This window comes from Bactrocera dorsalis, chromosome 1 (genome assembly GCF_023373825.1).
Source record: "Bactrocera dorsalis isolate Fly_Bdor chromosome 1, ASM2337382v1, whole genome shotgun sequence".
Taxonomy (NCBI): domain Eukaryota; kingdom Metazoa; phylum Arthropoda; class Insecta; order Diptera; family Tephritidae; genus Bactrocera; species Bactrocera dorsalis.
Window position 1 is genome coordinate 1597267 of NC_064303.1, and position 144179 is coordinate 1741445.

Sequence of the window (144179 nt, forward strand, 5' to 3'; positions counted from 1 at the left end):
ATGGGTGTGCGTTTGTGGGCGCGAATGCCATTGTTTGCTGCATTAATGGTGTCAGCGACTTCTGCATTTGTGTTGGTATGCAGTTGCAAGCAACAACTTCACTGCTCCAACAGTCCCCTCTTCAGTCTCTTCACATAACTCTCCGACTCTACAACTGGCTCTTTATTCCTCGTGACTAACAACCCACAATCATCTCATTTTAATTAACGCAAATTTATGTTGGCTTCTTCTGATTTATATCAAAGCCAAGCATAGTTCAACGCATATTTGCTATGAGCATGCAACTCCAGGCGCGTTGTTGTTGCGCTCTTGCATTTGTTGCATTCTCTCCATTTTGTTTGCTGTAAGTGTACACATATATTTATAGCTTGTTATCATATGGATTTTGTGGGTTAGCAACTTTGCCGCTTTGCCAGTTCAGGTTATTCATTAAGTGGAGACAAAGAAGAAGAAGACATACACTTTGACTTTGTGGCTTATCCAATTCACTCATTTATTTTCTTTGCAGAAATTCTATGCTGCTTTTGTTAGCACGAGTCTTAAAGGGTATTAAAGGACGAGTTACGATTGAGAAAAAATTAATGAGAGGAGAGAGACAGACAACTTTGAAATTTTGTGGTGAATTAAAAGTGATGGAAATTAAAATTAAATTAAATTCTGGTGACGCCAACACAGAGTTTGAAGGGAAATTGCGACATTTCACCTTATCAATGCGATAATTCTGCTAGTAGTATTGATCATTGGCATATATATTTCATAGGGAATCTGACGATTCCTTCTGGCTGTTACAAACTTCGAGGCAAACGAAGAATTATCTTTAAAATTTAGCTGGACCGTTTCAATTTCAGGGGATTTTCGATTCTTTTCATGCACATTTTCAGATATATATTCATTAGGATGGGTAAAAAAGTCTAATGTTTTGGTTTTCGCTTGATACTCTGAAAAATTGGTTTGGTTGACACCTCTACAGTTTTGAGTCCTTAATTTCAACGGTAAGGTCCTTGGCCTAACGATTTTTTTTCTCATGATAAAAATTGCAACTTGCTTCCAGTTACTTGAAAAAATGTTTCGTTTTGTTGATTTTGTAGGAAATGGTTTGTTCTCCAAAACAGGTTTGCAACGATTATTTCGTAAATCTAACCGTTTAAAAGATATTAACGATTAAACTTTGATTATTTTAAAGAACAATTTTAATATTTTGAAGAAAGAACTGTTTTCTTATCAATTATATAACTCAGTGAAAAACATATTTTCAAATTGCAAAGATGATAGTCTTGTAGGAAAAATCCATTTGTTTTTCAACCACCCTAATGTAATTCGATTCCCTGATATGATTCAATTTTGATTCGGACGTGCTCAACTAAACATTTTTCACGTCATCGTTCATATTATGATAACACAAGCTAAACTCGCTTACATATAATCTCTGAGTCAACACCAAAGAATCCGCGATCCCCTCCCTATATGTTTCAGCTCATTTGTATTATCGGTTTCAGCGATTTCCATGACATAATCAATTAAAACAAGTGACGGTAGTTTTCTCATTGTTTGTTTATATTCAGATTCAAAGCCTGAACTATGAACTTGTTGCGGTTAAGCTTCTCGGAACGTTTCATACAACGGAACATATGTACCTAACTGTAAATTCGCAGAAACCTAATAAGGTTTGTTCATGCATATGGAAAATTGCAAAATACTTATGTACTTTACACTTCGATAAAAAGTGCAAGTCAAAGCATCGATAGCGATTAGAGAGCAACGAGATTATGTCTCATATAACACTCAGCTAAAAAAGTATGCCAGAAACTTAAAGCTCATTGTTGTTGTTGAAAGCTTTCGAACCATTAAAATATATGTATCGAAATGGCGTGCGGATCAAGTTAATTGTTGATTAGTGATCTAAATTAATTTCTTAAAATTTGCGTGTTTGCGATAGTTGCACTGGGTTTCGGCATGCAATTCAGAAAAATGTCTACGATTATAAAAAAGTTCACTATAGCATAGTATATTCTCTATATTCTCTCTGGCTTGTTATGAAAATCAGAATATTTTAGATATTAGCCTAAAATAATGGGGAGTCGAAAAGTCTTTTCGCATTTCTCATCTAATTTCAGCATATTTTTTTTATATTTTTAATATTATATATGCATATATACATACGTCTGAATTTTCTAATACAAAGTCAACTCAATATTAATATAATCTTTCTCGAACCGCTGAAAGTTAGCAACCAAACTTTTAATGCTCACCCTAATAGTGGAAGACTTTGAGATAAATTTATACTTAGTGGCGCTTATCGAACTTTCCTCCACATGCAATGTAATGCAAGTAAGACAGGCAATGTTCGAGCGCAACAAACATCTGATTCCCCCTTAAGATATTTAAACAACATTATTTATTTTGAAATATCTGCGATAAAAGATGGAAGACGATTTCTTTAATCTTTCGCAGAAACGAAAACCTGCTCACGAGTCTACAAACTTTCGATCATTAATCACTATTTTGCTTATTGGGTCAATTTAAGTCGATAACAATTCCCATAACCCATTGCTGAGCAAACGAAATGAAAAGTTACAAAGCGCGCTTTATGGGGTATGCCCTGTGTTGGCTGGGAATACCCTACTGTAATCTCACGCTTTTTCGCTTGCGAGCCGTGCATGTGCATTTGCTTCCGCAGAGAATTCATTTGCAGTTTAAGTAGCCGCTCACTTGCCAATCGACCGGTTAATTGTAAACACCTAAAAACCTTGTAAAATGCTCAAAGCACATTTAATTGTATTATTTTTAGTCGGAATCGCGCCAGTACTCGAAATTAGTGCCGCTTTTTGTACAAAATACGGATCAGTGAGTGTTCAAGTGATATAAAATATATTTCCATACAATAAAATATAATTGACGCTTTACAGGATAGCAAAATTATCAGAATTTGTTGTCCCGGCTATGAGGGAGACGGTGTGAAGTGTGTGCCGTTCTGCAGGCGGAGTTGCATAAATGGTGTGTGTGTTAAACCAGACTTTTGTGAGTGTCATGAAGGATTTGCCAAACACAATGGACCGCACTCGCCGTGCGAACCGATCAGAACAGCACTTCGTGAAACGCAGGCACACAGTTGCCACGAGCGCTGCAGCAATGGCACCTGCGTAGACGACTCATGCACCTGTGCGCAAGGCTGGCTGCTGCAACAGCACGAAGGACGCGACATTTGTGCGCCACAATGTAACGGCGGTTGTGTCAACGGTTATTGCAGTGCAACGAACAACTGTGTTTGCTATGAAGGCTTCGAGGCGCAAGCCTCTAATCAGCGCGAGTGTGTGCGACGCTCGAGCAGCGGCGCCCTGTGGACGCAATTTGCGCAAATGAATAAGATTCTCGTATCGTTACTGCTAATCAGCTGTTACTACGCGTATTGGCGCACTATAAATACGCACGCAGAGCACCACTCGAAGTGTGACCCGAAACGCAGCATCAAGGGCAAAGAATAAAAAAGAGCTTCAAAGCGCACGCGCCTGCTCATTCCTCAATAAACCACAAAGTATAAACACATTTTTTTCCTCAATAAACCACAAAGTATAAACACATTTTTTTTCAAACCTGTACTGAATTAAGTTAAGAATTTTTTCTTCCAAAATCTATATAAATAAAAATGAATCGCCAAAATGTACATAAGTATGTACGCTCATAACTTTCATACGACTGAACCAAATTTAATGATTCTTTTTTTATAATGTTCGTTGGGGTTCAGGGATGTTTTCTGCAGAGAAAAATATTCGAATAATTGCCGAAAAACCCCTGAAAATAGCCCTTTTCTTCTTCATACAAACGAATGAATGTTTGTTCGTTAGTAACGCTAAGAGAACGGCTGAACCAATGTTGATGAAATTTTAAGAGGTTGTTCGTCGTGGATCGGGAAAGGTTTAGAAATAAAGAACCTGTATGTCTTTCATGAGGAAAAGTCGGAAAATTGGATTATTCCAAAAAGTTAATTTTTTCCATACAAATTTTATTTTTTTCAATTTTTTTGTTTTGTTTTTCAATTATTTAAATCATTCAAATTTGGCGTTTGCTTAAAAAATTTTTGAAAATTATTCCGTGAGAATGTTATGTGTTTTTCACACAAAGTGATCAATTACAGTTTGAAATTTGACACGATGCCATTAAATCGGTCGGCGTTCTTTTTGGCATCAACATACATTAGCAGCCCAAGCCACATGAACGAGTACTCCCAGGATGCGATGATATACGTGCGGTATTATGGGTCGCAATTAATCAGAAAGCGATCGTCACGATGTTATAGCAAGACTTTTCAACAGCTTCGATGGACATTATCTTGAAGCAACGCATATATGGTGCTGTTAGATGCTAGATGTACTCTGTTCTGTTGAGTGGCAAAAGAGAGGTTTGCCGCACGCACACATTCTTCTTTGGATGGTGGAAGGTGGTTACACCAGATCAAATTGATGAAATCATTCAATATTGCGGCAATTCCTGATGCAAAGAAAGATCCAGTATTTTATACGAAGTGATGAAAACCAACAAGGTTCAGGGACTTTGTGGACACCACAACCCCACTTCGGTTTGAATGTCTGTCAATAAATGCACGAAACAGTATCCACGTACTTTTCTTTCGGAAATACAAACCAGAAATGATGGATATCCACTCTATCGGCGTTGCTCACCAGATCATTTAGCATTCCATTTAGAGGCGTGAGTATCGAAGATGACAACACATGGATCGTACCATATTCGCCACTGTTGTCTAATTCACATTCAAAATTCATGTCAATGTTGAGTATTGCAGTTTTTTTCGATCGATCGTCTTGACTATGAAGACGACGCCGTGAATTATCCAGTGGTATTCCTAAATTCTTTGGACAGGCTTGGTATGCCACCGCATCATTTGCGTCTCAAAGTAGGATCCGTCGTTATTATGTTTCCCAATCTTCATGCGCCGAAACTGTGTAACGGAACCCGACTGATTGTGACGCACCTATCGAGTACAAAGGGACAGAATGCTTGATCCCACGAATTTCTTTGAGTTCTAACGATTTGCCATTTCAGTTCAAATGTATTCCGTTTCCAGTGAAAATTGAATTTGAGATGACAGTCAACAGGACCTAAAGATAGTCGCATAGTGTGAGGCATAAATTTGGAAATGCTATGTTTTTCACAAGCCGTAGCGTGCTCACGAGTTGGAAAACCATCTTTTCTGTACACCGGAACAGAAACCGAAAAATGTTGTTTATAAAGCTGCGTTACATTGAAAAAAAAAAATAAAAATGAAATGATAAATTTAACTTTCTTTTCATTTCAAACTACATAATTTCACGCAGGACAACGGCTGTGGGGTCAGCTAGTGAAAAATAAAAAGCCATTGTGATATAAGCAAAAATTTAAAGATAAACATATAGAAATTACCACTTGCCACTTACAACATACAACTACAATATAAACATAACGATTATCTGCATTTTATGCTAAAGAATTCATGCGAAAAGTACTCACCAGCACTACTAAGAAATATTTTAAACCAACTTCTATTCATTGCGAGCGCCACCAACACATACACACTCCATGCGCGTGCCACCTATCAGCTTAGCGTAATAAATTTTTAACTCCTTATGTTTCATGTTGAAGCACCCTGCATTCATGCGTGGAACAATGAACTTTTTATGTCACAAATAAGCGCCAACAGCGCAAACCTGCTGCTGCTGCCGCTGCAAAACTTCGCGGCATGCGAACATAAATACGCACAGAATAAATAAAAATTTAGTAGCAATAAATTAGTTGCAATGACAAATGTGCTTTTCATTCTAATTGTTCTCATAAATTTTTAGAAAAAGCTGAAGAAAGCGCAAAGTGATAAAGCAGACAAAAGCAATAAATAAACGCTCGGGACAGTTAAAGAAGAATTAGTTTGTGTTCAAAGGCACAGCAAATGTTTGATTTCGAAAAAATAATATCTTTTTTATTGTTTTGCATTTTCGGTGGTCTAGAGCTTTACAAGTAATAAACTACACTTTAATTATTAAAAAAAATTTTGGAGATACAACCTTTTAAGGGGCTATACCAGCGTGACGCTTTCAAAAAAAAAAAAATTATTTGCTTTTTCAATAGTTTATATTTCCAAATATAAATCGCAAGGTCTTGAATAATTTTTGGATGGCAGCGTTCTGAAGAGCGACCGCTCTGAGGTACAAACATTCTTTTATATAAGTGAAACTTTAAACGCGTTTTTCTCGAAACACCATAACTCAACAAGATTTTGACCGATCGAAAATTGAGTATTGCTGTATATATTTACTACACAATGACCTACGATCTTTTTGATTGGTTGAGAATTGTCAATTTGGCATTAGAAAAATACCATTTTTTAATAAAAAAAAAAAAAAGAAATTTTTTTCAAAATTACACCATTTTATTAATTTTTGATATTTTTGAAAAATTGCAAGTCATTTGTAGGAAATATATTTATGTTTAATAAAACTTTTGAGTTTTTTGTTTCAGCTATTCTTCGACCGGACTTTTTTTTGGTACCTCCCAAGGTATCCCATAACTTCGTTATTTTTCAATATTTAAAAAAAAAAAAAATTTATATATAGCTGAAAATATACCTCATTACGTCCAAAGAAGTACGAAACATAAAATCGAGTACTTAAAAAAAAAAATTTCCGAAAATTGCCTAATTCTGGTGGTTTCTGATTAGTTCAGAAGCCAATTTATATTTAACGAAAACTAAAGTTTTCAGATTTGCTGCAGTTTTCAGGCGAAGTTTAATAATCATTTTAATCGTTTTTGTTTTTTTCTGCTTATTTGTTACATATTTCTGCGTTCAATAACCATCAACCAACATTAAAGAAAATTCATCAAAAAAACCTTGAGTTTGAATACCACAACAACCTTATCTTAAAGCAAAGGAAATGTATCTAAGCAAACAATATATGTATGTATTATACAAGTATATGTAAACAAACCTAAACAAATAATATAATATACATCCATATCTAAACAAACATACTAGTTAATTGTAATAAGTTAATCCTAAGAGTATTAATAAAGATTACACATTTCGTTTCATGTAAAAATTAGCTAGCACAGTCAATAATTTCATAAATAAATAAATTCGTAATCTGCATAGAATTTATTCATGAAAGTATTTAATGTGCTCTTGTTTTTATAATATTTGCATTTATTGGCCAATTATAGGCTTATTAGTATTAAAATGTATTTTCCCAGTTATGATGAGAGTTCTGGACACTTTTTTTGTGCATGCAAACGTCACGTGGTCCTTACTCTCAGGCTCCTTACCGATGCGGAAGGATTTAAAGTTTTACTAAAAATCAAACGTGGATATATCAAAAATTACAGTTCACAGAAAATTCTCTTTATTCAATGAAGCAATGATGTCGTCAAATACCCAATGATCAGTGCAGTCTACCAATGGATGTGAATAATTGGGTAAAACATCTATACCAAAGATTTTTTCTAAAAAAGCACTCAGTGTTTTAAAACGTGATCAAGTTAGGATTGAAAAAGCAATTTCTCAAATCATTGCATGTTAAAGGATATATGTAGCTGTAATTACATTTGTAGAAAATTTCGTAATTTAGCATGAAAAAGTTGGAAGGTTGACCACTTCTTGGTGCTCAAACACTGCAATTCATCAAAGATACAAATTCTCTCTCTTGCAACATGTTGCTACATAGTATAATAATTTTGTTCACATAACTTTTGTATGTATCACGTAACACTAATCGAGATTAGTGATGGGACAAGGGTAAATACCAAAAAGCTAAATTGGGTATTTAAATGGAAATACCAAGGTATTTTCCCAAGCGCTTGGGTATTTACCCAAAATGTGGGTATAAATCAGAACAAAGAAAAATTTAAATAAGTTAAAGGAATTCAATTTTTTATTATGAATTATTATTATATTTTTTAATAACAAATTAAATATTTTTTAAATTTAATCGTAATCGCTGTCGCTGTCCGTATCCGATAAAAACTCATATCGAGTAGAGTGCATGATCCCGGCTGAACTTGAAGGTATATCGTCTTGTGTACATTCTAGTGAAGAATTCATGGAATTTTCACATTGAGTGGAGTGCGTGTTTTTTGCTGAAGGTGGTAAACTGTTTTTAAAAAGCAAGTTCCAGTTGCACCATATACTTATATGTTATTTTTCCTGCTCTTTGTGTTGTTAAACGGTTTCTTTTTTTTGGAATGAATGTAGCTGTGGGTGCTAAAGGAAAGTTCAGTAGCAGCTGAAGTACAGGGAGCTGTTAAAATTCGAACAGCTAATTTGCTTAATTGCGTGCTTCCACAAATTCCTTTCCACCAAATTACTGGAGAAATTTCATCCAAACAGCTCCAGACAAAAGTTTTTGCCCAGAAATTATTCCTTATATAAAATCGTGTCAATAGCGTCTACTATATACAGACGAACATAGCTCTTTCTTATTTGTTTTGTAATTTGTTTATTTATATTTCAAGAGTACTTAAAATTAATATAAAAAAACTTCATCGAGTTATGCGTCCTTGAAGAAGATAGGGTGAAAAAAGACCATGCTCGCGGCGCCACCAAAATTATTTTAGGGAATTAATTGTGGATATATCATTATTGAATTATAAAAAAAATTTCGATCTTTTCAAATTTCTAGACTTGAAACCCCCTTATAATATTCATACTACTGTGATCAAATTGAAAGATGAATTTTTAATGTACAATTCGCATATTTTTTTAATCGGTAATTTTTTTTTCCTTTAAGTTTGTAGTACTGTTAGTGACATCTAAATTTCAAGTCAAAATATTCATTAGCATATGAGATATGCGTCGTTTTGTGAGGCTCTAAAATTTAATTCTTCGATTTTTACTTTATCTGAATTTGTTGAACAAAGAATTGCGATAATGCACCGTCTCATACTGCATTGGTTATTGGTTCATGTAACTTCTGGCTATTTAGCAAATTCACATGATCTCTCCAAGTACACCGTTTTGACTCAATTGTGGGTATAAAAGCTGAAACGAAAAAGGCTCTGATGGTCATGACAATAAAGGATTTTTCCCAGTGCTATGATGGCATAGGTGTATTGCAGCGGGACGGGATTGCTTTGAAGGAAATTAAATGAACAACATTCACCTTTCAATTTGATCACAGAAATATATTGAAATTAGAAATATAAAGCGCTGAATACTAAGTTATTTATCGTTTATTCTGTGGAAAAATAGTGAAAGCAGTGTGATATCAGAATATTGCAATAAAAAGCTTTTTGGTACTAAGAAATCAAAAGCTTATTTATATTTTTTATTGTGTTAGTTTAAATGTTGATAATATAATATACACGATAAGTTGAACTAGTTTGTATCAAATACCTCTCCTAACTCAATTATATTTTGCCATTAAACTGCAAGTGAGCTTTGTTGAGCTCTTCAATAAATTAATAAACTTTAGAGTCTCGCTCAATTTAAAAAGCAAAATCAGCAAAACTGTGTGTGTCTTGGCATGCAATAATTTTTTATCTTATCTCTGCTTTTTAATGATTTTTTAATGAAAAAGTGAATATAAACCAAAATAAATATGTTTTTTTTTACTTATTTGCTTTAGGTATACGAACGACCATTAGAGTTCATTTTCAATTTCCGGTGAATAATCAATAAAAAATAAACGTGTATAGGATATATAATATATTTATATACATTGTGTTGCTAGCTCTTCTGATTTATATAAATATATACATATGTACATATATGTATATAAATGCAAAAAAATTTTTGAGTGTGAAGAAACAAGGCAAGGCCGACAACCAGTCTGTCAGCACCAAGATAAATTAATAGAAGACACGCACTCTTCCCACCGAGCTAAAGGAGGGGAAATAGCAAGTAAACAGGTGAATAGCAGACATAAGGAAAGGAAAAACAATCGATGGTCAACCGGAAGTGGCATTTAGTAGGACAGCTATTGCTAGGAGGTGGTTGGAATAACACTACAATGCGCTCGAAAATTCCAAAAATAACATGCCAAGCCGTTGGCAGCAAGCTCTATAAGATTATTCCACCGTTTGCCTGTGTGAATATGTATGCTTGTGACAGGTAGACACTGGTCAGGAGTGTTTGCAATTTAAATGCTTAGTAGTTTTAGCATTTGTGGCTGCAGATAACATGCTAAATGGAATTTATTATTAAAGTTGAAGCACAGACATGCCTTACAATAGTTAAAAGAAAGCAAAACTTTAGAAATAAGACGAAGAAAATATGAAATTTTTTTGTTATCTCAGTTATTTAATTGAATTCCGCTAGTAACCAGTTGCAAGAATGTTAAACTTTTTTATATAAAATAAATAGAATTTATATTAGTTGTAGGAAAATATATAGGGGAGTCGAAAAAGTATTTTCGTATTTCTAATCAAACTTCAACTTATTTTTTTTAAATTTGTAATGAACTTTAATGAACCAATTATGTACCATTTTGGTTGATCACCTTTTGCCATTTTTCCGCAAGAGACATTATACCATCAGTGCAAAACTTGTATGGTTTCTCGGCGAAAAACTGCGACAAGTAATTTTCACAGGTTTCTCTTGAATCCAACCTTACTCCATCAAGGGAGTTATGCATTGACCAAAACAAATGATATTCTGATGGTGCAAGGTCAGGGCTATATGGTAGATGAATCAAAACTTCCCAGCCATGATCTCCCAGCTTTTGCCCAGTCATCAAAGATGTGTGTAGCGTTGTCCTGATAGAAAACGAAGCCCTTTCTGTTGATCAGTTCTGGGCGTTTTTTCTTTCGATTGCTTGCTACAATCTCATCAGTTGATGACAGTAAAATGTAAATCAATCATTCGACCAGGCTGGAGCAGCTCATAGTGGATGATTCTTTCCAATCCCACCACACACTCAACATAACCTTTCGATGATGATTAGCGATATCATGTCTGCTTATGTGATGGTCCTGGTCAATCTTTTCCATAATTTCATCGACTTTTTCAACGATAGATCAACCAGAGAGAGGTGCATTTTTCACCCAATGTTATGAATGTACATATGTATGTACTCATGTCGATACCATTCATATTTATCTTGATACTTATTTTACGCGTAATAATAAAAAATTTTTTTAATTAAAAAAAAATCGAAAATTTGGAAACATCCAAAATATTGAGCTAATGAAATACTCAAGGTTCTACCGAGATTTGAACTCGGATCGCTGGATTCAAAGTCCAGAGTGCTAACCATTACACCATAGAACCAGTTATTGGCAGCTCCGCCAAAATGGAAGCCAGAGAATAGACAATATTTTCAACAGAGGGAGATATTAGCAGAAAATTCGTTCTTCAAGTTTCACTGCCGAAAATTAGAAAAAGAAGTATTATTACTTAAAGAAATAATTATATATGCAGGGATAAAAAAAAAATTTAATATTATATATTTATAAAAATGTATGCATTTTTTAAAATTTTCACAGTAAATAAATAAATTAAATTTTTTTTAGTAAACCGAAAAAATAACCAAAAATACTGATAAAAATGAATGGCAAGGTCTTCTCTCGCACAATTTTGTGAAGATGAGCAGTTTTTCTCTACTCAATATCTTTTCATATCGACAAACAACATTTGCTAACCAAATTCTCTCATATTTATTATTTCATATCTTTACAAATATGTATATCTTTATCTTATACAAATAACTTGGCAGATGATATAACAACATTCCGTAAATATTTTATTATCTTAACACAAATTTTTAAAATCCGCGATATTTATTGACATTTATTTATAAAAAATTTATTTTTGAAGGTTCTACCGAGATTTGAACTCGGATCGCTGGATTCAAAGTCCAGAGTGCTAACCATTACACCATAGAACCGGTATGGTGCGGAGCTGCTATAGAGCGTACATATACTACCTTTGCACAAAGAGCAAGCACGAGTGCTACGCTCTCTCAAACTAGTTGCTGTTGTTATTGCTCTGGCCGCCGTTTCAGCGATGGTGTGTTTGCAGTGACGCTTGCCGAGTTTCTGGTTGGTGGTGAGTATTTATAGCGCGCAATGCTTTGCCTTATCTGCTATTGCTAAGCAGACGTCATAAAGTTCGAATCTACAGTGGCGAAAAAAAGCAAATATTAAACTAGAATGTAAAAGATGTTTGCAGCATTGTTACGTGTTCTTATTTTCATTTCACTTGCTGGCATATCGTAAACGCAGTTGTCTCATTAAATTATGATTGCTTAATGTGCTCGTAAAATGGCAAATGTGTCGCTTTTGATTTGGCGAATGATTGCAATTGTGCAGCGATACAATTTTTATGGCCACCGACAAATGCAAATTTCGAACTTTTGGGGCACTGAAATTTTTATTTCACTTATTGGTGAGGGAACGCTAATTCTTCTACACATTAAGTGGTTACAATTTTTAAATGCCAAAGATAGAAGGACTTCCGATAGTAAAATGTGGTAGATAACATTTACAACCGGTTTAGATTGCATATTACATATGGTAGTAGTAGTATGCATATGTATTGTTGACTTAAAAGATTTATTTAAAAAAATTCTTAAAGATTAGTCAGTTCACGAAATTAGCAGTGATTACTTGGCTGAAGAATAAACGAATAAAAGTCCAGGGTCCCTCTTCTGTAACTCGATTCGAAAAAAAATATACTCAAATTCGGAGTTTTTTGTATTCAGGGCTCAATTTTCGCATTTTCAATCCTACTTTTCAAACAAAATAAAAATTCAAATACTAAATGTTTTTGATTGACTAATATTTTAATGCAAAGCCTCATTTTCTTATATATCGATACAATAAGGTTGCATAGATCCTTACAACGCTTCTTAGACATTTGAGCCCATGCCTTCTTGATCACTAGCTAAAGTGGTGTTCTAACATATGCACATAAAATATGGATTGAATTTTATAGAGTGCCTACGCTGGTCAGGATCTTATCTTATCTGATGCAAACCATTTCTCAGCTAGATTGGTCGTATGCTTTGGGTCGTTATCCTGCTCAAACGTTCTATTTATAGGCATTACCTAGCTTGCAAATGGTTATAAAACATCGTTCAGTAGGTTTACTGACAATTTTCTACACCATGTTACGAAGCCAAAACCAAAATCCTCAGACCATCATGTGTAAAATTTTGGTAGTGCACCTGGAAGGATATATTGTGTTTGATAGCGGACACACATATTTTCGGGACCCTGTTCCTTCAAAGAAATCGATTTTTTACAATAACTTAATATGTGTGATATCTTATATTGATTTTTTACACATTTTCCTCCAAAATTTTGCTCTTTATCCATTGTATTGAATACTATGAGGGCACAACAGACTATAAGTCGCAGTGCGAAAACTCAATTATTTTCTATCCATTGTATAATATTGCATATCATTATGGAGCTGTAACTACTCGTATAGTAAGCTTCGATTCCCTGTTCCTTTTGTCTTTTTCCTTTAGCTTCACTATCTATTCACGCTTTTCGATAGAACAATATCTTTCTATTAAAAGGGAAATAGCACTCGGATTTTAAAAATTGTTAATCCCTTAAATACATTTAGTTACTATTTAATAATTTTTTAATGCATCGACAACATCCTACTATTGCATCATACTATGTTGTTGTGTTTTGCATGCAACAAGTGTGTTGAATAGCTTTGCAATAACACATACATTTGAATTATGAAGCCATTGGCGGCTGCATGCAGTTGGTATTTTGAGCAAACAAAAAATGTTTGTACAATTCTATGTATGTATTATGTACATACGTTTAACGTTTATTAATGACGTTTTCCCATTTACGTTACCCCAGTCTCTGGAGCAGAGAGCGGTTTACGCTCAGCAGCAGCATTTGCTTGAGACTGCGGCGAAGCGGCTAAAAAATGCTGCGGGCAACAAAATCCGACTTTTTTAGCAACATGTTGCTATAGCAGGATACGTTGTTGGATGTTGCGTAGCGGTGTTTTTGTATAGTAAGAACATTTAGGAGGTGTTAAGTAGCTGTTTACTAACGTCTTTAATTTAAAGCTTTGAATTGTGTTACTTTGCACAAGTTTAGAAAGAAAGTAATTTAATATGTTACTCCAAAGTGGAACTGTTTAGTATATCTACTATTTCTAAATCTGCTAGTGAAGTATTTATTAGACAAAGATGTAGGGTCCCTATCATATTTAAAGTCTTTTCTAGACAGTTTAGTTATTTACTTTTGCATGTCCACAAGCCATTTTCATTTTATTAACCAATTATTTGTACGCCTGTGAAATATACATATAAATATACATATGTATATTTCGCTTGCCACACGTTTTCGAAATTTCCGCATCATTCAAATATCGACTTTTTGTGCATGTTTGCCATTCTTCTCACACTTTTCGCATTCCCATTGATTTATGAATGATGTGTGTAAGCAAACAAAAAGCGGCGCGTTAAATCAATTGTAAGAAAGTGAAAATGTGCGAATTGGCAGGAGATAAAATTGTCGAGAAAAACACAACAAAGTTAAGTAGAAGAAATGCAAAATCATTACTCACATGCGAAATCACACGAGCTTCTAGGAATGTAATTTGTCTACGGCTACAGTGGAAACACGAATAATGCACCAATAAATGACTATGTTTGTTATTAATGCGCTTGGAAGACAGGGCTTTGGTTGGTTATTTTGGATGTCTAGTGTACGGGGTGCATGGAAATTGTGCCTTTATTTGAGGAGCTTGAACTAGCATCCAAGTAGTTAACACAAAAATATAGGCAATTTTAGCTATTAAAACTATTGTTTGAGTAGCGGCGATTCTAGTCAAATACTTTTTTGGCATTATGGATGTTTTATATAAAAATATTGCAACTTTTTGCAGTAGAAACTTTTTATGTGTATTTATAGCAGGTTCTACTGTAAGTCAATATATTGCTATATTTACATTTATTTCTTCGAAGCTTCATTGCAGTATTTGTATACAGATGAGAGAGAGTGTCAACAACCTTTCAATAAATAAACACATTCACCAATCATTACGGACTTAAAAGCTAGTCCTGAATGATCTTAAATTGCTCTACGTACCGCTCTACATGCATTTATATAATATACTATAAGTATTTCGAGAACAAGAAAAAAAAGTTGTATTGCTATAATACCCTTCATAAATACAAAATATTCCTTACAAGATCTTGACTTTCAACGGTCAGTTTGTATGGCAGCTATATGCTATAGTGACCCGATCTGCACCATTTCTTCGTACAATATACTGTTGTCTTAAAAAATAGTCCATGCCAAATTTCGTGAAGATGTCTTTTCAAATAAAAAAGTTTCCCATAACCCAAGAACTTGCTTACAATCGTTCACTTGGCATGTAAACTATAGGCTATTGTGGTCCGATGTAAACAATTTATTCGGAGATCGCTCCGCTTTCTGGAAAATAATCCATGCTAAATTTCATGAAGAATTATCTTCAAATAAAAAAGTTACTCATATACGAACAAGGACTTGAATCAGATCGTCCCGATACCGACAGACAGGGATAGCTATCATTATTTATACATACATATACATATATGAATATTTTTCCCTCCCTTCAGGGTGTTACTACGTGGCAAACTTAATATAATCTCTTCAGGGTATAAAAACCGGAAGTTAAGTTAAAGTGTGAGTGGGCACACACATGTCAGCATCGTGTGGCACTTTGCAACACTTACTTAGAGCAATTTGTGGTAATTTAATTTCGCACACACATATTGATTTGACTTTGACGGTGACTTTGAGCCATTTGAATAGAATTTCATATTCATCATAGCCATTATCGCAAGAGACATTATCGGCACCGCAAATACTCATCAATAACAGCGCAACCGAGCAACGCTTTCGGCATAAAACATGAAACTGTGACGCTATTTTCTGAGATAAACATCATCAATTTGGCATTAGGCGATAAAGGGAGCGGCGGAACAGACTCCGGGAGAATTGGTTAAATTTCTTTATATTTTAGAGAGCGCAAAACAAGGAAGAACATTCTTTTCCAAAGTTTGTTGTTATTATTTTTCGGTGGCTTCATTATTATTGGTCTTTTTTTTTGCTGTTTCCTGTTCAAGAAACATGAAAAACCTACTCTGCTGGCTGGTTTATGGTAGGCGTATTCAGCAACAGTACACAATTTTCGATTGCTTTGAATATTCATTAACATAATTTTGCTATTTAGTGGCGACTATGAATGATGGCGTTCAACTGCGAGTAAGAAGATTAAATAAGATTGAATAAATGGTGTGGAAAATGTTTCCCTGCACGCGCCGAGACATCTAGGGTATCGAAGAACAATAGTTTTTTTACGCACTGCTATAAATAATTGAAAAAAGGCGCGGTAACATTTAAAATTAGCGGCGGCTAATGCGATTTTCACACGAAAATATTTTCGAGGGTAATTTGTAACTTATAACATGGCTGTTGAGAAGTTTGCGTCCAATTTTGTCACGCGCGTTTTCAATGCTCTTTCAATTGCGGAAAAAACTGGTTTTGATATAAAATATTTACAATATACTATAAATATTTAACATATATTTATAACTTTTGCACAATAATAACACTCGCAAAGTTTCTTAAAATAATAACAGAAAGTTGAGGAAAGCACCCAAGCTTCAATAATTTCGCAAGCCTACTCAATTACTCACCATTACAGCGCGGAAATCTCTCATTCGTGATATTTTTGTATACACCGCAGAAAGTTACGTGGAAATTGTCGTTGTTAGCGCCATTTGTCAAGCAAACATGACGAAATTTTGCGGTATTTATAGCTGCCGAATGCGAACATGCCGCCGCAGGCGTTCAGCGGGCGAAGTACGAAAGAGTTCATGAACTTAAAAGTTAAATAAACCTGCCAACCGAAATATGCGAGGTGCGTAGACACACAGTTTTGTACGAGTATGTAATCAATGTAATCATACAACCTTACTGCTGTGCCTCTTTCAATATAAGCCGAAAGAGGCACAGCAGTAAGGTAGAACAGAGAAAGCAGAAAATTATGTCTATTTTTGAAAAGGAAGGTCAGTAAATTTTTAATTCCTTTGAAAAACATAAGAGTGTAAAATTCAGAACAAAAAAATTCAAAAAATATGGAATAAAAAAACTATGATAAATATAAATATTGCTTGAATTGAAAGCAGTAACCTTACGGAGAATTAACTTAAAATAAAAGAAAAAAAGGGATATTAATTAGAGGGGGACGACGTAGATTTCGAAGAAGAAGTTAAGTTAATTTTAAAATTATGAACAAATATTTACTATTTTTGGCTCATATATATAGACATTTTGCTATCTCGGCATCCAAAGTCGCTCGCGAAACTTTAAGGCCTTTGTCTCGAAACTGTCTTTGTCAAAATGATACACACAATCCCCATCACCAAATTTCAATTTATAAGAATGAGTAGAGTAGAAAAGAGTATATTTTTCCAGGCGGTCAAAATTTCGTAATAAAATTCTAATTTTTCAGTAGAACCGACATTGCGCTGCTAATTTATGTAATTAAACTATAATACGCCTAAATTATCTATTATTTCTTTTTATCTATCTTTCTATTTTCTTTTGCAAATATATCATTTTAGTAAATAAATATTCTAATCACATTATAAAAACGAAACTCTAAAAGTAGAGAAAGGTTCTACCGAGATTTGAACTCGGATCGCTGGATTCAAAGTCCAGAGTGCTAACCATTACACCATAGAACCGCTTATACGCACAGTGGTCAAAAAGAAAGCTCACAATGGTCAGAAATCTTCTTCGACTAAGCGATGTTAAAAATGCTAATCGTAGCACTCGGGAAAATTTAAACCAATTTAATAATCGCGGATTTTTTTTTGGATATTTGACTCAAGTTAGTCTCTAATTTAACGTCAACAAACTGCAATCGATATAATTAACATTAACCTATAGTTTCTGAAATAACCGTTATGTTTCCGCATTCATTTTCCATCTGGGCTTTCCCAGCAAGGTCACTGCACTCACTTCCGCTCAAGGTGGGCTTATTTGTTATCATAGAAATTAAGCTGATGAAGTGGCACATCGCATTCTATGGTTAACTCTTGTATCTAAAATAGCAAAATCAGTTTATAGGAGTACATAACCGTAAAACGGTAATCCTTTTTCATTGTCTGAAATAAACAGCAGCAAATTAAGCCCACAAGTGGCTTTGACATGTCAATGAGTTTATGAATGAATTTTCGGGCTTTAATGGCTGGTGCTTTATGTGTGCTACGCGACATTCATCGCAAATCTTTGCTCGAGTTGTGAGTTTTATCACCCTCATTTGCGTACGAAAAGGCGTAGGTGGTGAAGAGCGTAATATTTATAGATATAACGGCACTTACGACACGATGTAATACGTAAATACGATGTTTTGGTATAACTACACACACACGTATGTGTGAATATGTAGACGAACAGGCCAGCACGTGCACGAGGCTGCCGGCGGAAGCGAAAGTTTAACTCTGCGTCGTTGACAGGTGAGACATATTACTGATGAAGGTGTTAGTGCGTAAGTGTTTGTTTGTGTGGGGAGCGCCAACAGCGGGTTATTAATATTTGTTGTCGGCAGCTAAGTATAAATGAGCTCGCGCCGCTGAGGGGGTGCGCGCTAATGTAGCGCAGTAAAATTCGCGGAATCGCTGAAGTAAACGTAAAGCTACGTGTGGAAAGTTTAAAATGTTGCTAGTTTTTTATGCGCGCATAAATATGTAACTAAGTGTGTTGGCAAGTTTACAGTCTCAGGTGCTAACTTATGTATACGATTTAGAAATTTCTACGAGAGTAATTTACTAGATGGGATTTTCACAAGGAGCAAGTACAGGGAGAAATTGCAAAGTTATGTTAATTATATACATATAAAATGAAGTGAGAGAGAAAGAGGATACTTTTTTTATCATTAAATTTTGTACTCTAAATGTAAAGGAAAACGAACAGATGGTATGAAAAGCCTCCTCAAAATCGCATGTGGTTTAAGACATGGAAAATCAACAATATTGGAAAAGATCCGTGAAAAGAAGATCGACAAACGCCACATCTTCGTCGATTTTAAAGGTGCTTTTCTCTGCGCGAAAAGGAGCTGTTTTTATGCCGCGATGTCTGAATTTGGTATCCCCACAAAACGAATACGGCTGTTTAAACTGAGGTTGGGCAATACCAAAAGCTCCGTCAGGATCGGGAACTAGCAGATGCCGGTGATATTAATATCCTGCGCCTTTAGTTCTGCTTAATTGGATAAGAAAGCAAAGCCCATGGGTCAGGTGGTGAATGAGTGCAAGACGAAATATCTCCTGTTATCAAACAAACAGTCGTCGCACTTGTGATTAGGCTCTCACGTCATTGTTGACAGTCATAACTTTGAACTATCTTGGAACCATAATAAACACTACCAACAATGTCAGCCTAGAAATCCAACGCATACTCTTCCCAACAGGTGCTACTTCGGACTGAGTAGGCAATCGAGAAGTAAAGTCCTCTCTCGAAGAATAAAACCAAACCCTATAAGTCACTCATTACTGCCGTCCTGTTATATGGTGCAGGGGAATGGAGGCTGACAACATCAGATGAGTCGGCGTTAGCAGTTTTGAATAGAAAGGTTCTGCGAAAGATGTATGATCCTTTGCGCGTTGGCGACGGTGAATATCGCATTCGATGGAACGATGGGCTGTACGAGATATACGACGATGTAGACATAGTTCAGCGAGTTAAAAGACAGCGGCTACGCTGGCTGAGTCATGTCGTCCGAATGGATGAAAACCCTCATGCACTGAGAATATTCGACGGAGTACCCGGAGAAGGACATGGCTGCACTTGGTGTACGCCAGTAAAGAAGGAGAAGAGTCCTACGGATCATTCTGAACAACTTTGTCTAAGAGACTATGTGTCTGAAACCGTTTTCGACTTTTAAGGCGAAGTTTAAAAAACCTGAATAAAACCCTTAATGTTAAGTTGTATTGTCTATAAAAAAGTGATGAGAAAAGAGGATTTATGTAGAAGACAAAACAATGCTGTTGATAAAAATAAAATAAAATATTATTATTGAATGCGGCCAATCAATAATTGTAACCGCTTGCCATCACTTCTCAGAAGCCGCTTACAAGTACCAATCACAAGCACTTTTAAATAAATAATTTTCTTGTTTTGCATTCTTAAACACAATCACTTTGTGGCAAAGTTTAAATAAACTCCCACCGCCTTTGTGTATATCCATGACTGCGCTAACAGCTGCCATCCATCATAGAATTATTAATTGTAACAATGAAAAAATATACACAAGCTTTTGAATAAATCAATAACCGCATAACAAGAACTTGAATTTGCTAAAAAAAAGGAGACAGACGTAGATTTTTCAAATAAGGCAAGCTGAAAAAATTTTTCTGTGCACGGCATTGAAGAAATCGTAATAAATTACGGAGTGTAAAAGCTTTCTTCATAAAAAAGAGTAGAAAAACATTCCCACCTCAAATAAAGAAAGAAAAAAATCCTCTACTGCGCAGTACGACCGACGTTGCAGGGATGTGAGTTTAACTAAAATCCTCTATTGTTCCCTCCTAATTATAATCAAATAACGCGCAACACAATCATTATAAACATGCTACACACCAGTGCAATTACATGCAACGTGTCGTGCAATATATTTGCTTTAAACTTACACGCCCACTATCCACACCCACCAGTCAACCAAACGCCCCTTTCTTGTCACCCTGCCACTTCTAATCCGTCAGAGTGCTGCAAGCGCAACGTCTGTACTCGCACGTGTGTGTGTGTGTTTGTGTGGATTGTGTGCTTTTCTGGCGAGAAGTGGCCGCAATGCCGTTTCTTCATTCCCTGCTTTGCCACTTACTGCGCTTACATGCCCCAAGTGGTTGTTGCTATTGTTGCCGTCTGCGCTGCGTACACTGCTGCATAGCACATACATAGTTATTAAATCTTCTTGTTGTTTTTATTGTTGTTGTATTTTTATTTGCTTTCTCTTTTGTTGCACTAAGCATGCATTCAAGTGTAATTATGGCCCAAGCTCTTTGTCCTTGCTAACTGCTTTTCACCACCCCTCCCCCGCCTTTGCCACGCAGCGTTCTTTTCATGCAATAATTTGTTAGGATTTTCATTGTGGCTTTTAATTTTGTGTATAGCTTTGCATTTTTATGCTCCTGCTTTCGCCCGCTCGCTAGTAAGGCGTGGGTCGCCTTTTCACCTTCCTTGTGCGGAGTATTTTGACTTCGCTTCGCTTCAATGCATTTTAGTGCCTGATCAATGCAGCGCTGCCAACTTGCTCTGTGTGCGCTTGTAGTCTCTGCTGCAGGTTTTATGATTATTATGGCTGAAGTGTAGCATTACAATTTGCTGTCACTGTAATTTGTGCCAAACAAGTAAGCTGCAGTCTTCAGGGTTCACTGCTTGAGTTGTGGAACTATCTGTGAACTACTGCGTTTTGCCGCTGATAACCTCGACCTGATAACGGTTTAAAGACTGCCAGTATCAATATTTGCCACTTTCAGGGTCTAAGCAACTGGTTAACTAAGCCACTCTAGCAGCTTTCTCAGAAAGACTTCGTACTGTGCCGCACACCTCAGAGTTCGGCCGCCAACAATTCTCTGCCGCATCATGCCATAAAACGCAACCAACCGCCTGGCAGCCCCGTTTATGTTGCCTCAAATAACGATTTAACGAGTTAAGTGTATTTTAAGCTGCTGCTTTTACTCTACCTACAATTACGGTACACAGTCTGCCGTCACTGCTTCCGCACAGTACGCGCGTTACTCCGTTTCCGCTCGCGCCGCCGCGTCATTTGCATTTTTATCTCACGTCTCAATTGCACAAATGATGTTTAATTTGTGTTGACGTTGCACAATGTCACTTTTGTTGTGTGTGTTTATGTGTGGTGCGCGTGTTGCACGAATGCAATTTGCTTTGTTGCACAGTAACAGTAACTGTCGTTTTATTGTTGTTGTGCAACCATTTTGAAAATAACTATATTCACGCAAGCGTTTAGAACGGTATCCGATTACAGGCCGTAGGCACGTATATGGACTAGCCCTCAAGTATTTGATAGGCATAATTTAACGTCATTACGAGGTGTACTTCAGAGTGAAAGGCTTGCATGGTGGTTCCTGTAAATAGGCAAAGTTGTTTATATGGTGTTGCCTGCAGCCGCGTTAGAGGGAGATGCTAAGCAAAACTACTTTACTAATGCTGCCTGTGTTGGTATTTCTGTATATTACCTTCAAGCAGTTCTCAGACCTTAGGTTCAACTTTTCTCTGTAGATCTTTCTCCCTTGAACTGCGGATAGATGTTCAACTTCTAGTTGAATTGTACAGTTTTAGCTTCTAGTTTGGAAGTTTGCCAGTTTCTGAGTACATTTCGGACCTTTATTTTGAAGGATGAGACTTATTGTCAGGTTCTGCTTGTTCGGAAAGTCACCTTTTGTCATATGTAAAATTGGAATTAGAAATAAATTGAGGCTTTTTCTGGCACCTGGTTCTGCCGTGCACGCTCCAAAATACAGTCGCGGTGGAAGAAAATCAGTCCTATTACTTTCCGGACAAACCCTGTATTGTAGACTCAATATCATTTGCGTTAGTATTCCAATGATGATCCCTCTTCGCACATTTGTGACCGACTCTTTTATTGCTTCGTCTCTTAGCATTGAATTTCAGCTGCTTTCTCTATGAGCGCCTTATATAATTAGCATAAAATTCTTCACAGCATGCTTTAAATATCTTACTCGTTTGATAAATTGTAAAAAAAAGTGCGGGGAAAGTCCCCGTCCCCACTTTCAAACGCCAGCGTCATTTATATTGTGGCTTGCGATGGGAAATCAATGCTTTCGCAAATGCATTTCAAAGGAAATCGAGCGTGTTTGCACATCGAATGGTGTCAAGCTGTTGCAGCGTGGCTGCTGGGGGGCGCTGGGCAGCCGAGGGTGGTGGCAAAAAGTTGTTTGCGTGATAAGCAAGAAATATCGTGAATTAATGTAATCTAATAGCGAGTGGAATGCGAGTAAGTAGTTCGTGGAATATGTTTGCTGACGTGCTGATGTGTTGACAAGGTTACAAAAAATTAAAATAGCAGAAGAAAAATGTAGATAAATGCGGAATTTTATGAAGAACTACTTGCTGGGGAAGAACCGGCAGGGCTGGGTGGAAAAAATGCGGTAATATACGCGGATATCGACAGATGAATATAGCGGATGTGTTGAGCGGCGACCTTTGTGGCAGCAGTTGTGGGCGAATATAGGTCAGCGTTAGGGGTGTGTAGGTGAGTACAAGGGAGTGGAGTTGGGAAGTACTTTTGCGTGAAATGTTGGATAGCGTTGTTTATGAAGAAATTGATATTAATATAAAACAAATAATATATTTCATCGAATATGACATCTGTTGGTGCTTTTATTGAAGGATTGATTTTCTTATTTTCAAAAGTCTAGAAAAGCAAATATAAATCACGGAGCTAAGGAGCCAAGTTGTTTACGGCAGTCCATTATATCTTTTGTTTACTTTCCTGTTTATATTTATTTCCTTAGCAGCAATTTTAATTTTCCTTACAACAGAGATTATTACTATTGGTCACCGCAATGCATTAGCTCGAGAAGCGACATACATATTTCAATATTTATTTATTTGCAGCCTTAGAGAGACAGCACCAACCAACACACCAGCACATAAATTTAACCGCAAACTGGTGTTAAATAAGCCAAAGGACAACGGGAATGTGTCGCAAAGGCAGTTTGAATGCCGCAAAAGCCATAAAGTCATTGAAAGGCAACAAGGCAAGAGAAGTGCGCCACACTTACAACACACACACGCGTAGGTGTTACTGCAGAAGCCTTTGTACGTTGTTTACTGTACTGTTTATTTGCCGTTAGATGTGTGTGTGTGTATGTACGTCAGCGCGCCGGCTTCGATCTTTAACATAATGTCAAGAGTAAACAAAGTGTTTTCGCATTTCTCTCTCACACATACAGATGCAATTATATAAATGAGTGCAACGTATGGCCTTGTCCCATTTTTGTTATGGAACGAATTCCTCTCAGAGACATATTACCAACTGGATAACTAATCTTGGTTCCACTTTTGCGGTCAACCAGAAGCAAAGTCTTGTATGAAGAAAAACCCATTTCCTATAAAGCTATGTGATCACATACATATGTATATATGTAAGTAAAAACAAGACTTTAATGGAAAATGTATATATTTCTCTTCGTTGACTCCCCAACCACATAAGCGATTTTTGCCATATCCGTAAAGCCTCTCACTTATTTCCTTTGTTCCGGTGGTTAAATTGAGATCTTCTCCAATGACCGTTGATCTACCGCGTCTTGAACTATGTCCAGCTGGATACAATGTAAAGAAAGGTTTACGGACATACTTCGGATTGATGTTGTCGACTGTGAAGCTACTGCGTTTTTCACTAAGTTCATATTGCTTCAGAGTTCCTATACTTCTTTCGTTACATCCTAAGAATTCCATGAAAGCCTATACATACATATGCATGTTGAATAACAGTTGGCTGAAAATACATCGTGGGTGCCAATTTGCTTTATAATATTAGCAAAATTTTGGTTCTCAGTGGATAGCTCGTCAATTACATATTTCACAGTTTAAAACCACACTTATCAGCACCATTCAGGGTTTTCCTGCTGGGAAAAATCTTAGCTATTACACAATCGTTCGATAGCTGCTAATCTAATAGGCAAGCTTGTGGGTTTCCCTTTCTCGTGGCTTGTACAGAGTCAGCTTTTTCGTATATTCAAGGAAAAAGGTAAAAATGGATTATTTTAAATTTTGCACAAATAATTTTGTGTTAGAAGTACGAAAAAGGGGGAAGAGATTTAAAGCAAAATTAAGAAGTAAAAATAAAATATCTAAAATAAAATTCTTTCAAGTTGAAATTTAAATTAGCATATAAAATCAATTTTCATTTCCTCTGGCACTCCTTGTGTGTTCACCATTTTTCTCAGCGAAGTCACTCACCTTCTGCATTGCAAATATACGCCGTTGTTGGTTGGTGTCTTGACTACAAGAAAGTCAAATTAACATTCGCTAATTTAGAGCTCCAAGTGATTTAAATATTTATTTTTAGTTTACGTAACGAAAAGAAATCGGTGGAGAGCTTATCTTTTGCTAAATAAGTTCAGGAATTACAGATCTATTTAAGTTTGGAGCTTAGTAATTAATATTGCAATTATCTTTCAAGCACATTGTATTCTATAAAATTACTGTAGCTGTGTGATTTTTACAACTATTCTGTCATTTTTTTATTATTAGTTGAATTATAGCTAATCTTAATTGATTATTACTAAGCTAGTCAAAAAATTACTTAACAAAATTTTACAGTTATGATTAGAAGCTCATCATTTGTAAATACACAGGAGTTAACTATGCTGACGAGCTAGGCGATATAGAGAACTCACATTTTTAAGTAAGAAAAGAAGTCATCCTCAGTAATTTTTTATTATTATTTAATTTTTTTATCAGTTAAAAATACGAATAATTATTTGCTTAAATAAAATTTAAAATTAATTATCTCTTATCATAAAAACTGAAAAATAATAACATAATATTTTTCACTTATCATAAACACTAAAAAAAAAGTAACAGTGCATTTGAATTATCTCTCTTTTTTCAGAGATTGTCGTGCAATTGACCCCGCTAAAAATAGTGGCTGATAAGAGAATGCAAAAATGTGCAAAAATTTGAGGTGAACGTGCACGATTAGAAAAGCAAAGCTCAACTGGGCCCCTAGTTGGGTAAACATTAGAGTAAAATTAATATATTATATTTATACATAAAATTCTTTGCTTAATTCATAAACTTGAAATTGCTTCCAGAAATCAGAGCTTCAAGTTGGTTCGAGAAGGTGCAAGCTTATCTGTGAAGTAATGATTTTGTTTTGAATCAGAGACAATTGTTCGCACCACTTATACAAAAATGATTATGTTAAAATGGTTCCTGGCTTTGTGGGTAATCTAGTCCATAAATAAAAAAAAAATTGAAAATAGTAAACATTTTTTGCAAAATTTAAATTACTTTCAAAATAATATCCAAATTTCAGTGTCATGACAAGTATAAGTTGTCTGAACTCAAACATTTTAAGCCCGATTTTGCGACATCACTCTTTCAGATGTTGCCGTCATGACATCTCAAATTGTAATGAGTCGATGTATTTGAAGTTTGGTAAGGGTATTCATTATATCATTCATTTATATGTTTGAATCGAGAAATAAAATGTTTAATTTATAATATTAAAAAAAAATAGAAAAAGTTAAACAATTAGGGAAAAATCGACTTTTATTTTTGTTTTATTTTTCGAATTACTAAAGACCCACTACTTAGCTTTTGGAAAAAATTACTACTACATAGTATAAATGTTTTGTTCAACTAACGGTTTTATGTATCAAGTAAATATATTCGAGATAGATTTAAGTTTATATATATAAATGATCAGTTGACGAGACGAGTCGAAAGCCGGGTGATGCAACATGACATTTCTCTGACATATAATATTACAATGTGAAAATGGGCAAAATCGGACTACAGCCACGCCTAGATACTGAATATGTGGACCCAGTGCTTATAGTTGACTTTTTACCGAAAATATCGGTCAATATGTGAGATATATAATTGAAAACTGTAGAGAATACTTTTCTGATAATAACATCTCTGAGTATAAATTATAACCAGTACTGTTCAAGTTGTGAAAGTGAATGGTATTTTCATCAATAATATACGCTATGCAGATGACAGTACACTTGTAGCCGATAGATTGATGAGATTACAAGAACTTGTAAAGCGAGTTAACTTACGTGATGAAAATGGCCTATGCATTAACATAAACAAAACAAAGTACATGATTGTTAGTAGAAAAAACATATACAATGACACACACCTTATGATTAACAATATGCCCATTGAAAGAGTTAATAATTTCAAGTACCTTCGCTGTCAGATCAACGAAAATTGGGATTGTTTTAAAAAAATAAAATAAAGAATCCAATTTGCGCGATCAACTTTTTTCAAATACAAAAACATATTATGTATTCGTGACCTCAACATCAGAATCAAAATACCTTTTTTTAAAATACTATGTTTGCTAAATGATTTTCTATGCCATGGCAACGTGGGCTCTGAAAATCACAGATATCAACAAGCTGGAGTCTTTCGAGTTATGGCTTATTACAAGACTCCTAAGAATCCCATGGACAGATAAAGCTACAAACAGTGAAGTTTTGAGACGAGTGAACCGCAATAGAGAGTAAATAAAGACTATAAAACAAAGAAAAGCAGCGTCCCTAGGACATATTCTGAGGCGCCCTATCTATGGGCTCCTACAATCAATCATCCAAGGAAAAATTGAATGAAAACGGGGTATTGGCCGTAAACAACTTACATGGCTTCGAAACATTCGTCAATAGACAGGAATTCAGAACGTTGGCAACCTCACAGATGTGACAAGAGACAAATGACAAAGAAATGAATTGTAAAAGTATCAATTGGTTTATAACAATTGCAAAAAACGGTTGAGAATATGTCATCTATTCTATGGCATCCCATAAATTTCAAATACTCTGTCTATGAACTTGTGATTATCTCCTGCTGATTAAATAGTGCATTTCCGGAAAGCATCTGAATCAACATTTTAATTTTCATGAAATCTTAGTAATTTGAAAAATATCTATATATAATAATCTGATAAATAAAAAACAAAAATTTGATTAATTAAGTGAGTAAAAAAAATAAATATTTACATATTAATATGTACCCACTAAATTAATTTTAGTTTAATTGCATATTTACGGACAAATTTCATTTAAGCACGTAGATATATTTGCAAATCTGTTATTTCTTCTACGTGCCTAAAATGTATTTTGTGGCAATTTTCAGCAAAAACATTCGAATGCCGGCCAATCAATAAAACTAATCAATTTCATCTTACAGCTTATAGATTGAACACTAAGGAAGAGTGCATAATTTTATGTTAATGTTTTCATGTACCCGGGATTAAAGCCTTGGACTTGACTGCTAACACAGATATATATTTGCAAAGCTAAGCAATGTGGTTAACTACTTTTCACATAGAAATCACTTTGACATCACTTTTATGGTCTCATTCTATAAATCAAAATCCGTGAATGTAGATAAGCCAACGGTTTCCGTCGCAGGTTTACGTTAATCAGTATAAACACCTGATTTTTACAATCTATTTTTGAAATATATATACCTTGCGTAACGGAATATTTGGTTGAGTAATATATTTCATAATAAATGTTTCGGATTTTACGCTAATAAAAGTATTGTATATAAGCGTCGAAGAAGTGATTGATTAAAATGTTAGCCTCTTCGCAACCGATATAGCAATTGTGGGATTATAAAAAGTAATATTTTGATTATTTTAGGAAATCAAATCTGATGAAACCGATGTGGAATAAAATCAATTTTTAGAAAGAGGAACAATTTGTGTATGTAGAATTAAAATAGAAACTGATTTGAAACAATATTTCGTCCTTTTTCTCAAACTAATTTGTTATCATATTCACTAGCTGTCTTCGATTCGCCAAGCGTTTGAAAGTAACGAATCGACCAAATATGCCTGTTGTACAAACAAACAGACAGATCTGCGAAGCAAACTTAGGGTGCCCGCAGAGTGGATAGACAGACAGGACAGAGATACAGGAGCCGAGCGTATTTTTCCATTTACTCAACTAACAAATTTCCGCTCGGCTCGTGTTTGAGCTTCACTCTGCGGGCACCCTTAACGTCCTTTGACTTTTGCGGAATCGTGTGGTACTTTGTTCTTTGGTGGATTAATATTTCTTTCCGCCCTAAGAAACATTTTAGTAAGCCCTTAAGTTTGAAGCAACTTCCTTGGCTTTCGTTTTCTAGAATATATATATACATACATACATATATATATTGTATATATATATTTTTAAATCAATAAAAAAGATGTTTGTGTTTTCAGTTTTTCCTGTAGTTTGCCAATTGAGCCATACGCATTGGTTGTCATAAATGTGAAAAACGAGACCTGGTTGCATTGAAGAAAGCGGTTATACCATTTTAGTGTGGCATCTGTTCACTCTTTTATACGTACTTCAACTAACTAACTTCTTAAATGGAATTCGCTAACTTGTTGTCGTATTTATATGTAGATACATTTTTCACAACAGAACAACGAGCAGAGAAATGGCGAATCGAAGACAGCTACCGAAGCTCCAATACATTGAGAGAAGTTTCTCGGAAACTTATACACACACCCCGTGCAACTCATAAGCCTTTGCTCACAAGAGTTTCGGTTACAATTATATATTGGGCCTTCAAGAACTCATAGAAACTAGATAACTAATCGGTAACTTAACGGATAGATGGCTTCCGGGATATCTTACAATGGATTGCCAACCATTTTGAGAATATCGAAAGAAAGTGCATTCAAAATGTGATTTTTTTTTAAATACTTATTTCTATGCCGGTTATTCCACTTTTAATATTAAATGATGCCAAAACCAACCGTAAAAACCGTTTTTATCTGCAAGTTGTTTTACAAAAACGGTATATACGTTTGGTTCTGGTTCCATTATATCATATCCTGCAAGTCACTTTTCATTGATAACTATTTTATTTATGAGCAATAGTGCACACAAACTCCGTTTTAATAACCAGCTTATCAAGGCAATAAGGCAATACATGCGAATAGTTGAGTGGAAGGATAATCAAAATCAATAAATTACATTCAAAACTCTGAACTTATATGTATATGTATGTAATCTTATACTGGAGAGTATATATACTATGTATAGGTAGTATATGACTGCACTCGCGTGAGAGAATACAAAGTCCGTGCTGACAATTCCTTATCAGATGATATGCTTTATAATGTGCGCTAAGCGTTTGGCGATAAGCGTCTTACTACTCACGATTACGGGCCGCTGTTGTTGTCCGAATGCGTTACTAGAAATGTACAGTCTATGATTATATACATAAGTATGTAAAGTTGTCGGCAGATATGGGCGAATAATCACTTTTGTTAGTTAAATAAAAAAATTAGGCGGCTTTTGGCTTTCTTAGGAGCATTTGAAGGCATAAATAGTGAAGTTGAAATTGCTATGATATTTTTATAAGTTTGATATTTCTAAAATTCCGAAAGGGAAATGCATAATAAATTGCTGCAACATAAAAAAGTACTTTTGTTTCCTTTTTAATGCCATAATCGCATAACATACTTTTTATGGGAGATTCAAAAAAGTTAATACTTTTGTATACTTCTTACTTATAATTGTCCTTATCGTTCTAATGGAATCTTCAGTGGGTTTAGACTTATCCGTGGAGTTTGTACTTGCCTACTCGTAAAGTATATTTTTCTAAAAAGTAGCAAGTTCATCTTTGACTTAGCATACATTCGATAGAATAAATGTCGAGGTCTGCAATGCAAATGTTTTATAGAATATACATAAAAGTATAATTATTTTCCTAAAGCAATAATATATTTTTTCTTTGTAACTGTGAATCTGGTGATAACTTTAATCATAATTATTGACAATATAATATATTGACTATATTCACTTTTATATCTCAAATTCGACACTCGCGTTCTAAAATCTCTTTAATGACTTTAAAATCATATAGAAGTAAAGTGGAGTTAACCATCTCCGCAAATTCTCTGTCGAAACAGTACTCCAGAGAATGAAATTTGGTAAGTTCACAAAGCAATTTCGTTTGATGACAACAGCTGATCTCATGGAATTTTTCGTCGCTAACTGCTTAACCGTCATACATTCGAACAGCTGATATAGTAAGACTTGTTTGTTAGATTTTCTTAAACTTTTTGGAATAATTTTTATATGGTATCCTACCTATGATGGTATGTCCAAAACAGCATTTTCGACTTGTTTTACTGTTTTACTATCAAAAGGGTAAAACCAAGGCGATAGTTATGTGATATGTATGGAGATGATGTGCTGACCCATCGCCAATGCCAAAATTGGTTTGCAAAATTTTATTCCGGCGATTTCGATCTCGAGGATGTACCTCCTGGAAGCCGATTAGGATATAATAAAGTCGTTGATCAATGAATATTGTCGAATAACAATTCGAAAAATGTCTGGAAGTTTAAATTTGGCTAACGTTCACCAGCACATGGAATGTCTAGGATTAATTTTAAAGCTTGACATATGGGTTCCTCATGTTCTTATAGTACGAAATTTGCTTCGTCGCATTAACGTCTGTGATTTGTGATCCAACGTCAAAAACGTAAGCCATTTTTGAAGCGCATGGTCACTTTCAATGAAAAGTGAGCTGTTTACAATAATGTAAAGAGCAAGAGATTATGTTCTAAAAAGGATGAACCATCTCAAAACCCTTTGATGGCCTAAAGTTACACAAAAAAAAAATATGTAGTGTATCTGGTAGTATTTCAAAGGTATCTTTTAATTTCAGCTTTTTTCAACAATACCACGATTAATTTTGAAGTGTATTATAATCAGCTGGACAAATTTAGTGATGCACTGAAAAAAACTAGGTCAAAATTGATTGAAAGAAAACGTTCGTACAGTCTCATACAAGTTTGAAGACCAACCAAAGGCTTTTGCAGTTTGAATGCCATATGCCACCACATCCATCATATTCTCTTGGCACCTTCAGACGATCACTTGTTCTGGTTTTTGAAAATTTTATAGATGGAAGAACCTTCACTTCAATTCAGAACGTCAAAACCACTTGGTCTAGTTTTTTGCCTGCAAGATAAAAAAATTTATGGGCGTGAAATCAATCTTCTGACCGAAAAATGTTTAGATCAAAATGTATGCATATCTTCCTAAAGTATGTTATACAATAAAAAAATCATATTTAAATTGCACTAAAAAAACCATATTACTTAGTGAACGGCCCAATAAAACCAAACTTAAAACAGCCATTAAAAAAACTACGAATACGCTAAAGCAACCCAATTTAATTGAAAAACTGCATAATGAACCTTTGCAAACAACCCTTATACCCAATCTCAACACTAAATGTAATTAGTTTTTTTTATAAAATTAGAAACTAGCTGAGAGTAGTTCATCATTTTAGTCTCGAAGTCAACTACCGGATAAAGCATGGCGCAAAGTACACCATAAATTACAACTAAACTAAACTCTCTAAAGCATAGCATAAACTACCTTTAAACGGAAAAGTTTTTTTACTTAACACTTTCCTAAACACGTTTCAGTAATTAGTCACGCAATTTTTAGCGTCATTTACGTGTATTCGGGATTGAAGGTGAGAAGTGTTTTCCTTACACCAAGCGCTGAGAATTATAAGAAAATTGAAATTATAATTGCTGCAATTAACAAAAACAAATGTTTTTCTCGCAAGTGTTTCAAATTAGTTTAAAACTATTTCCAAAGCGTATTTTATAAATAGGCATGCGAACTTTAAAGTTTGTATTAAAAATGTATAAATATAGTCAGACTTTGTGCTAATGCAAAAAGTTATAAATGCGAGACTCCAGATCGAGTTGTTAATACATATATAGTATGTATAGTATTTCCGACAGTAATTGAGGTATATTGTTTCGTTTGAATTTCTTTTATAAGCTGTTGATTCTTTCATTAATCTATATGATGGATAGAACGCATTAACTCGGCTAATTGAATGGTAGCTACATGTTTACCTAATAGCTAAGACCTGAGAAATGAGCCAATTTGTTCATAGCGAAGCTGTCCTCACGGTTTTCAATATGTAAGCTATTTTCATATTACACTCCTTTCCCCAAACTCCTTCTGACTTTCCTCGATGTATGAGTACAACAAATCGCTTACCCGGAATTTTGCAATTTTAAGTAAAACATCCGATTTCTTCGAAAACTTATTGATACTTAAATCACGTAATTTTAATAAACAAGCTGGAGGAAAACTATAAAAATATTAAATTGATGATGCACGGGCTGGCAGGGTCTGAACTAATCATTACACAATCTATTTGTCTGTATGTGTAAACATATTAATTACAATATGTTAGTTTATTTAAAACTGATTGCGTTGCGTTGCAGCAAATTGATTTTCATTGGAACAATCGCAATTGTTGCAACAGCCAATAGCGACTTTACGCAGCGGTCGGGGAGTGGGGCAAGCGATGGCATTGTACTTGTCCTACAAGCATACTGTGCTATTCGCGTGCATTCGCTCAGTCTGTAGTCGCGTCTACTTGATAAGAGAACTTCTTTTCATTGTCAATGTTAGTGGGTAAACCAAAAAGATCTTTTAAACAGGGATAAGTAATATACTAATTTATAATCTATAAAATAAATACTTATATAAATTAACTGTGAAAATCGTTCTGTTATCGTTGAGTGTTATCGGTAACTAAATGCAAAATGCCTTGTAAATATATATTTGTCTTAAGGGCTTTTCTAGTTTCAAACCGCTTCAGTTGAAGTGTATTAGATCTTGCTGTTTGATTTGATCAAAACAATTACATATACCTAGTATATAGGAGGGGTATCGGACAGGGACACACTGAAATACTTCACTGCTTCGATTGCATTCCTTACAAACTAGATCACTGTCTTCCAGAACTTCTACTGGTGGTTCCTTCTTAGCTCCACTACTTACAATCTAGATCACTGTTTCCCAAAACCTTCTCCAAGCGATATCTTCTCATACACCTGCAAGGTATTTATGGGCGGGACGAAGCGGTTGGAGAAGTGGTGCAGAGGGCTTTTTCACTGATCGATCGAAGTTAAGAGGGGCTGTAGGTTGTAGAGTCTCCTGTCAGAAGTCTTTTAAATATCGATAGCAGGGCGACTATATTGACTCTGAGCTCGCGGATTATACGCTCAAAGCTATTCAAAGAGTGCATGACTTCATTAAGTTATATGGTGTATTAAGTAATTCAAGTTTCTTCCATTTTAGACTCGTATGAGTTTCCGGAAACTGCAAAGCCAATGGGCTTTTTAGGGAGGGAGTCCTTTCCTTTCATCCTATTGGAAGCAAGTCAGTTTCTTGCGTTGGACCTCTAGAACTTCAGTGAGCTCAGTGAGTTTTTTGAGGTCAGAGTAAACCGTAAAAGGTCCTCAGAACTACTAGCTCTGAGCAAATATAATCTCGTCGCAATTTAATGTGTTCTGACTGGACACTTTTCTATAGATTTCGCACTGGGTGTGACTAAGTATTTTGCCCGACGCTCTTTGCCAAAGCTGTATTGCGGAAGGCGAAGTTGAACCATATTATCACTTCCTACTCTGTTACCCAGATTTTATCATACAGAAAGATTTTAAAAATCGCGGTAGACACACCTTCGACGAGCCTAACGAAGTTGCTGTGTGGTAAACATAAAGCGCCTTGTCGATCTATGAGGATTTAGTGATCTACCTTTAGAAGCTTACGGGTAACACAAAGGACGAATATTATCTGTTCAAGTGAGACTTGGAATTAACCCTACGACCTAAACTTTTTTAGTTAACTCAATCCACTGCAAGGAGTGAGTCTTCGAGTTTTAATGAAGATCTTTGGCTCATCAATGATCATGCTTGTTTTCAAGAGACATTTGCTTCAATTTTTCGCCATGAAATTTTATCATCAATATTGTCATAATAGAATTTTTAGAAAGTTTAGGTTTCTCCGTAGATTTTACACTCGCCTCAATTTTTCTTTCGGTGAGCTCTATGTATTATATCTAAGGGCAAAGTGCTATTCTAATCTTTGACTTTTACATGTTTTAGTTATCTTAACTTTCTTGGAGTCCCCGTACGTTTGTCCTCAGGCGTTTTAAGTGGGGATTATAACGCAACAACAAAGCAAATACTTTAGCGATTGCATTCTTGCGTGAGCAAATGTGTGACCGATCCGTCAAGCAATTGCAACAACACGATCAATAAGTTGATAAGAAAAACAAATACATGCACAAGCCTATATACCGAGTCCATACACACATAAACGTTGCTCAACCAGAGAGAAAATGCGAGCGGATCATTATAGTTGAGAGCGTACAAGCACTCGCTATGTAGGTACATTTCGAAGAGAAGCAGTGCGGCGAGAGCGAGAAGAAGTTTGGCTGCCTGCAAATGACCTGTGTTGATAGCAGCTATTTGCCTGCCTGAATGCGTGCTTCTTTCTATAGACTTGGATATCTGCTATAGCTCTCTAGGTAGTTGTTTTTATTGACTGATCGTGAAGGCGCTACTAAATATTTTTATTTTCTTTCTATGACTTTTTCTCTATATTATGGACATACAAACACATTGCATTTGCCGTTAGTGGGCATTCGAAGTTTTGTTAAGTTTCCGGCCAGTTAGCGGTGTCAGTCTACTTTTGTGGCTTGTACGCGCAAGTTTCTTCGTATACGTTTGGCGGGTCGCGGTCTCTACGCTCGTATTGCTTTCTGGGCGATTTTTTTTTAAATTCTCTTAATTTCTTTCGTGTCTACAAATATTGGTTGCTGGTCAACTACTTTCGATTTTATTGGTAGGTGAAGAATGTTTAACTGAAAAATGTGACAAATAGAATATGTCAAGGTGTTGTTTCAAGTTTCTGTGTTCGACCTTAAAAGTGACAAGATCGACAGTGCATGCAATCGTATGAACAAATGTGCTAAGATGGCATTAAGAATATTAGTGTCTGAGTACGGCTAGCGCTGCATGAAGTTGTGATAATAAAATGTGCACCGCATTTGAACTTTAGTTTCGACTTCATAATTCCGAGTCATTGAAATTTAACTTATGTAATTATATGTGGAAGTGTTCGAGAAATTTTGAAGCAAAAAAAAAATTAATAAAAACTATAATATTATATTGGCCAAAGCGAAAACATATTGACAATGGAGTAAAATAAATAAAAATTAAAGTAAAATTGCTCTCTACTCTTTGCTGAGCGTCAGAAAGCGCAGCATCTATGTAAAATTGTGTTCGCTTTTTTTGCTGCAAAACAGTTGTTTTGTTTTGAAAAATTTAAGCTGTTTTCGTTTATTCAGTTTGTATATCTTCTGTCTTTATGTGTAGTTATTACAAGATCTGTATTAGTCAGCATATTTTGGTCACTTAAACAAACAACAACAAGTAGTATTGCTGTGCTCAGTTCTTTTTATTTTTATATCCAACATATGACCCACGTGTTGGTGACGCTTTCGCAACTGTTTTTGAAGAGTTTGTTGCTTCAAATTTGTTTAACACTTGTGTGATCAATTTGGGTTAAAAAAATGTGTTTATTTAATAAATAAATTTATGGAAAATTAAGGAAAAATATATAAATATACTTTGATAGAATAGTTTTATTATATTTAGAAGATTTAAATCAGTGTCGACATTGTCTGAGAGGTATAAAATGCGTATGAAAGTGACCTTCTTGTAACCCAATTTCTGGATAAATGTATGTGTATGCTTGTATTGAGACATTGCTATGGTGAGATTGAAACACAGGTTTTAGTGTTGTGATCTATTGTATCCATTATGTAGATAGTCTTATATAAACTAGTAAATTCTGCAGACCTGAAGACGTATTATCGTACATTTTCTCCACGTATGGTTAGTAACCAACTATCAGTTAAGTTTTGGGTAACTTTACCGAAAGAAGAAATCCTGGTTGCGTTCACTAGAGCTTAACTGAAAGGTGAATGCTCACCTGACATTGAGAAAACAGCCTTTAAAGTTATAACTTCAATACTAGACAGCAAAGAAAATATCCAATAGTAGGGATTCAAAAAATTTCTTTTGGAAATTAACGTTTTTTTCGATTATGGAAGAATGGAGAACACTTTTATAAGACAAACTTAACTAAGACTTCTAGATAAAATAATATTATTGGGTAGTCGAAAAAGTCTTTTCGTATTTTGTAAAAAATTAAATTCGGCGAAGTTGAAAAAAGGTTACAGCTGTTCAAAAATCAGTGAAAATAATGGCGAAGTTCGCTATATTTTGAAATTGTTGTTTAAAAAAGGAAGAATGCCACGCAAAGCATGTGAAAGATGTACCTCGCTCTGGTCGACTTATCGTTGAAATAGTCTATGAATTTATGAAAAGTTTGACCAGGACCGTCACATAAGCAGCTTTGACATCGCTAAGGAACTTCACATTCATCATCAAACGGTTTTGAATCATTTAAAAACCGTTGGTTATTAAAAGAAGCTCGATGTTTGGGTACCACATGCAAGGACTAAGAACAAAAATTGTATAGCAACCAAATAATTAAGATAAGAGTAATATAAGTTCATATAAAACATAAGTATAATTTATCTTGCCTGGTTTATCACTACTGTATGTCTCGAATTATTGTATCGAATTCTTAGCGACCAAAGGCATTCATAAATGTCCGGTATGGTCATTAAACTCTGATCCATGTACACATCTACATTTCAACGCTCACAGTAATTTTGCATTAGTCGCACAATAAAATGTTTGTTATCAAAATATGTATACCATATCGTGAAGTTAAACATCGCCCGGCATCATAAAACAATTTTTAGTGGTACATAAAGGCGTGTGCGTAGATTGCTTTGGGCCAAAGTGCGGATGCTTAATTGCACCCATGAACGAAAGTCTAACGAAGTGCATAGTCCAGCGTTGAAAATAGTTTTTATTTTTTTACTAATTAAAAAACTGCTTATCAGCAAATCACGAAATGAAGGGGAAAATGTCAAAAGTTGTATGTAACTGATTTTTTCTCTTTCGGAGAGCCAGCAAGTAAAGAGCGCAACGAGTTTATAACCATTTTTTTATTGACACCAAATACAGACATATGTACCTAGGTAGGTGCAGTTTACTGCGCTTATCTTACTACAAGACCAACAACAACCAAAGTGTAAACGTGCCTGTACGCTCACCAAACCACTTCATAAAGAGAAAAATCAAAAATCAACAACAAACAATTAGCAAGAAAAAGTGACGTTTCCCAAGCCGGAGTTTGGGAAATACCTCGAAAACCGGCGGCACACAAACACCACACACGAGCACATGGCTGCATGCACAGAGCACCGTTGAAATACGTTTGCCTCTTCAACTGCCGATCGTTCAGTGACCTACCTTCCGCACTGTCTTCATGTTGCGCAGTTTGTTTTTGCTTTTGGCCGATACCTGCGAAATTGGTAAACATTTGTATATTTAGATCTTCATAGATTCGCACTGATTTCAAATTGTTGTTGCTTTCTCTGTTTTGCTTTCGCCAAATCAGTAGTTTGCACACATTTCACTCGCTCGCCCGCCATTTCCAGCCAAACTCGTTTAGCTAAACTTTACCATTTATGTTGGTTTTGTACACATTTCTTCTAACCAGTTATTGCATTTAGCGCAGCGCTTACGGTAGTTCACACAGGTGCAATTCCGCATTGACGCTCCATGAGCGAGTATATGGCGTAGCGCTTTGCGCTGCTCTCTCTTAACTTCCTATTCGTCTATTTGCAAATATGTCAAGCACTTGGCCCCATGTTGTGCCGATAATACGAAGTGGAACAAAAAATCTGTCAAGTGTTTTTGGCTAAAAAAAGTTCATTGTTTTCATTTGTGTATCGCATTTGTTTTTGTTGTAAGTAAGATAAAGACAAACAGCATCAGCAAACTTTGCGCTCGTTTTTTTTGTTTTGAAAAATCAGTTTATCAGTGAGATGACGTCGAAACGTTTTTAGAATATTTGTCATCAATTTCTGCGCGTCAATGCTTGCTCTGATTATTTTGGCCCTGGAAAAATGGCTTGACATATGTACATACATAAGTATGTTGAAGTGTTTCTTAGAGCAGTAAAATCGCTTAAGTACCCTCCTTAAGTGCCGAACGTGCTTAAAAAAGCACGAGTTTTGGGCATAGTAATTGTATCGAAAGACTTAAACGACTCTTTTAAGTACCCAACGCGCCGAAGTACCTCAAAAAACTAGAATGCAAGAAATAGTATATTGTAGGAACCGACTTCTAAATGTTAATGCATATTTTTTATAAGAATTTCGATAATACCTTTAAATTCACTTCGAGAAGGCTGATCTCTCTATATATGCCAAGGTTCCCTAGTTCTGCTCTTTACTTATACATCGTTGTAACGTGCTTCCTTTTTGGGAGTCTTTGGCTGGCAATGTCGGCCACCATTTGAAATCGAAGTTGAACGAACGGACTTAGTTTTTTCTAAAAAAAACTCTGTTTTATTCAAATGGAAAGTGTTTTAATAGTTCTTCTGACATAGTGGGATACATATAAACTAGGGTTATTTAATAACGGAAAAAGATCTGTATTTTGACAGGTCTCTTTGTAATACAGCCATATAATATGGTAGTTGGATCTGAATTTTCAGTGTCAGATTAGTGGGATTGGTGAGCGGAGACTTATTGCATGCAAGTCATATATGGGATATGTCGGGGTCTATTCTGGATATTCGAAGCTACGGAAGGGTCACCTCTCGTTTCTCGCGGTAACTTGGGCTCGTCTTCTGCAAAGGATGATGGCTTGACTCCGAGTACGCCATTCATTGGACTCGGCTCGTCAATTATGTATCAAACTTAAAGAAAGATGAAAAATACAAAAATAGTTAGAGCAGAAAACGTGTATTTATTTGTTAAATTACATTTAATTTTTAACAAAATTTTTCGCAAAGTAGTAAAAATTGCTTATAAAATGATATTCAGCCTTCTGGGCTGGGAAGTCATCATGTCCAGAATTTCTTCGCTCAAAACAAAAATATCTGTATGTATGTTGAGGACGACGGACGAACTCCGAGTAGGCGTTCGAAGTTTGACGAAGATTCGGAATGACCGTTCTTGGGGTGGATCTCCTAAAACCCTACTTTGCGTACGCCCCTATTTCTGGGCGTAACAAACTTCGTGGCAAACTTATTATAACTTGTGGGCCACCATTTATTTGAAATAATGAATATGCTTTCGACATTCTTAATTACCGACAACTGAATATCTCAGGCAAAAACGGGTTTATTGTTGTTGTTTAATAAATGCTACCTCAGAGTTTAATGTAAAGTAGTCAGGCTACCGCAAATATGTAAATAAATCAAACGAGTGGGGCAACTTTCTTGCTTGGGCTATCGACACATTAAAATTTAATTAATATTAGCAATAAATGCTCAATTATCTTATTTGTACTTTGTTAACACGTATAGTAAATCAGGTGATTACTAGCTGTGGATACTGTGAGCACATTGTCTGTGAGCACAAATATTGAAACAGAACAAATCTCTCATGAGATTAGCATCAAATACGAATTTCTTCGTGGCTGTGTTTACGGTGTTGATTATTCGCATTAGTTTGAGTAAATACTAGACACATAAGGTCACGCGACGCAAGCCAAAGGTTATCGGTTGATGAGCTGACTTTAATCTGCTGTCAATATTCGAAACTATAATTATTTGAAAATTAAATGGAAACATAAGATTGTGTGTTCTACTTTAATTATGCCTTATTCGTTGAAGATTGTAGTAAGCACTGCCATATAAATTTATAGACATCCATCTTTTTTAATTGATCAATTTTTAGTAACTATTATATTTAACTCTCTTGCAGCTTTCTGTACTTCTCACTGCACTTAAACAACCGACGACATGTCCAATTGGGAGTCATTATATAACCGTCCCGGTCCGAATCGCTTGCTGCCAGCCGAGTCATATCGTACTAGCGATCCGACGGAGCCAGTGAAGATTCGTAGATCCACTGAGGGTCTCTCAGCAGAGGAGCCGATTTCCGTACCCGGTGTCTTGAAGCGTACAGTTAATAATTATGGTGATTATCCGGCGCTGCGCACGAAAAATGAGAACAAGGAATACGAAACCGTTACTTACAGGTGAATATAAAGAGAAACCCTCCCTTTATTTTCAAATCTACTGAACTTCATTAGTAATTTTCATTAACTATTAAGGCATGGTGTAGATCCTCACTGTACTCTGGTGTAGTCCGGTACTGGACTCCGATAAGTATGGAGCTCTTTCATTAAGTTGCATTGTAGCAATTGCAGTAATCCTTATTGGAAGATTCCATATATTCTTTCTCACATATACAGCTTAACAGCTTATATAAAGATTACCTTAATCTCAAGACCCCACATGTCTTATTATAATACTATTACGACCAGTTTGTCCATATTAAAGAAATTCAAAGAAATTTCTGCTTTTCGCAGTCGTTTGTTTCAATTTGTTCACCATACTTCAACACTTAAATTTAATATTTCGCTCTCTCTGATTTGCTAACCATAAATCCCGCCGTTGTGCGCTGTTGACGCCGTCCAAAAATCACTTTCACGCATTTTTTTCTTGGCACCACAGCCAACTGTGTAAAAAGCGAATCGGCTGGATTACATTTTTCATCACAATTCACCATTCGTGCCAACTATGACACCACTACTAACTGCGCCGCGTCCACACCCACTCCCCGCCGACCATACAATCGCACTTTCAACGTATGTCCGCAGATTTGTGCCAACATAAAATCCATTTCTCCATTTGTCGCCATATTTTCACGCTCCACTGCCATTAGGCGAAGACAAATTTTCACACTGCTGTTGGGATTAACTAATTTTTTGTTTCCTCTTTTCCGAATTTATCGACTCTGCTCCGGAACTGCGCCAGGCAATATGAACAAAAAGTGCATCAAGTCGCCAAAGCGTTCATCAAGCTCGGTCTGGAGCCGCACCACTCAGTGGGTGTGCTATCCTTCAATTGCGCCGAATGGTTTTACTCGGCGATGGGTGCCATACACGCCGGTGGTATTATCGCCGGTATTTACACGACCAACTCAGCGGAAGCTTGTCTGCATGTTTTGGAGAATTCGCGTGCGCAAATTGTGGTGGTCGACGAATCCAAGCAAATGGATAAGATTAAAGAGATTAGAGACAAGTTGCCACATCTGAAGGCGGCTATTCAAATTCAGGAACCATATGCGCCCTACATGAAGAAGGAAGATGGCTACTACAGGGTAAGTGATTTAGAAAGAAAGTTGTTGGTTGCATCTAATAAAATAAATTTAATTTATGTGTCTTTATACAGTGGTCCGAAATCGAGGCGATGGCTGTTGCGGATGTCGAAAATGAGTACCAGAAGCGTCTGGCAAATATCGCCATAAACCAATGTTGCTGTCTCGTGTACACGGTAAGTAATTACTTGTGGCGGTTTAAAATTAGCAGCTAACCTTAAGGCCGACAGTTAAAGAGTCTCCCTTGCTAATCTTAACAACTCATACATATATTTTTTACGTTTGGCTTTTGAATGTCTGTCGAGCTCAGTTCGTCGTACGCGCGACTCAACTATGATGCATTTTCAGCTGCAAATTAATTGCTTTTAGCTTCATGCACGAGTTCCGCGCTTCCTCTATTTCCATTACTGCCATTAACCACTTGATTTTCTCGCTTCTTCTTACTTACAGTCTGGTACCGTGGGCATGCCGAAGGGTGTTATGCTTAGCCATGACAATCTCATCTTTAATACACGCGCCATCACGAAGTCGCTATACAATGTTACAGCCGGCTCTGAGGTGGTCGTATCCTATCTGCCACTGTCCCATGTGGCCGCACAGACTGTTGATATCTACACAGTGGCTTCCATAGCTGGTTGCATCTATTTCGCCGACAAGGATGCGCTGAAGGGTACACTCGTGAAGACATTGCAAGATGCGCGTCCCACAAGATTTATGGGAGTTCCGCGTGTCTATGAAAAATTCCAGGAACGCATGGTGGCCATTGGCTCGTCTAACGGCGGTTTGAAGAAAATGCTCGCCAGCTGGGCTAAGGGTGTAACTTTGCGTCACTACATGGAGACTCATGGGTAAGTTGCGTAAACTTTTCTATTTGGTTGTGTAGTAGTTATTTGGTGTGACGAGAAAGTATCCAAATATGTTTGTGGCACGTCCTTATAGAGAGTAAGTATTTTTACCGTTTGATTTATGTGCCACACGTTATTGTTATGTGCTCACTTAAATGGTGTCGGCCGATCGTTTGTCAGTCGGCACTTTGTCGTCTAGCGTGACGACTGCCCGCTGTCTACCATTAACCGTTAACTTGGCGTTTAGCATTCAAGCGTTGAGTAATTGCACTTAATTAACACACCGTCAGCGATGCCATGGCGAGTGTAATGACGTAAATGAACTGTCATCTCGCAGGCAGTGGGGCACAAGAAGAGTAGCCAGCTCTTAAATGACCGTCCATTGTTTGATATACATTTTACAGTTTTGTAAATAGTTCAAATGCGATGATAATGAATTTATTATTTGTTTCATACGCCAGATTGTGGCTTGTCTTGGGCAAACAATCTGGACACCACGAAGTCTAGAGCTTTCCCAAGTTCAATTTCCTTTGAAGCCAAAAGACATGTCCATCCATGATTTGTAGCAACAAGATATACCTGGGTTCCTCATTAATAATTCTGTTTTCCCCTTACAGCAAAGGTCCTGGTGGTTTCGGTTATAACCTCGCTAAAAAATTGGTTATGTCCAAGGTGAAGCATGCGCTCGGCTTTGATCGGTGCATAACTCACGTCACTGCTGCGGCACCCATGTCACCTGAGACGAAGAAATATTTCCTCAGCTTGGACATGAAACTTTTGGATGCCTTCGGCATGTCTGAAGTGGGCGGTTGCCACACATTGTGTCTGCCTGATACACAGCCGTTGAACTCGATCGGCAAAACAATGGCCGGTTGTGAGACTAAGATTGTCAACAAGGATGAAAATGGGCATGGTGAGGTAAGTTGGGAGAAAAGTCAGCAATTTCATGATTTTCCAAACGCTAATTTTGTATTTTCATGCGATAGATCTGTATACGCGGCCGTCACGTTTTCATGGGCTACATTTACAACCAAGAGAAAACTGATGAGGCGCTGGACGAGGACTGTTGGCTACATTCCGGCGATGTTGGCTACATTGATGACAAAGGCTACGTTTACATAACCGGACGTTCCAAGGAGATTATCATTACCGCCGGTGGTGAGAACATTCCACCTGTACATATTGAGAATTTGATCAAGAAGGAATTGGATGGCATTGCGAATGCCTTTTTGGTGGGTGAGCAGCGCAAATACCTGACCGTGCTGCTAACAATTAAAGTGAGTATCAAGGATCTTCAGCGCAATACTTCATACTTAATCTGACTATTGCTTTGCAGACCGAAATGGATCGCGAAACTGGCGCACCACTCGACGATCTCACGCACGAGTCGCTCACTTGGGTGAAGAGTTTGGGTGTTGAGCACAAAACGCTGAGCGAAATTCTGAAGGCCGGCCCTTGCCCCAAGGTGTGGAAATCCATCGAAGACGGCATCAAGCGCGCCAACAAGCACGCCATTTCCAATGCGCAGAAGGTACAGAAATTCACAATCCTGCCACATGACTTCTCCATACCCACGGGTGAATTGGGTAAGTGTACTAGAATATGCCAGTATGGAAAAGTCGCTTATGTTGAGTTGTTGTTTTAGGACCCACTTTGAAGGTAAAACGTAATGTTGTAGCCAAGCAGTATGCCGATGTCATCGAGGCTCTTTACGCCTAAGTGTGGCTGCTGGCACTTCCCAAAGCGCTCTGCGTTGTAAAACCGAGGCTGTTCGTAATTCCTATAATTTTGCTGAAATCATAGAAATGTAGTTAGTTAATGGAATAACAAATATACATATTTATAGCTAAATTACTAACAGAAAGGCAGCAAACAAAGTGAGAACAAAGTGTTGGCTAGGCAACCAGCCTGTAGAGTTTAACAAATAACATACTTTTATGACTTAAATTAAGTTCGGTAGATAAAAAATGTACATAAGATTTTAAAGGCACACGCATCCATGTTTCGGCAGTAATTTCGGTCAGTTAAGCAGTTACTTTTCTGCATCTACTGGTTTTATTATTATTTTTTTTTTGAACAAAACAGATTTTGCTAATGGAGATATTTTTATTTTTACTTTCTACATAAGGACTAACACATGATTTTAAAAGCTGATTGAATTTTGAAAAAAATATTTGCTATGAATTTGTAAAGACTTATCCAAAGTTTGATTTTTATTATTTCTAAAAATAACTTTAGTTTATATTTCACAAATTTCACATACATACATGTGTACATACTTTAAATATAAAAGTACTTACTTATTTAATTGTGTAAATAAATTCCAAAACTTTAGTTGTAAATGAAAAAAATTTATTGTACAATGAAAACTAAGAAAATATAAAGCGAGTACGGAAAAAAGTGTACAAAAAAAATTCTTTAAATACATAAGTACTGAAGTTGGAACTTAGGTGAGACTTACTTTCATAGAGAAAAAATTTCTAAAGTGCTGTATAGCCCTAGCCACATTTCTCCAAACTGATCCGAACGCGTTTTCCGTATTTGAATGACCACCCCCTAAAAGTATGCTCATAAATTCAGCTGTTGTTAAATATAAAGAGAAATATACACTGAGAAAATTTGTTTCTACAATGGTAAAAATGCTGTCTTCGTTTCACCAAGCGTCGCTGTAGCAGATGCTGATATAAACGGACAGCACTTGTGATGCAACCCTGCGCTAACATGTTTTCGGACGCCTACGCATTGATTTATGATACTTTTCTAGTGAAGAAGTTATTTTTTTGTGTAAAAAAATTATGATGTAACCCTTTATTTTGGTTTTCTAACAATTACTTTAATTGTCTTTAAGTCTTCTACAAAAAAATAAATGTGTATGTTTGTCATTGAACCATTTAAAATAGTAAAACTGATCTTAAATATGTAAAATAAAACTTGGTAGCACTGAAGATAGTGTCTTACCACTTTAATGACGTAACCGCTTACCCTCTTGTACGAGAGCATCTGAATACTTTGCTTTTGTTTTTACATCTATTTTTTTTTTTTTTTTGACAAGAGAGCAGAAACGAATAGAGAAAGAGAGATCGGTTCAATTGTCCACTCAAGCAAATTAAAAAAAATAATAATTTTAAGAAAAATGCGTTTACATAACTCTTATCGTTTTGGGTGTGCTGAAACCGAAAGTGACATTAATTTTGTCATAGATTTTGCTGAGAATATACCTATGTAAGTTAAACAACTTTTCACAGAAAAAACAATAAATAAATATATATTTTAATTGCGTTACAAAGCTATGTATTAAACATAATTTTTCCTTAGCGACACTTCTTTTGGTACATTTTTACTTTTTGGAGGTAGCAGGAAAGTCTCTCTGAAGAGTACAGCAGTAGTTTATCAGCATTAATATACTCCATCTTTTTTGGTATCTTTTTTCCATCCCGTTACCACCTTGGTGAAACTCTTCACCTTGCTCTTCACTCACTACTCCTAAATTTTCTGGAATGTAGTTCAGGTGGGGGGAAAAAAACACTTTAAGACTTTTGTTTTATGTAGTTAGAGCTTTTATTACTGCCTAAAAATTCTCTATGACCTCCTTAAAGACAATTCACAAATTCCACTCTCGACATTGATTTTTTATAGGTAAAGTTTATTATAGTTTCGATGTAGCCCAATTTGAAATTTTAACTAAGCTACCGTCGGCGCTTTCCTTCAGAAAAATGCGCAAACTAAGTCTTTAAAACGAAAAACAGCTTCCCGAAGAATACTATTACCAAGGATGACCACCATATTAAGCGGATTAGTATTCATAACAGATTTAAAACAGATGAAAACATCAGAGGCGAAGTTTGAGAATTAAGTGGAACCGAAAGCAGTACGCGAACAGTACGTCTGAAACTCCAGGATCCTCCAGGAAATCGAACTATCTGCCAAAAATCCACAATTGGTGGTAAAAATGCGGCAAAACCGCCTCCAATGGGCAAAACTGCACAAAACCTGGACCAAGGTTTTGAGAAGAGTAATATTTTCAGATGAGTCCAAAAGAACATCTTCGGTTTAGACGAAATGTCGTACGTTCGCAGAAGAGTTGGTGAACGTTTCAATAATGAGTGTGTCAAGCGTACCGTCAGGCAGAAAATGATTTGAAAGTGTTTTCCTTATCATAGTGTTGAAAAATTGGCCCTGATTGATGGAAATGTTAACGCCATCGAATACTAAAAGATCTTACAAAAATGGAAATATTTATTTTGAACTGAATTATTTATTTTTGTTAGAAATGCTTACACATGTAGATAAATTAAGTTTTAATTAATTTGTTTATATATGTATGTATATGTATATTAATATTTTATATTTTCCTCCATTTTAAATAAAATCAAATAATCACACTTTTCTAAGGTGTCCTCCTCCGCTACTGTATAAGAAATTCATGCACAATTTCGACTCAGCTGAAAACAGTTGTCGTAAGTACATATGCATGTTTAATTTCCTACAGGCCCTTTTTCTTCCCACAAGCCATGCCATATTATTAAAAGTAATAAATATACAACAATTATACCGTCATTAAAACATACCGCACCTACAGAAGATATAGACATACATATGTACATATAAAACCGTAGCTATTTTCTTTCATTCGCATTTCGTGTCTACCGTCAATCTGCTACACTTTCTGTGCTCTTCTAGGCGCATACATACTTACGTGCATATATAGACGAGTAAAGTTACGCATTCATTCCGTAATATTTTTGTTTTTCATCCAACCACCGGCGCTCTTTACATGCCGCACACACTTTACAACATTCGGATATACAAGAAATATATCAACATAAAAGTATTTGAAAATGTTTACTCTGTCTTGTATGTACGTGTATGTACATATGTATGCATGTGTAGATGTGTAAATGTTGGTTTATGTCGTCAACAGGCACGCTTAGCATATGATTGAGTGTATTTATGTGAGCATATTTATTATATATACATATCATTTACATATGTTTATGTTTACTCTTGTAATAAATATTAAATACTTTGAATGAATAATATGAGAATGACAACAACAACAACAAACAGCAACAAACCGCTAAATATCTCAAAGCCACACAGCATTATATACAAAACATACAAGACATCGGAACAGGCGCACAGCACGGCACGAAAGCGGCTGCGGTGGTTAGTGGTTGACTGTTGGTGGTCATCAACATCAACAACTAAACAAAAACACGATGTTATTTAGCTATAAACATATGTAAAGGCTGCATACATTTGTACATACTTGTACATCATAAATGCAAATTTCAATGACGGTAATGAAAGAGAGCCAAATGAGTGACTTATTTGCAGTTAGGCAGTGAATGGCGTCGCAGAGAGCAATTGAACGCGCTGTGAGAGCGTAAAAGTGCCTAAAAAATACATACATATGTATGCATATATTTTTTACGAAGCGCAATGTCTACCCGATAACGATAAATATAAGTATTTATGTATGTACATAGACTTGCGTCGGTTATTCGGGTTTGTGTGGTTACAGGTGAACTGAAGCAGTTACACGAACACTCACGAATTCAGCGCTTAATGCCTATGGGGTTATAGGGTTGACTAAGCTGAAATTCTGTTTCTTAATAGCTTAAATTTTTGTACGCTCTTCTAAGTTCAAATATGTACATACATATGTATATTCCTGTAAATATTTACCAGCTTTAATTAGTACATACATATGTATGTACTTAAAAAGATCGGCAAATTTCGACTTCTATCAATTAGAAGGCAATATTCTGTCTCCAATACACGAGATTGTCTAACGGTGCTTGAAGTTTGTTTAAACCAATATACAGGCTTTGTCCGAAAAAAAATGACACCGAGTCGATTTAAAAAAATTTTTTTGAACCTATCGTTAAAATTTTTTAAAAACCTTCGATTTAGTCTCCTTCTGCGTCGATGCAGCGCTGCCACCGCGTTTTCCAAGCACGAAGGCATCACGGAAGGCATTCTTCATAATAGTCTTGAGAGCCGAGGTGCATGCTGTTTGGATCCCCTTCGTCGTCTCAAAATGCTTGCGTTTCGTCGGCATTTTCAGGCAAGGAAACAACAGTCCGTGGGGCCACATCTAGGCTGTCGGGCGGTTGCGGGAGCGTTGGGATGCCGGACTTATGGTCAAATTTTCTTTGCACACTTCCACTCGCCGCAATTTTTGGTCCTCAGTGAGCACTTTTGTGACTATCATAGCGCAAATCTTGTGCATATTCAAGTCCTTCGTCACAATGTCATGAACCACACTAAATCTACCATCTGGCAATTAAACCAATATTTCGTCGATGGTCTGAGTTCAAAACTTTGCGCACACTAGTCACATTGCCGGTGTTTGTCGAAGTCGCAGGTCTCCCAGCACGGTCTTCATGAGCGACATTTTACCGATCCTCCAAAGAGGCCTGGTGCCACCGAAATACACCCCTTCTTGTTAAGGCAACATCTGGGTAAGCTTGCTTAATCATATTAAACGTCTCTGTCACTCACAGAAACATGTCGCGTTAAAATGCTTGTCCTGACTCTCCAGGTGCTCGGAGACAACTGCCCAGCCACTCGTTTGTTAGCTAGGAACGCCCTCTATCGATTCTCCGAAGTACTGTTGCAAATCAGTACTTTTATTTTCCGGATAAACCCTGTATTGGCAGTGGCTCTATTTCGAATAAAGCGTTTGTAATTTCAAGTTCAAGTTTACAAATTAATTAATTTTTAAATAAAAACTTTGAACTAGTTTCCGAACAATTAATCAAATAATAAACATTTCTAGAATTTACAAGAAAGGAAGGGCTACGTACGACTCTAACCGAACATTGTATATTATCGCTAATTGGCAAGTATCAAAGTTTAGGTATACTTTCGGGTGTTGGAAGAACTTTGTATTTAAAAATGGCTCCGTAAGTTTCATTCAGTACTCATCAGTCCCAATTAGTGAATGGATTACTCAAAAGCTTGCTTAGTTGTATTACTCAATTTTGCTTAATATCTGCGATATTTATATTGAAATCGGCCTAATCATTATAAATCACATGAAAATGTAATATAAACCCAACCAAAGAGGTTGGAGTTAATATAGTGCCTAAACCCGGATAGGTTAACCAGAGAATCGGAAAACACTATACAAGTATTAGGGATATGGGGTTTTGACCAATGACTAGCCCGTATTCAAAGCTATTCACTTAATTTCATTGAAATACATACATATGTATTACATATATTGACCAACTTACTACTAGAGGGTCAAAAACCACTATATCTGGAAAATTAGTTAAAGAAAAGTTTAGACGCAGTTTTAGGAAGATAACTGCTATATATGGTAGATTGCATAAAGTCAACCGGAAGTTTGAAAATATCTACATCAGTTAGGCATTTAGGGGCTAAAGGAATTACTAATCTGATGTTAACCACTTTTGAGACGATGTCACATTATTATGCGAAAAATATTCTCTCAGAATCTGAACAATATATTTCAAGACTGGCAGATATTTTCAGTAAAAAGTCAGTCACACATGCTGGGTGAACTCTTATTCGGTATCTAAGGACTTGGAAAATTATGATCCGATTTCAAAATGTTTAGACATGCGATGGCATTAAAGGCATGTTTTAACAAAGTTCTATTCCGATAAAGTCGTCTTTAATTTATATATTGTATAGTGAAATAGTCACTTGAAGTTTTGAAGTCTGATTTCGTCAAGTTTTACAATGTAAGATAAGAATTTCAAGATGCACCAAATTGGGTATAAAAGATTTAATTTCCCCTGGAAGTCAATTCGATCCTGATCATTTTATACGTAGTATATGATATACAAAACTATTATACTCTCTGTTGCAGCATGTTGCGAGAGTATAAAAACATAATAAATTTTATATTTATATAGCATATAGTGGTATCCGTATATACTACCGATACATACATATGTATGTATGTAGATGTGATTCTAAGAAGATAATGACCGGAAATAAAATATTAAATTTGACAGATATATGTATATTCAGATTTATAATATATTACAATAGTTCTTAAACAATGCGTAGCTTAGACATTGCTTTTAAAAGAAAATATCTTCTGATTAAAAGTTTAGTATTTCCTTAAAGCTGGTTGAATATGATTCTTTAAACAAAATTCGCATTTATTGTGATAAAAGCAGGAAAAATAAGTGAGTTTTAAGAATAGTTATAAAATAAGATGCAGTGAAATAAAAACAATTATTTTGTCAATAAATTAGTTAAGTAGTATGGATCTCGTATAGTATAAGAGTGATCGAATTCCGCTATATGGTTTAAGAAAGATAAGACTTTGAACTAATTTCTTTTTATTAAGGCTGTGGTGTGATTGATTGGCTAAATACTTTTTGAGTAGACAGAAAATATGGACATAGATGTGTAATTGCGTCAGGACTTTTCTGTAATTTGTAGTGTACTTACGGTGCTTCAAAATACTCCTAACGTTAACAAGTTTGAAAATTAAGAAAAACAAAAAAAAAATGTTGAACGACTCATGTAATTTAGGATGTTCCTTATTATTATTTTGTGTTTTGGTTATAAATTTTGAGGTTATATGAATATTGAATGCTTAGTAACCTTATTTTCTACTGGCTGTTTCCATGTAATCAGCCGGAAGGAAATGAAAATATATAAACAAATACACCTACATATGTACATACGCCCTTACGGTATGTTTTTGCATTCCCAAATGAATGAAAAGCTATAAATGTATGTAGATAAGGTGGCATGGAAATAAACTCAGTTCATACCAATTGTAAATTTGTAGCTGTTTACAATATACATATGAATACGAGTATATAGTACATACAACTTATGTACTCGTGGATATACATTAACGGCTAGCTACAAAGGTACGGTATAAGGGCCAACAAGAAAAAAAAAATAATATCAAAGCATTTAACCGTACGAATTTTGTGAATGAAAAAATTAAGTAGATTTTTAGATTATTTTATAGGCAAGAACTCTCAGTGTACAAAACAATAGTTTTGTTCTCTATGTATCTTTAGGTTCATTTCAACTCATATATTTGATACTGACGTATTTTTGGCTTATCCTAACGTACATAGCTACTCTTAGTCTAGAAAATACATACATACATACATATATAAAATAAGATAGGTAGATAATAACATTAGCAGGTGAATGGTTGTAATGAGATAGCAAATATTTGCTTCACATGATGTTTCTCTACTTAAAGAGCATCAGATGAAATATACATATATAAATATGTATATGTACATAATATTATTTACATATGTATATGCTACTAGACTGTGTTGATAATATTAGGGATGTTCGAGTTGTTTAGTTTAAAATAATAATTATGAAGTTTGTACTACGCAAGTAAATAGTTGTAATTATGATAGCATTTCTGGTTGTTTGGCGTAAAGTTTACGCCGTAAACCATTGATTTAACATATCCTCAGAGAAAATAATCTACAATTTGCAACGTGTCCATCTTTAGACGTGAAATATGAGACGGCGCATCGTCTAGTAGGCAATGAACAATTGAAAAGTGAACTTTCTGAATATGTGATGGTTATTTTTGAGAAACGAAAATTAGTTGGTGAAATTTTAGTTTGAATGAAAAAACGAAAATTCCTATGTAAAATGTATGGGAACCTAAAAAAAATAGCGACCCCTTAGAGTTAAGCTACAGCGCCTGGCTTGAGGGAGGATTTTTTGTTTGTCAATCACTAACATTTGAGGGGGTAAGAGTTGAAAAAAAATTTAAAAATATTTTTTGAAGCAGCCTAAGGTACATATGTATTTATGTATGTATATGTATTTAACTCATTTATTGCAATTTCAAGTTTTCATAGTTTTGTCTCTACAAAACGACCTGCCCCAAAGTGGGAGGAATTGCGGGAAATGGTCCAAGTCTAAAGTTGTCGATTATGATAATTACTGTTGTTGTTGTTTACGGTGTGGCTTTTGGATTAGGAGATTAATAATATTTATGTGTATACATACATACATATAAGTATATAGAATTATCGTCATAGATATTATATATGTACATATGTCTTCACACCTCTTTATCAAAATACACTTCATAGTTCCGCAAAGAACATTTGTGTAGCTGTTAATATATTTTTACACTTCTTTGAGTTCTTTGTGTATAAACCTGTATTAACGAAGGCAACCTTTGTAGATACATACATATATACATGCATACATATATGCATCTTCATGTTGCTACATTGCATTCAGCATAAATATGACAGTCATTGTCGAAGAGACGGTGATTATTTTGTTGTATTTGTACACTACATTTACAAGTTCGCCTAGCAGCCAGTAATTAACCAGCAGTTAGATATGAACACTGATGTACGAAGTGCATGTAAAAACTCATAAATATATGCAAGCATAATATATATAATATACATATGTACATATGTGTATGTACATAAATAGTGAATTGTGGTTGAAAATATTGCACGAATATCTATGTTTGTATGCCTATAACAGTGTTTGTTGCACTGCAAAGGCTGGCACGATGAGTTACTTGTGAAAAACATTTTTATTTGTGTGGCTAGCAACGTAATCTGTTGCACACACATACATGCATATAAGCATATAAAAATCTATATTTTTTTGTATATTTACACGAAAATCCAGAGTAATTTTGCCATTGCGGCCGCGTCGGTTGCTGCTTCATGTTCGCCTGGTGGAATTAAGAAATCTATATGTATCTACCGCAGATCGACGCACACACAAAACCGATTTATGCAAATAAATACATACATATACATATATGCATAAATAATATACTCGTAAACATAAGTTGCATATTTTACATATTTAAATTAAGTAAATGAGTAGTTAAACAAACACATATTTGCCTTCAAAGATAAGCGTCAACAATCTTCCACAAATGTTGGTGCAATCATACATACATATGCATACATATTAGGAGTGTGTTTAAATATTAATTTGGTTTTTTACATATTTCACGCGACTGTAAACGCATTAAAATTCGCGCGCAATCCCATACATACAAAACTATGTATGTACATACTTGACTCTATTTGCATATTTGACAGACATGTCTGCCACTGAGAATTTGAATTTGCGCAAAAGTAAAAAAAAATGTTATATAAAATCATACAAATATATGTATGAATGGACATATGTATGTATGGTATGTATATGTATAATAATAATATGCGCATAATACATGTATACTTATGTACATATGTATATCCTTAATTAGTGATTATTTTTTACCCTGAACAGGGTATATTAAGTTTGTCACGAAGTTTGTAACACCCAGAAGGAAGCGTCGGAGACCCTATAAAGTATACATATATGTATGTATGTATATAAATGATCAGTATGTTGAGCTGAGTCGATTTAGCCACGTCCGTCTGTCTGTATATACTTATATATGTATGTATACGAACTAGTCCCTCAGTTTTTAAGATATTGTTTTGAAATTTTGCAAACGTCATTTTCTCTTCAAGAAGCTGCTCATTTGTTGGAACTGCCCATATCGGACCACTATAACATATAGCTGCCATACAAACTGAACGATCGGAATCAAGTTCATGTATGGAAAACTTTTGCATTTGACAAGATATATTCACAAAATTTGGTATAGATTATTTTCTAAGGCAACAATGTAATCTCCGAAGAAATTGTTTAGAACACATAGTTACTAAAAGATATGCACCTGTGAAGGGTATATTAGCTTCGGTGCAGCCGAAGGTAACGTTTTTTCTTGTTTATGAAATTTTTATCCAAGGCATATCGCTAAACGCTACAAATTATTTAAGGTAAGGACCAGCGCTTATGAATTCAATGGATGTTGTAGATCACACCAAGACGAATTTCGTGAAACTCGTTCAAAATCACTTGTTGTTGCGAAAACTGCTGTTGCTTTGCGCAAAAATGATTGAAAAATATAGTCCTGACATAAACCTAGGATGTCACCGCTTTTCCACACCTGCGCTGCGCTCAGAATCCATGTTTTGAAGATGCTTCAATTAGAGTGCGAAAGTGGTTCGAATATTGGTTCAAACGAATGCAAGAAATTCTGCCTCTTTGATTTTCGAAAAATTTGTTCAAGATACATACTTAGATGTCAGATTAATAAAATCTGTCAAAGCGTGGAAAAACAGAACCGTCTGTACAAAGGTTATGGCGTCTGCATTTTGTAATACGCAAGCAATAATTTTATTGACTACCTTGAAAGGTAAGGACCATCAACAGCAACTATTACATAGTATTCTTGAACCATTTGATGGACGAAGTCATCGGAAAAAGGCCGCATTTGAAGGAAAAGGCAGTGCAGTTTCATTAAGGCAATGCACCGTGTGGCATGTCAGTGAAAATTATGGCAAAAATCCATGCACTTCGTATTGCCTTTGCTTCCATCTGTCATCCTTGACATCTCCCACAGGAGGAGAGCCCTTCGCAGTTTTGTTTTGCCAATTTTTTAATAAATTAGTAATGGCGGATTTATTGTCTATGTTTTGCATTAAATATTTTTGTAACATCAACATTTCATTAACACGAAAACCAACCAACTATAATATATTCCTTACGGTTTTTGGAAATTATAGAAGCATAGCAACAAAGCCCCGTTGTAATACTCTTTTAAAACCATTTAAGCTTTTAACATTTGGTAAAAACTCACAGAGTTGCGAATTTGCCAACGATTATGACAACTTTTTATTAAAAACTCTGTTGGAAAATAAACGGCAGAGCAACAGAGCTCTAACAAATATTATAGCGTAATCGAGGTAACAATAAATATTAAATTTGTGGGTACACAGAAAGCAACTCCACGCAATAAATCACGTGAAAAGTTGGAAAATTTCGCTCAACTAACAAAAGAGAGTTCGTGTGCTGCATAGGTATAACTGTAAATGGAAAACGGCAGCAACCAGCAAGCTTTAAGCTGTGGTCATTCACCGACTGTGGCTGCTGTTTGTTTCAGAAATATAACTGTGCAATTTGCTAGCAAATATTCAAAATTATTGTTTTGGAATAACAAAATTGCTGGAAAACTAAATTTAGTAAAAATTTGAAGCCTTTTACTAGTAAAAAGTTTTTATTAAATAATTTAAGTAAAAATCTGTGCGAATTTTAACAAAAAGTGCCGATATGTGTAACAGGCGAGAAGCCACAACCAGCAGCATAACCGAGCAGTCAAAGCGGCAGCAACCGCAGCAGCAGCAGCATCCGATGTAGTGGCGGCCGATGCAGCCGCAGAACATAAAATTCGTAAAGAGTTGCCGAAAAACACCAAATGCAACACAGCAGGGGGAGGGGTGGGTGATGGCAGTGCACACATGTGTGAGTGCGTGTGGTGCAAGCCAATAGGAAGTGAGGAAGTGAAAAGCGGATGTGAATTGCGTAACTTTTGATTGTTGTTGCAGTGGGTTTGATATGCAAACAGGCGGAGACAACAAGTAAAGAAGGAGGTGGGGCGGTGGTGAAAAGCTGTGTACAGAATACGCTTACATAATTCTGATAAAACAGTTGACAAACAAAAAATACAAGTAGACGTTTAGGAATAGCACAAAATTCAAATTTAAAGCTCTATAACCCGACTATAGTTATCTCCTGGAGCTTGGCTCTCAATGCATGATTACGTTTTAATCTCTCCACCATTTCTATGTACTTGCAGTTTAAAGTGGAAGCTATTATGCGCAATGTCGGAAGGAACTAAAGAATATGCCACATTAAACCGTCTGAAACCCGCTACCAGTTTCGTATCAACGAGTCTTTCGGAGCCTGTACGTCTGCGCATTGGCAAGCAGGGTCTTACAGCGGCAGCACCGCAAACCATACCACAATTGTTCCGTGATTGTTGTCGGCGTTTTCCACACTCGCCAGCTTTGGCTTATGAGCGATATAACAGCAAAAACGGAGCTAATACCAACAACCCTTGGACGACCACGTCCTATGCCGAGTACGAGCGTAATGTCGAGACAGCTGCACTTGCGCTACTGCACATCGGGCTCACCGAGAACAGTAACGTCTGCGTGCTGGCTCACAACTGTCCCGAGTGGTATTATGTGCAGTTCGGCGCGCTACTGGTCGGTGCCGTGGTCTCGGGCATCTATTTGACCAGCTCGCCGGAGGCAGTCAAGCATGCGTTGGAGGCCTCGGCTGCCATGGTGTGTGTGGTTGGCGATGCGACGCAGCTGGCGAAGGTGTGTGCCGTACGGACGGAGTTGCCGCTATTGCGTGCAGTTATATTGTTGGAAGAGAGCTTCGAGGATAATTTGAGAGCGGACGGTGGCTATTATCTGTGGTCGGATTTGATGGGATTGTCGTTTGATTCCCAACTGCGGCAGGAATTGCTACTTAAAGAGAAACAGATCGCCGCTAATCAATGCGCGTTACTCATTTTTACGGTTGTATATAAGATGTCTCTTAAATTTACACTATTTTAACTGTTGTATACTTAATTAGTCCGGCACAACGGGACTTCCGAAAGTGGTAATGCTGTCCCACGACGCCATCGTCTCAAATATTAAATTTTGTTATGCAACTGTTGGACCTTTCAGGAAAGAGCCAGGTGTAACAATGTCATATTTGCCGTTAAATCACGTCGCCGCACAACTCTTCGAAGTGTTGATGCCTTTGCTATGCGGAGATTGTGTCTATTTCGCGGATCGAGATGCGCTCAAGGGAAAATTGATAAAGAACTTACAAATTGCGCAGCCAACGCGTTTATTTGGCGTCCCACGTGTCTACGAGAAAATACAAGAGGAACTGCTGGTAGCCGAAGCGAACTCTTCGTACCTGTGGCGCTTGCTCTCAAGTTGGGCCAAGCGAGTCTTATTGAAGAGCTATTTCTGCAATGCCGACGGCCTGTAAGTACGCTACAGTATAGTTCCTCGTGAATATATATAACCATTTATATTTTCGAAAACACATCTACTATTTAGTGAACCAAAGAGGACCCTCAGTTACATATGCGCTTCATTGATTGTGCGTAAGTTTAAAACTCAAGTCGGTCTCGGTCAATGCGCTTACCTTTGGGCTGGCGGTGCTCCATTATCGGCGCAAGCGAAGAAATACTTTCTTAGCATGGACATACCGGTCGCTGATATGTTCGGTGCTTCGGAGGCAGGAGGTGCTATGACAATAACACGCAACTATTGTCATTTGGAGAGTAGTGGCAGAGTAATGTTAGGAATTAAACTTAAGATCGATAAGCCGAATGAGCAGGGGCAGGGAGAGGTACTCAGTTGCCTTTATTTAAGTTCTTTGAACAAAAAAATATTATTTGTGTTAAATTTTCGCAGATTTGCCTACGCGGTCGATGCGTAATGATGGGTTATCTTAACAACGAGGAAAAGACCCACGAATGTATCGACTCAGATGGTTGGATGCATAGTGGGGATGTGGGACGGTTGAGTACCGACGGCTGCCTACATATTACCGGACGCATAAAGGATATTGTAATTACTGCAGGCGGGGAGAATATACCACCTCTTTATATTGAGAACCTCATCAAAGCCGAACTACCATGTGTCAGTAATGCGCTGGTGGTGGGCGATAAACGAAAGTTCTTAGTAGTACTGCTAACACTGAAAGTGGGTGCCTTGTTTGGTATATTATTTAGTGTAAATTTAAATTTTTATTTTCTCTTACAGACGGACATTGACAACGCCACTGGCTTGCCGCTTGACATTCTGCATCTGGACACTGTCTCTTGGTTGAAGTCGCTTGACATTAACCATACGCGCTTGTCGGAAGTTTTGAATATACCGGCGTTTACACCGAGCTTTGACTACAAAGGTTCAGTTATTAAGCCGGACCAAAAGGTTGTTGCGGCTGTAGAAGCAGGTTTGACTCGTGCCAATAAAAATGCTTTATCACGTGCTCAAAAGGTTCAGAAATTCGCATTATTGCCACACGACTTCACAGTGCCAACAGGCGAGTTAGGTAAGAAGAGAAGCTATATAGTACGAGTATACAAGTTGTTTCTCCAACAAACTTTTTAACTTTCTTGTCTTAAGGTCCCACTCTGAAGTCGCGACGTGCTTTCATTTGCGAGAAATATGCGGATATAATAGAAGAGTTGTATAAGGAAGGCAGTAGATTGTTAAGTTAATAAAAACTGATTTATGAGTATGATATTAAAGCAGATGAATTTGTAAATTTGTTGTTTTCATGGGTCTAGTGATACCTTAGTTCATAGTTGTCTTTGTGATGCAAATATTCCTGGTACTAGGAGCCGTAACAGCAATTTCTGTTCAAGAGGGGAATACATCATAGATCAAGTATTGTCACTCTGCCTTGTCATTGTCCCTTCTCAGTCTCAAATCAGTCGAAAACCTTCTTTTACCGAGATTATATAATATATTTGAACTTCTGGCAGTTAAAGTTCTTGAGTTATATTTCTTAATTTTTTTATTTTTTCTGATCTTTTATAAAGCTTTTTGTATATGTTTTAAGATCGTCAAGCTTAGCTTTAGACTACCGGACCACTGAGTATTCACTCAGACAGCAGAGCGACAATACTAGCGTTGAACTCGAAAGCTGTGCGCCCAAAGTTTGTGAAGCAGAATCCAACCTTACTAGATATATCATCAAACTATTCTATTATCATACTCATTTGTGTGTCTAGTCATAGGAAAAATCACTGAAGACTGGTTAACCGATATGCTAGCAAGAGCGGCACCCTACCTCGCACACATCAGAATAGTGACGATAGCCGTTGTCAGCTTACGTTATATCAGTGGACCTATGAACCTGGCATGCGCTTAGCAGACGATCTTTGACGTACAGCATCTGGTTGACAGCGAGACCTTTCTGGCTTAGTATAGAATTTATGACCTCTACTGATCTACTTGCCTTTAGCAATGTTCATCTTGTCGTAAGCAAAGCAATTCTTACTGAAGATTGGACACGAGCATTCATGCTGTAAGGCGTAAGGCTGAAAATCCAATCGAATGTAAGCTGTCAAAGTTGTTGGGATAAAGGTGAGGTGGAAATATCCAGGTAATTTCTCTTCCATTGTCAAGCTTTTGCAAGACTGAGGTAAAAACTTCTCGGTGGTCATAGCATCAGGATAGAATCAGCAGACTTGGCCGAAACTGACATTAGCCGCGCCAACAAATTTGAAATCCGCTCCAAGCGCTTTGTTCGTTAGTGACTGTCTTTAAGATCAAATTTACAAGAGTTCTGGGGATCACAGAGGACTGGTGGGATGGAGATCTATGTTGTGATCGATCTTTTATCCTACCCTAAACCAAGATCGTCAACCCGTACAAACGTTGCATCTAAGGTTCACAAATGAAAAAAATAGGGTTCAAAAGTAAACTGATGTGTGATTACAAAAAAAAGTTTTGTTTGGAGTTACATATAAATAATAAATACCGTAATTAATATGCGTATTTATAAGGCAGCAACAAAAAACCAGCAGTGTAGTGTGTTCTTTCGTAAAAGTTTGTGCAATGAATGGCTTTTAGCATCATAAATTAAAGTGTGAAATTTAACCTTTGATTGAATTTCTTAAGTATTTCTAGCCTGAATTTTGCCTTATTCCACTATAAAGTTTGGAATGTAAGTTCGTGAGTATTTTAGTATTTCGTAGTATTTTAACTATTGAAGATGTTGATAGTTTAAAATTCTTAAATAAATAAATCTTATAAAATATTTTTTAAATCACAGGACTAAAAAGGATAGCAAGGTGTGGTTAATTAGTGAGTGTTTTAAATTTGCCTACTTCTGATATCTGAATAGCAGAAACTAAATATCCATATCAGGGTGAGCCAAAAGTTATAACGATTGTAACGAATTATGGGTTAAAATGAATATACATACATATGTATATACCAAGATATAATATTCTTAATATACAAGATCGGATTTTTAGTTAAATTTAAAAATATGTACAGTACTTAGCCCAATGGCATCAATTGAAGTCAATACTGTTTCCCATTGCAGCTTAAAATAAGTAAATTTGATCTGGTTCTACCAAATACTCAGCATAAAGTTCGCAGCGTAGATATTTGACCGAGGCGATGACTTTGAAACATGACCGCACAGTTCTCTTTTGGGGTTTCTGTAAAACATTTTTCATCATCTCTTACGTTTCTTTGAATAAAAAATTTTCTTTTTTGCCGTAGGAGTAATTTTTCACAGGTGAAAAGGCGACACTTAACGTCCTTTGATTTCAAATCATAAGTAATGTTCGTCGTTTTTGAACCATTCCGAGCTTAAAATGGCTTGGCGCGCGACTCCCAACCTTGAAACAAGCTCTTCTTCCGTTTGAAACGGATCCTCATCGAGCAACGTCTCCACTTCACCGTCTTTGTAGTAGGTTTCTGACCTTCCTTCAAGCGGACGGTATCGATATGACGGCACGCTGTTTCACTTTAGGTATCTCCTCCATAATTTTTTAGGAGTTTCCGACGTGTTTTAGACGCCGATTTCTTTGACTCAAAAAGCGTTCAGTTGGTACATATGTCAGCTATACGTTATGTAGTCCGATCGAAATAATTTCTGCGGAGATGGTAGGGAAGTCTTGGTTAAAAATCTGCTTCAAAAATTTTCCATGTAAGCACTTTATTCCGATCATTTAGTTTGCATGGCAGCTATTTGCCTGTAACGTGGTTTTGTATCATTTATGTATGTATGTATGTATATGAGAAAGCTCACCGACTTCAGTGATTAGTTTTTGATAATAGTTCTCGTTAGCTGAAGAAATCTATTTTATGTTGGAGAATTTTTTTTTGTAGAAAGTGCCGTGTGCTAAGGTTGCGACAAGAAATTCAAAAAGTCAGGTGTTTAACATTTGCGAATTTTCAAAAAAACTTTTACTAAATGTAAACGGCTGGCAGTTGAAGATCTGAACACAGATCACGTCACGCTCACGTGACATATGGACAACTTTTATATTGAAAAGCATAAAGGGAAAAAGTTAACGTGCAATTTTTATGCTCCTTCCAAAGCATTTCTAGTGTGTTTTAAAGAAATGCAGATATATACATACATATGTACATATGTATATAGAAAAGTTAATATGTTACAAAGTACATTTCGAATGTGTTCACACTCTACACGCTATTTGCCCCGCTTATGCGTGAGAAATTGCCGTTCGGCTTATACGAGCCCAGCTGTTCATTTATGTAGAACAAGTAGTATCTAGATATGACTAAGCGCTAGTAAGCACACACGCATAGCAATGGACTCGAGCGAGTACAAATGCTTACATGCACACATATGTACTTATATGGCACATAAATAGGCGGTATATAAGTACGACTTTGAATATGAGCAATAGTAAATTGTATGTGAAACCATATGCCATTAAGCAGTTAGGTTGTTGGTTGCATGGTGAAACAACATAATAAAAACATATATACATATGTACAATTGCAAAGCGGCGCTGTGAGCAGAACTCGTTCGGCTGCTAATTGCTGTGCGCCTATTGAAAAACAAGATATCTATATGTATCTACAAATAAATCACATATATATTATAAATAAATAAATAAATAGTTACACATATAACTTTTTATGTAAGCAGCCTTTTAAATTGGCGAAAAAATTGTTAAATTTACATACGCGTAGATTTGTTTACAGAGATATGTAGCAGAGCGCATGTAAGTAAGAAAATGGAATGGATACATAGTAAGTATTATATGTATGGATATGAGTTTTGCTTAAATAGTTGTATCGTCATATGAAACTCTGGATACATGTAACTACATATGTATGTGCATATGTAATGGCATGCCTTGCGTTAGTAATAGCAAAAAAAGAAGAAAAGAAAAGTAATGATAAATATTGGGGATGAACAATTAACAATCATTGCGGATAAATACGAATCGAAGTACTGGTAAAACTATAATAACATACCTACAAAAAGATTTGCCAATTGTCCGTTAACGAATACCGATAAAGGTGGCACCATAACATATACTATAAATTAGGGTGGTATATAAATAACCAAACACACCATAATACTCTTCATAAATACAAAATATCCATTCCAAGAACCTATGTTCTGATATTTTTTTCGCATATTGTAATGTTGCTTTCGTGGAGATATCTCGTAAAATGAAAAGAATTTCCATACAAGAGCACTTGATTCCGATCGTTCACTTTGTATGACAGTCACAAGTTGTAGTGAGATTGGCCCACTGCCTTAGAGAATATTCCATGACAAATTTCTGGAAGATATCTTTTTAAAGGGAGGGCCGAACTGGACACAATGTGATAAGTTTTTATATATAAATATCTTATAAGGTCTCTGACGTTTCTGTTTTTGTGTTACAAACATCGTGGCACCCTGTTCAGGGCAGGAAGGTTGTTAGATTTTGTTGAGCTGCTGAAGTTGTCACAATTTAAAAAACGAGATAATTTTAAATTTTCATTCATAATTCAATTTTTTTGGCTTAGCCTAACATTCGTGCACATAAGTATAACCTACTGTATAACACACCGTAGACATAAATCATTGTAGGCAACACTCTGCTGAGTTAAAAGGAACATCTTGTTTTAAATATAGCGATTTTGTCATTATAAACATTTTACTGACCGAGGGTTAAGAACATGAAGCCTTAAAAATTATCGTTATAATATGTATGTATGTTCTTGCATATACTTACGTTTAAGTTTCCTGTAAGTTATAGCAACTGAACACAAATTAAACTTCAAAGTACTTTCGAGTTAAGAAATCTGAATTATTATGTACATATATGTTGCTTACTTATTTCATTATAGTATCCACCAAATATTGTATAAAGATCTTGATATATCAATTCAAAATCGACTGTTGTTATGGGAGACGCACAGACTTTACAATTTTTGTCTGCCACTAACCTCAAAGATGCCACCAGCTACACATCCACGTCTCTCACGGAACCGGTAAAGCTAAGCGTTACCGCAGACGACTTAGCGTCAACTCCGCCACAAACCATACCGCAATTTTTCCACGAAATATGCCAAAAGTATGCGAGTCTGCCTGCACTTTGCCATGCCCACAATGCAAACAACAACGGTGACGATGCGAGTTCAAGAGCTGGGAGAATGGTTACCTATGCAGAATATGAGCAAAATGCTGAGCAGGTTGCGCTCGCGCTAATGCATGTAGGCCTACGTCCGCGTACCGCAGTCGGCATACTCGCTTTCAATTGTCCGGAATGGCTTTACACCGAAATGGGAGCTTTGCGCGCTGGTGGCATTGTAACCGGCATATATCTGACAAGTTCGCCGAAAGCAGTGCGTCATGTGCTCGGAACGGCGGAAGCGACCGTCTGTGTGGTGGACAACGCCAAGCAGATGGCAAAGGTGCGCGAAGTCAAAGGCAGTTTGCCACATTTGCGCGCCGTTATTCAGCTCTTTGGACCTTTTGATGAGTTTGTGGGTAGCGTTGAAGGGTATTATCGTTGGGACGACTTGATTGCTATGACATTTGATGCCCAGCTGAAAGCTGAACTAATCGAGCGCGAACGAGATTTGGCGGCTAATGAGTGTGCCATGCTAGTTTTCACCGTACGTAGCTTTAAATTAAATCTGAGACTCAATTTTAGTAATATGCTCACCTTTACAGTCTGGAACCGTTGGATTGCCAAAAGCAGTTATGCTATCACATGACAATATTCTGGCACATTTCAAATCTGCTACCTTTCACGGAGACTTCGAGGAGGGCAGCGATGTAAAAGTGAGCTTTTTGCCTTTGAGCCACATCGCAGCTCAAAATGTCGACGTCTTCAATAGCGCCAATACTGGCGCTTGCATTTACTTTGCAGATAGTGATGCACTGCGCGGAAGCTTACAAAAAACTTTGATTATAGCGCGCCCTACAAGATTCTTTGCGGTACCACGAGTTTTAGAGAAGATGCGAGAGCGTTTGCAGCAGCAGGAGGCAGAGTCGTCGTGGCTAACACAAAGTGTTATGAAATACGCACGATGGGCAACGCTGAAAAGTTACTTGGATGCAGGAAGTGGGTAAGTTGTCATATGGCGAATTAGTTAGCTCAGAAACCGAAATAAATTTAATTCTCTTAGAAAGCCGGAATATTCTATCAAATATTGGCTGGCCTCGTTTGTAACGCACAAAATTAAAGTTGCCTTAGGTCTCGCTCGTTGTAAATTGATAATCGCCGGTGGCGCACCTGTATCCGCCGACCTGAAGACATTTTTTATTAGCATAGATCTACCGCTACTTGAGATTTATGGCCTCTCCGAAGTTTCCGGTGGCTCTACGATAACTTCAGAAGCACGACAAATTTATGGAGCTGGAAAACCTTACCCAGGCTTAGAAGTAAAAATCGATAAGATCGACCAGGAAGGTCTAAGCGAGGTAACGTTTTCATGAAGGCTTACATTGAAAGCATTAGGAATTTAGCAAAACTGTGTTAATTTAGATCTGCTTTCGCGGTCGCTACATATTTATGGGATATTTGAACGAACCAGAAGAAACAAAGAAAGCAATCGACACGGACGGTTGGTTTCACACGGGTGATACAGGTTATCTAAACGAATCGGGCGATATTATAATAACAGGCCGCTTAAAGGAGCTAGTTGTCACAGCGGGTGGTGAGAATATACCACCGGTGTATGTTGAAAACCTAGTGAAGAAAGAGTTGCCTTGTGTGAGCAATGCCATACTTGTTGGCGATAAGCGAAAATATCTCACTATACTCCTGACAATCAAGGTACATTTGTAGACACTTCGATAGTGCCGATTGTTAAATTTTTCGCTACCACTACAGACCGATATGGATGTTAACACTGGAAGGCCCTTGGACACCTTACAGCCAGTTGCCATTGAATGGTTTAAATCTCTGGGCTTCAACTACACTCGTCTTTCAGAAGTCTTGCGTATTCCTGCTCAATTAGAAGACTTCAATGCAGGAACAGTGGAAGTGCATCCCGAGCCAAAGGTCGTGGCCGAAATACAGAAGGGAATTGAGCGTGCGAACGAAAAGTCATTATCGAATGCGCAGAAAGTGCAGAAGTTTGCGATTTTGCCGCATGACTTCTCAATACTTACTGGTGAATTGGGTGAGTGATCTATATGCGTTCGTTTTATGAGTTATTACGAAGGACATTTCTTAATTTTAGGACCCACATTGAAGTCCCGACGTAATGTTATTTTACAAAAGTATGCCAAAGTTATCGATTCTCTTTATGAATAAAATAATAATACTCGTAAATGGCTGTTATAAGCTTTGTACTTTTATAGCGATGTTTTTTTATCTTTGCTTGTCAAAATTTGTCGGAATGAATAATTATGAAAACAGTTTCTGTATGAGTAGGTAAGTATTTGTCGAGGCACGCATTATGGATGATTATGAAGAGAAGTTTTGAAAGCGATTTCTGCCAAAGAAGCTACTTCAATATGATTTTGGCCAAGTGTGTTGTTCTGGGCTCATTATTACCTACAATATTCGGTTGATATCACCCTAGAATGATATACGATGATGATAATTTGGGAGGAGTATCTATGTTGAAGCATGAAGCAAGCAGTATTCGCCGAATTTGAGCTTGAATCCCAGAATTGTGTTTAACTTTTTGTGATATAGTGGCATATTAACCATGTATTATTATTTATTATATTAAAATAGTACTAGCGGCAGGCCCTTCGGCTGTAAACAGTGTTATCATTGTCTCTTTGTATTGACCTTCGGACCTTTCACTGTGTTTTGTTGTGAATCGGTGTTGAGAGTTTATTGATTCTGAAACAGTACGGGTTATGAACATGCGTAATCATACAATTTTGCCGTGTCATGGTTGCTTTCTTATGCCATGCATGTAAAATGTTTAATGAACAGTTTTGCCGAGTCATGCTTCTCTTTCTTATACCATACATGTAATATTTATAACTAGGATAGGGAAAAATGTTAAACAAAGTGTAAGAGTTGATCACGTAACAGTTGGTCCTTAGTGAAAGGTCATTATAAATTAAAAAAAAAAACATTTGAATTAACTACTTGATATATAGATTCGGCGATCCGTTTGTTTATAGAAAGTTGATAATCGGATTACTTCAGCAAATTACTTAAAGTTCTTGTTTCGTTGGAAAGTTTCCTATAGATGACTTCCAAACGTTTTCATAAAACACTTCTTCTCTGTAGGTTTACCACGCTCGCCTAATAACAATTTTTTTTTATAGAAGTACTAGAGGTGCAACTAACTTCTGGTTAGAACTGATATTGATCCTCATGACCACAATAAACGACTAGAGAGAAACGGTGAAATTTTTGTTTCTTTCATATAATCAGTTAATTTTTGAACACCTAAAATTTTTATACCAACATTTTATTAGGCAATAGAACGAATGATCAAGAGAGTTATTGTACGTAATCGAGGCAGAAATCTTCTGCAATCCTTTGTAGTAAATTTAATTTAGGTATAATATAATGGGTTAATATATATTGACTTTATCTTCTGTTTCGACTAAGTTTAGTGGTTTTTTATTTCTTGTATGGTATTACTGACTTTAATCAATTCTTCGTTGTCGTAGGCCGCAGAGTCAGATAAGGCATGATGACGAGTATTTTTCCAAAGTTATCTACAGACTTTTGTTCTTTATTTTATTTACAGTTATTTACAATTATCTTGCTTTAAAAGCCAGTAATACTCCTATTTTAATTTTGCGAAAAGTAGAACTTGCAATATGAAATAAAACACTAAAATTTAGTCAGAATAATTTCCGTTTTTTTGTTATGCGGATAAATCTGTGCCATTTATGATTTGAACAAAGTGTCGGCAAAATGGCTACCACGACTTTGATTGCATAACCCCACCTGTTAACGGCAATTTTCGGTGACCCGGTGCAACATTTCGGATGGAATTTCGGCTATACTCAGTTAATGTTGTCTTCGAGCTCCTCGAGCGTTAATGGTTTATCAATGTAATCTTTTGGTTTAACATACCCCCAGGAGACAGTAATATATAAGCGTTAAATCGCAAGTCACTGGCGACCATTTGAGTGGGCTATTTCTTGAAATAAACGAGTGGCCAAACTTTGCACGCAAAATGTCCATGTTGAGACCTGAAACATGAGACGCTGCACTTTTTAGAAATAGAGATCGTCCGCGTACATTTAATTTCCCAGGGAAAAAGTTTCGTCAACATCATGTTAGAACGCTCGCTTATGATGATAACGGCGTTTCCTGTCTCACTCCGAAGTTCGCCATACACTGCACCATATAGTAAATTTTTGGAATAGCAATTGCATTTCCTGAACTACACGTGGATTTGATTGAGCCCAATGGTGAAAATTTTGTTTCTTGACGAAGTCACTAAGCCAAAAATGGGCCTCATTTGAGAATACCGTGTTTTGCGCGATGAGCTCTTGCATTAGGCACCATAGAACATACACAGTCAAAATCTTGCCATCCCTATTGGCAAATAAAGGGTTGTATATATTTTCAGCTCTCAGTTTAGATGGGCGTGTTTGGGCAGATTTATATATATGATACATATAAGAAAAGGGCAGCTATTAGAAAAATGAAGAATTTCTTTTTATTTCATACACCTATTTAATAACTAGTACCTACTCTATTAGTTTAACGATCAATTTAGCTTATAAACTTAACCCCTATTTTGACTTCAAAATCCAAACCAATTCTTCTACTCAAGATATACTACTTTGTGATCTCGAGAAACTGCAAGGCGAAGGACTTTCGAATTAATATTTAAGAGCTATTAGGAGAGAGTTTTTTGAGGTGTGGATCAATCAATTTTTCAGACTTAAAGTGAATAAAAATAGTAATAGATTTCTGTTTACCTACCCTAATAAGTATCATATATTAGATGTCGAAACTGAATCATATATTATATGTTCATTTTACCACACATGCCAAAGAGTCATCGAACGTCTTAATCTGTAAACAGAATACTTGGGGAAATAATGCCAAGTATTTAAAAAAATAAACACAAAAATGATGTGAGTACTACAAGTATATATATTTTTTGCTGCTGCCTTTAATGAACCTTTGACCAAAGTGTCATTGGAACCGTACGGAGTTCTGTGTCCGCCTCGTCATTGTCTTATCGCTGAACAAGATGCCTAAGTACAACAACTACAACCACGATAAGAATCCCCAGCATCAGTGGTAATGTTAGAAACCAATCGTTCGATGATGTTGCCGGCGCTGCTTTCGCTGATAAGGGTGATAACGGGAGTTGGTTTCTTAGTGGACCATATCACTAAACCATACATCAACTATGGGTGTTTAAGAGTCTTATGTATATATGTACATACTTATGTATATGGAATGTAGCATACACATTTTGATTTTTTATGTTTTTTGTCTAGCCGGCCTGATAATCCTATCAACCACAAAGTGTGTAATCCATATTAGGCAACCGCAATAAGTATTCCACCAGTCTGAGTAAAATATTCAAAAGATTTTCAAGTGTCGTGGAAAACGGTTGTGCGCAAGTGAGTCAAGATACTCGTTTTGGTAAAAGATTTATTGAATAGAAATTTGAAACTATTTTAGTTTTGTGAAGATGACTGAAAGGAGCTATATTAGACACTATTTTTGGTGCTGATTAATAAATAAATATATAAAGTGGTGTTTTCTGAAAAGCGTTCTATACAAATGGTCAGAACAAAATAGTTTGTGAAGTCGCGAAGAAAAAAATTTTGTTTCCAATAATTTTTAAAGTAAAACTTATTTCAATTTTATGAAAATCTATTTCGTACTCTGTAGCTGGAACACCAAACCATAAATATTTGCAACCTATATCATTCTTGTTTCGTGAATATTGCATCCTCACGATCTCAGTAATAGAGAGACATATTTTGTTTTTGCTTAACACCAATTCATTCTCTTATGTTTCTCAGTCCTGAATTGAGTTTAGTAAATGAAGTTGAACACACCAATTATTTTATTTATTTTTCACAATCCTCAGTGCCGAATTGAGTTTGGTAAATGAAGTACCTGAAATTAATCTCCTTAGTAATAAAAAATAATATTTTCTTAAGGGATATCACTGTAATGCTTTGGTGACTGATGTAGAGTGTATGTTTTGAACGAAAAGTAGCGCGGATTTGTTACTTGATTACCAAAATTCACAGACAAAAAATAAATAAAATGAAATCATTTTATTAAGTAAGATTATCTACAAATATTGTCTTGTTAACGACAAATATATTTTAAAATAGCAACATTCAACAGACCCAAGTTTCTTTGATTAGAGCTGATAACCAAGCGGAGGAGAAAACAAATAAGAATCGCTTTGAATAGGCACTACAGACTTTAGAAACCACACAAGTGTTAATCAGCGCAATAAGACCGGAACTACAAACACACTAAACACTGAGAGCAATACAAGTATATATTCCACACAAACAAACGAAAACTCGCCAGCGCAATGATGAACGAGAGCACAGACGTCGCAACTTCGGTGAGCACAGTAAAACCAGCCAGCAGCTATATCTCTACCTCGCTCACCGAACCGATAAAATTGCGTATCGGCACAGAGGGTATATCCGCCAAAGAGCCACAGACCATACCACAATTCTTTCATAAAACCTGTACGCGTTTTCCCGAACAGCCGGCGCTCGTCTACGCTAATGAGCCAAAAGATCCAAACACTGTCTGGACAACTGTCACCTACAAACAGTTCGAGCGTAATGTGGAACAGGCAGCACTTATGCTCCTGCATGTTGGCCTGCGACCGCGCACCTCCATTGGCGTATTAGCTTTCAATTGCCCCGAATGGTTTTATGCCGAACTGGGCGCTTTGTGCGCTAACGGCGTTGTGTCGGGCATATATCCCAGCAGCTCAGCGGAGGCTGTGCGGCATGTGCTTGCCACGTCGCAGGCCACCGTCTGCGTTGTAGATGATGCAACGCAAATGGCAAAGGTGCGTGAAGTCAAGGATCAGCTGCCGCTTTTGAATGCGGTTATCCAATTGCATGGACCATTCGAGGATTTTGTCGGCAGCGAGGAGGGTTACTATCGTTGGGCGGATTTGTTTGCTTTGGAGTTCGGCAATGAAGAGCGCGAGGAATTGGCGCGACGTGAACGTGCGGTCGCCGCTAATGAATGTGCCATGCTAATTTTCACGGTAAGTGAGGGTGTTTCACATGACCAGGTGACTTTTCTGATATGCAATAGAATATTTGACAACTTATATTGAAGAAATATTGGTTCTTGCCTCGTATAAAATTTCGTCTACTCCCTTTCAGTCTGGCACAACGGGTCTACCTAAAGCTGCGATGCTCTCTCACGACGCCGTCGTCATGAATGCCACATGTATCAATGCTGCATTGTGTAAATATGGCAAACCTGCTGAAAGAATAGTCTCTTACTTGCCTTTGAATCATATTGCCGCCCAGATCTTTGACGTATATTTGAATTTGGATAAAGGCAGCTGCGTATATTTCGCCGATCGCGATGCGCTCAAAGGTACACTTACGAAGACCTTTGCTAAGGCACGTCCCACTTGCATATTCGGTGTGCCTCGAGTATATGAAAAGATACAAGAGCAGCTGAAAAAAGTCTTTTCGAAATCGTCGAGTCTCTCACGCTACACGTTGGATTGGGCAAGGCGTGTGACCTTGGAACACTATATGAACAAAAATGGAGCAACGTAAGTATTCAGTCAATACCCCAGCTGGTAGTATTAGAAAAAACTCATTTGCTTGCAGAAGCTATTCTCTGAAATTGTGGTTGGCATCAAAGATCACGCATCAAGTCAAAGTCGCTTTGGGTCTGGAATGCTGTAGCTGGAGAATTATTGGCGGTGCACCCGTTACAACTGAACTGAAGGAATTCTTCACAAGCCTGGACATGCCGCTCTTCGAGGCTTATGGTCTGTCCGAAACGGGTGGTGCTGCGTCGGTAAATCAAATTTACAACAATTTCAGCAGTTGTGGAAAAGTCATAGATGGCGTTGAAGTGAAAGTTAACGACCCAAATAAAGAAGGACATGGTGAGGTAAGCAAACTTATGTAAAAAGGAAGATACTTGAATTAACTTAAATACGTGGCACTCTAGTAAATGCTTAATCCTTATTAATTCTGTCAAGCTTTCAAATCATAACCATATTTGATCTCTTTTCTCCTCTTAATATAGATCTGTCTGCGCAGTCGCTCGACTATGATGGGTTACATCAATGAGTTGGAGAAAACACAGGAAGTTCTGAATGATGATGGTTGGTTCTTAACAGGCGATTTGGGTTATCTGGAAGCTGATGGCAGTATCGTCATCACTGGACGTATCAAGGAGTTGGTCATTACAGCCGGCGGTGAAAATATACCGCCCGTGCATGTAGAGTCTCTTGTGAAGGCGGAATTGCCCTGTGTTAGCAACGCGCTGCTTGTTGGCGACCATCGCAAATACCTCAGCATACTGCTAACACTAAAGGTAAACAATAAAGTTCACTATCTTACTATTGCAATTATCATTTATTACTCATTACAGACCGATATTGATCCACATACTGGCATGCCATTGGACACGCTTCATTCCGATGTAATTGAGTGGCTGAAAAATTTGGGCTTTAACTACACACGCTTATCGGAGGTTTTAAACATACCCACAGAGATAGACGAGTCGCAGGTTGCCAATGTTTTAGGAAAACCTGACCCAAAAATAGTGGAAAGTATAGAGGCAGCCATAAAGCGCGCCAACACACGTGCTCTATCGAACGCACAGAAGGTACAAAAGTTTGCAATTCTACCGCATGACTTCTCGATACCTACCGGAGAGTTGGGACCAACACTGAAATCGCGTCGTAAGATCATACTACAGAAATATGCTGCAGTTATCGATCGTATTTACGAATAAGGTGTTGACGGCATTAAATTCACATGGAATATCGTATTGTTTTGTTTTCATGAAAATATCGAATATAATTTTAAGACATTTAGTTTACGCTTGAATGTATCCTTTCCCTTAGAATCTATACTGTGTGGGGTTTTAAAACGCTAATAGTTGAATAAAAATAATATTAAGTGATTGTTCTGCTTTCTACTTCTTTACTGTCTGAGTTAACAATAGCAAGCCAGTCGTTTCGTCTCTTCGTTATTTGACGCCAATTGGAAAACCTAGCTTCACTAGATATTTTCTGTTCTTGATCTCTCAAATGGGGTGTAGGTATTTCTTCTCCTCTGCTTCCACTGACGGGTATTGAATAGCCTTCGCACTATGTGATGGGAGACTTGTGAAGTTTGTACATTTTCGTCGAGAGGATTTTACTTTTAAATTGCTTACTCAGTCCAAAATATCACCTGTTGGCAAGAGTGATTCTGAGTTGCGATTTCAATGTTATGACTGTCAACAGTGACGCGTGAGCCAAGCGAACGACTCAGAGAGCTACTTCTCGATCTTGATGGAGCTTTTGGTGTTGCTTAGCGTCAGTTTACACGGTCGTATTAGTTTTTTGGGGATGCCAAATTCAGACATAGCCGCATAGAAGCAGCTCCTATTCGTGCTGTCGAATGCGCCTTTAAAATCGACGAATAGTTGGTGTGTGTTGATTTTCTTGGAGGCTGGTGAATATCTGGTCAATAATTTATTCTCTAGGTCGAAATCCACACTGATGGAGTCCAATCAGTACGTTGACTGTGGGCTTCAGTCTCTCACACACTACGCTGGATAGGATCTCATATGCGATATTAAGGAGGCTTATTCTACGGTAATTAGCGCAGGTTGTGGGATACCCATTTTTGTTGATTAAGCAGAGCCCAATTAGATTCCAGGAGTTGAGTACTTTTTCATCCATCCATATCTTGCAAAGAAGCTAAGGCGTGCACCTTTTCAGTTCTTTATTGCCGTACTTGAATGGCTTGGGCGGCAATCCTGCGGCTCCCGCCGCTTTGTTGTTCTTCAGGCGGGTAATTGCTATTCGAACTTCTTCATGGTAGGGCATATGTATCTGCTCCGCCGTCATCGGTTATGGAATCGGGTTCGCCTTCTCCTGCCGTTATACTTTCACGGCCATTTAGCAAGCTGGAGTAGTGTTCCCTCCAAAAGTAGAGTATACTCTAGCCATCCTTGATTAGATCAGCTCACTTCTTTAGGTCCTACAAGATTCTGCTCCGGTTTTGAAACCTTTCTTAGGCCTACTTTAGATCTGTCTAATTATATTTTATTTAAGAAATTCAAAATTTAATGTCTTACTGCTTGAGAAATTTGAAAACTTTCCTCAAACAGACCTGAATATTGTATTTTGAAAATCTGTTTACCTTGTTTATTGCAGTTTGCGAAAATTTTTTCATTTTGACGGCGTATTCTAGTGGCAAGGATCTCCAGATCCGACGAATTTCGTAAGACAACTACTTCAAAGTTTGTGTGCGTCTTCCACGAAGCTTTTGCTTAATATATGCCTAGACATTTTTAATAGAGTTTGCATCGGGCGACTGCGACGGCCAATCAAATGTAACGATGCCAGATGGAGTTTTCCACTGAGTGCAGAGCTTGCTGCGGTGTTTAGGATCGTTGTCCTCCTGCAATCTTCATTTATTTTCTCTACATTTAGGTTATCAGTAAAGAGGTACAAAGTGCCGAGTCCCTGCTTTGAGAAGCAGCCCCAAAAATGCACCTTTATTCCATGTTTTACGGTCCGCTGAACAAGCCTATTGGTGGAAGTTGACCAGGCTCGCGTAAGGACAGAATGTGCCCATATAGAATATTCATCAGTAAAAATGACATTTTCAAAATCTCTATCAATATTCCCATGCGTCCAAGCGAGTCGCTTTGTCACAAGTTTTTCAGTCAACAGAGACTTCTTCATTGTGTTGCGCCATTTCAGATCATGAGTTTGAAGAAGGGTTTGGATAGTTTCGTAGGATATATCTAAACCTTTTGCATTAATTTTGCTTGACCTTGCCGCAGTGTTAAAGCAGGATTCCGCGAAAACAGATTCATTATTCTTTTTTTTCAAATTTTTTGTTCACTTTTCCGATCGAACCACGTTCTGGTGAATCATCGGCAGACTGTAAATATAGATTACGGCAAATTTCGTGCCTCTATCTTTTTGGAGTTCGTATTTTGGAAAAATATATTGGTTCTTGACGTCGTAAAAGGAATAAGGTAAAGACTTTAACCCTAAACCTATTGATTTTGGATGAAATTTCAGGAAGTTTATTGCTTAAAGCTATTTTATTTATGTAATACACTTATTTAAACCTTCTCGAAAATATGGTTTTCTTCGTTCTTCCGAGAGACTAGTATAGTTTTTAAGTTCGCTCATTGAGTCTTTCCACATTCTTCGCCGTGAGTCGCGTCAGCTCCTGTGTCTTCTGCAAAAGCACGTAAATAAATTTCGTTAACGGTAAGTGTAGAATAAGTACTCTGTAATCGATTACCAGCTCAAGTAATTTCTTCACACGCTTGGTTTGCTCTCGTCTGTCGATCAACTGACGCGCTATACGCAGCCCGGTGAAGGCTAAGCCAATGGCAATCAACATCCAAATGATAATGGAGCGTGAGTCGAAGCGGTCCACGCGCACACGCGGCCAAACCAGTGGCGGCGGTGTTGGCATAACAGGATCAACGAACGTCTGCAATGAAGCACAAATCAAAATTCTGTTTGTGTGTATGCAAATCACATCAACGCGCGAAGCCAATTAGCATTTTTATGGCACCTACCGTGCATTCAACATCACCCACACCATGGCGGCGCTCCCACAAACGGCCAGCGTCCAGCACCACAAGACTGCGCTGACGCTCGGCATCATAGCAATCAATGCCACTCACGTTGAGCAGCGCCGCGCTCCATGACGACGCCAGCGAATAGTTGCGTCCGAAGTGTACGTGCGCTGGAGCGCGCACCAGCTCAACAATGAGCCACTGGCAATGCCAGCGGTTGGCGGATAAATCAACGCTCGCACCACAGACTTGCAACGCCGTCATGGCGTCGGCATCAAGTTGCGTTAAGTGATTCTCACTTAAATCCAGCGTAAGTGCCGAGTGCGGCAACAGCGGCGAGAGATGAGCGATGAATGCGCCGGATGACAATTGATTCCCTGACATGTCCAACGCACGCAGATAGGGCAGCTGCGCGAAGAGTTCGGCATCCACGGTTGGCAGTGCATTACGTGACAAATTGACGCGCTGCAGTTGGGTGGGCGCATCGAAGAGTCCGCTGGGTAGTTGCGTCAAATTGTTGGCGGACAGGTCGATCGTCTCCAGATTGATGAGCTTGTCCAGACAGGACGCGGCAAGCATATGCAAGGCATTGGCGCTGAGGTTGAGATGCTGCGGAAGAAAAATCAAAGAGTGGAGAGTATGAGTGACCAAAGCGCAGTAAGTATTTTGGAAATGAGTGTTGTAACTGGCAGTGCTGACAGCAAGACAGCTCAAGTGTAAGAAGATTTTCTTGTGGTGTTCATTTTTGTGCAGTGCAATTAAATGCAGTCGTCTAGATCAACAGGAAATGGATGACAGCTTAATGCCGTAGCGCGCATCAGAAACATGTCTGCTATTGACACGCGCCGCAATGCACGAATGCAAGTGTGCGTGCTTTCGTCAGTCGGAGTTTGAGTTGATTTCTTAAGAAGCACTTTGTTCGTGCGGATTTGAAGGCTATTTTCCCGAACGCTTGAGTTTTGCGCTTGAAAAAGTAGTGACAGCTATTTTTTGTAGCACTTTTGAGCTTTGTCAAAGACATTGTTATGGATTCCACGTTGATGGATTAAGTTTATTAATTCAATCAAATCTTAGCTGGACTTTTTTATTTTTTTTATCGAAATACAGGGTAGGCCATTTAAAGTTGACCCATTTGTTTAAAAAAAAAAGAACAAAAGAAAACAATGTTTTTTGTTCATTTCAAAAATAATTTATTTTGGTCCAAGGGGATTTGTTTCAGCTAATATTTAAAAATTAGATCGCGTAAATGGGCACCTTTAGCTTTGACAGCTAAATGCACTCTTTTTTCGACATTTTCCATGACTTTGGCCAATGTTTCGGATGATATGGCGGGTGTTTCACGTCGAATGTTGGCTTTCAGTTGAGCTAAGGTCTTTGGCTTATTAGCGTATACCTTGGATTTCAAATAACCCCACAAATAAAAGTCTGGTGGCGTCAAATCTGGTGATCTCGGTGGCCAGTCAACATCACCATTTTTCGATATCAATCGCCCGGGGAAAAATGGTCGCAATAAATTGATTGTTGGTCGAGCTGTATGGCATGTAGCCCCGTCCTGTTGAAACCAGAAGTTATCCATGTCATTTTCGCGAATAATGGGTATCACAAAATCCGTTATCATGGCTCGATAACGCTCACCATTGACTGTTGTCGTGGCTCCATCATCGTCTTCGAAAAAATACGGTCCGATGATCATATTCGCGCAAACACCGCACCAAACTGTTACTTTTTGGTCGTAAAGAGGCTGTTCTTCAATTAATTGAGGATTTTCGGTGGCATAAAATCGGCAATTTTGCTTGTTTACGCCTCCATTCAACGAGAAATGTGCCTCGTCTGACATGATGAGTTTTTTTTTTTTTGAAAAGTTATTTTGAATATAAAGCTGAACAATTTCAGCGCGTTCTTTTGGAGTGTACTGTTCCATGGTATAAATTGTCTTCGAATGACGCTTCTAACGCGGTATGACATTAGCCGATTTGTCAGCGCTGTTAAAAGTTACAGCGTTGCCAGATGGGTCAACTTTAAATGGCCTACCCTGTAGATCACACTTTGTATACATACACTGTTATGGTAAGTTTTCTAAGGAAATTATTTATTTCGCAGTTATAGAAGTAAATAAAACGGATTGAATAGTTTTGTAGAGATTTTTTTCGCATTTCAATGGAGCCTACTTTACAAAAAAAAAAAGACAATTATTGTATTATTTCGACCTCCAGACTACATTATGTCTAGTCTTTGGCTATGAGGATTTCAGAGTAGATCAGTACGAGGAAGAGTAACCAGATTTGAAAAAAAGCTTTTGTCGCACATCATTTTAAACATCATCTTCTCATTAAATAAAAAAAAACATAAAATATGCACACATATCAACCAATCCTCACACAATCATTATGCTGGCCACCGTCCACCGTCCACAATTCCTGTTGCATAACAAATTATAGAATAATCAAATAAGCATGCTTGCTGGCAAATCGGTAAATAATTGATATGAAATTAAATGAAATCCAATAAAATACCGTAAAAAACAGCAATAACAACAACGTACTAAGTGTGAATAACATAACCAGCAGCTTTAGCACCACACAACCTCAAATGCAACAACTGCAACAAAAGCGTATTGACACAACCATGCAAATATGTACTTTATTATAGTTGTGCGTTGACATATAAATAAAGGCGATTAATTGCTTTACACACATACACACAACGAAGCCTCAAAGTAAATATGTTTGCTGGTAGATATAGCAGACACACGTGAATTAAATATATATAAACTAACAAATATGTAGTTACAAATACACTTGTAAGCAAATGGCTGAGTATGTTTGTATGTTTGTGGCTAGATTTATAATCGGCACGTCATAATGCGCAATAATGTGTAAATAAATTGGTTAAGCATATAAAGGGTATGCATATGATGTGATCAAATTTGACACGGACTGGGTCATTTAAACTGCGCGAGCAAATCGAATCGATAAAATATTTTCCCCAGATTGGAAGAACCTTTTTTTATAGTTTAATCTCCTTATGCCATTAACGATTTTTACCATGAAAAAAATGTAACAAAGAGTCTACTTGATCTTTTGTGAAATCTACTGAAATCCCGGCAGCAGTATCGTTAAAGGCATACGGAAGTGTTTTAGGAAGTCTTCTTTACCCAAAACAAAAATATTAGCATAAAGCATTCAGTAAAGGCCACGAAGCCATCTAAAACTTGCTTGATGCGAGTATTTCATTCACTACGTTAATACCAATAACTACAGAGGATCTCAACATCGCTCGACTCAACACATCTTTGGCCAATGGTTTGGGTGTATGAAGCATATCAATGTAAGACTCGTGTCAAATCACTGGATTTTTTTTTGAATTAGCAACGTAGCTGCGCAGCCTACATTCATCAGACGTGGGTTTGTAAATGTGAAGTCGCAACTGGCCAAATGGCACCTCTAAAATAAGCAGAAACAAAAAAAAAATCGGAGGCTGGATTTAGCATTGACATGCTGGTTTGAACTCAAGAGTCTATTTGAGGGGGCTGATAAAGATTTTCATTGTGTGTATTTTATCTTAAGTTAAGAGGTCGATTCTAGCAGGGATCTATTAGAACGTCAGTCCATTCATCATAAGATCCTTATAAATCGATAGACAGCTCGGAACCGATCACAAATTTGTTGAGTCTGCTAATGTCAGTTTCGGCTATGTCTCGCGGTGCTGTCCTGAGATTTCAACCACAGTGTTGCAAAGGCATGTTTCTACCCCACCTCCTTCATACAGTTAACGTCCGACGAGATTTTTGGCCTTACCGCATGGATGCCTTTTTGACAGTGCCTAGTAAGAGTCCCTATGATTGCGGCAAGATGATCTTGTAGTCGAATAGGAGATGGTCCGTTGCAAGACACCAACTGAGATCCAACTCGGTCCCATTCCGTGTGAGTGGTTAAAAAGGTACCCTCCATGATTAGCTTATCCGTTTTCCAGTTTTCAGCGGTTCCGCTAAGACCAAGAGCCCAAACGGGTTAACTTGATGGTATTTCTAGTGAGGACAGACAATTCTTGGCTAGCTTTGACCGCACAGTCCAAAGAGCGCTTTGCTGTCGGAGTGAATGTTCATCTACTTGAAAGAGGAGAGCGACTTCTTCCTATCCACACATCTTACGACGGTAATGAGCGAAGAAAAAGCCGCAACGAGTAGCCCTTGTGGCATACTGAACTAAGTTTTCAGATATGCAGGAGATAATTACCTTGTTCCGTCTTGACTACGATTTCGCCAATAATGTTCCAAAATATCACTTTCGGATAGATTCCCACCTTTTCTCTATAGCTCATCTACAGCAATATAATGCAACCGAAAGATTTGTACTAAAAAACGAAGTCCAGACCGGGTCAAATTTGATCATAAGGTTTATCTTTGAAGTGATTAAAAATACATTATTATTGCCTTTGTGAGTTTTAAGTACCAAAGAAAATTATCAAAATCTGTTATTAACAAATCTGAATAATTAACACAGCTCTGCCTCAATTGCCGTGGAAGCACCCTGTAAAACAATAAAATATCTAAATATTTGAACGACTGTCACTCAGGTGGGGAAACCGCTTATATGTGTGCATACAAGGTGAGGCAATAGTGACAGTGCGTGTGTGTTTGCGTGGCGGTTCTACTCACACCGATTTTCAAATTGGACACACAAAAGCTAACATACATATACTAATATACTAGTACACTCACACACATGCTTTTAAACAAGGAAAATACTCGCTTTATTGCACATTGAATGAATATTTAAATTCAGCACACTTAACGGCAATTATTTCCGCAAACAAAAGAATATTTAACCCATTAAGGAATAAAAATTATAGTAATCATTACTGTAAATTTGTAATTATACAATGTAAATACATCTATTGAGGCATACAATTTCTGGCTTGAAGCTATCTACATACACACATACATACTATATAAACAAGAAATTGAATAGTGAAAAAGAAAAGCTTTAATTGGAAGTACTACGATTTTTCAAATCTCATATTTTTCATAACGGTAACTTTAATTCTAATTAATTGTTTTAAGCGGCACAGTTCGGAATATTGGGTAGACGAAAAAGTATTTTCGTATTTCTAATCACTCTATCATTAATTTATTTCTTTATAATGAACTTTATTGAATAAAATATAAACCATTTTGGTCGAGCTTTTTTTTGCCATTTTTCACTAGAGACATTGTTGAATCAGTGTAAAACATTTCTGGTTTCTCGGCGAAAAACTACGACAAGAAATTTTCACAGGCTTCTCTTGAAGCCAACTTTTCTCAAGTAAGCGCGTTCTGCATTGACCGAAACAAATGATAGTCCGATGGTGCAAGGTGAGGGCTATATGGTGGAGACATCAAAACTACCCAGCCCACCCAGCCAAGCTCTCCCAGTTTTTTCCGTGTCATCAAAGATGTGTGTGGTCTAGCGTTGTCCTGATAAAAGGCGAAGCCCTTTCTGTTGATCAGTTCTGGCCGATTTTTCGATTGCTTGCTTCAATATCATCAGTTGTTGACAGTAAAATGTAAAATCAATCGATCGACCAGGCTGGAGCAGCTCATAGTGGATGATCCCTTTCCAATCCCATCAAACACTCAGCATAACCTTTCGAGGCGTCAATCCTGGCTTTGTGACCTTTTGTTGAGCTTCACCATGCTTGAACCATTATCTTTTTCGCAAATTATTGTCGTATTTGATGCACTTTTCGATGTCATTTTGTTGCAGCAAAGAATCGCAGATGTTAACTCGGTCCATTAAATTTTTCACAGACAACTCATGTGGTACACAAACATCGAGCTTCTTTTTATAGCCAACGGTTCTTAAATGATTCGAAACCGTTTGATGATGAATGTGGAGTTCCTTAGCGATGTTTATGTGGCGGTCCTGGTCAATCTTTTCCATAATTTCATCGAATTTTTCAGCGAAAGGTCAACTAAAGCGAGCTGCTTCTTTCAGATTGAAATTTCCAGAAAGGAAGCGAGCGAGCCATTGTTTTGCTATACGAAATAATACAGCATCGTCTCCGTAAACTTCAAATATAGCGAATTTCATCATTACTTTTACTCAATTTTGAACAACTGTAACTTTTTTCAACTTCCCAGAATTTATTTTGTAATTATTTGGTTAAATGAAGTTTAAAATCTGAGCTTTCTAACACTATATGGAATAACACAATGTGATTAGTAGCACTGGAGAAATATGAAAAAACTTTTTCGACTACCCTTTAGCCTTTATATTACATAGACAAATCGAAAACAGTGGTCAGTGGCGCAGCCAAGGGGGATTTTAGTGGTTCAAATTCAGAAAAATTTACGAAGTCATGTCATTAATAAAAAATATGTATAGAAATTCCCCTAACAGAAAGAAATTTTTCCACTACCGGCAAGCCGGCACAGTTCGGTTTTTCAAGCCTGCACGTGTTTGCTTCATTCAACTCACCATTAGCGCTGCCAGGCCATTGAACGTATCCGCCTTCACTTCCACCAGCCGATTCGTACTAAGATCCAAATCCATCAACGCCCACTCCCCAGTCGCGAAGGCTTCAACGGCTTCGATACGATTGTGCGACACATTCAAATGCAGTAGGCGTGTCAGAGCATTGCTGCGTAGAAATTCCAAATCCCGCAGCTTATTGACATCCAAGCGCAGAGAACGCAGATGTGCATTCGTTGCAAAGCTGTCGGCAGCCACGCGCTCAATCGCATTATGTTGCAGTGATAAATGGGCCAAATGTTGCATGCCACGAAAATATAGCGACTCAATCACACCGAGACGATTGTGCGCCAAATTCAAATGCTTCAAATGTGGCAAATGCGTGAATGCGTCACCGCTGATGCGCTCGAGCATGTTATGGGCCAGGCTTAAATAATGTAGATTTGGATAGCGCACGAAGCTTTCGGCGCTGAGCATTTTCACAGCGTTCCCCTCCAAATCGAGCGTGTGCAGCGCCTTTAGTGGCGCTTGAGACCATGGCTCGACGTTGGTGATGTAATTCCAGGGCAGCGCCAACCACTGCAGCTGTTCCAGTCCATTGAGCGCGTAGGCGCCAATTTTCGCCAGGCCACTCTCCCGCACTTCCAACGCGGTGAGTGTGGTGAAGCGCGTGAAGTATGCGTTCGGTAGCGTAGAGATGTTGCACGTCACAGCGGACAACTCGTAGACCGCCGCGAGTTTGGGCAAATGCTGCAGTTGCTCGGCATTACAATCGGTAAATTTGTAGATGATACGTCGATTGGGCGTGGCAGCATGCTGCCGACAGTGCAGCAGGAGCAGCAAGTAGAGAAACAGTACCCGAGGCCAGCTGTTATGGGCCATTTGTTGTGACTTTTTAAGTGCGCTTTGATTACTTTATGCTAATTCGTTCGCAGCCAGATTGAAACTAGCAGCAGGCTGCACTAAATTCTCGGCGCTAGCTGCTGTGCGATAAATGAGACAAACAAAGCAATATAACGGTTATCTGACAACTTCTGAATTTATGCTAAATAAAACAAATCTGTGGACGCAGTACTTGGCTGCTTACAGCTCTCAACGCTATCTAGTCACAACACTTGATAAGATCTGCGCGCACGATCGCTGAAAAAGCTGTTTATATAAAAATTAGTGTCAACATATGTTTTTACGTGCCTCGCAGCAGCAACAGGGTGAGGTGTTTGATTTACTCTAAGTCAACTGCAATGGAAATTTCACCTTAAATTACTCGCTGAACATTTTACAATTTATTGCTGCAAGAGAAGAGGGGAGGTTAAGAATTATGATGGTGAAAGTGTATATGAAGCGCAACATATTTATTTCTTATATTTTTGTGACTTAAAGCATGAAAGGCGCAACGACACTAAAAGAGCTGGAGTATATTTGAATGTAAGTCATTGGGATAACTGGCTCTCTAGAGTATAAATAGTTAATAGAAGATAGTTAAAGGTCTCAGAAAGAAGAACAATTCATGTGCACTTATATAATATTGTCTGCCAGGCCATGGCCAACATTTTGGGTAAAATTCAATTTTGATCATGTCTATTTTGTAAGTTTTTGGTACTTTTTTAACAAAAAGTCATTAAACAGGCAATGTTTTCTGGCGAGAATGGGTTTTTTGAGGTTTTATTAACGGAGAAGGCCAATATTACTGCAGCAGTGACCTTTATTTCTTATCTGTCTGTTTTTCTGTTCATCTGTACGTCTACTATACATATGCAAATCAGTCCCTGAGTTTTTGAAATATCCATCAGACATTTTTTACCCACCCCCTTTCTGAATAATAAGCTGCTCCCTTGAAGGAACCGCCGATTTTGGAGCACTATATATCATATACTTGCCTTATCATCAAAAATGTGGGCAGGGGTCATTGTCGAAGGCTACGGTGCAATTTTCGCTCAAATTGTTCAGATAGGATCATTATATCATATAGCTGCCCTACTAAAGGTTCAGCTTCAAGTGCTTGTATGAAAACTTTTTCATTTGGCGAGATGTGAAAACCAAATCTGGTGTAAATAATTGCCTTCTATAGTAATGTAGTCTGCGAGAAATCGTTCAAATCGAGTTACTATAGAAAATAGCTGCTATACAAAGTGAACAATCGGAATCAAGTGCTTATATGGAGCAGTTTTTTATTTGTCCAGATATCAGCACCATATCTGGCGTGAATAATTGCCTAAGATAATGGTGTAATCTGCGAAGAAATCGTTAAAATCGAGTCACTAGAGCATATAGCTGGTATACAAACAATCTGATCAAAGTCATTATAAAAATCTTTTTTTACTAGTTTATGTTATAAAAAATGCACATGTATACCATACTATAGCTTCAGTGTAGTCAAAATTCTCGTTTTTTCTTGTTAAAATTAATTTTATTCGTTAATACGCGGTGTGAAAATATTTCTAGTAATTTTTAACACATTCTAAAATATTTGGTGTTACCTTCAACACAAGCCATTTCAAACAGTCGGTTTTATTTCAAACCTTCTACACAACACATTAAGCCGAATCCAGAACTATTCCACAACATGTGCTTGCAGTTCATAATTAAATTTAAAATATTAAATTGTATGGCGTTTTCCATTGCCAACAAATAACCCACAATCTCTTCATATTTAATCACAACTTGCGCAACCTATGACCTGCTTATAGAAGTGAGCTAGCTCACAGGCAACTGTGCACTTCTATGCATGCGCTTTATTATTTTTACAATCGCAAGTTTGCACTAACGTGCGCACACATACACACACGCACACAAACACACGTACATATTAAAAGTTAAGCAATGCATAAATACGTTACTCATACGCCACAGCGCACATTTACCTCTGTTGTGCTAGACACACATATACGCCAACACACACGCACACACATGCACTCGTACCTAAACAAATAGAATGTATGCCAATGCAAGTGAAGTGCAGTGTGAAAAGTAAAGTCAAATGTCACATGAAATATACATAATTTGAATGAAATGAGCTCACTATATTCCACACGGATTACGTAGTCTACCCTTTGGGGGCAGGCGAACGGGTGTGCGCCGAATTAAAGCTGAAGTAATTGAAATTAACATTACTGGCAACAAAATTGCCATGGCTTTAAGCCTCGTTCAGTCACACGCTAACTGGCTGCTTGACTGACAGACTGCCTGACTGGCTGACTTTTGACTGTTGTCAACACACTTTTCAGCGCGAATGCCGTGCCTTACTTAATAACCTACAAAACGCTCGCTCGTCACTTGTTGGCTGCTCTCCAATACCAAGAAAAAATTAATAAACTTTGCATTTAGCATTGCATGAGCAAATATTCATAATGCGGCAAGTCTTTTTGATTCAATGAAACTCAAAGGCTTTGGTGGAAATCATTTTGGATGCAGGCCAGCAGTTTCTTGATACTTTGCTGTTGCTTACTTGATGACATTTTAATAACCGCATTGCAAATGTGATTTAAGTGAAATTTGAAGTTTGGTTAAAATGAAAATTTTGTTAATAATACATATATATATGCAAATTAGGGAAGAATAGGTGCTATATAGCTCCTAGCGTGGTGTTGGTAACTTTACAATTATTGAGCTTCTGCTTTCATAACATGTTTAACTCTCTTACAAGCTCGCATTTTTTGTGAGTTTCGAAATCTTTTACATTGAAACATTTTCAAGAATGCATAATAGATTACTTCTAAAATTTCGACTTGGCCGGTGTGAATACTTTTTAAAAATATCATACGCTTCACAAATAAAAAGTATTCCTTACAAAACCATTTATCGATCAGTTTGTATGGCAGCTATATGCTATAGTGATCCGATCCGATCTGGTTAATTTCTACGGAGATAACACCATTGTCTTGGAGAATAATCCAGGCCAAATTTCTTGAAGATATCTCATCAAATGAAAAAGTTTTCCATATAAGCATTTGAATCCCATGGCAAAGTTTGTATGGTAGCTATCTGCTAAAGTGATGCGATCAGAACAATTTATTGGTAGGTTTCATTATAGACTTAGGTAATAATTCTTGCAAAATTTCGTGAAGGTACCTCGTCAGTTAAAAAAGTTTTTCATACAAGGACTTAATTTCCATCGTTCAGTTTGTATGACAGCTATATTCTATATTGATCCGACATCGGCGATTCCCATAAATAAGCTCAATCTTGAGGAGACAAAAAAGCCTGAATAACTTCAGATCAAACTTTTAAAATCAAAGGGATATATGTATACAGACACAGAGCAAATTTTTATAGCAAGGACTCCGAAAAAAAATTCCGAGTGGCATTAATTAGACAACTTGAATTTTCTTTCTTCATCTCAATTTCAAAATCAAATATACCGACAACCAACTTCATTATTATAGCTTGCGATATGTATATACCTTCCTTACATTTATTTTAAAACAAAATTTTTAGTAAGAACCCAATCACTATAAGCTGTTCCACTGCTTTAAGAAGATAATTGGAGCCATTGATGTAGCAACTTAAGAATACAACCACCTACAGGCTCAGCAGCGAACACTAAACAGCCAGATCTAACTTCTATAGAAGAGAGTGCTTGCAACATAATTGAATTTGCTGCAATAAAAATAGCAAAGCGCACTTATAGGCGCAGTTGTGTTGATAGCCTATGTAAACATTGCATACTTTTCGGCAGCGCCAGTACAAACTGTACATTTAAATCTTAAGTGATAGAGTCGTCAACAGTTTGCAGTCTTTTTCCTTTCGCTGGCTGCACATTTATTGGCCGGCCGCCAAATGATGTTGCTGCCGCAACACCGAAAACGATTGCAACGGCATTGTTAAACACGCCAACTAACAAATGAACAGCACGGTGTATACATACATACATGCACAGTCACTTGTACAATAACAGATGTTAGCGCTACTCGGTTGCATGCTATTTATGCAACACGAAATCAAGCAACGACAAAAGACGCTCGTTTTCAGCGCATCACTCGCCTTCTTTCGCTTCCGTCACTTGTCCGTTATGTCTTAATTGCATTAGTATTTTTGCCGCTGTTGCTTTTGTGCAAATGTCATTTCAATAGAATTACCAGCTCGCGCGCTGCATTCGCAGTGGAAAGCGTTTAGTGTGTCTGCGCCAGCAAAGAGTCGAAAATGAAGATCTGAGCAACAGTTGCAGCTGTCGCTTGTGCCCGCAGCGAAACTCAGCCAGCATTCATCCTGCCGCTGGCGCTGATTGTTTGTCGAAAATGCTTTTTAATTATCTCAAATGAAATGGAGACAAAGTGGATAGTTGGCCGTTGCTTGCTCTATCAGATTTAATTTCTCTTTCCTTTCTGTGATTCGTTTTATTCACCTAATTAAATCCTAATCTTATTCATGCAGAAATATTGTTTTATTATTTATATTTAAGTTGTCTAGCAACTGCTGACCAAATTGTCCACTTAAATGTTGCATAATAAGGTGATCTCTCATGCGCTCAGTCATGAAGTTGTTCACAGACGGATAAATAACAAGATAATGAATGAATATTAAGGCTGTTGCTTGCTGTCTATGCTCTAAAGTGAAGAGTAAATAGTTAAATAATATTGTTTAGGCTGCTTATTCTTCCAATTTGACAGCTACAGCAGTTGGTGCAACATCCTAATAATAAAAAGTAAGACATCTCAACAGCGCTTCGCCTGACTGAAGATGATTTTAGCTGTACACTCACATACTCTTTTCGCTAGATATGATTGTGAGTGTATATTTAGTCGTTTCTTGACTCGATAGATAGCTCGCTGGAATGAAATTTGAGATGGATTCAGATAGCTGCTTTGCAGGACTCGAAGCTGCATATAAATGAATCGAAACTATTATGAGCTCTAAATCCGAGCATAATCAATAATCATTAATGGAGGGCACCACCGACAACAACTCATCAAAGTGAAGCGTACGTTCTCCATCACTTACTAGACCGGTTAAAAATCATTTGGGAACACAGTGACTAGGGAATTTTACTTTACCTTCCTTACTTCCTCTGACCAGGCATTGCCTCTTCTGACTACCATTTGTTTTGGTCGAAGCAGAGCTGCCTTCTGAAATACTATTCACATTGAGACTGGGTATTAAAAGTTATACTGATTGATCCCTGGCCTCCAAGCCGATGCAGTTTTTTAGTAATGGAGTTTCAGTAGGAGTGTTTTTAGACATACGGTTTTAAAAAAGGAAAATAAATGTTATGGCCGTGGGTGGAAAGAATAAATTCCAGTCAAGAGGCCAAATTTTCGACCACAGCAGTATTTAAAAGCCGTATATCAACAATAACTCACCGAATATTCTCTACCAAGGGGTCAGTTGATTCGAACTTATCTGCGAAGAAAAGCGACTCCAGACCCCACAAAAAGTAGTCCAGCAAAGTAAAAACAACGACGAATGATGATGTGCTCATCAAAAGTTTCTTTCAATAAAAGGATTGTTGGTCAACATGATTTTTAAAGAAATATGAACCAATGATTCTCTCTACCCGTCGTAACGGGATCTCAACAATGGCTTGTGGATTATAATCTCTCCAAGCCAGACAAATTTCTCTATCAACGTACTCATTACGCCAAAGCTGAACTTCATCGCCGAAAAAAGTTTTCTAGTGAAAATCGGGAACGGTGGCCATTTCGTTTTGGGCCCATTCAACGAATGTGCGATGCGTTTGATACTCATTCGATTTAAGACCACAAATCAAGATCCTACCGCAGAGTCTTCCATAGAATGATTGGGCACAGCTCTAATTTTTGCCAGCCATTGCGGATGGACTCATTCAGTTCTTCTTCCAGACTCTGCTCTACAACATTAATAGAATATTCGGTCTTCGATCTTCGGTCTTCTGTGCGGTGTCTCTGAGGTTCCACTAGAGTAAACGTATATGAAACCTTACCCTGATTCCTCGAACTACTGGCTCTGCTAGACCGAATATTGGAGTATTTTGGTTATAAACTTGCAAGATTTGCAAACGTTGTTTGGTAATAAGTCTATTCAATAAGAAATCGGGATCCAAACTGGGTTAAAATGAAGTAACAGCATTGTTTTCATTCCAAAAAGAAATAAACAATTTTTCGTTCCTAAACCAAATATTTTTTAAGTAAAATCCTATATGAGATCACCGGATAACTGTACTCCTAAATGTATCACAGCATTTCATACATTCCTTGAGAAACTCTCAGACATAAATTATCTTTTAAAAATTTGTCTTTATTTATTTTTACCTACCCACCAGCCTCTCTCTAAACCGTTATTTACAGAGCAAGTTTACAGATTAAAAACAAAAGTTGAGCGCCAATAAAAAATAATATTTAACTTGCCACACTTGCATGAGTATGAGTGCCTAGCAATAAGAACAAATACAATATTTATCCAGCGAGATGCTGTGGCAATAAAATAATAGTAAACAGTTAGAAATAACAACAGTTGTCATAATAGCGGATAAAATAGCTAATGGGACACAGAAGGACATAAACCGCAATAAAGGGCAAAACAACAACAGCAAAGGAAAATTAACTTGAGCAATGTGGGACTGGATTATGGGTACGTTTAATAGTTTCCGTGACGTTATGAGATCACTTAAGTCGGATTTATTTGCATGATTGTGCTCGAGCTGTTGTTAGCTCCCTGATACGCGCAGTTAAAAAATATGGAAGATGCTAATATGGTTAATATATATAGATAAGGAATAAGGAGTTTTGCAAAGTTATTGAATTCAGAATGAGCAGGTTTTTAAGATTGTTTCAACTAGTGACGTCTCTCTCATATTAAAGAGGTATAAGTAAAAATATGATTTTTTCTGCTTTCCTTATCATCGACCACATTTCATCTTCTCTTTGTTCATATGTATATGCATGTTTACAAAATACATCTCTCCTTTAGCTTCACTATTCTAGCGTTTTGTACTTGCTTCCACGTGAAATATTGATACACATACAGCAACATACAATATAACTACGTGTATGCAACCTCTGCACATATTTTCCGAATTTTATTTTCTCAATTTTCGTTTGTTTTCAACGGCGTAACAAATATTAATTCCCAAAAGTACTACGTGCATGACAACAACACTCAAATCCGGCTACTAACAACATTGGATCAACTTAAAGTTGTGTAGGTTTGATCAGCCTGACCAACAGAGCCAATGCGACGAGCCAACTCTCACCGGTCAGTAAATGAACCAGTAAAAGCCGTTGGCCATGCAATGAACCCAACCGGCGCTAAAGTGATCAATTGATGCCACATTTGTAAATAACAGTGAGGGGCGTAGAAAAGTTGACCGTATGTGACAAAAAGATCTTTACAGAATTTTATTTTGGCTCGTTTGCTAAACAGAATTTTGTGTGGATTCCAAATGAAAAACGAAAACATTTTCCAGGGATTTTTTTTGGAGACGCCAAAAAAAAGGTTTCCAAAAGTAATTTTCATAAGCTTTTGGAGTTTATTATGCCACTAAATCTACTATTTCCTAACGTACCACTAAACAAAGCAACGGAACCCACTGTTCGGCCATATTGACCGCCCATTGGGTTACCATCATGTGCAAGTGACGCGTGGAAAAATATGTCCTAGCAGTGGTCTATGCGCCCGTTATTGTGTTTGCGGCGCTCTGAGCAGCACAGTGCCGAGCTGGGCTGGTCAGGCGCACCACAATTCCACACAGCCGCAGCGTGCCACGTTTTCGTATGTGCAGCGAATGCTAATGCAGATTCCCATCGTCGTTCCACATTGTTTGCCCAACGGATAAGCTTTCAACAGTACTTGCTGGCAGCTGTTGCCACAAAACTGACTTTTAAAGATTGCTTGGCTCGTCGCACATTTACTTCAAAATATTTGGTAGCTGGTCATTTTGGCTAGTCGGTCGGGTCATCAGTAATAAATCGCTGTGTGTCGATGTCAATTTGGCTGGAAATTGAAAATCAGATATGTGGTGGTTTCGAAACTCTCGCTTATTTGAGGCATGTGTCTGTCTACATTTGCTTTATTAATAGAACTTCAAGTTTCATATGTCTCTTCCTGCTTTGAAATGAGGGTTTGTATTAAGCACAGCCTAAGTGCTCTTGGGCCACTTAAAGTAACTGCTATGTGTCTTCTTTCAACAAAGTTCCATCATGACATCCAAAAAATACCTAAGTATATACATATGTATGTATAGAAAATGTGAGAAATTATTGTAGGAGATATTCTACGGAGTGCCCAAGAATATGCCATAAATAAACGAAATTATTAAAGATTATTCATGCTTGTGTCGGTCAGGGTCAAGAATACAAAACTTGCGAGCTCACACCAGTTGTACATGACAATTGCAGATAGATCACTATGCACTTGGTCCTTCCATTGGACGCGTGGACGCCCTTGCTTCTTTTGTCCACCCATGAGTCGAATCTTTCGATTCGAGGAAAGAGATTTTCGCTGGAGCATCATTTTTCATGCAGACAACATGATCCATCCAGCGAATTCGTGGAATTTTTATTCGCTTAACCTTATATAAGTTAAGGCGGAGTTCATAAAGTTCGTGATGCCACCTTCATCGGTATTTATTGAATTGTTCTCTCGAATACTAAAAGCACTTTCTCATCTCGGTTCGTCATCGTCCACGTTTTTGCGCCGTATAATGAGACGCGTATCATGATAGACTTATAGAGCGTAATTCTTGTTCGCCGAGAGAGGGATCTGCTTATCAATTGCCTACCGATCATGAAGTAGTACGTATTGACATGAGTTATTCTGCGCTTGATCCCCAGACTTAAATTATTGGTGGAACTTATGCTGGTTCCGAGATATTCAAAGTCGTCATAGTGAAGTAGTTCTCCACACGCGACCTCCAGTTATTTTGTCCCGCCCTCGTTCACCATGAAACCAACCACTTTCGCTTCTTTCTCCATGCCAACAAATAACGGCTCTGTTGTTAAGTCCCACGAGACCAACCAACTTCGTAGCCTTGTAGGATTGTACTGCCTGTAACCGCCTCTGGTCTCGGCGGCTCGGAGTGGTTCTTCCCGATTTTGCGGAGCTGATGGTAGTCCACAACGTCACCTAGCATAACGGCATAGGATTCGCAGGGATATGAAATTTAGACCTGTCGTCGAATATCGCTCCCAAAAGGGCTCTCTAAAGCGGTTTTGAAATCGGCAAACAGTTAATGGTTGTCAGTCGAAGTGTCAAGAGCCTTTTACAGAATTTGATGTATTGTGAAATTTATTTATGGTCTATGGTGGATAGGCCGGGTCGAAAGCCCTAGTTATAAGGTCCAATTAGCTTTTTCGAAAGAACTTTACATGAAATATTAAAAAGGCTGATCCCGCGATAATTAGCGCAGACTGCGGGTTCTCCTTTCTTGTAAATAGGTCAGAATGTACTCATATTCCAATCAAGAGCATATATTAATCCGACCAAATCTTGCTTGGCAGATAGAACAAGAGCTTTTTCAGCACCTCGCCACCGGCTTTAAAGAGATCAGTCGATACTCCGTCATCTTCTGAAGATTTGTTGTTTTTAAGCCGCCATAGAGCGGTTCTCACATCGTTGACACAGTCGATAGTTATTAGCGGTCTCCTAGTTAATGAATTAATCTAGTCGAAATCCCGTAAAATAATATTGGGTTGTTAAAAAAGTCTTGCGGTACTTTCGCCAGTTGGCGCTGAAAGCGCGTAGTTCTAGTTTTATTCGTCGCATCGGGTCATGGTATACCTTTTTGGAAAGAGACCGGCATAGTAGCAGCCGTAGTATCGGTCAAGAGCTGGGCATGAGTCATCAAAAATTCATTTCACTTTCAATAAAAAAAAATTCAATAAAAATACCGCAAGACTTTTTTGACAACCATATAATATGTATCTGGATCGCAGATCAATGATAAGGTGAATAACAAAACGGTCTAAAGCCTCTTTTTTTCGCCAAAATGGAATAGCCTGTTTGCCAAAAAGGAGGGGCAAGCATCCTTACTTTCCAGTTCAACAAGGCGGAAAAGAAGATACATGAAATAAAGTATTATTATAATAATAATGAGGACAATGATTGCGATAGTGATCATCTCTATTATGAGCCGTTTCAATATTCCTCGTCAGCCACACTTCCTCTTATTCGCTTAAACGTTGACTTTGTCGAGATAAATTGAAATTTCTTGCCTCTTGTTAATCGAACTGCTATGCTGTTGTTTTTGTTTTTTTTTGTAGTTCTTACTTACTATCACCGCTGTCATTCAGCATTACCAGTGGCAGCACCTTCAACGCCCTCTATGTGTAATGCATGGCACTTGCTGCTGCCGCTGTTGCAAGTAGATGCATTCGTCCTTTGGGTTATCTGCGCCACTTCTGGGAGAAGACGACAGGAAGCTACAGAGAATATCAGCACGCCAGGTAGTAACAAGGCAGGAAGTGGAAGTAGAAGTAAAAACGTGCAACAAGAAGTGAAAAAGTGCGCTATAAGGGAATTATTAAAAAGTGTGACTTTGGCTGGCAGCCGTCGATGCCGCCTGCCTGCACGCCAGCCTCCGGTGGCGTCAGTTAGCAGCGTTGCCAGGCTGTAAACAAGCAAGTGATTGCTTACAAATCGGCTAGGGGCCGTGCAGGGGTGCAGAGAGCAGGGTGTGTCAACGTAGATGGGCGTGATGCACCAAGATCTGCAACGAAACATAGCGGAATGAAAATAGTAAGGCAAATGCTGGGATGCGGGGTAATCCGCAAAGCTGCCGGCAGAGTTGTAAGCCGGCTGACATGACTTGGCATCGCTTGAGTTGGCAGTTGTGATGTCACGCAGTAAACGTAAAGAAAACAACAAAAGTTATAAGGGAAAATTGCAATGACTTTTGCCACACAAAGAAAAACAAAATTAACAAAAGGAATAGAACATAGAAATGCCATGCCATTTGCCGGTGGCGAAACAACGAAAGAAGTTGCCAAAGAAGAATTGGAAAACTGAGCCAACAAGTGAATTTTGCGGCTTTGTGCACCACTGCATCGCAGCGTCGGTGTTTTAGCGTCGCTCACGCGCCATACGCTCGCAGCACTCAGCACCCTCTTGTCGCGGCCCGGCAAAGGCGGCAAAATAATCAACAATTGCGCTACCCAGAAGTAAAAAATTAAAAACGTGCTGCGCATTCTCAAAATACTTTCTTAATTTCTATCTCTCGAACACGTGATAATATCTTTTGCGATTTATGGTGCAAGTTTACCGACGGGCTTGGGACTAAGTTTTTGCTTTCTGGTTGTAAAAAGTCAACTGAGAAAAGTCTACTTTCGTTAAGTGGTGTAGATATACTCGTAACTTAAATTTATAAACTTCATTCGCTATCCATTCTTTCACTACTATAACCCAATATAGTTTTCTTAACGCTTAGATCTTGGATTCTTAACTAGCCCACTGAGATTATTTAAAGATGCCAGAATTCTACCTACTGGTTCTGTATGATCACCGATTTTACTGAATACAGCGGGCTATCAAAAAAATAAAATTATTCGTATAATGTTCCGCCATAAGCGAAAGAATGATGTAGTTGATGAAAGAGTGTTTTAAGAATCGCACGAAGACCAAAAATAAATTCGAAAGCATAGGTTGAGTTAGGTTAGACTAGGAAAATAGGCTGATTTCTCGGGAGGCCACGAATAATCTTACATGGAGAGGTAGAGGCATCTATCAAATATAAAACTCAGATCCCCTAAATTCTGATAAAGAAGACCGAACCATATCTTCAAAGCGCTAAGTGTCAGACACAAAATTTTTGAGACTTAATCCAGCCAATGGGTCATTAGTTCTTAAAAATTAGGGCAACCAAGATGACCCAATCTTAGCCTTAGAAACTTTGACAAGTTGCGTCCCAATAATTTTTAGTCTGTGTGTAACTGTGAAATTGCCATTGGGATAATTGCCAGTTATGATACTTTTCTTTCCGGTCATGTGAACCTTGCATGGATCTTTTGCGAGCCTCTCTGGCCCCACAAGTTTTGGTTGCTAAACAAAGCTTACTTAGCTCGGTGAAGCCCATGGATCCAGCGCCCGAGTGTACGAAGGCAGCGGAACGCCTGCTCGTTCCCGCGTTGATGAGATGTGGGAAGCGGTGTCTTTCCGACGATTTTGCCGTGACCAGACACTCAGACAAGTTTAAGTAGCTTGATGCAACGGCGAGTACTTGAATAGCTTTGAGCTCACTGTAAGCGGGGCTTTATAGCAGTTATGCTATCAGAAGGAGGATAGAGTCTTGTGTAGAAGTTCACGCAAGTGAGGAAACTTTACTGAGCACAATTCACTTGGGTGGGGTCAGAAATGATTCTTTTACATATGGCTAAAGCAGCTAACTACTTCCGGGTTTAGACCAAGTATCCTTTGAAGAGAATGCGAAATATCCCTCTCCAGGGTTAAGCGCAGGGTTTGTGATCCGCGACGGGAAAATCGTTCCCAATGGAAAGGATAACTCGGCTATAATCGCGTAAGCGGTGTCTAAGCCAGTAAAGAAGAAGAAGCTATTGGAATGAATAAATACCTCCCAAAAAAAGCGTACAACGTTGAGTTACATTTTCTGCTACCTTAATAGCAGGTACTTCTGATTGATTGGGAGCTCCCGACCGAAGACTGCCAATCCCACATTCCATTTAAGCTTCTACGAAAAAGCTCACTGTACCTCATCTCCAACGACCCTCCCGGTCATTTCAAAACATAGATGAATTACAAACTCTCAGAGCTTCGGCATGGAACATCGGTTGCTATCGAGCTACGGGTGTCTGTATTAACACTTCCTTCTTGCCTGTCAGGCATAGGGTTACCAATCGAAATCATGAGATGTAAAATTTAGTACGCAGATTGTCGAAATTATTCCACATATTGCTGATGATCACAGTAATTAAATTCGTTCGTTAGCAATACTAACGGTTATCATGCCTTCTCATATGTCTTTTAAGCTTTCTAACATTCCTGTGCCGAAGCCATTAACAAAATTGCACGTAACTGCTATAGAAAAAATATGGTGAGTACCTAAACGGAAAATTTATAACAAATGGAATGAATGGCCATTAATATTTTTTTTGCGAATCGGCTGCAAGGTAAAGGACAGTCAAACAAACTGCCTTGATGGCAACATTTAATTCAATTGAGTATCGGCAATTGAGATAACTTTTTTGCCGAGCTGAAAAACAATTTGAAAAACTTCCAAAATCAACAAAATCTACAAAACCGCAATGAAGTGATTTGGCGGCGACGCTGCTTGCCACGAGCGGCAACGCCGATGCGGTGATTGCATTTTATGACGCCACCAACACTGCCACTCCCCCATATATACCTCTATATATGAATGTCTCAATCTGAGTTGCCAGGAGACAGCAGCAGCAGCGGCAACAAGGGTACTTTTCGTTGATGGCCGGCGGCGGCTTCAACCATTTGCTTATTGGCGTTCTCGGTGCGAGGCTGCCATTAAGGCGATGCTGCGCAAAAAGTTGGAGTAATGTTTGCAGGCAAACAAAAGCAAGCTGAATGCGATTTTGACGTGTTCTGCATTATTTTGGAGTTTTTGCAGCGCCAGCTTCACGGCATTTTGCTCGTTTTCATTTATTCTGCTATTCTTCGTTTTAGCATTTCCCTCATGCCTGCGCTTTTATTATTTATTTGCATTTTCTCTTGTTGTTATTTTCTTGAATAAAATGATCGCTTTTTTTCGGTTGCAACATTTACTCCACTTTGTTGGAAACATGACTTCGCAATAACTGCAGGTAAGCCCTGAAAAGTATGCTACAAACTCACGCCAACAGCAACGTCTCGGTGGTTGTGGGGGTGTATGAGTGTGTGCGTCGCTGCAGCGAAATGAAATGAAAACACAACAAAGCGTTAGCATGCGAAATTGAAATTGAGGTGTTTTTGCAAGAGTGTATGTGGGTGCTTGTGTGGGCGTGTGTATTTGCAAGCTGTCTGCATTTCCTCACAGCTGACAGGTTTGCTTTAGCTGCTTTTGCATTCTTTATGTAATTTGCTGTTTTTAGAACAACTCCTTTACCTTGATGCCAGCTGTAAAGATTTCTCTTCATGCCTTTTGCCTCCTTTGCAGTCGTGTGCAATTCAACAGTTTTTATTGCTTTACTTCGTAAGTCATTGAATGTTGTTTTACTCTAGATTCTATTGACGGTTCGTTTGAGGTCAAAGCTGGCAGCAACTTTGGAATGATGAATTAAGGCCATGTTGTGCGAAAATTGATTGTGGTGATTGAATGTAGTGATGGTTTATGTCTTTTCGGAAAATTATTTTTTAATTCGAAAAAAGTCAAGCTATTAAAAACTACTTGACCAAATGCGTTGTAGATGTTTTGGGAAATACGCTTGGACTCTGAGCGCAAGAAGTATAGATAAATGTCAGAGCTGCTGATGACTAAAACCGAAAACGAGTCGAAAATGTGAAATAACTCATGGCGCTGTTTGGATAAAGGACTTTATGGTGACTAAAGATAGATAGAATAGACTCAATTAGCGCTGGATATTCCAATTATTTGCTCAAAACGTATCTAAAACTACCTATTGATTGTTTGAGCCCCTTTAGACAAATCACAATGCAAAGCTTTTCTACAGTCGTTTACTATGCTATGAACCCGACAAGACCAGGCAATACATCCGCTTTCTGTATGCTTCCATAGTTACTCAATAGAATAAGGCCTTATCATTGTCAAATAGTTTCGCTTGAAAATGCTAGGTGAGTTTGGTGGACGGACATATAGAATGATCGCAAGATCGCGAGAGTACGAGTATACCACCGCGCCCACTCCACACTCCGCTATAAATAGAGATATGATCCTCTTCTTTTACTAATCCTCTTTCCCATTTTTTTTATGGGGTATCTTTACCCAGTGATACCTGTCGGAATCTAATCTTGGATATAGTCTGATCTACTTGTGTTTGGCAACCTTCCAACTCCTTTATTCTGATAACGAAAATTGTTGCTACTTTTCGAGTATACAGGTCTATAAGCAGTTGTAGAAATATAATAAGCGCATCGATCGTACTTTAAATCATGTAACCCTGGTAACCTCTAAATAGGTTAGCTTTTATATTCCGTTTAATTTTTTGATATTATACTGTTTCTTTAATGCTAGCCATCAAACTAGGACTCCATAAGATAGAATTGCTTTAATGACGTCCACATGACTACTTATGTATATCTGGTATAAGGGGCCCAGTACATGCTAAGTATTATTTTGCAGGCTTTATACTATATTCGCTTCTAATTTTCCAATTCAGTTTGGTATGATTTCAGCTTTTGGATACTATTTTGTCGTAAGGGACAGAGAAATTAGTGCACCACGGAGTGACGGAAGATTAAATCGAAGTGCTTTTGTTTAATTTCGGAGTAGCATCAGCTCCGTTTTACTAAGGTTCACACTTAGCCCGTTATTCGCGGCTCATGGGCATAAACTTATACTCGTAAACGTAGGACTCTTTCCATAATCTCACTGTGTGTGAAAGGAAACATTCCTAATATATTCAACACTATGTCGCCTGCAAAAGCTGATGCTTTCACTTCTAATCCAGTAAGTTCAGAAAGTATTTTATTCAGCGTCACCAGCCACAGAAGGCGGTAAAGCGCGCTTTGATTAAGAGTTCGCTTCTATTTAACGTAGCAATTATTCCATAGGTCTCTTAGTTGAGAAACTGCAAACATATTTCTGATACTAAACTGATTTTAATATTCTTGTCAGCTCTTTGTGTTCTTCTTGAAACTTGTAAGCTCTTTATTTCTCCATTAAAAAGCCCACCCTACGAAAGGCGAAGAGAAAAAACGCTCGGCCTGACAGCTGCTTAGCAGAGTCACAAACCCAAAAACCCAAAAATTTTCTATTTAATCCTTTTCAAAGTAGTGTGACATTTAGAACGCCTAAATTTTTGTCCACTACAGCCCAAATTAAATTTGAATCAATCTCAATAAGAAATGCGCTTCTTAAAAAGAATGTAAATATTTAAGCGGCCAATGGAGGTCGGCAAGCTGTTCCGCTCGACTGGGGAATTGCCAGTGCGCAATCACAGTCGGACTCCGCAGATTTGCAGTTGCGGTTTGTGGCCAGCTAAATGCAATTAGGACAACGCAAAAAAATATTTGCAAAATAAATAAAAGCCGAATAAAAAACAGTAACGAATTGAGAGCAAAAATCAGCCGAAAACGAGTTGGCAGCGAAATTGTGGAGAATACTAAAATCGGTGTAACTTTCGCTGCGATTCGTAGCCATGGCCACGATAGCAAATACACAGCTGTCAATAGCAGCACACCATTCAATGGTTGTACATAGTTGTGTTTGTTGTTGCTACTGCAGGCTAAACTGTTGCAACGACAACGACAGTCATCGATTGCTACACACAGTAGCCGCAGCCAGTGGATGAAGGCCTAAACTGACGAAACTAATCGCGGCCGGTAGTTTGGAAATATTTTCGATTTTAAGCAAAGCAAATGACAATTCGAATGAACTTTGCCGCCGCGCACACGCCTGCCTCACCACCGCCACTACTTGCGCGTCTCAACACAGAGGCGACGCGCCGCCTGTTAACCCACTTCAGCAGGCAGTTTCACTTACTCGACAGTCTACACGGACAATGTGGACAGTGTCACACATGGCGCAATATTTACCGCTTTCCCTTACGCTTTCCGCTCTGCTTCCCACAGACGAACTACGCTTGCCGTTGCCGGGTCACTAATGCAACGTCAAGCGCTCGCAGCTGAAATAAAATCTGTTAACCTACTGTTTATCCTTGTTGCTACTTTAAAAGCATATATGTATGTATGAGTGTGAGTGTGTTTGTGTGAGCATGTCTAGCAGCGAGTTATTTGTCCATAGAGTGGTGTTTATTTATTTATTTTTGCTTTTTTCGGTGAAATCCTTAAGCAGGAAATGCATTTTTTATACTACAACTCGGTTTGCTTGCTTACAACTGCCGGCGAATATGCCACACACCGATGTGCTGACATCACCGTACACTTGCAGTTTTATGTACTCACACATTCTCATGCTCGAGTGAAGTACCAATTGGTAAATGTCAAATAAAAATGGCGAAGAAATGCAATCGGATCGTGGGTTGGCGTGACGATGCTGTAAATGGAATTTGCGCTCAACAAGCCATGAAGAAATGCTATATGTAGAGCTTGAACAGAGATTAATACAAATATATGAGGAGAGAGATATACTGATTTATTATTCTACTCACTATACATTTTGATTTGTCAACAGATCTGTACTCACCACGGTGGATTTCTTATATTTCAAAACTGATTTTGTATTGATCGTCAATATTTTATCTTAATTTAGTAAAGGCACAACCTCTAGGACTACTAGCTTCTAAACTTTTGAATATCTGATCTAAACTGACCAGTATTGAGAAAAAATCTACTATTTACCGCATTTCAATACAAGCCATTAGTATCGTCTGCAGTAGAGGCTCCCTTTGAGCCAACATTAGTACGATAATTCTTAATCCAATTTTCTATACACTTGTTTTAAGCCTCGTCTGGGAGAGCCTGGCGCCTTAGCGAATTTCTGTTCTCTCGGTTTCGGCTGATTTTAGTAGCTAAACCTCAACTCGTCATCAGTAATTGTGTGTTTGATGAACGTAGGGTCCTCAGCCAGAGAACGTAAAGTATAGAGAAGGTGCAGGTTCGACAGCGAACATTCGTTAGATTTTGTGTAGGGAATTTGCCGCATTTGTTAACATTGTACATCGAAATTCGCTTCACAATTTTAACATTGCTTACAATTCTCTCACATATTATAACAGAGAATATGAAGAGACAGAAATATATGTATTTACGGCATATGATGACAAGGCATATATGCCGAAGCATAGAATATAAAGAGACAGAAATACACTCCCAACGAAGAATTTCGTTTTGCTTTTCGTTTATATTTTTTATGTCTCACACAGAGAACGTAAACACATACTTTTATGTGCTCTGTAATGACAAGGCATATATGCCAAAGCAGAGAATATGAAGAGACTCCCAACGAAGAATTTCGTTTTGTTTGATATATTTTGTTTCATTTTTGACACCGAAAAATGTGTACAAAACACATTATGTTCTCTGTCTCACATACACAAGAATATGAAGAGACATAAATATGTATATGCATGAATATGAATATGAAGACATATGTAAACATATGCATGCATTGAATATGAATATGAAGACATAAACAAATGCATGCTGCTCCTTATGATCTCCCAACTTTGTTATATTTTCAGCTTCAATTTTTCAACTTGGGAATCGCAATGTATGCAAATAAGTATGTATGTGTATGCTTTTGCGTTTTGCCGTCAGCAATTGAATATTGACTTGTACACATAATTATGATGAGTACAATTTTGTATGAATCCTATCTAATATTGAAGAAAAATTATTTCTAATTGAATATTGACTTGTACACATATGTAATTATGATGAGTACAATTTTGTATGGAAATATGTATGTAGACTTTTTTATTTTTGATTTATTATTTTTCGAATTATTTCATGTTAATTTGATCTTATTTTATAATAAGTCATTTTAAATATACATACATACATATGTATAAAAGATTAACCGAAACATGATGATTGATATTTTCATGATCCATACGCAATGTACAAATGTAAGCAATTTCGTTTTGCCGTCGGCATTTCAATTTCTTATGCTTCAATTTTTGCTTTCAACCACGCTTGTATGTATGTGCAATATATCCTTTGCGTTTTGCCGTCGGCATTTCCATATTGACATGCAAAAGTAATTATGTATTTCATTGTTTCGTTTTGGCCCAATTTTATATATTAAGACAAGTGTCAATAATTGCGCCAAAATCAAATAAATATTTACATGTTCTTTGTATATGTCATATGCAAATAAGTATTGTACACACAAATGAAAGTAACCATCCTTCTTTCCCCTACTTTTATGTATATTGGTCCAATTGACAAGTGTCGATAATTGCGCCAAAATCAAATATATTATATATTTCTATGGAAATATGTTTTAAAGTTTACATAAAATGAAAGTGTCAATAATTGCGCCAATATTCATAAAGTTGGTGATTTTACGCGGGTACGACGTGTTTTTGTCCGATTAAGAGTTTTAAGTCGTGAATTTTTAATAAATTAATTAATTGCCGAATTTTAATTAATAAAATGCCGAAATTGCGAAAGTGTCGTGTGCGCGGGTGTGGGAGTACCAGCGGTGGGGTACTCCGATTATTCTGTTTCCCAAATGAATGGGAGCTGGCTGAAAAGTGGAAGGAGAATCTGAAAATTTCTCCCACTGACCACTTTCCAGCCACCAACTCATTCGTTTGTGAGAAACATTTTCAAAAAGAGGCAATTGGCCCAAAATATCTCAAAAAGAATGCTGTCCCAACGTTGGATCTACGTAAGTGCAATCTTTTATTTAAATGTAATATTTGTTGTGGGTGCCATTACAAGTGCGTGAGGTTTTTTGCGGGTGCACATACAAGTGGGTGTCTTTTGGTGCAAATACCAGTGTGTGTGTTTTCTTATTTGCGGGTGCCTTTTGTGTGCGCCTTTGGGTGTCTTTTGGTGCAAATACCAGTGCGTGTGTGTGATTTTTATTTGCGGGTGCACATATGTACAAGCGTGTGTACTTTTGTGTGTTCATTGAAATGCAATAGTGGATCATTTCATTACAAGACAGGATAAAGCAAAACTCACAATAGGCACTACTATTTTAATGCTCGCAACTGTATATATATGTGTATATATATAAATTTCATTATTTATATATTTAAATTTTATTATTTATATATTTACATTTTATTATTTATATATTTAAATTTTACAATACATATTTTTTATTCATATTTATTTGTAATTTATAGATGAGGCCCCAACCCAATTATTCAAACCGGCACCTCCGATAAAAAGTTGCTGCGTTAGCAACTGTGCCGGTGGACAAAAATTGTTCAAATTTCCGAAAACGGAAGTTGCTAGGAATAATTGGGTAAAGGCCTGCAATCTTGCGTTACCAATAAAAACAAATTTATATATATGTGAAAAACATTTTCACGAGAAAGATATATCTTCGCACCGAATACTGAATGAAGCTCTTCCTGCGCGAAATTTAGGATTCGACGAAAGTAGCCAGCAGTCATCGGAGTGGGTTTTGCCGCCGATTTTAAAAACATACAACGTAAAAACAGAGAATACAGAACCGAATGATATGTCATTTGGAAATCCAAATTTGGAATTTGGAAATCCAAATGACATATCATTCGAAGAGTTCGAGAAATATTCACGCCTTCATGAGATAGAAATGAAGTGCGACGACGAAGAGAATATCTCTGTTTGCGACCACGAGCATTACGCTCGAGTGTCTAGGCGGTTTCAAAGTAATGCTTTGAAACAAGCCAAAAAAATTAAAGAGCTGAAGAGAAGAATTTTCTTATTGACAAGAAAATATGAAGCTCTAAAGAAGAATATTTTATTGTCAGGAGATGCAAATGAGCATGCCATTACGTTCGCCAAAATGATTGTTAAAAAAAAGAACTCCTACACCGAAAAGGAGAAAGCAATGGCATTGAATATGAATTATATGTCGACTAAGGCCTATAATTTTATGCGCGACGACTTGGGGTTTGCATTGCCCCACAAAAAAACACTTTTGCGTTGGCGTCCGATCCGGTATGTCTGCCCCGGTATCGACGAGAAAGTCTTGAACAATTTAAAGAAAATTGTTCAAGACTTTAAACCAGAGGAACGCATTTGCCAACTAATTTTCGACGAAGTCTCAATCAGAAAAGATCTGACGTACAACAAAGTACGAGATGTGATTGATGGCTTCGTCGATAATGGAGAAGGTCACCGGGAAAGCGTGATCGGCGATAAGTGTTGCTTCTTTATGTTGAAAGGCATAGTCGCGAAGTGGAAATATGTAATTTCCTATTATGTGGCAAAAGGTAGCGTCAAAAGTGAGAAATTGTTGGATTTGCTCAAGAGCAATATAAATGCCTCGGAAGAAATCGGGCTTAAAATTAAATCAATACTGTGCGACCAAGGTGCAGGAAATATCAAATTGAGCCACCTATTAGGCGCTACGAACGAAAAACCATATTTCTTTCATAATGAAAGAAAAATATATATGATGTTTGACTATTGCCATTTAATAAAATGCGTGCGCAATATGTACTTAAAATATGACGTTGAAACGGAAGATGGGCTGACAACTTTTAAAGTTGTACGAAAAATATATGCGATAGACCAGGCGAACGTTAACTTTAAAATGTGCCCTAAGTTAACCTATTCGCATGTGTACCCCGGAAATTTAGAAAAAATGTCAGTGTCAAGAGCGACACAAGTATTTAGCAATTCGGTCGCCGCGGCAATTGATATGGCTATAAATGAAAATTTGTTGGGCTCCGATGAGCACGTAAAAAAATGCGCTAAGGCAACCCAACTGCTGGTGAAGAGAATGAATGATCTTTTCGATGAATTGGATTGCAAGACGCTTTGCAATCCAAATCCTCGAAGACGACCAATACAAAGAGGTTGTATTGAGAAAATTGATAGATTAAAAGATCACATCAAATATATAAAAAATATAAAAAAGCCCAACAACCAAATATTGTGCCTGGATTCCTTTATATTAACAATAAATGCAATGATTGCATTGAGCGGCGATATATTCGAAGAATATTCGAATGTATCCTTTATACTCTTAGGGAGAATGAACCAGGATGCACTGGAAAACTTTTTTTATAAGATACGGGCAAATTTAGGATGTAATAATCATCCATCAGCACACGAGATGCAATATATTGTAGCAAGGCTAGTGTCCATGCATATATTGCGACGCAACTTCTCGCAAACAGGCAGCAATTGCGAAGAAGACGACGATGTAAACCTTGATTGGAATATTGGCCAGGAAGACGACCTTAAAGAAAATTTAAAACCGTCTGAGCAACTTGCCGTGGAACAAATATATGTTCCAGATGAGCACTTTGCTCAGACCGAAAAACCAGCAGAAAAACAGGTTCGTCGCTATTATACTGGATATGCAATATACCAGAAGGTTTTCTGCAGATTAAAATGCGAAAAATGTGCATATTTAATGAGGAAGAGTGATACCTCTCTACAAGCCTCATCGGAAGCCCTTATAAGGTCCAAAAATTATAAAAGCGCGGATGACCTAAGGCTGGTTAATCCCAATGATAGAGTCTTCGATATAAGCCGCCTTCAAATGAGCCTATATAAAGAACTGTTTATGGAAAATTCTTGCAGAGTGGGTATAAAATCGATGATTTTAGCCCAGATTACTGCAATTACCGAACAAAAATACCCAGAGTGGTACAGCGAGGCTGGAGATTGCCTCGAGCATCGGCACCAATTTCTAGATTTTTTAATAACAGTTTTACTGTTTAAAAACGCCAAATGGCTGGCACAGCAGCGGGAAGAGTCTTACAAAAGTGAAGTGAGGGCGAGGTATTTTAATAAACAGCAAAAATTAAAGAAATTGGTAACTTAGGTTGTAGGCCATATTTAATTTTTCTAGTAGCTTCCGTTTGATAAAAGGTAAAGGAAATACATATGTACATATATGAAATACAAATACAATAAAAATACTTTACATTATTCAAATAACTAAAATGCATTTCTCTCTTCTCATTTCAGATTCTTCAAAAACTAATAATGTTCTTTTTTATTTTTTTCAGGGTAGAATTAAGTTGTAAATAGTTTGTAGTAGTAGTAGTAGTTTTAGTATTAGTTATAGTTAGTTAGTTTTAGTATTTATCAATTTAGTAAGTAGTATGAACACGTGAGCCAAGCTTTGAAAAAAGCTGGTGAAAAAGACCTAATCTTTATTGATTAGGTTGTGTGAGAATTTGTGGTTGAAGGTAGACAAATTCTAAAAATCGTGTTTTATTAAAATTATATTCTTTTATATGTTTATTTCTAATAAAATGAATTTTCTTTTTATTTTTCATTTCAGTTTTTAATAAAATAAAATAAGTTTTTTAATAAATTAAAATAAGTTTTTTAATAAATTTTGATGAGTTTAAATAAATTTAAATAAATTAAAACAAGTTTTTTAATAAATTAAAATAAATGCACATGTATTTTCATTTATATTTCATTATCAATAAATTTTTTAAAAATTATTTGCCATAGTTGTTCATTTTATTTTCTCACACATTTCAGCCGATTTTTGTATAGAAATTTGACCGGCGTAGAAGCAAAATGCTAAGCAACCATACATATATTATTTCGTTTGCACATTTGTCTGTATGTTTGCGAAAGCAAATGCTCTACAAAAGCAGGCGCGAATTCCACAAGTGATCTCGCTTCATTCATAAAAACAGATGCCGAACATCTCCCCGAGCATGCCTTTGCCTACAAGTCGGCTTTTCGCGACGATGGCAAAAGCTAAAAATCATAATTTGAACAAATTTCTGGTCATTCTCGCAAAAATCAGCGTCGATATGTATGCAAGATCATACATATGCATACATATTTACGCTAGTGACATTGTGGCGGCCATTACTTTATTTTTTTCGGCAAAACTCCGATTTTTTACCAGCAAATGCTGTGACATTGACCTTGGTTGCCCATGACAACATAGATGCCAAAGACGGCCATTATTGAATGTTGTAAACATACAGACAAATGTGCCAAAGAAATAATATATGTATGTATATGCCATAGAAATTCTATTGGTACGAATATGGAAATGACAACGAAATAATGCAAATATGCATATTTCATGAAGATCATCAATTTTCTTTGGAGGATTGAAAGGAATGAAATGAAGTGTTATGAGCACATTTAAGTTCATTTTATAATAAACGAAATTAATATAATTTTTGAAATAATAATTTATTTAAAATTATTTTTTATTTAATTTTATCACATAAAATTTTTACCATTTTTCGCAAAACAATGGTTCTTAAAACACAAAGTGATGACGCATATGTGACAATGGTTCATAAATTCAATATAAGCATGCATATGTGAAAATCACGCATATGTGACAATGGCTCATACATATAATACAATATATGCATACATATGTCACTCAGAGAATGCTTTTTCACATTCTCTGTGTGCCTTTGTATATTTTGTCTATTTTTCTACGAATCAAATTCTCTTTATTTATTTTCAGTCATTTACATATATTTCTGCCTCTCCACGTGCTCAATTCTGCTAAATAGCAGCGAGAACGGCGAATTCCTTACACAAATTCTATCAGCTCTGTTAGCCGCGCAATCGAACCGTCATACAGATTTCGATTTGCACCTTCTCTATACTTTACGTTCTCTGGTTGAGCATCTTTTATGCTACTCAACATGGTTTTAGCAATAGATTCTATTATAGCATGGGCACGTTCCACACCCAAAACAAGAACCAAAATGTCCATAAATCGATCCATAAGAGATGTTGATACCTTCTGCTATCTTTTTTATGCCAAGAGGTGAAGAGCCCTCTCGCATGAGATGCAGTTAAGCAGGTTTTCGATGTCTTCAAAACTTTCACTGAATACTCTTTCCAACCCAAATGATTATGTTCGTGATTAAGTAGACTTGCCACAAAACACATGCATGATTTTCGACGATCAAGCCGTGATAGGAAACACAAATTTATTTTTCCATGGCAAGAGTCATCTGACAAACCTTTCGGATCGTAAAAAAGCAGTAGCCAAACTCGCACTTATTGATTTAAGGAGTTCGAACTTTATGAAAACGAAAAAAGACTTGAACCACACAGGAAACATTTTCTTAAAGATTCGGGTTGTACAAGCCTGGGTCAATTTTGGTTGGACGGTATACTACATAAGCTTTTTACAATAAATTCTTTCAGAATATATTGGTGTGTAGTCATCCGGCCACCAATAAACATTCGTCACTAAACTCACTTGAAATGTGAATAAGCTCTATTTATCTCAACTTTAAATTTGTTTTTGTATACTCAGCATTTATTGGAGCATAAAATCTCATGTGCTCTTTCCAGCTCATTCATCATTCACAGCCACCATGGTATAGGCGCTTGTTGCCACCGTGTACTTTTTGCATTGGCGGTTGTGTATAAATTTCCATTTTTGATTATCAAATTAAATTCGCAATGTTTGTTAAACATTTATATGCATACGCACACATGCACAGCCCAACGAAAGTCAGGCGTGTTGCGGCGAGTATTTGTATGCTTTGTTTATACCTTTACCGGAACGGTTGCGCCGTAGGCGAACAACTAGCTTCCAGAAGTAACCTTAGCAATTATTATTTGCGCTGCCTTTTTTCGCTTGACGGAAGATCTAGCTGGTAACCTCGTTGCTTTTTCTTACCCCTCAAAAAAATATTTTTTCAGCAATTGTACCCTTTTGTCAAGGTCAAAGGGAAAACGTGCTGGTTTCAGTGCTAAAACGAATAATGTCTTTAACACTGTTTGATACACTTTCTATCAGTGAGAAACGCTTTGCTAAAACCGCAAAAATTATGGTAGTAGGTATTTTGAGCTAGAATTTTACAAAGGTTCTTTTCTCCTCAAAAGGACTCTCCAAACCGATCGATAACAATCGATATTTCAGATAAGAAGAATTTTTTTGAATTTTTTAAATCTATTGCTGGAGAAAATAATACTAAAGCTAAATAGGGAAGATAAAATGTGACAAACTCCGATGATATGATGAGGGGCCAGTCCGCTTGAGCAGGATGGAGCGAACTCCAAAGGCTTTTGCTCTGCGTGGTATCCGTGGTATGAGAATTAAGTCTCCGGTTAGATCTCATAGCGGAAGCTACTATCAGTTGAGCTTCCATACAGCTCTGGACCGATGGCCATGGGTTGGACCCCGTACACACACCACTAATACAAAAACTAACCCTAATTCCCAGCTAACGGCCCAAACTGTTCAGAATTCAGACAAATTCCTTATATCCGAGTACATCGGACATTCTGCCATTATTTGCACCCAATCCTCTACCCCCGCTCTACAAAAACAACCCGACCTATCGGATAGGTGCCTCTGATGCAAAAATGCCCTTGCCTCTGGTGAGCAGAATACTTAGACTAAATCTGAAGTCTGAATAATCCTCAACAAACCCAACGTCTCGTGTGTACACATAAGTCACTCGACCGTTAGGACTATTGACCTATTGTCCGTTCTTGCCACCTACTCCTAACCCTATCCTCTCCACACCATCATAGGAATTCCAGTCATTCCGCAGCATTGATGCACTCAAGCGCCTTCGTAACCTGAATGCAACAGAACGCTGTATGACAATCAGGTCATGCGTTGAGACGGTGCGACATACAGGCAAGCATCATACAATGCAGTCTGATAAAAGTTTTTGGGACCCCAAGACAGTCATGGCTGCTTCCCACCATACAGCGGATTAGCGAACTTATCATTAATGTTTTGAGTCGTTTGGATCTCTTTCAATAATATTTTGTTCGCACTAAAGTTGCTTTTATCGATCAAGTAGAGGAATCAGTTTAACTTGTTTGCGCGAGCTGAAGAAATGGGGCTTCCATAAGGGACAGAACTGGACATTTATTCAATTAAGAGCATGCGTTCTACAAGGTTGCACACTATCGCCTCTTGTATAACGTCATACTTGGTAACATTATTTGTACTTTGAACCACCATTTTAATTGTAAACATGCCCCAGTTCTAGTCATATTACAATTTATTGGCTTTTTAATAATGTACTTTATAATCTTGGCGACAGGAGCGACTTATGTTTTATAGCGCCATTTCAGAGCAGTGGTTGAAGCTAGAAGAAGGCGTCTCGCTGTCAAGTGAGCTGCGCTCGCTATAACGGGCACGCTGCTACTATTACCGTTAGCTGGACAGCCAGATCGTTGCATACGCCTTCTGCCTTGCTTCCACACCATTAACTATGCAACAGTGCTGTGTTGCAAGCAACAACAACAACAATAATATCTACATGATTCCTTTACATTATGGCAGGCCTTTTGTAGTCCTGTGTGTGTGTGTGTGGGTGTGGGTGTGGGTGCAATTTAACTGTGCTTGCTGCAAGAAGTTAGCTTCCACGAAATTCAACAGCAGAAGCATGCTTGTTGTTGTTCTTGTTTACTTGTTTGACTGCACTTTAATTTCACTGCATTTATTGCGTACCTTGCTTACCCAAGTGGATAGAGCAGACGAAGGAGTTGCTGGACGTTAGGCGGACCGTTGTTCGTATAGCTGCAATGCGATACTGCTGTAAGCATACTCCACTATTGCCCCGCTTATAGAAAATAGTAAATAGGCCATTGCTTCTCATAATTGTTAACATTATGTTCTTATTGTTGTTTATGTAGTATTCTATTTTTCCAACTTTCGTATATTCAAATTTTAATATTATCACAATATATTCTTACTAACATAGTGTCGCCGATTACTTTTTTGTTGCTTTTTATTAGTTTTTTTTTTAAGAAGGAGGAAGACTCCAAAGCCGAAGTGCGGAACTTTAATCCGCTAAACCTAACCTACTCTCAACATATCTCTCCCACGGAACCACCGGGTTAAGTACTACTTCATGGCAGTGAGAAAACCTTAAGTCTCATCTTTTGTACGGACTGACTGACGCCTAACATACTGTATATGGCTTAATTTTGTCGTAATTAGTACAGACGCTTCGCTGACAGCTTCCAAGTTACCAGAGGATTGACACATGAGTGCGTCAAACTCTTCACTAAGTGAAATTTTTAACCCTTTCCTTACAATTGAAAAATGAGGGCATTGAAGAGTCTTCTATGCACTTTGGACAGTACGGACTAAGGACGTGATGGAATCGGAATAGATTGCTTCTAAAGCCTCCAAGTCCACTCAGAATTTGAGTTAAGTGGAAATCTAGGTCCCCATGTTGGTTGAGGGTTGCCATCGTTGTTGTCACATTGTTTTTGGTTCTCTCATCTTTTTTACGCCCATAGACGGCTCTGATCGCCGTCACACGAATTTGTCTCCGAGAATGTAAATGGGTAGCATAGCTGGAATTTTAGCGGCGTTGTTCGTCTTTTTGTAGTGCCTGTATCCATATTGACGCCAGGTGTTCCTTATATTTTAATTTGGTTTCCAATATTACTACCAGAAGTTTCCCCATGGCGAGTGATACTCTTTCATCCACCTTCCTTGTGCTTCTGAGCAAAACTTTCATTTTCTGCTCAGCCAGTCCTAAACTCATGGTTGTAAACCATTGACGCAGACCATTTTTGCTATCTTTGTATTTGAGCCGGAGCTCATCTAGAGTTCCATAGTAGAGGACCTAAGGCCTTTGCGGACCTCTGTCGCTCTGAGTGCCCTCGTCCGTGTCGACAAACAGTCTCCGATTTTCATTAGATTGATTATTATTAGTAGACCCGACTGTCGTGGAAAAGGTTTTTGGATCACTAACTCCAAGAGGTTTGTTACTATAGTTTCGTTTCACTTAGCAGAGGAAATGGGGTCATATGCCGAAAATAATGCTCAGACGAAATTCCTCATAAACGATAAGTTCTGTTTTGTCTTTGGCTCCTAAAAGTATGTTAAATAAGACTTTTCGGATAACCGTTATCTGGCTGAAAAGTTTAACTCTAGGGTTGGTTTAATAAATATTCGGCTAGAAGTTTTCAAGGAATTCTGCTGCACTGGATATACTTTTTGACGTTTATATGAGCCAAAATTCAACAAATTTTTCAGTATATGTTTTATGATCAATTAATCGTATTTAGTTCCACTCCGAACCTTTGCACTTATTTCCAGAACCTTTGCGGCAGGGTCATCCGAAACTGAAAATAGTTCAACTTAACATTCTTGCTACTTAAGCATTGCCCTGTTGTGCGCTAAATAAGTATAGCAACATGTGCATATTCATGTATGTAAGCGCATGAGTTTGAGGGCAAATGAACGAAATATGCACGAGCAGAAATCGTGTTGGAAAACGACAACCCAGAAGCCAAATGCACTAAATTTGCAGCTTTTGTGGAACTCGACTTTACTGAAACTCTATTTTGAATTTGCATTCCTCCACTTCACCTGGGATGATACTCAGTTTCCAGGAAAAACTGGGATACAGGATTGCATGCGTGAGTGCAGAGCTTTCGTGAGCGTATTGACAATGCTAGAACGCCAAGCCTGGAATGCAGGCTCTTGAATTTTATGAAAAGTGAACAAACTCTTTGCAATTCTGCAAAGCAAAGAGAGTGCGAATGGAGAGTAAAAGCTCTCAAGCAGCGCCAAGCGGAGCCAAAAGCTCGCGCGCCTAAACGTAGGCAAGCGTATACAACAGAGTTGCAAGCGTGTTGAGCCTTACATACATTTGCAGTTGTTGTTGTGTTCGATGTAGTCATTGGCGACGAGTTGAAAGCACGCACAAGTGTTGTCCTGTGTATCCTGTGGCATATAATTTACACTCTCCATGTATTTGTGTATATTTGTAATGGTACAACGGCACTCATCCACTCCCACGCCAAACTCGCTGAATGTAGGTCTGTATGTTAGGGCCTGTGCGTTCAACCGTGACGTGCCGTGCAACATATACACAGTGTGCTGTGTTTATCATTCTCAAAATGAATGCTCACACACATGCTCCCACACATGTATATGGATTACTATATGGATAAGTGTGTATGTGTGTGTGTTTGTGCTCGTCGATGCCATGCATCGGTATGTTTGTAATTTACGGCTCGCGCACTCGTTGCTCGCAGCTTTTATGCTGGCAATATTAAACGTATGGGGAAGTAGTTGTTATTTTATTAATGCTCCGATGTTATGCTTATTCCTCGCCTGTCCTTGCAGCAGCAGCAGCAGCCTCCCTTACGCTAAGCGCACACTTACGCCTGGTGGCAAAGGGGCGATTTTTCATTCATACGAATTTTCTTTAAATTAATTTTCTGTGCTTTGAGTGTCACACGTACACACACACACATACTTACACGTGATTACAACAACAGCGCTACACATTTGTATAACTGGGCTGGCTGGTGGCACGTTGAGGCAGCTGTTGGTGATGCTTTTGGCTATTCAGTTGTTGCACTGACTTTGCGGTTGACTGCGCAAGCACGTGTGGGCTTCATATTGTTGTTGTAGAAAAATTTAATGAATGAGAGCGCAAAACTGCACGCTTGAGCAGGGCTATACGTAAGCTAAGTGAAGGTATAATATAAATTAAATATGAATCACAGTTGTATATAATAACTGATTGGAATGTAAAGAGCTGCAGCTGAACACTTGTTGGTGAATATATTTTTAATTTAACTAAATTAGAGTTAATATATGTAAAAAAAACTATTTTACTAATACAAAAAGAAAATATCAGCTGCACTGCAAATATAATATCATTCACAGTTGTTCTTTTTATAGCATAAACGGGTGTAAAAAATATTTACATTGATTTTGAGCGGTCAGTCTGTATGGCAGTTATATGCTATAATGGTCGGATATAAACAATTTCTTCGGAGTTTGTAGCAATGCAGTGGCTACTAATAAATACTAAATTTCATGAAGATATCTAATCAAATAAAAGAGTATTCCAAACAAGGACTTCACTTCGGTCGGCCAGTTTGCATGGTAGCTATAAGCTATAGTGGTCTGATTTTGACGGTTCTGACAAATTAGCAGCTTCCATGTGAGTGATACTCTTTCATCCATAGAAAAGAAACGCATAAAAAATTTCTGCTTGAAATCTTAGAAAATGAGGGACCACGTGCCCTGTTGGGTGTTCTAAAATTCGTGGTAAACTTATTATACCCTGTTCAGAGTACAAAATTAGTATACAACACTTCGTTTCTTTCCAGATATTTTATTCCATTATACATACTTTCTTTCGGTTATTTGCATTTCATCTGCTTTTGTCTAATAATTTCAATTTTTTATAAAGCTTTTTCAACCATCAGCATTAGTAATATTGAGTCTTAATAACCAGAATGTCCTAGGTTATAAAATAATTTTCAAAATTCAATTTAAATTTCTACTTGACACTTCATTTCACTTATGAATACATTCAATTTCAAATCGTTTCATTCCATACCATAACAATAAGACGACGAAACATATGATATATGTACATATATATGATATTTATATTAGCAACGAAAGCTTTCAAAGCTCTGGTAAACTCTCTGCTGTGCCAACCATAAAGTTACTTTAAGCTTTTCTCTTAATGTCTCATTAATAAAGCGGCGCTCTCGCTTATCGTATTTCTCGTAACAGTTCTCTGCAACATACAGCTTCCTAGCCTCACAAGCACATAAACTAGCGCTCAATTGGCAAATAATGAAAGAATTCGCTTAGCAGCTTAACTCAGCGTGCTTCCAGCATCTGCAAAGGATTACAAAGCCAGCCACAGTTGCACCGCGCTCCAAGTTGTGGAAGTGGATGTTGGAGTCCTGCTTCCACGAGACTTCGAGCTCCATGTCTTTCGTGCCTGGCTCCAAACGCCAGCACTGCAACGCCTTTCAGTTGGTGTTCCGGTTTCGGGTTGTGCTGTTCGTTGCCTTTTCCTCCTAAATAACAAACGTGTCGTTTTCTCATCCATCTACATACATACACATAAACATACATACAAATGTACATACATACGCATGCACATATAAACATATATATCGGCATATACAAACGTTGTAGTGCAAAGGGATGTTGAACGAAAAAAAATGTGAAAAAATATTGAAACAGTAAATATGGACGATGAAAAGTGCAAAAAAAACATTTATTGTTGCAAAAAAGTTATATGCATATGTGTGTGTTGTTGTATGAAAAAGTTTAAGCAATAGTTTTGTAGAAAATACTGCTATGTGCAGCATGTGAAGAGACAAACAAAACGAAAGTGTAGACTTTGATTTAGTAAAATTTATGGACTTTCGAAAATCTCAAACGAAATTGCGAACTTTTTTCAAAATTGGGCGCAGAAAGTGATTTTTTTGGTAAACATTTATTAAAAGTTTTTGAAAATTTGGAATTTTTTTTTAAGTGATTTGTGTGTTAATACGGATAATGAAGAATCCTTAAGTTTTATCAAAAAAAGTTTAAATTTTATTTTAAAAATAAAAAAATTAAAAAAAAAGAAATTAAAAAAAATTAAAAAAAAAATAAAAATTTATTAAAAGTTTTTGAAAATTTGGAACTTTTTGTGTGATTTGTGTGTCGATATGGATTATTAACGATCTTTAAGTTTTATTATAAAAATCTAAATTTTATTTGAAAAAAAATTTAGAAAATATATTTAAAAAAAATTGAAAAAAAGATTTTTAATTAAGAGTTTTTGAGGATTTGAAATTTTGGAACCTTTTTGTGTGTTTATATGGATTATTAAGGATCCTTAGGTTTCATTAAAAAGTTTTAATTTTTTTCACGGATCCCAAAAAAAAATTAATTTAGCCTTACATATTGTTTCAGTGCATAGAAACTGAATTAATAGGTCAATGCTATTAAACAATTTTCAAAGATAATTTGTAGTAATATTTTTTTAAGCCGTTGCATTGAGTTTCTTTATTGGTTCCGTAAAAGACTTGAAACTCAAAACATTTTTTTAAAATTCTTAGTTTCACTTCTTCGATAAATTCGAGTCTTAAATAAAAAAAAGAAAAATAAAATCATTCCTGATATTATATAAAATAATCTAATACTTCAAAAAATAAATAAATAAGATCGTTTTGTATGAAGATCATTCAAAAACCCAAAAAAGGCAAAGGTTTATTTGAAGAAATAACAAAATTCTAAAAAATATTTCTATATATGTTCAAGTCTACCGTTTACTTTCGGTAATTATAGGGTTCATAATCTCAACAATGATAGCATAAAACTGGTACGATCGCTGCAGAAACCTTTTGCTGTGAAGATCATTAGTGATCTTGTTTGGACTTTGAAGTTCTAAATTTTAAAAAATTTTCTATTATAATTTATTATTAAAAACTAAAAAAATGAAGAAAAATTTAAAAATTTAGACCATCCAATAGAAATATGTCCCGCAAACCTCGATCAAGCACTAGATTTTATTTTTCAACATCCTGTCTAAGGCTTTCTTAGCTTTATCGGCACATATTCATCTTATTTTCTTCTTTGGAAGCAATAATTAATAATAACAAATTAAAAGGACATGACAAAATTAATAAGTCTCACACATAAGGCCTGAATATATTATTCGCCAAAGCTCAACACAGTATCTGGAATCATTTTTAATTTATATATGTCTTATCCAATTCGCTTTCCTTCAGATCATCAACACATATTTTACAAACTTGTGAAGCAATAATGAACTGAGAAGGCACGAAATAATTATCGAGCTCCACGCTAAAAGCTTAAGTACACTGAACGCCAAACTTTCAATCAGAATAACTGAAAAATGTTTTTGTGTTAAGCTTGTTTTAAACTAATGATAGAACTGGGAGCCCTGACTAAACGTATATTGAATAAAACGTTTAATATTGCTAATTAAGTATAACAATGGCTGCTTGGATCCTGAAAATCTCAAACTTGTTTACAACTTATTCCAATATTTTTGCCCATTAATAAAAAAACTATAAGTGACATGCTCATCGTTCACTTTTTTCGTTTATGACTCTGTTGTTATATATAGAAAAATTATTATTTTTATTTCTCATTTCATACCTTCAATAAAATTAACAAAAAGTGCTAGAAAAGGGAATAATAGCAGTAAGCAGACATTAGAGCGACACTGCAAGCGCACCAAGTCAGGCAGCCAGCCAGTCATCCAGGCTCAAAGCGTACTCCTGCTTATCAGCTCCGACTGGAATGACAGCCTGGCAGCTGGCGGCAACAAACAAAGCTAACTGCTATCCATTGTGCGCTGTTGGCGCTGGTCCACGTTGCTGCTTTTCACTTTTCCAAAATCGAGAGCAGACACAACGCACAGCGCCGTGCTACTTCAGTGCGGAGCGACACAGTCCCGCTGCCACTTTCGCTCCCGTTGCTGCTCCCATTTCCATTTTCGTGAGTGTTATTCTTTCAGACTTGCTGCCAGTGACTGTGAACTCGCTTTGTGTGTACACATACAACGTATTGTATGAGTGTGTGTGTGTGTCTGTGGTTGTATGTGTGCCAGTGTCAGTCGGTTTGTGCGTGTGGATTGTGCAGTTACTGAATAGAAGTTGAATTTCGCTTTCGCTTTTGCCACAGCCACTACAGTCACAGTCAATGCGAAAGCAGCAGCAGGGGCGAAAAGTGAAATTTGCCAACACTGTGGCTCTGGCTGAGCTTGAGCTTGAGAGCTGTTGCCCGCAAAAATGAAGATGAAAATACATAACGAGAAGAAAAAAACGCACGAAAAACAAAATGATAAAGGAGCAAATGCGTGCGAAGGCTTTGCTGCTGCTGCTGCTGCTTCGCATCGTAATCGTTGCACGCTCTTCGTCGCCTCTCGCTGCGACCACCCAACACAGCCGGAGCCACGCTGCAGCTCGTGCTCGTTACAACCACGACGACAGAGACGATGACGACGACGACGAGACGTCGTTTTCGGTTTCCAGTGTTATGAGCTCGTTAGCGTATACGCAAAATTTTCGTCCTTTTCAGCATGTGTCTCGGTCAACGGTACACTGTTGCATTTGGTTGTCTGTTGAAAAAGCCAAAACTGTTTCTATTCGCTGACATAAAAATCTGCTAAAATTATAAATGTGCTTGCCAAATTCATTTTGCTGTAAGTGTTTTGTTAATTGCGAATATTTATAGCTGCAGTGCGGTTCATAGGTCTCCCGGCTGTTCACCGCGAAGTGCAAGTGAAGGACGAAGTGTGTGCTGCTGTGAAAGTGAAATGTGAAAAATGTTTTTTTTTTTCGTTACCGAAATGAATAACAGGTGCCTGCTGCTGTGCATTCCCCTCGACGCCCTGCAGTCCACACGTGATTTTTCTCTGCTGTGCTTCTTCTTTTTCGCCATACAGTCGTTTCCCTCGATTTCGTGTGCCTCTCACCCTGCCAGCCTTCAATTAAATTATTTTTTTCTTTCTATTCTGAATTTCCCTTTGCAATATCAGCCCCTCTGGTTTATATTTTTACCTATGCGGCTGTTTTCTCTTTAATTTAGCATCGTGTGTGTCCAGTGCATTCAATTTCAATTCACTAAAATAAACTCAGGAAATAGAAAGTGAAATTGCTCAATGGACTAACTCTCCTGCCGTTAACTGTGAAAGTATTTCAAGTTCATTGCAAGCTGGTTGGTGGAACAGAAACGAGCGGAATTGTTGAGAAAATGGTGTGTATTTGTAGTGCGAAGCCATAGATATAAAATTAGATTCCACAAAACAGAAAAGCTGATAAAAATAAACTGGTTAAAGATGCAAAAATTATACTGCAAATTATAGACAATATTGTGTTGCTTGGAAATAAAAAAAAACACTGTTATATTGTGTTTCTGCACACCTGTTTTACTTGCCAATTACGGGTTCCGAAGAACATGCGGTAAAGTTCTTCGGAACTTACTTATATAAGACTTCTTAAAAAACTTAAAATATATGCTATGTATAGTATATTGTAGACAACTTTCATTTTGCAGTGTTGTTAAAAATAATTGAAAGAATTTAGTTGCTTTCGTTGTGGTGCAGTCATGCGGCCATTATTCTTAAGACTGCAAAGCTCCTACGAAGCATCGAATTAACCAAATTGGCACAAGTTGAGGGCTGAAAGGCATACCGCACGTATTTTAATTTTTCTCAAAATGTTTTCATATATTTTAGCTTGAAGCCGCCATTCCTTTTTTTTTTAATATCCATCACAAATTTTCTATGGGACTTACGTTAGGGGATTAGACAGGCCACCGTTGCATTCATTTTGTGGTCCAGAAACCATTTCTTAACCAGTTTTGAAGAATTTTTGAGGTCTCAATCTTGCATATGCCTTCATTTTAAGACCATCGCATCACGCCGTCCAGTGTACATATTATCGTAGTCTGAAGAGTTTTGAACCAATTCCTGAGCCAGAAAAACATTCACACAGCATGTTACTACCTCCTCTATGTTTGACAGCTTTTAAAGTGTGTTTGGTTTGAACCTAAGCGGCATCTTTTGAGCTTCTTATATATATTTCTCCATCAACTCTGAAGAAATTAATTTTACTTTATTAGACCATATTACGTTATTCTATATTACTACATATTTTCTTAGGTTATGTGTCGCTTTGCGACTATGATATTATGACATTACTTTTTTCTTAGAAGCGGGACTTTCATAGATAAATGTTCCTTCAAACTCTTAAATCATTTTTAGTTAGTCTATTACGTATTGCCCGACTTGACACTGATGTCTAAATTTATTGTTGAGGTCCTTTGTTGGAAAAAAGGACTTTTTATGTACGTATCAAAGGGTCATCGAACTTTTGGGATGTTGCTGGTTTTCCAACCCATTTCTTTAAAGTCAACTGCAAAAAGAATTTTTTTTTATTCATTGGTTTCTCTAATTTTCTTATTTTATTTTTTAAGTATTTTATAATATTCTGCTCGCAGCTCTAAATATTAAAGTCGAATTGAATAACAAATTTTCATACAATTGATAGTTTGTAGCTAAATTTACTTGAAGGTATTAAATCTAAACTCCTTTGTAGGGAACTAACAGAAAACGCAACCGGAAATATTCTCAATAACCTATTCTCATTGTCCAGTTGTCGCACAGCTTTCTTATGAAGTTAAGCTCATAGATTTTCTATAAATTTTTGGTTCTATGGGTTTGGTGTGAACTCTTAGATAATAAGTTATTTTCATAGCATAAATATTAATACTTATAAGCCATGAAGTTTGCAACTCCCCGGAGGACAATATACATTGTGACAAAAAAGTATCTGGAAGTAGTAACTAAGGCGCAACATATTTAATTATTCATCAATATTTACTTTTGTGGCCTTCAAAGTAATCCAAGGCAATGAGGTCAACAATTTTTCAGCTACTTCAGCGAATTTTGTTTTATCGCTTTTGCCGACTGATAACGGGTTCCACGGAACGACAATTTCAGTTTGGAGAATAAGAGAAAATCACACGCAACCAAATCTGGTGAATAATGTAGATCGATGGCATTCATTTAATTTTTTTGGCTTTAAATTCGGTCACAATGACGGCTCGATGCGATGATACATCATTGTGTAAAATCCATGATTGGATTGATTTTTACAATTCCGGCCGTTTTCGAGGGATGTTTTCAAGCAAGCCCCTCATTGAATAGAATGGAACTCCGTTTAAGCCGCCAGTCTCTCTGGAACAAATTTATGATCCACAAAAAGCGAAAAAAACAAAGAGCATCAACTCGAGTTTAGAGCGGTTTTGGCTTGGTTTTTTTGGTTTCTCCTCATATTTTGTCCTCCATTCCAATGATTGTTAACTTGTTTGAATGTTAAACTCATAAACCCAAGTTCCATTGGCAGTTATAATGCTCTCCATGAATGTGGGATCGGAATTGGCACGATCAAGCATGTCTAAAGAGACATCTTTACGAAATTTTTTTTTGAAAAAAATTCTGCTTTATCAGCGTTTCATACCCAAATTTCCCACTAACATCATATGAACGGACTCGCAAAAGATGTCGAGCTCTCTTGTCATCTCTCTAACACTTGTCTGACGATTTTCAAGCACCATATCCTTCACTTGTTTAATATTTTCATCGGTTGAAAAGGTCGAAGGTCGTCCAGAAGGTGCAATCTCTTCAACGATATCTCGGCCATTTTTGAAGGCTTATGCGCAATAATTCCTTATGCGAAATTTTGTAAAAAATAAAAAATTTGAGACAAATTCTTTCTTCGACATTTTTATCCTTTGTAAAAATCGCCACGTACTACTGAGGTGTATCGACTAAAGCAGCTGTGGTAAACAAACTGGCTGACAGATCGCGCTCATATTTGGCATACTAACTAAATGTATTTAACTAAGTTAGTGGGATTGTTCTAACTTAGGAAAATACATTTTTTTAAATATTATTTACACGGGAATTTAACAAATTAAATCCCAACTGAGCCTATATTTGGCTCAAAAAGTTATGTTTGGAGAAAAAACTATCGCATACATTACTGAATACTTGAATAAGCAATAAAATGCTTTCATTATTTATAAAGCTAAATGTGGCAGGTTAATAAACCACAAATGCTGCTGCACCCCCCACAGTGCTTCAGAAACTTAAGTGCATTGCACTTAGCCCACCATGCCATGGAAATGTTGCTCATTTTCAAAGTTAATTGCCAACACAATGAGCAAACATAAAAGTATGAATAGCCGAAACACAGCATGAATGAAACGCACAGCAACCAGTGGATGCTTGTGCTGAGGACATGCTCTTGCCGAGTTTTTGTCTAGTCGCTTTTGTTAGTGTTTGTGCGTACGCAGCTTTGAAGGTCAAATGAAGGCATCCAAATTAATGAGAAGTGCCTCTATTAAAAGAGGAAAACAAAAAACTGTTGGAATTATGTGTCTTTTAGATTAATGTATGTATTAGATGCTTGTGTATGTATGTGTGTGTATGTAGCAAAGCACAATAGTTGATGAAATTACATATTTATTTTTTATCTTTGCAGGACACACGCAAACAGGCAACGGACATGAGGCGGGCACAGAGTGAACAGAGAACACGCACCTGCGAGTAAAGGAAAAAGAGAGGGAGATAGGAAAGCAAAAAAAAAGTTAATATAAATCAACAAAGCGTGAGGCATAAAAAGGAGGAAAATGCACGAAATTAAAGGCAGCAGCAGGCAAGGGAACGAAAAGCAGTGAAAAAAGTGTTGAAGAAAGAAACAAAGCAGTATAATTATGATACAGCAAAACTAAGCGAAAGCTTAGTAATAGTTCAGTGGGTAAACTAAAATAATTTCGGTGTGTGAAAGTAAGTTTAAAGCAAAACTAAAAGCAGCTGAAAAGGCGAAAGAAAAAACTAGCTAACCAAATTTGAAGTCTTGTCGGAAATTGGGAAATAAAAGCGCGCGAGCAACACGCCGAACAACAACAACATTTATTTTAAAAATAAAAAGAAAAAAAATTGCGAACTCAAAAAAAATAAATAAATAAATAAAATTTAATAAAAAAACGAAAACGACGAAAATACTAAAAATAAGAAAATATTGAAAAACAAATTTGTAATTGTGTGTTTAATAAATGCAAAAATAAGTGTAAAATGCAGCTAAAACCCTCGTCGAAAAAATCGCTTAAACTAAACAAATGAAGATATATGAATATGTATTGCAGATCTGCGTGAAAAAGGCCGAAATTGAGATTATTTCTATTATATAGAAACGATTGGCAGTGCAACCTGTAAACAAAATTATAGAAAAAAAATTAAATTAATTAAAAACAGCAAGTGTCATTTGCAGCTAACGCCTGCGCCGCATCGACGTTTTCATTAAATGGCGATTACGTAAGATCAAAGTAGTTAAATTAAACAAATATTATGCAAAGTAAAGAATAAACAAATTATAGCTATACAATTTGGCAAAAATCACGCACACATTCATAAAAGTAAATATTAGCATAACGGTATAAATAATTAGAAAATAATTAATGTCAAATTTCATACAAAACTAGCGTTTAAATAGCTGTAAATTAGGTCACGTTAGCAGCAAACAAAAAGAGCAAAAATAATACAACAAAAACAACATAAGCAAATCACTTCCACAGCAAATTGTGTGTAATTCAGCGCATTTACGGTAAACACAATATTTACATTGGTTAATGTGAGCTGAAACTAATTGATAGCGCATAAATTAAAAATAACAAAAAACAGAAATTAATTAACATTTAAAGTAAATAAAAATACATAAAAAACAACAATAACCTAAAAAAATTAATAAAAAAAATAAAAATTAAAAAAAAATACAAAAATTGTAAATTAAAAAAAAAACTTCTCAATGTCCCTCTATGGAAATCCTCGCATTTAAAGTTTAATACCACAAAAAAAGAAGAAGTTCCCTAAAATAAGGCAAAAACTACCGAAATCAGCAGCAACGTACACGCACACATACATATAAGCATAAACGAAAGCATTCAGCGAAACCGCAATAAAAAAGTTCATTAATCAAGTAATCAAGTGTTTTTCGAAGTCATTAAACCAAAAACAAAAAGTTCAAGATCGACGCATTTTGCTTAAGCGCTCATAAAACGAAAAAGTAATTGTATGAAAAATCGTGTAACTAAAATAAAACTCGTTCAATAATTGCATTAATATTAATATACAATATTATAAAATCGCCTACATTTTAGGGTTATATTGAAATATGATTGTCTCTTACAAATAACGGTGTTGTGTGAAATAGGATTAGAGTATATCAAATAGCAACTAGAATTTTGAAGATTTTGCAGCTGAACAGCAGGCACGCAAAGCACACGAGAAGAGGTAAGTTCGCTCTAATATACCATATTCATAATTGTAAGAAAGCTTTACTTTAAATCGAAAGAGATTGAACAACCTTTCAGGTGCAATCGTTGTAATGGTTCTTCGTGCTCCTGTTATGATCCTGTATTCGCTCCAACGGCTTCCTATATGAAATTTTACTCTCAGCAGTACACTAACCTAAAGCACCTTAAGCACCGTCGTAAAAAGTTGAACTTATTATAAAAAATGTATTCCGTTGATAAATATCAGATAAATTTATGAAAGAAATACTTATATTTGGGGAAGACGTTTAAAATTTTCACTTTGAAATCAGCCTGTTGAGAGTTTAATGCTTTGGTATGATGAAGTTAAAGAGTTTTTATATATACGCTCATCTCTACGAGACAGTTTGATCGATTAACTTCAAATTTTCAGACAATATTCTTGAATGTATATATGTACATATATATTCCAAAAATTCAAACAAATCGATTTTTTTAAATCCGCAAGTGGATTTTACTACTTAACAAAAAACATGTCCGTCCATGATTCTTAAAAGTCTAAGCCTCAAGCTTAGGGTTAGTGTCAAACAGAGAAGCCTGCCACCAACTTTGACAACTTATTTCACCTCTAGTATATTCGATCTCCATAATATCACCTTATATATATGTACACACAAATACATTATATATAAAATTAAAAATTGGTTAAAATGCTTTTGCGTGACAGTTTCAATGACGTTTCCTGAATAACAAGCGCTTTTTCTCATGTTGTTATGAAATATGCCACAATTTTCTCAATTTCAGGCTGATTTAACAATATAAACCCAAATATCATGCTTTACCTACACATGTGTATGCCTTTGTGTGCGCTTAACCATTATTAGTTTATCAAAAATGCTTGCCTTTATCAAAGTGCGATTAACAAAAGAAAACAGAGCCCTATAACAAGAACGAAGGCATCAGCCAGAAATTTATCGACAAAACGAAGCGAAGCAAAGCATAACTCCCACACTGCTGCGCTGAGCGCCTGACAAAAGCAAAGCAGATAACTAAAGAGCAGCCTAAAAGTATACTTCAGCGCATATATACACAATGTAACCATATATATATGTGTGTGTGGGTGTATGAGCAAAATACGAACATGTCTTTTTATAGAATATATCACCGTAAAAATTAAAGAAAGAGGTGAATGAAAGCGCCATTGCATGGGACGAAAAGGGCCGAACAGAGTGTCATTTACTTTCACCTCATTAAACACAAACTCGAGTATGGCTTAAGCCGTACTTCAATACTATAAATTCCACACTACTAAATTTTATCTACCATCCCAAAGCTCGTCTACAAATACTGTAAATCCTCAGACAGCGGAAACACAGGCACTAACACTAACAACCACACGCATACATACATACAATACGATCAAACCCCCAGAAGCTCATACAGATAATAATACGCGAATACAGGATTTACTTGTAGGCGCTAAGACACACACACACACATGCATTCCTACACATACACAGAGAGTAAAACTTTTATGTGCATACATACATTCGCGCATTAGTGGCGAACAAACACCAAGCAAAGAGCAGGAAAGTAGTGGCGAAGAAGTTTCGGTGGGGGGCTGCGGCGCAACAGAAATAAGTTGAAGAAAAGTGGTTCAACAGCAACAGTGCAAATTGTGTAAATAAGTAAGTGAGGCAAAGCAGCTGTGAAGTGGCAAGTGGCGGCTGAGGCGGCTAACACCCCAGCAGCCCGCGCCAGCGATGCGCCAAAACCGTGCCACTTGTTGTGCAGCGAACGGGTGTGTGTGTGTGTGCTGAGGCGTAGCGGCATAAAAGGGATACTCGGAGGCATATTTACGACGTTGTTGGTGCACATGTGTGTGTGTGTGTGTTGGCTGCACTATTTGCCTCGCTTTGTTTTCATGCCTGCAGCCTTTTCCGTGTGACGCACACACACATGCATAACGGTATTTATTTCTGGGTCGTAGACTTTTTCAATGAATGCGAAATTAAATGCAATTTATTTGCGCGAATGAGATAAAAATTAAGAGTAAAAACACATCTGTATGTGTGTATGAGCTGGAACGCAGTGGGGAGAGGCGCTTGTGGGGCGTCAAATAAGAAGAAATGTTGTGTATATTTAAATGTAGAAAGACACATTCTTCGAAATATTGAAACAAATACATTGATATGAAAAAGAGTTTTATGAAATGTAAATTTTGTTTAGAAGAATATTAAAGAAAATTAAATTTAATTAGTCAAAAAGAATATGTGTATGTATGTACAAGTTTAAGTTTTAGCGATATAATCCTAACCTTCAAACGATAGATAGAATAATTTGAACAAGTTGCTTATTGTTCAAGGCAAAGATTTATCTCCAATTCGGATCGAACCATTATAGCTTGTACCAAGTTGTTCAATAAGTTTTGGGATTTAATAAGAAAAACACAATTTTATGATTCAAAATACATTTTATTATTCAGTAAAATTTATTGCTCAAACGATCCTCTAATCTGTGGATCCCATCCTTGAAGAAGGAATCTGGAAGGTCTGCAAAATACGCTTCAACAGCCGTTATGACCTTTTCATTTGATGAAAAATGCTTGCCATCCATAAATTTTTTGAGTTCTGGACACAAATGAAAGTCGCTTGGGGCCAAATCTGGTGAATTCAGTGGATGCTCCAAAAATTCGAACTTTAATTCAAGGATTTTAGCCATTGTCAAAATGCTTTTGAAACACTGTACGTTGCCTAATGAAAAAAGTTTTTTTTCTTCTGCAAATCGATTCTTCTTTCACGATTTTTTTCCTTAAACTGGTCCAAAAGGTTGCATTAATAATGAAAATTAATTGTTTTACCAGTTTGCAAATAATCCACAAACAAAATTTCTATCTCATCTCAAAAAAATGATGTCATTACCTTCTTGGCCGATTTCTGGACACGAACTCGTTTCGAAGCCGAACAACCAGGTTCACACTACACTTTAGCCTCTAGTTTTGATTCAGGATTATGGTAATAGACCCAGGTCTCTTCCGAAGTGATAAATCGGTGCATAAAATCCACTTTATTCTCTTTAAAACGTTCCAAACGTGTTTTTGTTCAGTTGTTTGCGAATGCGGCAACCATTGTGCACACAACTATCTAAAACCCAAAATTTCACTTAAAATATGGCTCACACTGCCTAATAAGACATGAAGAGCCTTTACTAATTCTCTCTCAGTCGATTGACTATCTTCCAAAACCACTTCCTGTATTTTGGCTAGGATTTCTGGTGCTGATGCGCTTTTTGAAAGCTGCCATACAAACTGCCCGATCAAATTCGAATTTTTGTATGGAATATTGTGTATTTGTGAAGTTTATTATAACTTCAATGCAGACTATAGTATTATTATTCTCTTTGTTAACAATCGTGGGTCATATGCAAGACCTTACAAATTAATATTCTATTTTATAATTTTTCATTAATCAGCAGCAATTACTGCAGCAGTAAAAACATTTTTATTTGCTACTTGGGAATAAGCAAATAATTAGCCAAAACTTTTCGTACTATTTTTCGTGTGTATCTAATTAACGGGTGATTTTTTTGAGGTTAGGATTTTCATGCATTAGTATTTGACAGATCACGTGGGATTTCAGACATGGTGTCAAAGAGAAAGATGCTCAGTATGCTTTGACATTTCATCATGAATAGACTTACTAACGAGCAACGCTTGCAAATCATTGAATTTTATTACCAAAATCAGTGTTCGGTTCGAAATGTGTTGTTCAGCGATGAGGCTCATTTCTGGTTGAATGGCTACGTAAATAAGCAAAATTGCCGCATTTGGGGTGAAGAGCAACCAGAAGCCGTTCAAGAACTGCCCATGCATCCCGAAAAATGCACTGTTTGGTGTGGTTTGTACGCTGGTGGAATCATTGGACCGTATTTTTTCAAAGATGCTGTTGGACGCAACGTTACGGTGAATGGCGATCGCTATCGTTCGATGCTAACAAACTTTTTGTTGCCAAAAATGGAAGAACTGAACTTGGTTGACATGTGGTTTCAACAAGATGGCGCTACATGCCACACAGCTCGCGATTCTATGGCCATTTTGAGGGAAAACTTCGGACAACAATTCATCTCAAGAAATGGACCCGTAAGTTGGCCACCAAGATCATGCGATTTAACGCCTTTAGACTATTTTTTGTGGGGCTACGTCAAGTCTAAAGTCTACAGAAATAAGCCAGCAACTATTCCAGCTTTGGAAGACAACATTTCCGAAGAAATTCGGGCTATTCCGGCCGAAATGCTCGAAAAAGTTGCCCAAAATTGGACTTTCCGAATGGACCACCTAAGACGCAGCCGCGGTCAACATTTAAATGAAATTATCTTCAAAAAGTAAATGTCATGAACCAATCTAACGTTTCAAATAAAGAACCGATGAGATTTTGCAAATTTTATGCGTTTTTTTTTTTAAAAAAAGTTATCAAGCTCTTAAAAAATCACCCTTTACTTCGATCTTATATCTACTGATCTCGTCAAAAAGCGGTCTCCAGAATTTCTCTCTGCTTTATTATGAACGCAGGTACTTGTGAATATATCCAAAATTTAGCAAAAATAGTTAATATGATGCCTTTTTCACTGGAAATCGTTTTCAGAAACCCTTGCGTTAAGGATAAGGTGCCTTTAATTAACTCTACAGGCTAAGCAAATGCCTCCTACATAGCATAATCACACGTAATTTGCTTGTATGGGTAATTTGTACCTTCGTGCCACATCATCACTCTACTTATACTCCCATATCCCGCTTACTACCGTAGGCATGAATTTATAATGTCTCGTCGATTTAAAGCAAACTTAACGCACTTTGGTACTCAGCTGTCTTGCCAGTGCTTGTATTCTCACCCCGCAACCCAACCAGCACCACTCCTGCCAAGACTTCGTGTTCCACCAGTGGCGCACTTTTCTACTTGCTGCACGACATTACATTACATATTAAACGCTTAACTACTTGCGCCATTATTTTTGCTAATATGTCCGGGATTATTGCTATTGTTGTTGCTGCTTTTGTACAAATTTAATTTTATTACGAGAAATGATTAATTTAAAAGATTTCGGAAAATTAATGGTCTTTTGTGGAGTGCGTTTACCAAGGCTTGACGCTATATACCTTGTTGTTGTTGCTATTGTTGCTGTGACTACTGCCGAAGTGTGCCATTAATATACGAGCATTTCCCTCACTTGCGTTCAGTGTGTGTGCGCAGTGTTTGCGTGTGCGTGTGTTGGCTGGTTCGCACATTTCACCGATTTTCATAATGACTTTAATGCCCTGAGAGTATGCTGCAATCTCTTGTGAGCGTGAGTGTTTGTGTGTCCTGGCATATCCGGCAAAGACTGGGTTCATAGCAAGCGCTTGAGAAAGTTTACCACACACAGTTTCCCCATGTTCTCATGTTGTTATTGTTGCCAATAGCTTAAATTTGATAGCTGGGCTCCATATGATTCGCAAAATGGTGTGCCATTTTCTTGCCGCCGTTTAGGTTCTGGAATTTATAATTAACGCGTTTCCTAGTTTGGCTGAGACTTGCGTACTTGCTGTTATTTTTTCTAACAATTCACTTAGTCTTATTACAGTGTTAGTCTTATTACAGTGGGTATAAAATATTATGTTTCATTCCTTTTCCTCTTTATTCCATTATCGGGAATGCGCAGAGAACACATCACAAATGTATTTTATTTTCATTTCTATAGTTTTTATCTTATCTTATTTCAAACAGCTGGTGTAGCTGGCATCTGGGAAGATGTTCAATTTTAAAGCAAGCTTCCCGATCGGACAGTATTCAGTTAGAACTCCTATAACCATTGAAAAGTGAACCTTGCTGAGAGCCAAAAGCTCCCTGGAACTTTTCCGATTTCCCCTGAACAGATAGACCTTGTGATAGTGATACAATCTGGTAGTTTATCAACGCTTGCTCAGCTGGTCTGTGGCCCAACAGTCACGTGGTATACCACAAGAAGCCAACGGAGCTCCTACCCGTTGCTATTCCGCAGTGATTCAGACTGAGGGACCTGTGTCAGTGAATTTATAAGCCTTTCAATTCTCAGCAACACCGCTGTGACCAGGACCCAAAACTAGTCCAACTATAAAATAGCTCGAAGCTAAAAATAAATAGGAATAATAACATCCCTTCACAAAACTTAAGCGCAAAGTTAGCGAACTCAATTCTAATACGGCTAATATACTATCAGAATAGATAATCACCACTGTGAAGAACACTGTGTTCCAGAGCAGCAAACCTAATACTCCTTTATGGCAGCTGGTATGACGCTGCAGTGATCAGAAGGCCTCGAGCTGGAGCTGAAAACTTAAGCTGCTTGAAAGTTTCCGACAGTGTATTCCTCCATCCAATCATCTTCAGTAAAAAAAAAATCACCGCTCATCTCTTCCAAGGAGTTCCTCCCTCCCATATCTCCCCCCAAGGTATGTGAGCAGAGAAAGGAAGTATCTTGGTACTGAATCAAAGTTTTGTTGGATTCCAGAGCACCCAGGATCGTAGTAAACTAAGTACGCACATTCTCTGAGTCTGAGAATGTCCACCGATGTTATTTGCAGCAAGATATTCAATGCCATAGTTGAGATGATGAGATCAACCAGTTGAATACTCGTTAATTTTTTCGGGAGTATAAAAACTCAGCCTGTTTACCTAACCCAACTTATATTGTTTCATAAAGTCAAAGAACAACTTTGGTGAGAGTCTTCTCCCTTTTGCCAATGAATCCCCTGCAGCATTACAGGGCAACCGATGCCTTCCATACTCTTTCCTCTATGTAAGGTTTCCATGGTGGCTTCCTATCTAGGATGAGCCTTAGGTACTTAGCGGTCAGCAGGACGAAGACGCGTTCTCCGCAAGTTCCAAGACCTGTAAACCAAATACATAGTTGAAAAAATTTGCTGGATTGGTACCACCTCTTTTATGCTCATTTGCATGCACCAGTCAGAGTTAATTTTGGTCATGAATGTGTAAATATATTTCAACAATTATTACTGCGATTTAGAAAAATATAGTATGAACTCTGTGAAAAAAATTTGAGTGAAAAATAAATAATCCCTCTCAGCCTATCGATCGCTTAATAAAGACCGCTTACTTTCATTCATAAACTACCCGCTTGCATTCAATCTAAGCAGCAAGTCTCACATGCTGACACATACATATATGCAATAACAATGAGTTCCGATAAGGAATCAACTGTTGAAGAAAGACACAATGCACAAAATATTTGATTGGTGGTGACTTTAGCAGCCTGCACGGAGTCTAAATGACATTCTTATGTGAGTGCATTGAAGATAATAGAGAGTGAGAATGCAATAAGCGTGTCTAATGGTTGCATTGATGTTAGTACTAACGAAGAGAACATTCAATAGATTCAATTAATATTAATTTCAGTTGTTCTGTGTTTAAAAAAATATGAGCGTATGAATATTCGGAAGTGCCATGAGGCTGCCTACCCAAGCTCTTGATATTTATAACTCGCTACATTTTTGTCATTGAAGATAATTTTCCTTACTTTTGTATATACTTGAAAATACATCAGTATATATATGTACATATGTATGCAAGTACATATGTATGTGTACTTTCGTATTATTGCATATCTGGCAGCGCATAAATAATCTCAGCATATTCATTAACTTCGTTCATGGAGACGTAAAAACAACTATTAATACAGACATACACATCGTACTTTTATATACATATGTATGTATGTGCATTGTTATTTAATTTGTGTGCAAAGTTCGAATGAATCACTTCCCAATGTAATTGTATTTTAGGGCTGTTCCGGGCGATAACGATATCAAGGCAGGCGCGGAGTGTTTACGGCTCGTATGACACATACTTGAAGGCAACAATAAAAATTGAAACTATACAGTAAATCTATGCACTTTCTAATGATTAAATTAAAAAAAAAAAACAAAAAAAATCTATTGTATATTATCAGTAAAAATAAAAGTCAGCTAAAACAATAAGTTTTCAGTTTTGAGTTGAATGCGTCAACGACGTTAGGAGTAAGATTAATCCGAAGTCTTTGAACAAGAGCCGCGATTAGCCGAAAAAGTATGTATTGTTTCCATTTTGGAGATTTGGAAAATAAAAATTTGTCAATTGGTGTTTCATTGATATCTCTTTTACCATATTTATGAGTTGTCTTGCTGATAAAGACCCTCCATACAGTTATATATTACTTTATACGGACTTAAACCCTTATCTAACAAACCTACTAATTTAGTTCGCAGCTAGTTTCTTCGCATAAATCCTGATATGCCACTATGTGATTGTTGTTGCTTTATCAATTGATGCTGTGGGTATGGGTTCTATAGGAAATTTTTCAGACTAGATTCTCCGTAGTTTTATTATAAATAAGTAAACTTTGAAAAATTGTAATATTATAAATTTTTTTAAGAAATAAAATGTTTTGTTGCTGAATATCAGAGCTCATCGGACAGTATTTTACTTCAAAGTTTGCTCTTTATATTTTGGGCTTAGAGAACAAAAACAAATGTTAATCAGCGAAAGTCGTTTGATTGTTCTTGAAGAATTCTCCACAATTTTGCCAGTCTGATGGAGATATCTTCAAAACATGAATTCTATTGGCAACAACCGCCTCTTCTAGTGTGTTGAAAACCGTTGACTTATTAGTTAATTTTTTACGTCCGGGAAGAAAACGTAGTCATTCGGTGTCGAGTCGGGAATATACGGAGGATGACTCGTCAACTCGATGTTATAAGTGCTCAAAAATTTAATTGCTTCAATCGAAGTGTGAGAGTTCGCATTGTCATTGTTAACCATAGAGTAATGCCTCTTCTGTGGTTAGTTTTCCTGATTTAATGAGAGACAACTGGCAAAAAAAAGGTTGTGTGCTACTCAGAATTTATCGTTCTTTGTTGTTGTAGTGGTATGGTTGCGGCCTTTCTAGCTCACTACTGCTTATAATCAATCTCACCTTCATGAAATTCGTCTTGGAGTGATCTACGACTTCGATTGAATTTATCAAACTATGGATAAACACTGGTCCGTGATAGAGCTTCATCACTAAAAAAAGGGATTAAGTTCATCGATAAATTATTGTTGGTTTAACCAACGCCGAAAGTTGCAAAAAATAATCGCGAGAAAATGTTCGTTCATTTTGTAGCCGAGATGAATAGTTTAAATTACTGTAAGCAACACAAATAGCGATCGTATGTTAAAACCATCCGATTTGTGAGATTGTAATACTAGTATTGCCAAAGCCCTAAATATAAAAGCCAACCTACGTATCTTGGACTTTATTACGGAAACATCTGGAGGTACTACTCTATAAAACTGCCGCTGCTCTCAGCAGATCAGGTGTTATTTTAATTACTTCGTGATTACAAAGTCTCGAATTTCACCAATCCTTCCCACTGCATGTTATGACTAACTGTTATAATTTATTGAAAAACACAGTTTTAAACAATTGTGAAGCATGTTAGCATTTAGCTGTAAATAATTTGTCTCACCACATTACTGAAATCAATTAATTTTATGCCACTAGAAATAGCTGTAAATCCATATTTATTTATGGTTAGTAGGAAATTTTTAAATATAATACCGCTAAGAGAATTAGATTTTATCTGAAATCCAATCACCAGAAAATCACGTTGAAATTTCCTGCAGGGTTCATAGCACATCTCGGAACGTGCTTGAATGTGTAGAATTGTGTGCAGCGAATATTAAAGAAATGACAAAGTCACCAGTGCGACTACTGAGTTGCAACATAAACAAAACAGCCGATAAGCAGAGCTCGCACAGGCCAGAGCTGAGGATACCAGCATTAAATTGAATTAAGTGATGATCAGTTTGTTTTGAGCGCTCGATACGTAAAGGGGTGCTGCGAACCATTTAGCAGAGTGTGTTTTATAAATATAATTAATAAGAAATTAAAGTGGCTAAATAATAAATAAAATTGTAAGGATTAAAAAGGCCTGCTCTGCCACCTAACCACCTGATATAAATAAATAAAATAAAATTCCGAAAGCTCGTAGCGCACGAATTATGTCACGCTACGCAAATAAGTTCATCGTATCGATCTTCTTGTTGATCCAACTGACGACGTTGTGTTTAAGTAGTGAATCCGGTGCCAATGAGGAGGCCAACAGCGGATCGGTGGACGAAAGTTCACTTGCGCTAGAAAATAAGGATTACTATTGTCTGCGGAATGTCACCTACTATGAGGAGAAAGCAGTAGACAAGACGCGTGAAGTGGAGGTGAAGCCGAGCGGTGCATTTAAATGGTTTAAGAAGAGCAAAACACAGGTGGAGCACTACGTCGATATGGTGAAGGTGCCGCATCAGCGACTAACGAACGATTGCTGCGAAGGCTACGCGATGGCTGCCAATAAGACATGTCTACCCGTTTGCGAGCCCGCTTGCCCGGCCAACGCGTTCTGTCGTGCACCCAAAATGTGCCAGTGCCGACGGGGCTACGACGCTGTTAAGTCGGTGCTGAATGGCACACACTACTGCGAACCGCGCTGCGCGTCCGGTTGTCCCTACGGTGGTAAGTGCAGGGCGCCAGAGGTGTGTGAGTGCGCGCCGGGCTATCGCGCACATGCGGGCAGCTGCATACCGACTTGTGCTTCAGATTGTCTGAACGGACGTTGCATAGCGCTGAACCTGTGTAGTTGTGATGCGGGCTACGCCAAGGATTCGGCGACCGGTGAATGTGTGCCATTGGTGGATTGTGGTGTGGTGAGTGAGTGCATAGAAACGGCTAACAGCACTGAGCGCAGCGACAGCGGTGAGGGGACCATAAATAGTGTAACTGCGCTGAATATAAACGAGGCCGACACGACCGAAGCTGAGTTGATGACGACTGGCGCCGACGAAAATACCATCACTGGTAATCCAGCTTACAACAACACAGTTAGTGATGGTGATGATGACGATATTGTACTCTTTCCCAGCAACGAGGAGGAGACGAATTGTACACTTCAGCCCTGCATCGGTGATACTGCATGCAAATTGGTTGGCAGTTGCGCATGCGCTGACGGCTTCATACGCCACCAACCGGCACCGGTGAATGGTGTGGAGGTGGGTCCCATTTGTATGGCAGCCACCGAACAAGATGGGCTCACAAATGCACGCGGCGCGGATGGTGGTTGGACGGCTACATTCTTTGTAGTTGTAGGCTTGGTCGTAATGGTTTGCGCTTTGGTCGTGTTGTTTGTAAAGTTGTGGCGCCATCAGCATGGCTCTTTGAATGTGGAAGGTGAGCGGGAATCATTTTGGTGAATTTTTCTTTAAAGATTCATTGAAAGTGAGTGCATATTCATTAAATGCTTGTTATTTTTGGCATATTTTTTGCAGGGAAAACCGAGCCGTGTTGTAGATATGATAAGAATAGTTCGAGCTCAGACAGCGGACATGTGGACATGTGCTGAGGAATGGATGTGTAGTCAACGCTTATTTGTGTATGTACGTGTGGACTGTCGCTTAATTTCTAAGCTTAAATTCGTAATTTGCCATAATAATATTTAGTTGATATAAGAGTTCACTGTATATATAAAACATAAAAATAAATGGATAAGTTTGTATAAAATATTGTTTTTGTTTTGATTTATACTCACTGTTGCCTTCTTATAAGTGTTTGAATATTTGTGAGTGGTCGATGGAGATTAATCGCTCTTCTTCTCTTCCTTGGGGGTCAGATAGAACAAATAAACTTCAGATTTTAAAGTATGGAAGTCAAAATTTTTCTTCTAGCATTCGAATTTGGTTTGAAGTGGGTCCAATACTTTTATGATATGACCTAAAATTTGAAGTATTTGAGATAATTATGAAAACTGGGACATTTTGTTTCTAAAAATGTGTTATATAAGTTCAGATTTGGGAATACTGGAGGCCCTTAAGAAAAACTTTGATATTTCATTTCTACAATTGGATATAACTTTGGTTTCGGGGATCCTTTGAAAAAAATGTGAGATTTCGTTTCTAAGAATGTAGGTTAAAACTCCGGATTAATTTCGGTTTCATAGACCCGTCTGCTTTATGACAAAACAGTCTATCTAATCTACTTCAATGCACGTTTGCAAGTCTCAATTTATTTAGAATTTTTTTATTTAACCAAACCTGACAAAGCCATTAACGTGTTGAATTTTGTACAAAGAAATGAAATATAAATTATTTCTCTTATAATATTTTCTAATAAAAAGTATCACATGCTTTAAGCGAACGGAAAAACTGTGGTGATTTTTTCTGAGAAGTGGTTAATATTCCTTATCGGAGCTCTTTGAAGGAAGCAAAGAAAAAATCATAAATTTTTCGACCGCAATCATAAAATAGTTTTGCTTTGTTCGAAAGTAAGATTATAAACACACAAAGTATTAGATTTATTTATTTTAAGATTTTGTTTATCGGCGTATTTCCAAGAGGCAAAAAAGACAAATAGAATTACTTTTTATTTTAAATGCAATTCAGTTTAGCTTCTTATGGAAAGATGTTGAAAACAATTCTTTTGGTATGAGGTTATACTTGTGTTTGTATGTTAGAGTGTCAGAGTGCATACTAGATGAATAACCCGGTAGGAAATATGCTGAGAATCAATGACTTAACTCAACTACATTAAAAATATTGGGCAGTCGAAAAAGTATAGTATTGTAAAGGTTTAATCAAAAAAATATTTAAATACAAAAATTAAAAAACAAAATATTTGCTAAAATAATATATTTTTCAGTCAACAATTAGTCTTCGGCAAATATTTTTTTACCCAACATGCTATTATTTTAAAGTTTATGCTTATATACTTATATATTTATTTAGTAAGAAATCGCATTATCTGTCACATACATACCTTTTATGTCAAATCACATATTTTTTCGCTACATGGTACTTTCCTTTATAATCTAGTGGCTTAACACCCCCATTACATCAAGTGATAAAAGTAAGCGGTCGTCCATGCCCTTCAACATTTGTCGCCAGAGCAAGACAGCAATTACATAACTGCGGATTCAAACAAGTGTGTGAGTGTACGCTGCATGCCTAACTGCGTTCAGACGAGGACTCCTTCTGTCGCTTATAGTCAAATTCTCTTTCGGTGACACTCAGTGAGTTCACATGAGCGACAAGAGTGCAACAGCTTGAGTCAAACAATTTCCTAACATTTTCTTTCATTTGACGTGCTCAAAATCTTGTTCGCTTAAAAAACGCGAGGCACAAAAGTATTTTTGATTAGATAGTTTTAAGAACTGTTGCGAATGAGAACACAAAGCGCATCAATCGAACACGAGTGCCACAGTTCCTTCGTCTCCTCATCGTCCACTCGCTCACAAAAACTAGTTTGAGCAACAAAAGCAGTCCTCCACAATCTGATTTGTGCTCGTCGACTACCTGCTGCCTGAGATCAAAAAACACATTAGAGGGCATACACGCATTGGTAAACCCCGATAACATGTGCACTAAAAATTAATTTCTACTTGTTCAGAGATTTTATTTTACAAAAATTCTTTCTTTGTAAATAGTTTTTAAATTCTTCGCAGCCAGTAACAGATAAAGGCGATCAGCATTTTATTTACATACTATATTCGAAACATATGATAAGTTATTACTAAAGGTCATTTTTGGTGTTTGGGTTCGGTGAGTTTATCGCAGCCAGAGTCATACTGTGCTGTAATGAATAAATTCTTGTATGTGTGGGGGTGTATATATGTATGAAGTTTGAAAGCAAGGAATGTGCGTATTAATCTGGCATTTGAAATGTAATATGAAGAAAAAAGATTGTTTGTGACATTTCTAAAAAGAAAAAAATAATACTCTTGTGAGCATTTCAGTTTTATCACATACGAAGAAAAACACTTATTTTTGAATTATTTTTAAACAACCAAGTAATGAGCTATGCCTTAGTATACAATAAGTACTTGCCCATGTAAGACTTTATATAATAATTTTAATTTCAGAACTAAATTCGAAGACCTCCTACTGGTAAATTTTAAAATGCAGCACTGGTCTTAAAAAATTCAAATGCAATAAGTATTTTCAAGTATAATTTCATAGGAACACAATTCACTGTGCACACAAGATTTCACGCCTTTGCTTTTCATTCATAAAATACATACAGCAAATAAATATGTATGCAAACTGTGGTGTAATCAAATTCCTCACCACTCATTTCCTATTAAAGCAACACCAGCTGTCACCACGTCAAACAAATGTCCGCCCACAAAACTTCAACCACAAATAAATTAAACTTTTCTGTGATAGAGCCCTTGGACGAGGGAGGCAAGCTATCGACGGACTCGTAGAAAACCCAAGTGAAGGTGGAGGTTGAGGTGAAATTAAATAAACAGACCAAAATAAAATATAATTATCTGCCAAACGAAAGATTTTAAAAGGAATACGATGGGGAATAGTGTTTTTAAAGCAATGCTGAATATTTGAAGCCAGTAATTTTTTATTCAACTTTATTTAAATAATATTTCAAATAGAATATTATATATAAAATTCAATACAATATTTTTACTGTGCGGTATAGTATAAACGTGCTTGCTTTCTACAACAAATTCATATAAATACAATTAGTTAGTGGAAAACGAAATTTGACAGACTGTTTGCAGTAAAGCTTTGACATCCGTCGTTATACTCGCTGTGTAACATATAATATATATAGTACATAGTACAAAGGCTTCAGCGAAGACCATTGCTCGCCAAATATACTGTCGCATTGAAAGTTTCGAGGAATGAGTATGCCATATATTTTAAATTTCCTGTATATAACCATCGCTGGAATATACATATACATATAACTGTTTTTAAGGGTGCTGATTTACATGCAGTTAAAAAACGGAAAAGTCGCATATACGAAAAATATTCTACGGATCATTATAAACATCTTTGCCTGAGAGAATATGCGTCTAAGAGCGGTCTCGAGGTAGCCAGCGATTTTTAAGTCGAAGTTTCTCTTTTGGGGATAGTAAACATTTTTCGTTAGATGTCTGTTAGATATCAAAGATGTCGGGTTAACAAGTCTAAAACATCCTTTTAATTATCTTATTAAATTCTACAACTCCTCTAGAATTTTGTTTTTCAAGTTGATCCGAGTAATAGTTACAGAGATACAGCCTTGAGGACTTGTGCGCTCGAGACTAGCTAGGCAAAGTGCGCCGTCTTTAAACGCGTTTTTCTCGAAATTATGTTTTTGTAGACGGTTGGCAAGAATTCTCCAGAACTACTCAACTAAACTTCGTGAAATTTAACAGTCTTTGAGGCAGAATTTTTAAAGACTTTAACGAAGAATTTTTTTTCGATTACAACTACTTGAAAAAAATGTCTGAAACTGAATGACTGAAATTTCAATTTTTTTGTAAAAATATTTGCCCAAAATCCAATTTTGTGCTGTTTCCTTCGTCCGAGGTCTAAGTTAAGGTTTTAACTGAACCACGTATTTTTTCACTTTAGAGGATCCTGTAAGAAATTATCGTGCCAACGCAGGCGTATCTTTTTTACGAGGGGTCACCGGAAATTTCAGAATTTTTTTGCTAATAGTGTATATTTGTAACAATAAAAAAATAAATTTTTATATGAGGAAAAAATCATTGAAAAAAGCCATGTAATCCCTTACGAAAAAGTTTGTGGAACTCATTTGGTATTTTCGTTTGGCTTTCAATTTTTAGTTCAAAAATAAATATTTTTCGAACTTTCTTTTTAAAACTATATTATTTTATGTGTAATCTAGTATAATAAAAACTAGTCGCTTTCGAACTTCTTTCTATTACTTTATTTACCTGATACATTCTTACTATGCTCTAAGCTATTTAATAGGTAGGCATATTTTATAATTTCAAAATTTTTTCGTTCCTTGTAGTATCAGAAATTAAGTTTTCTACACAAAACACACAAACACTTTAATATAATAATGCCTGCCTGGTTTATAATACGTAATATTTCTATAGCTTACACACTCACGAGAATTATAACTTTCTCGATGCCATTGTTTGCCGTGGCATACAAAAGCGAAAGCAATAAGGAAGAACTTCAGAATGCAACAAAGTAGAAAGTTAAAACAAAAACCACAGGAAACAAAAGAAATTTGTGCAAGTGACATAATGAAAGGAAGGTTCTAGCTGTTGCATATAGACGGGATCCATGTATACATGTGTGCATGTGTATGTATGTGGCATATTATTCATATACGTATGTTTTGGTGCGCTGATAACAATAGTCGCGCCAACGCGCAGAAATAATAAAAAGTATGACTGACACACACACACTGCTGTTAGCGACTGCAGGTGCATTGTGATGGAGCATGGTTTTGATATAATTTGATTACTTCAGTTTGAGTTGGAGATTTTATTCAGATTTTTTCTAACGAATAATTAAAAATAAAATACAAACTCGAAATAATTAAATTTTTATCGTTTGCTGCATGAAGTATTATTTAAGCGCTTTCATTCAAAAATCCAGCAAATGTTATCAGCCACACTCTTCATTCACGCCAAACTTCGCCTCAAAAATATATTTTTTCATATTAAATTTGTGCGCACCGCGCTTTCGTCTCCAATTGCTTGCTTACCCTGCCCCCTCTGTGGTTTTCGGCTACTTTTTCTTGAAGCTAAAGTACAGTGAGCGCTCCATCTTCTAACGGAAATCGCTGTGTGACAACCGGCAATTGCTACGCATCGTTTACGCCTTCAAAAACGTCACTGAAAGTGTGCGAGTTTATGGAAATAAGGCGAAGCATGGAACATTGTTCTGAGCAGCGGGTGGTCGTTAATAAGAAGCGGGATGAGGACGGCTTCGGACTTCGCATTGCCACATTTAATAATTTAAATGAAATTTTTATTTTTTTGTGCCAAGGCAACGAAGATATAAACACTTAATGGGAGCGGAGCGGTAAATTAATGAGAAATATTGTAAAATGAAATGTGAATAAGTGTGGACTTAAAGAAGCGAAACTTAAAATATCTTAAGGTGAGTCATGTCTCAATACATGTAAAAAATATGAGGGTAGTAATTATACATAATATAAGTTAAGCATATTTCACTTAACTTTCTTCAAGTGTTTTACCTTAGCCTTAAGTCAAAATATTTTTACTAGATTTATAATTAGAGCCTTACATTTCACTGTTATACTATAGAAAATGCAATGTTTTGTTGCAACAGACGCTTATTCCATTGTTGATCCGTTCTCCCGCGTTATCTATTATAATGGCTTGCAGCTTTGCTGGCATCTTGAAACTAAATTTTCCTCATATTTCACAGGAAGCGACCAGACTCCAGATATATTGGAGTAACCGCATGATATCTTTTGTTTACGTCAAATGTTTTCTTGATATTTTGGCTTTCAATAAAGCCCAAACATTCTTTATTGGATTGTATGAGACTATGATGGCCAACCCAAAGTAATAATACTGGTTTTTTGTTTCCACTGAGTTCTTATGTTTCGGATCACTGTCCTCTTGTAGTAGCCAAACATGGTTATTTTTGCCGAAAAGCATTTCAATTTACTTCAATAAACACTTTTTTCTCCAATTGTGTCATTCTAACGGCGCTCAGGTTTTGGGAAAAGCGCCTCAGAACCCCACCTTTTGAAGGTGCTTTTTTGCTTTCTTTCAATGTGTGTTTTTCGGAGTATGGGTTTGATACCCCATCTATGTGTTCCATATTATATTTAGATACACATCTAATCACTTTTTAAATAATTATTTTGTCTTGTCTTAGACTGATAAGTAGTTTCTTCCCAAAAAGGGAAACAATTGTTTTATCCTCACTTCCTTTCTCTTCTCGGTTTGTCTTCTACATTTTCAGTTTTTCCATAACGATCAGATCAGTTCTTCACAAATGTACAACTCGTAATTTAGCGCAAAATATTCCCTACTAAAACATCGGACACTTTTTAAATTGACTTTTGGTGAACACTGACAAATTTATATACAAATATGATTTTTTACTGTTAAGACATGGTTGTATAGAGAAATTTTTTCCGGACAGGTACCTTTATTTTTTCACTTGAGTAAATGTTAACTATCACCTTCGGATTTGCCAAATACCCTTTTTTCTCACACCTGTTTTTGTGCTGCATGTATGTGGGGGCTGCCTTTTATTTAGATGGATTTGGTAGAGTGGCAATCTGGCAACTCACAACTTCGTCGTAAAGTTAGAAATTTTCCATGTTATTTATATTCAGAACGTTTTGACATACAAGCGCTACTTGTGTAATTTACAGTAACTTAAAATATACTTCTCGGCAAAAATATGGAATTAAAACGCAAACTGAAATTGCAAGATCGTGAGATTGAGACAACTATAGGAATCAGTTGGACCAACAAACATTCAATATTGCGTGAATATTTGACCGCAAAAAATTTGTTCACGTTGGATGCCACACAGTTCATCAATCAAAATAACCTCCTCTCAATGGGTTAAGAGACATGTTAAAAAATACGATACGCGTGCTTCGAAACACATTTATTATATCGTGACAGGTGCTGAATGACTTCTCTTTATTCCCGTAAGTAAAAAATAAACTAAGAGGTTAACGTTTTTCGACACCTAAAGAGGCGGGATACGCATTCTAAGGCATGCTTTGGAGTCAGAGTCGCGAAAGTACTTCGAAAATTAGTTCAAAGGCATGCAAAAGTGTATAGATCTTAATGGAGATAATTATTCTCCTTCAGCCCTGGTAATAACATCAGTGCCTTTAACCAAAACTCCTTCCTTCGGTGAAGGAACTTTTTTAACCAGAGCTTCACTGATATTTGCTTGCTAACCAGATTTTGGGAAAACGAACCTCAGTGCCGTAGATAATATTATTTTAAAGGTGCAGTTCGCAATCAATGAAATGCTGGTCAACTGGAACCTACATGTTATTACAGCCGTTTTGTCATGGAGTTAATCGATCAATTAACGCAGTTTGCTCGACAAATCACAAATTTCAATCGATTTGCCGTAGAAAATAAAAAATCTTATTTAAGTACATTAATTCTTGATCAAATTGAAATAGAGTTAAAAGTAGAATGCAACTCTGCGGGTTGTTGTCCACACTGTAAATTTGGCTGGATTAAACTCTGTCGGTTGTTGTCCAGGCTGAATATTTGGGTATGTTCTTTGATGAAATAGCAATCAGTTGATGAATTCTAATGAACAGAAAAAATACAAATTCAAGTACACAAACAAGTATAACAGCTGATCGTTAATCGAGTAGCCGGCTGTGCGAAAAGGCAAAAACTGGTTTCTCATTTAATCTTAATGTACTAAATTAATGTGGCTCTGCAAAAAGCTTTGTTTTCCAGTATCGAATTTTATTGTATTCACATACGTATGTAGACTTATGCGCTTATGTGGTTATACTATATGTCGCCTTCATTTCGCCTGAGAGCCTTCACTGAATTGAACAGAAAAAATATATACGCCTGAGTTTATCCACAAATACAAACTTATGGTAGATATGCGAGAATCGCCGAAATATTTACGAAATACATGAGGGAAATGAGTCCCAATTGTTGCATACATACAAACGTATACACATCTTTATATGTTGCTCTTCATCCCCAGTTGAACCGAAGGTTTCGCTATTGTTGCCGCTCATTTTGTGTTTCGCACGGCTTTCTTCTTATACACAGCTAATGTGCATGTGTGTGTATGTGGACATTGTTCATGAAGTTTGCAGTGCGTGGGAAGTTGCCCAAGGACATGGACTTGCTTGGTTGCTTAGAGTTTGTTTGACGTCGAGTTTTTAAGCTTAGTGAGCGAGGGATGAATTTTCTGCGGCTGCTTGGTGAAATATGTTTTCTTTTTAAGTCAAACAGAGGTCGCTGGGGAAGTGTGAGTGTGGCAATATCTGCGTCTGTGTGTGTGTGAGTTTGTAAGGAATGCTGTTGCCAGTCAAACTTGGTTCAAGTTGAATTTATTGGCATGCGGTCAAATTGTGTGACAAGCGAGACAGCGCAAAAAGTGAAAAAGAAAATAAAGAAAACGTATTTAGAGCAAAAAAGTAAACAAACAATAAAAAAAGTTAGCCGAAATTTGAAAATTGTTGAATATATGATTTTTTGGGTATAAAACTAGATCGAAACATGCGAACGTGTTTTTTGGGATTATTCCTCGTTACGAGAAATATGCTCAAAATTTTATAACATTTGTCTTTCCCTAACTTAGATCACTCTAATGAGCCTAACAAACCTGCAAGCATCCAATAAAAAATTATCACCGATAATACAAGATTAAATTTAGTTGCAAACTGCAAAGCCATAACAATAATAATAACAATAACTGCAAGCCATCACACAAAGGGCAGTGCGTCAAGGGCCGTGACAAAAAAAAAATTATATAAAGTAAAAAAAAAAAAATGTTATAAAGTAACTGGGTCAGTTTCTCTACTTCAGTTTCATACTCAGAAAAAAAATTATAGCACTTCTGCCCTCCTGTCCGCCCCAGCTGCAACTTTACATTCCATTACACTTTACTCGCCACTTAACGCGTCGTCGGCAGCACTTTACTTTTCGCGCAACAAATTGCCCCGATTTCTTTATCCATTGCAAAGCCAAGTTCCTGCCCTCCTTCCGCGCGGCCGCGCCTTCAGCGTCGCGAGTCTGACCGTCTCTTCCCCCTTCGAACACGCGAGTTTTTCTGCGCATTTATATTTAATTGCGTAAATTAAATTTTCAACCGGCTTTCGTGTGCCGCATTAAGGGATCTGCAGCGTAGCATCCCAGCGGCCAATGGCCATTGCGCCACACAGTTCGCTTTGACCATATTTTCCGTGTTCTATATCCTTCCACTGGCGCTTTCGCGCCTCACTTTCAACTCCGGCGCGCGCGCTGCTTTATGCTTCTGAAAGGTAAATGTATAAAATTTATGAGTCGCTTTTATCAGCGCTTCCTTTGCGCTGATACACGGCGCTGTCTGCATTGCTGCTGCTGCACCTTGGGCCCCGAGATTTCCACCTCAATCGTTGCTGGGGCGTGCGCGTATGTATGTAATGCTACTGGCCGGCAATGTAACTTATTGTTGTTGCATTGCCCTAGCAGTTAAGTGCCGTTACCACTTATGCAACTGTAGGCATGCATGTGAGCTTATATATACATATGTGTATATGTGTGTTCACATAAGTAAATTATGTGTGTGCTGCTTTCTCGTAACTCAGGGCAAAGTATGCCAGTTCCAACACACACACACGTATATACACATTTACTCATATTTACCAACGCACTCGTATATGCTATATACATGTATATGCGTGTGAGCGCCTGCAGATAGGCTTGATCCCCTGTGTAAATGTGCAATAAATGCATTTTGCGATTTCTGAAT

The 144179-nt window shown here is 37.1% G+C and overlaps 8 protein-coding genes, 1 long non-coding RNA gene and 3 other non-coding genes across 17 annotated transcripts in view; 8 read left to right on the top strand and 4 right to left on the bottom strand.

Moving 5' to 3' along the window:
* Nucleotides 1–2679: 2679 nt before the first annotated feature.
* LOC105232302 (multiple epidermal growth factor-like domains protein 10) lies at nucleotides 2680–6004 on the top strand. The gene is made up of 2 exons (XM_011213951.3): nucleotides 2680–2844; nucleotides 2907–6004. The coding sequence occupies exons 1-2, from the start codon at nucleotides 2755–2757 to the stop codon at nucleotides 3480–3482; spliced, it is 666 nt and encodes a 221-aa protein (XP_011212253.2). The 5' UTR covers nucleotides 2680–2754; the 3' UTR covers nucleotides 3483–6004.
* Nucleotides 6005–11173: 5169 nt separating this feature from the next.
* Trnaq-uug (transfer RNA glutamine (anticodon UUG)) lies at nucleotides 11174–11245 on the bottom strand. Its single transcript has one exon. It is a non-coding gene; the product is annotated as a tRNA-Gln (tRNA).
* A 544-nt stretch (nucleotides 11246–11789) lies between these two features.
* Trnaq-uug (transfer RNA glutamine (anticodon UUG)) lies at nucleotides 11790–11861 on the bottom strand. The gene has a single exon. It is a non-coding gene; the product is annotated as a tRNA-Gln (tRNA).
* Nucleotides 11862–17621: 5760 nt separating this feature from the next.
* Nucleotides 17622–17693, bottom strand: Trnaq-uug (transfer RNA glutamine (anticodon UUG)). The gene has a single exon. It is a non-coding gene; the product is annotated as a tRNA-Gln (tRNA).
* A 17506-nt stretch (nucleotides 17694–35199) lies between these two features.
* Nucleotides 35200–44752, top strand: LOC105232303 (very long-chain-fatty-acid--CoA ligase bubblegum). The gene is made up of 9 exons (XM_011213952.4): nucleotides 35200–35417; nucleotides 40435–40711; nucleotides 41493–41838; nucleotides 41910–42011; nucleotides 42286–42683; nucleotides 43298–43598; nucleotides 43667–43957; nucleotides 44017–44266; nucleotides 44326–44752. Exons 2-9 carry the CDS (start codon nucleotides 40473–40475, stop codon nucleotides 44397–44399), a joined length of 2001 nt encoding a protein of 666 aa, XP_011212254.2. The 5' UTR covers nucleotides 35200–35417; nucleotides 40435–40472; the 3' UTR covers nucleotides 44400–44752.
* A 5992-nt stretch (nucleotides 44753–50744) lies between these two features.
* Nucleotides 50745–58819, top strand: LOC105232304 (long-chain-fatty-acid--CoA ligase heimdall). Of its 2 annotated transcripts, none has more exons than XM_049456440.1 (7): nucleotides 50745–50851; nucleotides 56338–57070; nucleotides 57129–57532; nucleotides 57608–57902; nucleotides 57968–58258; nucleotides 58319–58610; nucleotides 58685–58819. In XM_049456440.1, the coding sequence occupies exons 2-7, from the start codon at nucleotides 56363–56365 to the stop codon at nucleotides 58777–58779; spliced, it is 2085 nt and encodes a 694-aa protein (XP_049312397.1). In that variant the 5' UTR covers nucleotides 50745–50851; nucleotides 56338–56362; the 3' UTR covers nucleotides 58780–58819. The 2 variants fall into 2 exon arrangements, with proteins under 2 accessions (XP_049312397.1, XP_049312402.1); XM_049456445.1 differs by lacking the exon at nucleotides 50745–50851 and adding an exon at nucleotides 51527–51550.
* A 1483-nt stretch (nucleotides 58820–60302) lies between these two features.
* On the top strand, nucleotides 60303–65830 carry LOC105232305 (long-chain-fatty-acid--CoA ligase heimdall). 2 transcript variants are annotated; one of them, XM_049460491.1, is made up of 7 exons: nucleotides 60303–60360; nucleotides 63401–64171; nucleotides 64230–64627; nucleotides 64688–64982; nucleotides 65047–65337; nucleotides 65395–65686; nucleotides 65747–65830. In XM_049460491.1, exons 2-7 carry the CDS (start codon nucleotides 63458–63460, stop codon nucleotides 65818–65820), a joined length of 2064 nt encoding a protein of 687 aa, XP_049316448.1. In that variant the 5' UTR covers nucleotides 60303–60360; nucleotides 63401–63457; the 3' UTR covers nucleotides 65821–65830. The 2 variants fall into 2 exon arrangements, with proteins under 2 accessions (XP_049316448.1, XP_049316515.1); XM_049460558.1 differs by having other exon boundaries at nucleotides 60316–60437.
* Nucleotides 65831–68973: 3143 nt separating this feature from the next.
* Nucleotides 68974–72606, top strand: LOC105232306 (long-chain-fatty-acid--CoA ligase heimdall). Of its 3 annotated transcripts, none has more exons than XM_049448584.1 (6): nucleotides 68974–69074; nucleotides 69804–70711; nucleotides 70833–71236; nucleotides 71295–71583; nucleotides 71722–72012; nucleotides 72070–72606. In XM_049448584.1, the coding sequence occupies exons 2-6, from the start codon at nucleotides 70013–70015 to the stop codon at nucleotides 72433–72435; spliced, it is 2049 nt and encodes a 682-aa protein (XP_049304541.1). In that variant the 5' UTR covers nucleotides 68974–69074; nucleotides 69804–70012; the 3' UTR covers nucleotides 72436–72606. The 3 variants fall into 3 exon arrangements, with proteins under 3 accessions (XP_049304541.1, XP_049304549.1, XP_029408708.2); XM_049448592.1 differs by having other exon boundaries at nucleotides 69003–69074; nucleotides 69837–70711; XM_029552848.2 differs by having other exon boundaries at nucleotides 69060–69096.
* A 2077-nt stretch (nucleotides 72607–74683) lies between these two features.
* On the bottom strand, nucleotides 74684–82670 carry LOC105232307 (insulin-like growth factor-binding protein complex acid labile subunit). The gene is made up of 4 exons (XM_011213958.4): nucleotides 81699–82670; nucleotides 75241–75849; nucleotides 74958–75152; nucleotides 74684–74891 (listed from the first exon to the last, which is right to left on the bottom strand). The coding sequence occupies exons 1-4, from the start codon at nucleotides 82572–82574 to the stop codon at nucleotides 74829–74831; spliced, it is 1743 nt and encodes a 580-aa protein (XP_011212260.2). The 5' UTR covers nucleotides 82575–82670; the 3' UTR covers nucleotides 74684–74828.
* A 21828-nt stretch (nucleotides 82671–104498) lies between these two features.
* On the top strand, nucleotides 104499–105651 carry LOC125778595 (uncharacterized). Its single transcript, XR_007422792.1, has 2 exons — nucleotides 104499–105191; nucleotides 105291–105651. It is a non-coding gene; the product is annotated as an uncharacterized LOC125778595 (long non-coding RNA).
* Nucleotides 105652–113974: 8323 nt separating this feature from the next.
* The window catches only part of LOC105232452 (neuronal acetylcholine receptor subunit alpha-7), a 208731-nt gene continuing 178526 nt past the window's right edge, over nucleotides 113975–144179 (top strand). The window contains exons 1-2 of one of the 2 annotated variants that reach the window (XM_011214134.4): nucleotides 113975–114512; nucleotides 121092–122899. The gene's annotated coding sequence lies outside the window, so the exon portion shown is untranslated. Of the gene's footprint in view, nucleotides 114513–116201; nucleotides 117245–121091; nucleotides 122900–144179 lie in introns of those variants that run through there. The other variant, XM_029552836.2, reaches the window with a different exon arrangement.
* LOC105232308 (delta-like protein A) lies at nucleotides 132724–134480 on the top strand. Its single transcript, XM_011213959.4, has 2 exons — nucleotides 132724–134148; nucleotides 134247–134480. Exons 1-2 carry the CDS (start codon nucleotides 132933–132935, stop codon nucleotides 134318–134320), a joined length of 1290 nt encoding a protein of 429 aa, XP_011212261.2. The 5' UTR covers nucleotides 132724–132932; the 3' UTR covers nucleotides 134321–134480.

Coding starts and splice junctions, on each gene's coding strand:
- LOC105232302 (XM_011213951.3), top strand. CDS start 2,755: ATGCTCAAAGCACATTTAATTGTATTATTTTTAGTCGGAATCGCGCCA. Junction 2,845..2,906: donor TTTGTACAAAATACGGATCA/GTGAGTGTTCAA, acceptor GACGCTTTACAG/GATAGCAAAATTATCAGAAT.
- LOC105232303 (XM_011213952.4), top strand. CDS start 40,473: ATGTCCAATTGGGAGTCATTATATAACCGTCCCGGTCCGAATCGCTTG. Junction 40,712..41,492: donor TACGAAACCGTTACTTACAG/GTGAATATAAAG, acceptor GAACTGCGCCAG/GCAATATGAACAAAAAGTGC. Junction 44,267..44,325: donor CATACCCACGGGTGAATTGG/GTAAGTGTACTA, acceptor TTGTTGTTTTAG/GACCCACTTTGAAGGTAAAA.
- LOC105232304 (XM_049456440.1), top strand. CDS start 56,363: ATGTCGGAAGGAACTAAAGAATATGCCACATTAAACCGTCTGAAACCC. Junction 57,533..57,607: donor TTCTGCAATGCCGACGGCCT/GTAAGTACGCTA, acceptor TCTACTATTTAG/TGAACCAAAGAGGACCCTCA. Junction 58,611..58,684: donor AGTGCCAACAGGCGAGTTAG/GTAAGAAGAGAA, acceptor TCTTGTCTTAAG/GTCCCACTCTGAAGTCGCGA.
- LOC105232305 (XM_049460491.1), top strand. CDS start 63,458: ATGGGAGACGCACAGACTTTACAATTTTTGTCTGCCACTAACCTCAAA. Junction 64,628..64,687: donor TACTTGGATGCAGGAAGTGG/GTAAGTTGTCAT, acceptor TAATTCTCTTAG/AAAGCCGGAATATTCTATCA. Junction 65,338..65,394: donor CTATACTCCTGACAATCAAG/GTACATTTGTAG, acceptor CTACCACTACAG/ACCGATATGGATGTTAACAC.
- LOC105232306 (XM_049448584.1), top strand. CDS start 70,013: ATGATGAACGAGAGCACAGACGTCGCAACTTCGGTGAGCACAGTAAAA. Junction 70,712..70,832: donor GTGCCATGCTAATTTTCACG/GTAAGTGAGGGT, acceptor ACTCCCTTTCAG/TCTGGCACAACGGGTCTACC. Junction 71,237..71,294: donor ATGAACAAAAATGGAGCAAC/GTAAGTATTCAG, acceptor ATTTGCTTGCAG/AAGCTATTCTCTGAAATTGT.
- LOC105232307 (XM_011213958.4), bottom strand. CDS start 82,574: ATGGCCCATAACAGCTGGCCTCGGGTACTGTTTCTCTACTTGCTGCTC. Junction 75,153..75,240: donor TGGGTGATGTTGAATGCACG/GTAGGTGCCATA, acceptor GCTTCATTGCAG/ACGTTCGTTGATCCTGTTAT. Junction 74,892..74,957: donor TGAAGAAATTACTTGAGCTG/GTAATCGATTAC, acceptor GTGCTTTTGCAG/AAGACACAGGAGCTGACGCG.
- LOC105232308 (XM_011213959.4), top strand. CDS start 132,933: ATGTCACGCTACGCAAATAAGTTCATCGTATCGATCTTCTTGTTGATC. Junction 134,149..134,246: donor TGGCTCTTTGAATGTGGAAG/GTGAGCGGGAAT, acceptor TATTTTTTGCAG/GGAAAACCGAGCCGTGTTGT.